This window comes from Mytilus californianus, unplaced genomic scaffold (assembly GCF_021869535.1).
Source record: "Mytilus californianus isolate M0D057914Y unplaced genomic scaffold, xbMytCali1.0.p SCAF_1, whole genome shotgun sequence".
NCBI lineage: Eukaryota > Metazoa > Mollusca > Bivalvia > Mytilida > Mytilidae > Mytilus > Mytilus californianus.
The window spans coordinates 70,321,577-70,465,755 of NW_026262581.1; the positions used below are offsets into that span (position 1 = coordinate 70,321,577).

Sequence of the window (144,179 nt, forward strand, 5' to 3'; positions counted from 1 at the left end):
GAAATCACCGTGGGAACACAGGTGATGGATCGAAACCCTTACATTGTTCATCTGTAGTAAATGATCCTATTCATAAAACAAAATGTTTTTTGATGCAGCGAATTATGCCAAATTGACAGTGAAACAGAATAATGATTCACTGTCAACCGCCATATAATGGAGGTTCGCTGCCAAGCTGTGAGCCAAATACATTCACTAATAATCAAAGCAAACTTTAAGTTAACTACAAGTAAAGTTGCTCACTTAAAAAAATTGTAAAATACTGTATATATCTACATTAAAAATTTACATAACAAGATTAATCATACAAAGTTTGTCTTTGGTTACAATATTGTATTTATATTACAGAGACAAAAAACACATTTCATACTTATATATCAGTAGAGGGGAAAACATGACCATTGGTTTTAAGCATGAAAAACTCAATACCACCTTGAATTGTATTTAAAAAAAAATGTTATTTCCTATAACAGACAAATGCACCCCATCAGATTTATACATGTTTTTTGGTCCTGGAAATGTCTGGATAGCGTATATAATAACCACCCGATTCCAATATTTAAATAGCTATTGCATTATTAACCCTGTATCTACATTTTTCCATTGCCTTACTATCGTTAGAGTATCTCCATTTCAAACGAGGCAACATTTGTGACCACACAATTTTAGTGTCAGGCAAGTCCTTTGAAATAATGGTCATAGCTTGTATCAAGTTATCTCTTAAGTCCTTAGTTTTTATATTCCCTAAATCATTAGCACCTACATGTATAACTAGAAATTTAGGGGGATCTTCATATTTTAACATTATTCTTATTTGTCTTCTTAGCTGACTTGCCAGATTTTCCTTGCCACCAAATTTCTGTATTTAATCTGTCAAGACAGAGGTTAGTCCCACCCGGACGTTGCCTTGATTCAATAAATGCATTATTTTACTAATGAAGACCCCGTAATCCAAATCTTTGCAGGTTTACCTATACAAATTGTTGTTATTTCCTTTAAAATTTAACAAATAATATATACAATTTTAATTCAATATAAAAACTTTTATGATCTGATGTAAGTTTTGTAAGCGTTGGATTTCCAACGCCCTAGTTGCATGATTATGGCATCAGGCACACCCCCAAGTGACAAACTAGTAGGACAACTAATGCGAAATGAATGAGAACTATAGTTTTTATAATTTACCCCGACTCTCTCCAATGATTTTTTCAATACCGTTATGAACTGATAACGAGTAACTGCTGCGCCATTGTAGTGACAAAAAAGTGCTCCTGGTAAAGGAGGTCTATCCACGAGAAAAGACTTTATCAACTTGTATGGGCAGGTTTCTGAATAAGGTTGTGATTGAAATGTAATAAAGGCACCTGTACCCAACTGGTCAGTTTTTGATGAAGGTACACGTATATTCAAGACCCCAAAAGATGACCATGACACATCAGATATAGAGATAATATGAGGATCTTTTTGTTTTTTAGGTTTTCTGCCCATAAATACATGGCAAGCACCACTGGAACCAACTCTAAAAATGACATATTCCTCATAATTTGTAAATCTTTCCATGTTTCAAGCCACCTAAATTGAACCCATGACCCCTGGAAAAATGCCCCACAGCCCAAATTTGGGTTCCAAGAGCTATCAGTGAAAAGTTGCAAAATTTCATTAGATGTCCAAATTTTGTCTGGAAAGAAACACTGGCCATTAAAATTCTCAAGGAACTTTAACAACAAAGCTGTATCTGACTTCACCTCAGTCTGTATTCAATCTAATTTTATGAAACGGTTTCCTTGCATACCCCATCAAATCATAAAATCTACGAATGAATGCACGTGATGATAGAATGGCTTTGGAACAAAACGAGAGTAACCCTGTCACAGATTCAAACTCTTTAAGTGTAATTTTTTTTCTAAACAATAAAGGTTCAAGTAGCACTTTAAGCTTTTCTAGCTTTTCTGGTGGAATCAAAATTATCATGAGTTTGGTGTCAATAAGGAAGCCCAAAAAAGGTAAAACCGTAGTTGGTCCCATTGTTTTATTTTCTGCAATGGGAACACCCAACTCATTACAAACATTCGTAAATGTAATGTATCCATCAACACTAAACAATCATTTGTGTTTTTAGCCCCCATAAAAATAAAATCATCTAAATAATGATCAATAGAATTTAAGCCGGACTACCTTTCAACAACCCACTGAAGAAAATTTGCAAAGGTATTGAAGAGTTTACATGACAGCGATCATCCCATAGCTAACGCTTTATCCACGAAGTAATAACCATCAAATTTAATGCTCATTAAATCAAAATCAGCAGGATTCACAATTAATAAACGGAAAGCCGATTTTACGTCCATTTTAGCCAAGAAAACATTACTTCCCAATGCATAAATCTTATCAAGTATACTGTCTAAAGACAATTCCATCCATAAACTGCAGCAGAAGTCTTTGTTTTTTCCTTCTTCTAAAACTAAGTGCTGTATAGTTACGAGAGTCCAAGACAATTAACGACACAGCCAACTTTAAAGAGATGGTCGAATAATAGCAATTGGTGCTTTAGATTTTCATTGGAACTAGGGTCCAGTTGTGTATCCAAATGCTGATCAAAGTCGTATTTTGTAAATTTGTATTTATAAAACAGTCAAAGTAGGCTTTGGTAAGTCAATGATTCTTGTTGATATGACTCGCACGTCTTGATCAAAATTCTAATCTCGAAATTAGGTATGTGTCATTAAATAATGTCAGTGAAACAGCAACCCATCAACGTTCGTATGTTTGTATTATCGGAACTATGTCATACCGCTGATATATGAAAGTATATGTAAGTTGTTGATATCACGTTTTATTGCACATTTCCTTCAATGGGAAAAAGTTCTTTCGTAGATCAATACATGACTCAGCGCTCTTTGTCCATAGTTAAAGCATGAAATAAACAAAATTAGAATGTAAAAGAATGGAAAAACGTAAATTCTCATTAAAAAACAAACTAGATCTTACTCTAGGACCACAAACATAACGCATTTTTTAGGAATAGTATGCGATGATTTAATTATCATAGTTTCTTCTTCTTCAATAATCAACTATTAAACAGACATGATTTTTATATATTATGTATTAAATGAAGAGTATGAACGTTAAAATATTATCAGTATGTCTTGTCCATTGTAATTTTTAATAATAAATCTAGTATAAAGTAAAAGCAAACGACCTTACAATGCATAAGTATTGGCATAAAAATTATCAATTACGTTCATCGCAACCCAAACTATATCATGTACATGAATTATACTAGTAAACATAATTATAATAAAATAATATATTAAAAACATGTATTATAAACTGAAAAACATGTGAATCTAGCTACATGTCTCAAAATAATCGCAATTTTGTATGTAGCAAAAGGATTGATTACTAAAAAAAATTATTCCAAACCAATCACCATGACGAAATAATAATTTAAAGTAGCATGAGTTTCATGACGAAGCATAAAATAATACCTACTACATAATAACATATTTGCAAAAGTAAATACACAGAGGTCATAGACCAAGCTACTAGACCTCTGCAAAAACAATACACAGAGGGCATAAGTACAAGCAACCTCGCCCTCTGCAAAAATTAAAATATCGTCCACATTACCCAAACAGGCAAAGACAGGTAAATTGGTTCGTAATAAATAAGCATTGGGTTGCGATATAGGTAAGAGACATATTCTTTTTATACCGTTAACATTAAGCAAACAAGGTACACCTGCATAAATTAAAATACCAACAATTATAGCGATTAGGCTAACTTGCAAAATTATAAGCTCCAAACAAACCACCGTGACGAGATTTACGAAAGTTTCGTGACATAGCATAAAACAATGAACACTAAACAAAACATAATTGCAAAAGGAAATACACAGAGGTCATAAGTACAAGCAACCAAGCTCTCTGCACCAATTGAAATATCGTCCACCTTACCCAAACAAGTAAGTAAAATGGGTTTGTAGCCAAATAAATAATAGCATAGCCTTAAAACTTAAACTGTCTTGCTTTTTCATATGAGAGTGATTAAATGTATGGAATCGTGAATAACATCGTATATAAGTGTGTAACTTTGCATTCTATCATGTAAGGTATTATTATCGTTATGCAAAAAAACTTTGTATTTGTAGTTAAATTTAAATAAAACATGTCTCGTACAGATACAAGAGGCGGATATACGTTCTGCAAACATTAGGATGCTATTACGGATTCAGTAACTTGTAAAATTACAACATCGGGTTAACCATCAGCTATCATTTTTATAAGTATGGCAAAAAATTACATTTTGATCGCAAACGCACAGTGTCGCCACCAAAATTAATTTGACCCACTTTCTCTTTGACAAAGAAATGAATTTGACCAATTAACAGCTACATGTTTTGCATAAATCAAAATCGTGAGATCTATCCGAATGGAAGAATGGTGAAAAATTCACTGTGCGTTTGTTCAGAATGTAAGCATAAAATAGCTAAAAAATAAAAGTATAGTTCGATTTTACCTCAAATTGCTAAAAGGAAATCACTCCAGTCCAAAAATATCCATAAAATTAAAATTTTTAACAAATTGTTTGATAAGAATCACAAGTTAACACATCAAATGCTGATGATAAAAGGAAGTGACCACAACGCACTTACACGTGAACTCGTGCTGACCCCGCAAGATCATTGACCAATAAGAAAGATGTAATCCAATCATGCACTGGTCATAAGTGAAATTGCTCTGCACGTGAAAACATGTTATCTAATTTCAACAATTTATCGTTTGGTTAAGTAGGACACTCTGACCCTTTGACCAGACTAGAGACATCATAAATTTACAGTATAAATAGCTCACTCTTTATTTTAAGTCTTAGTAATAAACAATTAAAATAGAATTATCTTCTCTGCTGTCTTAAATTATTTTATTCAGCTTAATTTTCAATTAGCAAATAAAATTGGTTATATAAAAAAAGTAAAAAAAATCTGAATACTCAGTTACTCTAGAACTACAATATCTACAAGAACCGAAGATTAGCTTTTCAATATAACCTACATAAAGATATTCATAGTATGATTGATTATTGCTTGATTAAATGTCCAGTAGCAAATATCACACATGTGTAATTATAATATGAAGCAAATTACTGATGTATTACAAGACGGCTATAAATAAATTAAATAGGCTGTGACCGGTTTATTTTTAAAAAGAAAAACAGTAATAATAATAAGGTTGTGTATATTGCATGCAACTCTGTACTCCATTATCAATCAGGGACACCTATATTTGATAATCATTTATGACTGGATGTAATGTTTCACATTAAGTACAGATTGACTTCATGTACACCGGTGAAACTCGTTCATAGAAGACGAAACAACAGAGATTAGTGTATTATTAATGTGGAATCTTGTTCTTCAAACAGAATGTATGCAAATAATACACATACATGTAATGCATAAGTTCCCACATCTGACACCATGTATCAAGTTGGCTCTTCAACTTTCAAGTGATAGAACTCAGTACGTTGAACTACATATTTAATAACAATACAAAGCATTATGGGTACATTCCATTTAAGTGTGTAAATAAACAATAGCTAAATTAAGTATGCGGACCCGGACGTGTCTTATAAAATCAAGTATTGTAACACATTAACGTTAATTGTGGGCGTGTAGCCGCGATGATTCTCCTTCCACCTGATAATGGCCACAATCAACGAACTGAATATTTTGCCATGGCTTCGGTGCGCATACCAACACAAAAGGTTATTTCAAAACTCACCAGATTATAAATATTTTTGCTAATTCTGGTAGTCCTAAGATGTGACCTTGGGGGATTTTTACCATTTTTATTTCATATTTTTGAAAATTAGCTACGCCAACGAATAAACATTGAAAAAGGAATTTAAATAAACCATGTGGTCGCCATGTGCTTCTATAGGTCAGTCACGTACATGTATCCTTGTTTTCAAAATAAACATCAGTTTTTTACTACTTTTACTTCTTCCGTGTTGAAAGAGCCTCAAATCTAAACCAAACTGTCGCCACTTTAAGAAAATTAAAAAAGTTAAACTTTGAAAGAGAAAAAAAAAAATTCAATTTGATTTCAGCCATGTGGTCGCCATGTGCTTCTTTAGTTCGTCACGTACAAGTGTACATGTATCCTTGTTTTTGGAAAATTAACGTTAATATTTGTCTTTTTTATTGCACGACGCCTCGCTAATGCGCGTACAGCTATAACATATCCTTTCAAGAAGGTTATATAATATAAAATACTCCCTGACAATTTCTTTTTGAATAAAAATTTCTTCTGATAACAATCAAGGTATTTATGCAGCCTCTCCTGTTGGAACCGAATTAAAAAAGGATCGTGACGTCAAATTGTATGGTTCACTAACCACCAATGAAATTCGAGTTTTCTTAAACTCACTAATGACCAAACCAACCTAATAGTACAGCGCACTGTGATAACTGAATTTAAGTACAGGACTTAAATTCTATGAATGACGTCTTTACACTAAATCCATGGGATAATGGATGCGTACTGTTTGATATTTTAGTCTAAGATACATAATTTTTTATTAGTTGTTATTAGCTTTGAACTAGCTGTCAGTAGCTGCGAGTACTCTGAGATCTGTATTTGTGTCTTTTTTGTTGTGAGGGATTTTTAAATTCCGTGTCACTTCCGGTCTGTGTTTTTGATAGCCGTTTTACTGCGTTGTATCGGTCTGATGAGTAAAGCCCTTTTAAACTTACTTTTATTGTTTGTTCTTAGGTTGTGCCGTTTCATCATTGTGTCTGGTAAGGGGAAGGTTGACACCTTTTAACATGTTTAACCTCGCAACATTCTTAATGTGCCTGTTCCAAGAAGCTTATAGTTTAGTGGTTGTCGTTGGCTCATGTCTGTCATATTTGTTTTTCGTAAAATGCTTTGCTATAAATTATAGCGTGAATTTTCACAATTGACTTGTTTCATATTTTTTCATGTCGGGGCATTTTATGGCCGACTATACAGTATGGGTTATTTTCATTGTTGAAGGCGGTACGGTTGCCCGTAATTGCTAACATCCACTTCATTTGATATTCGCTGGATAGTTGTCTCATTGTTAATAATACCACATATCCTTATTTTCATAGTTGAACTGTCATCATCACTAGTTAATTATTCGCCGATACGACTCAGATCTGTCGATACCATAAAATATGTCTTCTTGGGTCTGTTGTTCAACTTGTCGTTAAGCCTAATGCAGTGACGGAACACTGATGAAAGTAGAAACCACATTAAAACAGGATTTTACCAGAAAGCTAGATTCCCGAATGTCATAGGCTGTGTGGACGGTACCCATATTAGGATTCAGGCTCCTGTTGAAAACGAAGCAAGTTTTTTTTCAACAGGAAAAACTATCTTAGCATTAACGTGCAGGGAATTTGTGTCCATGAAGGTAATATATGTTATATTATAGCATATTCCTTTTATCGTCTTCCGTTTAACATGTTGTTTCTTCCAAAATTACCTCACATTTAAATCTCTCCAGTTTCGGAGCACCTGTCTCGACATGTTACTTGTGACTATATTAACGCAACGAAAACGTTCATAATGGAACATTTTGTAGCATCGTAATAAATTATGTAACTTTATTTTAACTACCAATGTTACTAATTAAGAACTGTTTTTGTCATTTTATTCTATAATAGAAACCAGAGGCGGATTTGGGAAAAGGGGGGGGGGGGGGGGGGGGCAGGTTTGTCCCCTTGATGGAGTTTCGTGTCTGGTTAATTCTTAGACTTTTTACATGATCCACTCCGATCATTGGTTACTTTTTCAAAATCCTAGATCTGCATCTGGAAACATTAATAGTATCCATATATATATATATATTACCCTGACTATGATATTGTACATATGAAAAATTACTCAGGCACTTGTCTCTGAAAAATAATACCTATATATTTCCAAAGTAAGTTTTTGTCAGAGACAAGTGCCTGTGGGTAAATTGTATAATATGTTAAAAGATAGTAACAATAAATGATGTGAAAAGATTCACTTCCATCTGATATTATAATTTATTTTCTTTTTAAAATAACAATTATTAATAATTGTCCAATAAAGACCTCAAACCCTGATTTTCCTTGTCCATTGGATATTTTGTGAACTTAAAATTCAATCAATTTAAAAGACTTTAATTAACTATGCCTGTCTTTTCTAGGATTGTTTACCAACATCAATGCTTCCTTGCCAGGCTCATCGCATTACAGTCATCTTGTTACAACTTCTGCTGTTGGAATTCACCTACAGAACCAGTACAGAGAATTTGAACAAGGATTGCTTTTTGGGGACAGATGGTATCCATGCAGGCCATTCTTACTAACCCCATATAGGCAACAAGCTGAAAGAAAAGTGACTCGTTTTAATCGTAGTCACATTTGTAGAAGGTGTAACATAGTGTCACATTTGTACAAGCAGTAACATAGTAAGGACGTATGGAAGAAAAGGTTCAATGTTCTTCACTCTGAGGTAAGTAATTATTTGAATTGATAGAGATTTTAACTGCACTCTTCTTTGAACGATGTCCACTTATATGCATTTATAACCTCATATGTTTAAGATACATTTATATATCAGATTAATACATTTGACAGTTAGAATACATTTATAAGTGAAATATACTTGAAACATGTATTTTGATTTTTATGTACTTTTTAATTTCTTTAAGAAAAAAACAAATATATAAAATTTCATCATCATCTTTACCTAAAGATATTGCAAATATTAATATCAGAACCAAGCTATAACTCTTTTAGTCGTTATTAGTCATAAAATTACAAGAAACACACAAATAATGAACGTTATGACACATCTCCTATTTACACAATGTTTTCAAAATGTCAAAACAAAACTTTTAACAAGTGCATGCAGCATCGATGTGTTTTGGTTTTTTTACTTGTGTGTGTGTGTGTGAGTGTGTTTTTGTGTTTGTGTGTGTGTGTGTGTGGAAAGGAGGTTAGATAGGTACAAAATTAAGAGACTCTTGAAACATAGACTTTGCCTTAGTTTTATGCAGATGAAATTAGTATAAAACATTGTAAAAAGGGACAAACCTGTGAACAATAATATATCACACTGGTATTGTTTCAGTTTAAAATGTGATAATGAACCTTTTCTAATTTTTATGCTATTTCACATTTCCCGAACGGTGTGAGAAAAATATTTCTCGTCTATAGTGAAAAATGTGTTCTCAGCAAATGATTGGATAATCAAAGTTCGTGAACTGTCGGAACTACCTTTTTAAGGTTAACAAGAACTCTCGGCCTTCTTCGATAAACGCCCTAGCAACGTGTAAACAAACTATCGCGTTCGCGTCGTCTGTAATTTTCATTAAAAGAACGAACATGACCTTCAACGAAAACTTGAAAAGGGGACATCAAGTCAGACTTACCGGGGAGCAAATGGGAGTTATAAAAGGTAAAACAGACAACTTTGGGTTCCCGTCGTGGAAAATTCAGCTAGAAGGTGGTAAACTTATAACTGAGGCCAGATACAGGTTTGACATTATTTCTGAGCCTGACAGGACAGTCACGCACACACTAGAAGTAGAACATGACTCCCCACTACCTATTCCTGATGAACTCCTGTATCTGTTTGAGACAGATTTGAATGAAGTTGATAAAACGACCCATGAAAATCCTGTAAATGTGTCAGAACCACCTCAAGCGCCTCCAATATTACAAAAGACTAGTAAAAATACACATTCAAATAAATCAAATTCACCAAAACCAAGACAGTTTGTTCCAGTATATATATCAACTGTAGAACAATTTGTCAAAGATCAAGAAAGTCAAGGTACTGCCAGAAAAAAATGTAAGTGATATGCGCACACTTACACAGTTCTTGCAACAGAAAAATGAAATAAGAGAAATTCATGAAATTTCACCTGAGGAATTAAACAGTCTTTTATGTCTGTATCTTTTCTCTTTGAGAAAAACTGATGGAGAAGAGTATGAGCTATCTACTCTACGTGGTATGATATGTACAGTTGACAGAATACTGAGGAGCAATGACTATGGCTACGAAATAAGCAAAAGCATAGAATTTGCTAAAACCAGAGATGTTCTAAAGGTAAAACAGATTGAGCTTAACAAAATCGGTAGCGGAAATGGTGAAAAAAGAGCTGAAACACTCCTTGATGAGGATATTGAATCAATGTTTCAAAATGGGCAGCTGGGCTTGTCAAATGCTACAACTCTTTTGCACAATCTCTGGTTTTTTAACAAAGTTTATGTTGGCCTACGTGGTGTAACTAACCATTATCAGATGACATGGGGGATGTCAAACTATTTAAAGACTCAAAAAGTCAAGAAAATGTTAAATCTGGTGACCCGTTTATTTGGCAATCGCCAATGACAGTCAGAAGGGTTTAAGAACATCCGTTGTTCGACCTGCTGGTCAAATGCGTTTTGTAAAAATATACTTTTTCACTTGTAAGGTCTTTTGGAAAATGTTGTTTAGACTCCTCTACCAAGAAATTTGATTTACATGCACACGTATGAAAATAGCGGTTTTTATCCAAGGCAATCATAGGTTTGAACGTTGTTTTCAATTTAGACTTCTTTATATTTCTTCGTTTGGGCTTGTAATATATTTGCATTCGGGTTTGTATGATCCGTTCATCCTATTTCGACTCTTCAAAATTCAAGAGTCTATCCTAAATTGAGGTAAATTATATGGCCTTCCAAATACCATTTCGATTCCTAACATCACTGAAGAGACATTAATTGTCGAAATCCGGATATGGTGTACTAATTTTTGCATCTTTTGTTTGCGGTATACTATCTTTTCCGGAAATTTATTTTATTCTGCTTGGTATTAAATTAATTGTTAAGATCCATTTTGTTACATCTGGTGACCCGTTTATTTGGCAATCGCCAATAGCAGTCAGCAGGGTTTAAGAACATACGTTGTTCGACCTGCTAGTCAAATGCGTTTTGTTAAAATATACTTTTTCACTTTTTATGTATTTTGGAAATGTTGTTTGTGCTGTATTTAGACTCATCTACCAAGAAATTTGTTTTACATGCACACGTATAAAAATTGCGGTTTTGATCCAACGCAATCATAGGTTGGAACGTTGTTTTTAATTTAGACTTGTATACATATATACATATATGTCTGAAAATGAAACCTAACAGTGCTAGAATCAGATTTTTATGATGACAATTTGTTTGTCCCTCAACGGGATTTCAACTCATACCGTTTATAAACTACATCACCAATCGCTTACCCTCATGTCCATCGTTGTAGACCACTCGACTGCATCCGCTATTACAAAATATAACTTCAATAGAAATAGTGTTACCTTGTCACGTAAGGCGAATCTAGAGATAGAAATAAGACATGTGTTTTTAAATGTGTGCAGATGTTAAATTATATTTTATACACAATGTATTTTTCAGCAATCTAACTCAACATTTTTTTTTATATATTGTATTGGATAATGATTCAATTCATTACACAGTCACTAGAAATAAGTATATCATACAAACAAGTCTAAGGAAGTGACAACCATATAATACAAATGCCCACTGGATCTCAGTGTTTTAAAGATACAGGGTTGATATAAATATCTATATAAGTCTAAACATTAAACCCTTCAGTGTTAGAAATAGATTTTTATGCTGACAAATTTTGTCCCCCTCAACGGGATTTGAACTCACACCTTTGATACACTACAGCACCAATCGCTTTTCCTCGTGTCCAGTGCTCTATATATATGCTGTATATATATTATCAGAGCGCAACTGATGAGTTTTGTGTAGACAAAACGCGTGTCTGACACACTAAATAATGAAATCTGGACAATTTGGACCAAACACAACTCGGACCTTTATTTAAAGACAAGTCTGACCAGTTTGGAAGACAACTCGGACCAGTTTGAAACGCTTGTCAGACAGTGGCTCTTCGAGCCTTTTATTTTAATATGATTTTTGTTTTTTTCTGTAAATATTATTTATTTTGTCACGGCTTACGAGATCAAATAGGATCCGATTATCATCCCATAATTTTATTGAAAATGAAGGAAACCTTTGTGAGCACGCTCACATACCCCACGCCCGCACATTTTTTATTCGGCAAGCAAAATCTCACTAGATTCCTAAGTTAAAAGATTCACAACTCCTACAAAAGTCAACTGAAAAAATGTCTTGTGAATATGCACATTTAGATATTATGTTACTAATAATACATACTTATATTAACTGCAACGTTTCAGCAAATTCTTTTGTGTGTTGTCAGAGAAATGGCGCTGACAAACTGTTGCAGTAGTATAATCAGGACAAAATTATAAAGTCAAAATTACTCCTAGAAAAAAAAAAATATTTGTAATTTCCTTTCGATCTGAACATCTACATAGTATGTCCGTATTATTTACAAAGCTAAATAAAATTATTTTGTGTAGTTTTAGAGAAGTTGCGATGACAAACTGTTGCAGTAGTATATTTAGACGAAATATAGAATTTCAAAGGGGCATATATAACTCTTTAAAAAATTGAATCATAATTTCATGTCGATATGCACATCTACATAGTATGTTCTTATTATCTACAAAATTTACTGAAATGCTGTTGTGTGGTTTCAGAGAAGTTGCAATGACAAGAACAGGACTTACGGACGGGCGGACTGACGGACGGACAGACGGACCGGCCAAACACATACCCTACGAAGTTACGTATGGTATATTGATCAATTCAGTCTAATTGTTTTTGACTGCCGCTTAATAAGTTAACTGATGGTATGATACCATGTGTTTGAAATAGTACTAGTAATTCAAAGTTGTAAATGATCAAAATATCCATGATGAAGATTATTATGGTAGCGGCCATAGTCGCTCAATTAGAGTTTTGTTTACATTTATGCGAAAACACAGTCGCAGGTTATATGTTCATCTTTCCATATGCCAGATCGCCTCTATGTTGTTATAAGTGATCATAGGGGTTGGAATGCCTTTTACTGTCAAGCGTCAGATGACAATTTTCGAGATTTATATTGTGATTCGTCAAATTATCCTTATCATGATTCGATAGAGGTCTTAATTTTTTAACCGTTACCAATTTACCTTGATTCGTCAAAAAAGCGGATTTTATTTATCGTCATGGAGAAATGAAATATGTGTTACTTGTTGAGTTGTGGGGTCCTATATTGATATTTTTCGTAGTTTTTATTTTGCACATGTTGGAGTCTTTCTTCCATGACTCATGGATTTTTTTCCCCTCTTTGCATAGTATGCACAATTAAAAAAATGAGGTCAAGATCATGTTATAAATTTTGATTTTGACTTATTGTCGCCTCTCCTCAGAAACCATATAAGGTATTTTTGGCCGGATGTTACATAAACATAAAATATAAAAAAACCTCTTGAGATATCAAAACAACTGGTCTATACAACAATTAAATGTTAAAACGAGGAAACGATGTCAATATTTTTAAAACCTTGCACAATATAGTAGTTATGTATACCAATAATGCTGTCATTAATATTTAACATTCTATCTTGTACATGTAGCCCCAAATTATTTGCTTTATTATACTGGCATAATATTTCCAACATAAAGTACATAATTTTGTTGTCATTCCGTACCTATATTGCTATCCATTGTAATATAAAATCCATCCCGATTTACCACATTTACTGATTTATAATACCAGCATATATGTTTCAGTATACAATACAAATATTACAAATGCTGATTGATGCCAGCAATTTTTTTGTTATATCAACCATTGATTTTAAATGAAGGTCCAATATTTAAAATATAAAGCGGAAACGATAGCACTATATAGTAACATGATTAAAGCGGTCAAAATTTTGTAGTCATTGTATTATACAATTCATACTGAGTTACCATATTTACCAATCAATAAAGCCGACAAAAATATTCATTCAGTATAAATTGAACCGTCTTACATTTGTATACTACAAACCATAATGAGATATTATTACTACTGATTTTTAATGACGGTTCAGTACTTTGAATAAAAAGAGGAAATGTTGGCACTATAAGTTAAAGCCGACAAATTTCGCAGTCATTTTGTACCAATATTGCTGTTATTTATATTATACAATCCATCCTGAGTTCCCAAGATTACTAAACTAGGATACGGGCATATGATTTTCATTTTAAAGTACAAATATGGCCAACCTGGAGTAATGCAATATTTTTATTAAACAAACTGAGATATGAAAACCACTGATTTGGCATGAATGGCCAGTATTTTGATCAAAAAAGGGAAATGTATGCACTGTTTTATCAAGGCCTACACTATTTTTTGAGTCATTGTTTACCAATATTACAGCCATATATATTATATAATTCACCCTGCAAGGCTATATTTACTGGTTTACGATATCGTCATACAATTTTCTTTATTACAGTACACATAACTGACCCGTGACGATTTATACGGTCTAACGTATTAGTTATACAAACCAGCCGAAGATAACAAAACACAAAAAGTTCAAAGAAGAAATGTTGGCACTCTGAAATAAATCTGACAAAACTTTGAAGTCCTTTTCAACCACCAATAGAGTAAATGTTGGCATTATTAATTGAAGCCGATAACATTTTGCAGTAAAGGAGTTCCATTATTATGCTGTTATTTATATTATACAGTACATCATGAGTTATCAAATTTACTGATTAATGATACCGACGAATGATTTTCGTTATAACATTGATTAACGAACAAATATGGCAAGTGTTGATTAATGCGTGCAAACATTTTTGCTGTCCAAACCATCCAAATATACGTGTCTCAAGAATACTGATTGTGAATGTTCAGTGTTTTTCAACAGACTGTCGGAATTCCAATGGGAACCAATTGTGCCCCTTTTCTTTCCGACTTGTTTCTTTATTATTATGAGGCTGACTTCATACAGGAACGTCTTAGGAAAAAAGATAAGAAGTTAGCAATATCCTTTAACTTTACGATCCGCTATATAGATGATGTTCTCTCACTAAATGATACAAAATTTGGTGACTATGTTGAACGAATCTATCCCATCGAACTAGAGATAAGGATACAACAGATACAGTTAAGTCTGCCTCATATCTTGACTTACATCTAAAAATTGACAATGAGGGTCGGTTGAAAACAAAACTTTACATCAAAAGAGATGATTTCCGCTTCCCAATTGTGAACTTTCCATTTCTATGTAGCAACATTCCAGCAGCGCCTGCATACGGAGTATATATCTCCCAATTGATACGATATTACCGGGCTTGCATTTCCTATCATGATTTCCTTGATAGAGGATTACTGCTCACAAGGAAGCTATTAAACCAAGAGTTCCAAATGGTGAAGTTGAAATCATCCCTTCGTAAATTTTACGGACGCCATCACGAGTTGGTTGACCGTTATGGAATAACCGTTTCACAGATGATATCGGATATGTTCCTTATGTCGTAACTACAATACCCTTCCCTTTTCACGAATGTGACCTACCGAATTAGACTATTTACCGGGTTTGTAATAACATAAGCAACACGACGGGTGCCACATGTGGAGCAGGATCTGCTTACCCTTCCGGAGCACCTGAGATCACCCCCAGTTTTTGGTGGGGTTCGTGTTGCTTAGTCTTTAGTTTTCTATGTTGTGTCATCTGTACTATTATTTGTCTATTTGTCTTTTTATTTTTGGCCATGGCGTTGTCAGTTTGTTTTCGATCTATGAGTTTGACTGTCCCTCTGGTATCTTTCGTCCCTCTTTTGAATGAATAGGAGAAATTTATGTTGTTACTTTGAATGAAAGCCAACCATACGTTTAAATAACTGTACTCCACTCACTAGTAACCAGAACTTAGATTGATCGGCCAAACATGTATTAACCCTCTTTAAAAAAAAATCTGAATATTAAATAAGACTGACAAAAATAAGAAACTGCATTCAATGTAATTCAATCCATTTCAAATAATTTTTAACATCAGTCAAATAGATTCCCTTGTGGTCATTTCAGTTTACTTAAGATATTGTTAAGCTCTGCCAATCTAATTAGCCATGCTCCCGTTATACAAAATCAAACTGGTATTAATGCCTTTTAAACTTTAATGTGTCAACCTCCTTGTAAGGCAAATCGCTGTTGAAGAAAAACAACCATGACATATGTATCGTCAATCCGTTCAAAACGTTATCGAATTTAATTAGATAAAATCCTTCAACAAATATTTAACAATTTAAATGAATTACAAGCAAATACAAGTAAATTCAGTAAATTTTAGTTTTTGATGCAATATTTTTAAAATGAAGCAAAAAAGGTTAATCAGTTGAAAATAAAATTTTAAGATAAATTATATGATTTTGATTTGTCCACATCCCGTAGCTCTAGATGTTACCGACTGTTGACGACTGCTATATAAACTCGTGTCATGTAAGTAATTGTGGTCTCTCAAAATCATTTCTAAAAATGAAAGGAGACAATGAGAAAGAAGCTCTTAATTGCGCTCATTGTTGCGAGCCTTATGATTATAAAAAGTAGTAAAACCAAATTGGAATACATGGATGAAAACAAATTTGTCAATCTGTAACTCTTTTTAATGGTGAAATTATATTAAATTACTGTTCTTGCTTAAAGTGTAGGTTTTTTTTTGTGCGTCAAATTCACGTATTCTATAATATTTACGTTTCTCTTCTGAAATTATTATTTCTAGATAACGTGTAATTTTTTGAATTTCTTATCCATACACGAGACATACCCATTCTTAGCACTATTTGTACTTTTAACGTTATAAAGAGAATCCATATTTTTTAAAATTTGGTATTCCGGGCAGATTTTGAAAGCACAAATGTGATGGTTGAAACATTTGTTAACAACGTGAACCTCAAGGAGAGCACTTTTTGTTCAAACAATTTGTTGCTATATTAACTAACATTTGACAGTGAATACTAACAAGAACAATTAATTGTCTGATCTAGATAAAAATGTTTCAATCTATGTGTTCTCGGTAAAAACTACGTTAAATATTGCAATACATTTCATTAGTCGGAACATTTGCAAAACGTCAATCCAGCTGCTCTCCTTGAAGTCTGCGTTATGTAGTAAAATCAGGTTTAGAAATTGGATATATTAAACATTTACAATCCGAGTATATCTACGACGTCCGAGTTAATATAATATTATTTCATCCAGCATTGAATGAATGAATGAATGAACGAATATTTAATTGCATAAGCAATCGTGGTGCTATAGCAAAATAATGTAACATATTTAGTGACAATAACAAGTGTGAACACAGATCAATGCGGATAGTGTGTTTGAATGTTTGACAGTTTTTTTCTGACAAAAAGAGTTTTTTATGTGTTTTGTTATGAATATAACACAATGTTGACTGCTGTATATCAAATGTTGACATTTTTACCTTATTATGTCTGTTTGTTTTGCTCATATATATATAATGTTGTCAATTTAATGGAATTCTATGCGACTGTCATACAAGTAAGAGATTAAGCTACATGTAGCTTTCACTACAAAAGTCTAAAAGTCTGAAAAGACCAGTTTTTGTCTTAATTTGCATGAACTTTTACTCGACATTCTCCAAAAGTATGACTTGTGTCTTAATTTTTCTTGACAAATTCTCATTTATATTAAATTTGTATGAAATTTACTCGACATATTCTCGACATTCTGAATATGATCTTAAAATTTCTTGACAAATTCTTGACATTTAAATACTGTCTTGAAATTTCTCGACATATTCTGGACATTCTTATTTTTTCTCAGTATGGCTTGACATATTCTGAACATTTTGAATAGTGTCTTAAATTTACTTGACAGTTCTGAGTTTTACAAATCATGACCAATATTCATGATATAACTTTAATCTTTATTTCTCTTTATATGATATACTGTTGTTTCAAGTTACACTTCTTTACAACAAAAATAAAAGTTGGGCATGTAAAATAATTGAAAATTTGGGTATATAAATATTTTTACAAATGCAAATATGGCTATGAAATCTAAAGTATAAAATAATTCAAATGTGGGTGTGTTGATATAAAACAATTTCAATGTGGGTTTTCAAATAATTACAAATTTTGATTCCTAAATCTTATAAATTAAATGATTCAAACCAATCATACTTTAGACATATTTCATTCTACATTCATAATATTCAATGTTGATATAGTAAATAATTATTATACCAAAATGTGGTTTCCAAATAGCAAATTATGATGATATACAAATCATTCATTTAACAGAAGAAAAATTTGTGTAATGTCATCTGTTGGAATATATTAAGTATTACACATGGACAGGATGTTCCCCATAAAATTAAGGTATTCCACACCCCAGAGTACACGCAACTGTCAAATAGAAGTTATTGCTTTACCTGTAATCAGCCATACAACTTATCAGTTGACCAACCATGCCACTACAATTTAAAAAGTTTGTTGATAGATGAAAATGAAAATCATCATTTTGATGAAAAAAAATTGAATTGAAATGGATTTTCTTCACCAAAATTATGAAGTTAATTGTTTTAACATGAAAACAAATTGAATTATTCCCAAAGATTAAAAGAAAATTATTATCTACTCCAGGAATAAAAAAAAATGTATTTATAATGGGTCCCATCAATGATTTCTATAAAATTCAACACTCAAATTTGAATAAAAAATGTTTTTGGGTTGTTCTAAAAAATGAATAAGGTTTTTGAATCAAGATGGGAACAAATTCTTTGACCAAAACGAAAGCCCCCCCCCCCCCCCTCTTTTTTAGCCACACACACCCAAAAGATGAATTTTGGGGTCCAAAAGAGATACAAGACACCTATTTTAGTAAAGCAAATTTGACTGGCAGTTTTGCGAACGGCAAAAATCTAAATGCTGTTTGTCAATACCTTCGACTTATATTCCAAGTGAAAACAATTACTTAAATGTTTAATAAAAAATAAATCAAAATTAAACTACATGGGGGATTATTCAGGGTATTCCAACTTAGTTGCACCAAAAGGGTATCTTACTATACCAAATTAATCCTTGATTCTTCAAAGTTTAGTTTAGCCATAATAAAAAGGAGTATACAACAGCAATATAATGTCATAAACAGTGCAGAATAAGTCTGTTCACATTTCAGGCGAATTTTATACTGTTGAGATAGTGTCAAGACATATTTAAGACTGTCAAGAATGTGTCGAGACATATTCAGACATTATTTAGAATGTCAAGAATATGTCGAGACATATTCAGACATTATTAAGAATGTCAAGAATATGTCAAGACAGATCGAGACAAATTTAAGACAGTCAAGAATTGGTCGAGACAAATCCAAACTCTTATCAGATGATACAGGAAGTGTCGAGAAACTTTAAGACAATGTTCATACTGTCAAGACACTTTTTAAGAAAAATCAAGAACCTTATTAGACAAATTCATTCTATGTCAAGAATTTTTAAAAATTATTCAGACAAATTAAGAATGTCGAGTAAAAATTCATGCAAATTCAGACAAAAACTGGTCTTTTCAGACTTTTTGACTTTTGTAGTGTTTAAAACCAGGTTTAATCCACCGTTTTCTACATAATGAAATGTTTTTAGCAAGTTGGAATTATTACAGTTGATGTGTTTGAGCGTTTGATTTTGCCATTTGATAAGGGACTTTCCGTTTCGAATTTTCTTTGGAGATTGGTAATTTAGTTATTTTATTTTATGATGCAAGTAGCATTGTTTGGTAAATTTGAATGTGTTTTATTCGCCTATCTGGACGAAACATGTTTGTACATCTATGCGCATGAATGCTGCTTTAATAGTTCCTTGTGCTGACAGTTTCACTCATCGTACCTTAAAGTTCATATGCAGATGTAAGTTATCTGTTTTCAAATCTTTATTTCACCAAGAATGCATTTGCATAACAAAGAACTGAGCTCAATGGAAAGTACTTAAATAATACACTTAGACAGAGAAGAGATATCAGCCCAGTGATATACATTCTTATACAGGCCCTTCATGAACATCCGCCCTTTATAACATCAGCTAACAAACATATCGATGGGTGCATTCCTAACTTGTACAGCAATTTAACTTGATAACCATCACCTTGACTGGTCAAAGCTAACCCTCGACATGTTTGAGGACTGTTTCGACCGGTCCAAGCACCAAAATCAAGTTAACTTAAAAAGCAGACTTGGTTCCTAGGACTGTTTTTATAACTGCCTAAAAAGTTATCTTTAGACATGTCCGCTATTGAAGTTAACTTCGCAACCAGCACTGCACTAAGTTAACTTCGAAATTCAAAATACTCAGACGTCACAAAACATCAGTAGTTTTCATATTTCAGGATGGTTTGTATAGCAAACATATTTAACCACAACATCCAAAACGGACCATATGTGTAGTTATGAATGCAAAATATATGGCGGTATAAATTCAAATAGTAAATTTGTTACTCAGTATGATACAAATAACAGCAAAAGTGATAGTTAATGACTTGATCATTTTGCCCATATTAATTTAAAGTGCCAGCACTTCCTCGTTTTATCCAAAATACCGAGCCGTCACTTAAAATCAGTAGTTTTCATATATTAGAATGGTTTGTATAACAAAAATATCTGACCACATTATCCAAAACTGACCTTAAGTGTACCTTAGTATAAATTATATGGCGGCATAGATTAAACCATTAAATTTGTTTCTCAAGATGGATTGCATAATACAAATGACAGTAATATTGGTACACAAAAACTACAAAAGTGTGTCCGCATTGATTTAGAGGGCCACAATTTCCTTTTGTATTCAAATTACAAAGCCGTCACTAAAAATCAGTAGTTTTCATACTCAGGATGGATCGTATAATACAACTGATAGCAAAATTGGTACACAATGACTGCAAAATGTTGTCTACATCAGTTAAGAGTGCCAGCATTTCCCCTTTTAGTTAGGATTACTGAATCGTGACTAAAAATCTGTAGTTGTCATATCTCATTATGGTTTGTAACACAAAAATCATCCAAAAATGACCATGAGTGTACCTTAGTATGAAAATTATATGGCGCTTTAAATTAAATCAGTATTTTTTTTTTACACCTGATGGATTGTATAATGCAAATGACAGCAATATCGGAACACAATGACTACAAATATTTTCCCGCTTTCAATTTAAAGTGCCAGCAGTTCCTCTTTCTTCCGTCACTACAAATCATATCTCATGATGGTTTGTAAAGCAAAAATATTTGATTGCAACATCCAAAACTGACCATATGTGTTGAATGTTTAGTAAGAACATTATATGACAAAATAAATCAAATTAGTAAATTTTTTACTCATGATGGCCTGTATATAGAAAATGACAGCAACATTGGTACACAATGACTACAAAAAAAATGTCTGCATCAATTAAGAGTGATAACATTTCCTATTTTTCTTCAAAACACTGAGGCGTCACTAAAAATCAGTAGTTTCCATTTCTCAGTATAAAAATAAAGAGAATGTGGTATAATTGCCAATGAGACATCTATTCACCAAAGTCAAAATGAAATGGATGTAAGCAGTTATAGGCATCCGTACGGCCTTCAACAATGAGAAAACTCATACCGTATAGTCGGCTTTAAAGGGCCTCGACATGACAAATATGAAACAATCAATTAAGAAAACTAACGGCATAATTTATAACAAAACAATTTACGAAACACAAATATGACAGTCATGAACTACAGGCTGGTTTGTATGACAAAAATATTTGACCGCATCTTCCAAAACTTACCATATTTGTATTTTAATATGAAACAAATATTTAGTTGGTCGTGATGACTCTATGAAATTGACGGGAAGGTTTTAAAGTTCATCGAAGAATTATTGCACCTTATGTGTCCGGGCACTTTTCAACATTCGTTTGGACATGCTGTCGATAGTCTAATCGTAAAGTAAAGAAAACAAAGTGATTTACGATGAAAAAATCAATGTAATGCATGCAATATATGTTTAAGGGGAGACTAAAAAAATGGGAAACGAAGCAAGATAAAAAATGTTTTTACTATTCCATCATATAAAACTAAGTTTCCAATGCGCTGAATAAACTTTTTTATACACTTTCAAATAACAAACAAAAAGTCCTTTCTCAGCACGTTTATATATGTTGATCAACAACTTCGAAATGTTATAACCATTGTCTAATTCATACAAGAATAAATGAAAATGTAGATTAAATTCTTATGTGTATACGTAGAGAATGTAGAGACACAATGTTAAGAGTATTATAGTTTGCTTTACTGGAAAATATAACAATACGATTATCGTTTATATAATCAAAGATCAGGTCTGATTTTAAAATATGTCATACGCAGACCTGTCCTTAGGTCTGGTAAGAAGCTGTCATATTCTCAGAATCGGTCTAAAACAGACCTGTCCGCTGATCATGTCTGGAGCAGACCTGTCAATAGGTCTACAGTAATTCGAAAAAAGAAGATCTAGATCTTGTCCACCGCTAATGAAGTAAACTTGCTTGTCTGCTTACAATTTCTTAACTTAAATCGGGAAGCATTAAACAATACTTGTATACAGGTTAAGATATATGTACATGAATAGGAGGTCCTGCAAAAGACAATTAATTATTGTATATATACGTACCTCGGTTACGGTCAACTTCATAATGATTGGATATTCTCCAATACACTGTTATTATACCAGGTACATGTATATGACTGTTTGTAATTTTTCTGCACCTACATCGATATTGATAGGAGCGAAAAAAAATTTCCTGTGGATAAATATATATACTGGACTACATCTAGGCATAGGTCTAAGCATTTTTTGCTAATGTTAGGAAATAAGTTTATAATTGAGGCCTACATACATTAATCTTTTTTCATTACTCATAATTCGGTGGCGTTGCTACCATTGACACCACATGCATGCACACACATGAAGCCGAAAAAAATTATTGAAAGAAAAAATATTAAGATAGACGAAGGAAGAAAGAGGGGGTTTGATAGTTTAATAGTGCATTCCCTTATTTTACTTTCTGTAAAAATAAAATTGTTGTGTTGATAAAAGTATTTTTATTCTCAAAGAAGATATTCCATCAAAATGGATGCATCAGAAGCAGTAGCTAATCTTTTGAACTCTCTCAGTTTGGCGTCTAGTGACAGTACTCGTTAAGAAACCCAAACAATGCCTAGTAATTTAACATATTGATCAATAATTACAACTATACCTTAAGATATGTCCGTTAGAAGGATTACTGTCCATGATTATTCTGTTATACAGTATACGTATACATTCTCTTTGTTTCTGCATGAATTTCCAAAAAGTCATGCAATAACAGGTGTTTACAGAGTTAGTAAAACGGAATACATTTTGGCAGCAAAGCGCATATTGTACTTTGAAAACAACTGCTCCAAGAAATTACCAATCCATAGTATTATAGTATCAAAATATTTCAATGCTGAAAAGTATTAAAAAATCTTGTCATGCATAACTTTATAAAAAGTGATCTACAAAAATGTAATACGTTAAATAACTGACACGATGGTAATTAAACAAACAACTTAAATCTGGAAATATTTTTCTGTTAATTATCTGATTGAGAAGGAAAACAATGAAGTTCACTTAAATTCCGATTGAATGTTATGTTTTATAAAATATTATTACAGAATAATTGCAATTTTAAGCTGAAACCTTATGTATGATTATCAATATAAGCGATTGTAAATATTTTATTACATGGTTTTTTACATTAAACATTTTACATATATATATGAAGTATGCAATACATTTATAACATTTCTCGATATATTTTGATAACATAAACACTAATTCATTGACACTAATATTTCAGAGGCATCCGATATGCAGCAAAAAGATTTATTCCGTTCCGAAAGTAATTTGCACTTTGTTCCTGGGAATTTACATAATCAAAATCAAGATATTTCAAGGTATGTATTTTGATTAAAACAGAAGGGATGAAATTTGTCCAATCATACTTTACTATTAAAGACACATCAATAAAAAAATAAAAAGATGTGATACGTTAACCAACGAGACAGCAATATATCAGACCACAGGGCGCGAAAACGTGATTAATAGTAGGTTAACGTACGCCTCTCAACCCAGAGCACCTCCTATACGTTATAAAGAGATACGAAAGGCCAGAGATAAAAAACGTGCAACAATTAAAACGGAAAATCAAAAGCATGATGAAAACTACAACAATTAATGGAGAACAATTATGGTAAATAGCAGCCAACGTAGCCATGGGAATACAGACTCTGGGCTTGGGACAGGCAAATACTGAATGTTGCGGGTTAAGATATGTTCGAGAGCGCTCAACCCTCTCCCTAACATGGGACAGTGATTCAAAACATAAGAACTGTTAATTCAAGTGTAAATGAAAAGAAGACACCTAGTACTGATCTAAGCGTTTTCGTAGTTACTGAAATCGAGTCCAAAGCCTAATTTCAACTAATATATTCAATAACACATTTTCGTCCACACTTGTTACATATCCAAGCATAACAAGATGTTCGTTCTCCGCACATATGTCGAGGTCGTTGAATATTTTGATTGTCATGAGGGTTGGAATGGTCTTTACTGTCAATCGTGAAAACCTTTCTTTTTGCTAAGGTCATTGTTAAATTAGTCTTAGCCTTTTTTATCGTCATTTTTTCAAATTGCATTTCAGATACTGTTTGCGTCAAATAGATGTAAATATTTTTATCACATATTTGTTACAAAAACATTGGGTTTTGCATAATTATGTAATAACCACAAAATTGTCCTTCTCATATTGCTGCCCGGGGCAAAACAGTGGTTATTGGTTATTGTGCCCCGATTCCAAATGACGTGACGTCATTGCGTTCTTAACGACAAGGGCGAACAATGACGGTGTCTGTATTGAAAATTATGAGAATTCTACTACAATGGCCATTTCTCTTTTCTGCAGAACTTAAATATGTGATAAATAGATTATAACATGTCTGTTCCATATTGGCCCGAGTATCATCTCTCGACCATATCGGCCTCGGCTTAAGCCTCGGGCTGATATGGGAGTCTCGGGATGATACCAGGGTCAATATGGAAAAGGGCATGTTATAATCTATAAATCGTTAACGTTTATTTGAGCATATTGTATCCTTAATCGGGATAAAGGTTACCCAATTATCACTTCCATCAGGACTTTATGGTCAATAAGGATGTATGGTAAATAAAGACTACAGGTTGAGATAAGCAACGACAAGAGGCGTGTATTTATTACATTAGATATGAAATGTAATCAAGAATTGGTGAGCATGTCATATTTTACAACTCTGCAGCTAAGCTCAAAATACTGATTTAAGATTTCTCTATTCAGATATTTTTGAAAAAAAGGTGTACAAAATGTTGCCAAAAATAAGTTTCAATTTTGAAGAATCGTTATTTACAGTTAGCTTTATTCAACTATTCATTTAGATCAATAAGTAAAAAAAGGGTTATCGTGAACATAAATTGATCTATTTTATATTGTATGTCAGAGTTACAAACCTGCTTGTGCATTTTTCATTGTTATTCAACACAAAATAATTATCTAAGATACCTGGGACGATCTCATTTCACAAAGGATTTCTATTGTCTTATTGTACCTCGAACTTAAATTCCCGGTGTAGGTCTTTAAGTTGAGGTTCAATTTACTAAAAGTTAATCGGGCATGACTAATTAGATACGTCCTCTTAAAATCAGGGTGTCCGATATATGATCGGGAAATAACACCCAGCAAAATACCATAATTTACCATTTTAGAAAATTTTTGATTCAAAGTGTTTTTGGTTGCTTTAATATCTCCATTCAATAATCAATCGGTGGAAATACTAACCTGTCCCGAACCGAGAGATGTTGGCTGCAATATAGGAATTTATTTAAATAAAAAAGTCCATATCTCATTTACTTATAGTGGCCGTTATTATTTGTAAATTCATGACGTTTTGTTTTTTGGCATTCGTCTACCGTTGAGAAAAAAGAAGGAAGGAGGGCTAAGCTTACGACTTCGATCATGATTCAACTGTATTCTATTACGACATACGTTTTACTTCTAGCAAATGCTCTGCCTTATTGTGAAAAGTGCCACTTTAAAATTGTAATCATTTGCCTCAGGTTGATCCACTTTGCATCTCGTCGTAAATATGCAGGACATATTTGCCACTGGACATCAAAGGAGCAATTAATTAATCAGCTTCATTTAGTAACGTATCATCATTTGGTTTCAGTAAATAATCGTTACCCAAGGGTGACTGGGGAATAGAAGTATGGTCACTTGGTCTTTTTCCGACCGGCAGTAAAATGCTTGCTAAAGTGGGGCGTCCGTTTGACTGTGCGGGATGTATCAAGTTTGCAGCCACGTCCGGTCAGATTGGGGATGTTAATTCCAATGCCTCGTGTACAGAAAGTGCCACGCTCTTTGCACGTTAAGAACCCTTGCAACAACTCTTTGAGGGGTCCATAGGTGGCCTGTTGCAAGGCAAAATTTCTGCCCATGCATATCCAATATATCCTCATTGTCCAGTTGCAGTCCAAATTTACCCGACCATCATCCCAGATGGCCTCTATTATTACAAAACCTACCTATTGTATTTATTGTTAACTTGTTTTCGTCCTGAACATTCATGAAATATTTGCCACTGGACGTTAAGCAACCAACAATCAATAAATCAATAAATAATCGTCTTAAACAGTTTTTCAATTTTTATATTTCATTTTTATTTAAGTATGAATTTTTAAGAGTAAACCTTTCTTCCATCATTTTTCTCTTTGCATTTAATCTTTTTTTTAAACATTACAAAAACGTTGCCGTGGTACACATCAGGGGTTACATTGTATCCTTTAGCAAAACTAATAGGAGAGGGGATAAGAACAGAAAAACGATCTTCATCGAGTGCCAATAACTCATATATTGAAGCGAACAATGACGGCTGTCTCGTCTACGTGTCAACATTTGCTGTTTTAAGTTTATTAATATCTCAAACTGGTATAATAGTTGCCATAAAAGCAAAAATGGATAAAAAAATGTTGACAACAATTTATTAAAGGATTCAACTTATTTTGGGCGTTTCATTTATTAATCTTTTAGATATTGTTTCGCTAATTGGTTTCGTTATATGTTTTTTTTCATCTACAATTGTCGTAGCAAAAGTCGCAAAAAATGTGTTTAAATCAGCCATGCGACTTATTTGAAAAGATTTAGTTGACCTTTCTTGTTGATTACACATTTCGATCATTCAACTCGTGCATAGATCGTTTTCCCCCTAATGATTTTTTAACGTATAGATAGCGTGAAATCCTCACTACACCAGGAATCGAATTTACATTCCTATTTCGATTGGACAAAACTGCATATTTATATATCCGATAAGCCAAACGAACGCACCCATTTAGCAAGGGTATAGCTATGGGACGGGAGAGGTCTCGAGATGTCAATATTTCTATACCCAAGTGAATCATTTGATTTTGAATAAAAGGTGATAAAGATATACTGTACATTAATGCGAGAGCAACACAAATACACAGACATATCAAAACATTTATAGTCAATTTTCAGTCTTTTTTTTATAGAATGATCCGTATACAGAAAAATAATCAGTGAAAACCGCCTAATGACTGACTTAATAATAGTTATACGGAGTTAACTCAGTAATAATTACCGTCAAATATTATATATCCCAAAAGTCACATTTGATTTATTACTATTTACCGTCAAAGATATCCCAACAACCACTAGTCTCTGGTTGAAAAATTTCACCTGCCCTATTTTAGTTTTGATCGGTGAAAATTAAAGAAGTTGTAATATAAACCAGCAGAAGAAAAACACTTCACTGTATAATAAAACGGTAAAATAAATGATGATAATGGATGACGACCAGCGGTAAATAAAAAGAATATTCAGGACGATAACATGTAAATACAATACGACTATTAACCCCGCTTTTTACTAGACTGACACTCTGAGTCGGTGTTTTACACGTAAGTTCCCAAGATATTAGTTCGCAGGAAGAAAAGTCACCCGACCCGGACACATTTCCGACTCTGAGCCGACCAGTCTGTGCTCCTACTCTGTGATGTCACGTGTTAAGCGTTGAAATAGCCAATACTAATTTAACGTCTTTGTTTGGCCCGGTCAGAATTCGAACAAACGACCTCCCGCTCTCGAGGGGAACACCTTCACATGAGACCAACCAGTAGAGCGGTAGTACATAATATACCAAAACCTCAAGTAGAAAAATCAATAAAGTTTCACACACTTCTCACAGTTACTAAAGCGAGCTAAAAGTATCTAACCTAAATTAAATGCGTGAAATGATATTGTACACTACACGTAAACATCGATGATCGACTTTAGTGTAGATTTCATGGATCAACGCTCTCGGCAAATTGAAAACTCTCGCGCAAATTATTTTAGTGGTCCGAATGTGGCCAGCTGTTGCAAGTCTAAATTTCTGTCCTAATTCAATATACCCTCATTTTCCAGTGGTATTTTAAAGTTTCACGTCCAACTTCACTGTCGACCTCCTATTGCACGACCTACCTATTGAGTATTGTATTTAAAGACTTTATGTGTTATAGTCATGAACATGCATGACATATTTACCACTGGACGTAAAGCAAACAACAATCAATCAACTTCATAAATTGTTCCATGTACTTAACACTCAAAGACAAGATCTTGTAAATTGCTATAAGGCACTATTTCCATTTAAAGTTTTATGTTTTTTTGTGTGTTTTTTCCCTTCAGTTTATTACATAACTGACTGCTTATAAAAAAGTTTTAAATATTTTTTTACTATGGTTCTTATCTATTGTTTTAATACGATTTACAACATGATGTTTTGCCAGGCAAGGATAAAACTAAGAAAGGTAAAAGTTTTTGCAGGTGTTTTGCTTCAGTTGGACATAACATCGGAATAACGGACGACTAAAATAAAAGAGTTTGTTTTCATATAATACATCGAACCCACGAATATATGTCACCTAAACACGTTTTGATCGGGTCAGTGAAACCTAGTTGATGCTATAGATGTCACATTTATGCTTTTTAATACGATTTTATTCATTGAAGTTTGCATACATAGTTTTTATTTAAAAAAAAACCAAAGTAAGATCTATTAATTAATTGGACTGAACAGACAACACTAATTATGTTGTATTCGCATGTACGTAGTGTAGGAAAATTACAGAATCAAAAAGGAATGAACATTTACCGGATGAATATTGTGAAGGACCTTATGCATCTAGGTCTGTTCGATTAAAAGTTCTGAAAAAAGCTGTTTAAAAAGCCAATTGATGGAAGAATTTACTTACTGTTTCATGATTACTGACAGATTAAAAACATCAAATATATATATAACAAGAAGTTGTTGTGCAGAATATTCATAAATGAGGTATGTATAGGGTTTTGAATGCCTCATTTATTAAATAAGAAATCATTTTTTTGAAAAGTTGGATTCAAAAATATAAATTTACCGCCTAATTTTGTTAAACTGTCATTTGGTGTTATTTTAATGCTAAACAAAATATGATAAATGAATAATTGAATGATGTACTGCCATTTATTCGGTCCGTTTCCGTTGCTATTTGGTAACTGTTAATTGTATATATCAGTCTGAGTACTGTTTAACTATCATTTAAGGTGAACATATTTAGACTCGTCCAATTCAGGGGAATTAGGTTTCTGCGATTGCTTTTTGTGTACTTTTCTTATGTTTTTGACGGTTTGTAAGTCAGTAAAAGTTCAATGATTAAGTTAATATTGACATTAAAAGACCTCCTCACAATAAGGCTGTTCAAATCACTTCGACCTTCGGGCTCGGGGATCTAAACACCCCTTTTTGTTCGGAGGTCTTTAACTTATCATTGATCTTTTAATATTAAATATCGCTGCAGAATACGGGTCGTTTCGCCCCGATTGTAGGCCGCATCGGGTACGTCTTGCCCCACGTTCTTGTATCAACACGATTACCTTTCTAACTGGACAGTTTCGCTCCGTGTCGATTCCCCTCGAGTAGTTAGGCCGAGTCTTATAAAAATCCTATGTGTATTCTTTAGTATAAATTGTCTTATTACCCAAATCTAAGTATTTCTAAAGTACATTGTACACAACAGATGAATTAGTTTAAAATCTGTTCATATTGTACAATTTCACAACTTCTAAGTTATTCAGGTCATTGGTTGCATATTAAAATAAATGTTACTATGAGTAGTCTTAGTTGTAATAGTATAGTGGTATGGTACATGTATAAATAAATATGTAGAAATTGAAAATAAAAGCTGAAACTAATGTTAAAACCATATTATCCTCAAAAAAGTAAAATGGTCTATTTTGTTTACCCTTGTAGTTATATTTACCTAATTTTTACTTTATTGAGAAAGTGTATACTATATATTGTATGTACTATTATCAACGACCAAAACTTTTTTTTGTTGACGTCATTGTCAAATTTACTATCTCCTACACATTTTTTTGTTGGCGTCTTTGTTATATTGATTTCCATGTTTGTTTTAAATTTTGTAGTCAGTTGTGTTGTATGTCTGTGATCTATGTTTACATAGTTTTTGCTCCTGGATCCCAATTTATGTCACATTAACCTTTTATGTCTGTTTGTGCTGCTCACCAAATTTTGTCAATATAACGGAACTATAAACAACTGTCATACAAGTGGGAGGTTTAGTTAGCTATAAAATTAGGTTTAAGCCACCATTTTCTTCAGAAAAAACCTGTACCAATTCAGAAATATGGTAGTTGTTTTTCACTTGTCTGCTGATTGACAGTGTTTGATTCTGTCAGTTTCTATGGATTTTCCCTTTTTGAATTTGGCTTGAAGCCCTTTTTTTTTGTTATATATTTTTATCAGTACGTGAAATATTTGCATTATTCGTCCTACCTATTTATGGTATTTTCGTTTCATTAAGAAACAACTGTTGTGTCCCTCTCTCTTTGAAGCAAACACATCCTTAAATACACTGTCGATTCGCCCCTTTTGACTGGAAAGTTATTTAATATAGTTTTCATCAATTTAGTAACTTTAAAGGTATTTTGAAACTATGTTGTAACTGGGTTTTAGCTGTTTGTTAGTTAGTTGTAATATCATACAAAAACTGTCACTTGTTTCCTCATTCTCTGTTTCGTTCCGATATTAAAAGAATTATACTATAACAGACAAATGCATTTTATACTTTGACATGTTTGATATCTTACGCAAATGTATGGTTTATATTTTGACTATTATCTGCTGAGTATGGCCTTTGTAGGTTTTTAACGACTTTCGTTGGTATATATTTTTTTCAGAAGGATACACTTATTTCATTATTTAGAAACGGAAGATTTTAGTTGAACGCAAGGTTAGACCAAACCTGAATATTTATATGTGATTGATTCTAACATAATTTAGAATATATAATGACCAAATTGAACGTAACGACACATCTGTGTAACAGATGACTACACATTTATCGACCCAGTGTTTTTTAAACTACCATGCTATAATTGGATAACCAGACACGCGCTTAAAATGTAATAAGGAAATGAGGAATGATTGACAACTAGACAACTACTAGATGACGTAGATGTTATAAACTATTGGTGATTAATAATGCGCAAAACCGATACCGCATATATACCAACCTTAAAAATGCTCGACAGGAACAAACATTTAAAACAATAAAACGAGAAAACCAACAGTATTATGTATGTACAAAACAATTAACCAAAACATATATTGTATACAACAACTAACGACAATCTCTGAATTACAGCTCCTGACTATAGACACACACAAACATATTCATGTGGCGTAGTTTATCATGTTTTCGGGCGCCCAATCCTCCCTAACCTTGGACAGTAGTATAACAACACAATATGCGCATAAACTATAAAATTCACATCAAAAGCGTTTACATAATTCTCAACAGTGGCATTTATGTGATTGACAAAGGCAAAGGTTTCACTTTCATTAAGCAAATTGAACCTCAAAAGATTTCAATATCATGTTCGGCGTAACAAAATAGTAAAAACAATTCATAAAAGATGGTCCAGTCAGCCGGTTTTGCTAATCTGGCATATATTTGCACACAATTGATGTTAGCAATGCAACCACAATGTTTTTATAAGGTTTCTCCGTTGATAAATGACGAAACTTTTCAAAAACTATGATTTTGACTCCCTGAGTCAAATTTGACTATAGATGAATTTGGCTATTTGTGTTAGGTCATATAGCTCTTCGCGTGTTAAGAGGCGATGTCAGCAAGCACTGAGCTTTGAATGCAACGTCAAAAAAATCTTTTTTCATAAAATTGCTTATTAAATGATGTATTGCGTGAAATGTAACATAAAATATATGAAAATGATATTTTATTCAAAATTCACTGGTTTTCATGGCAACACATTAGATTTCCTGAAATACATTGCAAAATACCTCCGAAAGACGTGGTAGAATATGCATTTTCTGGGTTAAGCAGGAATTCAATGGTCCGTGTATATTTGCGTCCATTCTTTTTCGTTTTGAAAAATCCAAAACAAAAAAAAAATGAAAGTGTTTTCGTTTTTCCTTTCTGATTACTCAAAAACCAAAAAGAAAAACAAAAATGTTTTCGTTTTTCGTTTTTGATTTCTTAAAAACCAAAACGAAAAACGAAAGTGTTTTGGTTTTTCGATTTTGATATCTTAAAACAAAAAATGAAAAACGGAAGTGTTTTCGTTTTTTGATTTTGATATCTTAAAACAAAAAATGAAAAACGGAAGTGTTTTCGTTTTTTGATTTTGATATCACAAAACAAAAACGAAAAACGAGATTTTGTTTCAATTTTTGTATCTAATTTGAAGAATTTCTAGTTTACATTTTGACTATGGTTTTTAACTTTGTTTCATGATCATCAAAATTGAAATATGTCAACGTTTATTTTCATTTGCGCAATATCATGATGGACGTCAATTTTTACATAGACAATATAGACCGCCTTACTTATAAATTGAAATAAGGCGATTAATGAAACAAAGAATTTCAAATTTTCTTGTTGATATCTACATGTATACATGCTATTCGAAGAAATAAAATTGTAATATTTAAATATTAAATGGATTACAAATTTAAGTCATACAATGAAATATACTATATAGATGGTAAATATATATATATTTCATTACTATATCACATTTAAAAGGGAGGGTTCTACTTTATAAGATAAGAAAACTAGTCAGGCTGTTAAAGTATACACATCGGTTATCGGATCAATAGTATTTAAATCGAAGATAAAGTCGACGAATAAAAAAGACTTTAACAATCTTAACAATTAGGGTTCATTTTTAAGTTTTGAAAGGATAGTAATCGAAGATGATTATAATTGATGACTAAGGGCTATCAGCCAATATTACACGAACATTCAGGATGATAATCTGTAACATCTTTTTTATATCAATTAAGTTCACGCTTCAAATTGGGAATAATATTATGATAAGTAGGAATCAAAAGAAGATAAGTAACCGCAAATTACTGAAGCTCACGCCTTAAATGATAGGTAAAGACATAAGAAGAGGACGCATGATTGCCAATAACAATCTATGCAAGACCTAATAACGTCGATATAAGCAACTATAGGTCACCGTAGAGCCTTAACAAATGAGTAAAACCCACAGCGAATAGGCCCCGAATGGCAAAATGGAAAAAAACACTTTATTACTCTATTGCGTCCGAAGCACATTTCGGATTTTACCTTTAGAAAGGACAACAACAGTACATTTCACTTTTTGATATTTTAGTGTTTCTATTCTTTCGTTTTTCCTCTACTTGGTTCTTTTTGTGTTGAGTTATAGCAGGTCAGATTTTTCATTTTATTAGGATACAAATGAAAATCACAAGAATGGAAATAGCGCATGTGTCAAATATATTTTGTGCTAATTAGAACACGGCTTTGTTTACAAAGCGAAATAAGGACGTCATAATAGAATCATGCAATAGCTACAAAGTAAAATTATGATAAACTAGTCATTGATTGATTGATTAATTGATCGGAAAGGGATATGCTCATGTAACTCCGACGAAAGTCATAAACCAATTGAGAATTCTCTTTCAATTATAATTATTATTTTTTTTATTATTCTAATAATTTTGTCGTCATCATTTCACCACTGAAATTTACACTAAATTTTGCCTGTGTATAGAATTTTTTTTATAAACTTCTTGGAATTCCAATATGGCCATCCGATTACAATGGGACATGAAGAATGTGAAAAATGAACATCTATTTGTCATTCAATAACTTGAGTATGCCTCAACTTTTTTAATGTGAGTATCCACTTTGTTAAGTCAAAGTTCGATTTGGACATTTTTTGCAAACTACCATAAATTTCCGATAATTATTCTGCATAATACCCTATGGAAAAGCACATTTTTTGGCAGAGTTTTCTTAAAGAACAATTGTATATTGGAACCCAATTACTTTTTATAATGTTGTAACCTGCAATGTAAAGATGTGAAATATAATTGATATATTACACACATACAATTTAGAAAGTACAAGAAGAAGATGTTTATTTCCATCAAATTGGGCCACAAAGAACATATAATGTTTTGTATACGTACGAAGAACAAATACAGTTTGAACATATATAAACTACATATAGATATATATAAAATTTGTAAGTGTGATACCTCCTTCTCAGTCACACCCAAACATAAAAAAGTGCTTTTTAATGAATTGGCATTTCATTGGATAATTATGTTACTAAACTGCAAAAACGGCAAGGGAGTTTGACGCACATATTATACATTATAGTATTAATAATTTAGTTAAAACATAATGAGAAGATGCACTAAACTGGCATATCATCTTCGTGCCTGATGCAGGGGGGTTGATACAAATCAAAAGGTGACACAACTACAGGAGGCACAAAGGAAACATGTGATGCACAATGCAATAATGCAAAAAAAAAAAAAAAAAAAAAAAGAAGAAAAAAGTGCGTTAGAAGAAGCTATTAAGTGCATAATTTCACACCTTCATGTAGCTGAATATGATTAAATTGTACGTTTAAACGAACGACTTTAAACTACAAATTCAATACATAACGACGTTTTTCTCATAATTAGACACCTCTATACGCCTGGTAATGTCATGTCAATAATAGAAGGGTTTAATCATAGAAGTTAAAATATATCTCTGGTATAGAGATGGGTATCTGAGTATGTTTTGTGATATTGAGCAATATCTTACACGAGGTGGAATGGGCATGGTAAACAAGTATATTTATTGTTTTGTTGTTGTCTTTTGTCGACTGAGGATTTAAAGAATAAACGAATAACTAAAAAGTAATAATGTGTTTGGATATTAGCAATACATTCTCTAAATTGAAAAAAAAATCCAACGAAATATGTAAACCATAAAATGAAGTAAAATATCTTTACGTGCCCCTTTAAAAATGGACAGATGTTTCTCTGACTTAACATAATCTCGCTCGTCATTTTTTAAGTAATGTGATATACATAAAGAAATTTCCCCGTGCATTTACAATTACCGATAGAAGATCCTCTTGTTTTGTTGGGTTTTTCCTTTTTGTCTTATACCCAAAATCTTCTTGGAAGAATGATAAAACAAGCCGTTGCATGAACAACTGTGCATAGGAATTTTGTGTCATGCATAGTATAAAGGTTCTAATTTCTAGCTATGCCGTATTGCAACTATCTTATATGGAAAAAAGTTTTACCCCTGTCCTCATCTTAACTCTCAAAGTACACTAAGTGGACAAGTAGGTTTCAGTCGGCGTCCGTTACCTTTTACAAAAATCTTCTCCTCTGAAACTACTGAGCTAATTAAAACCAAACTTTACCACAATCATCATCGGGGTATCTTGTTTAGATGACCCTGCCTGCCGACCAACATGACCGATAAGGCTAAACATGGAACATAGGAGTAAAATGCAATGTTTGGCTTTTATCTGGAAACCCGTTGAAGATAGAAAAAATCTGGCTTGGGGAGGGGGGAATGTTTAAAATGACGTGATCTACCTAATGTTTATTCACATCAAAACTGTCAGACAACTTCTTATAGGAGTAATTGCCCTTAAACGACGAATTTTATCAATTTTATGCATGTTTGACTATTATCTGGAAAACTTTAATAGACGGAAAGTTACTTTAAATTACAAAAAATGATCAGCAAGTCAAGATCTACAAGTAAGTTGAATGATCGAAACTATTTGTCGAGACCTTTTTTAAGTTATTGCCCTTTAATGAACTTTTTTCCCAATTTTTAGCGTTTTTGCTTATTATCCTGAAAACTATAATCGATATATAGAAATTCTAAATAAAAAAAAAATATCAGCAAAACAAGGTCTACAAATTAGCCAGTAAGACCGAAGTCGTTGGTCGACTCCTTGTTGAAGTTATTGCCCTTTAGTGACGATTTTTCCAATTTATCATTTTTGCCTACTATCTTGAAAACTATAATACATTGTAGATAGATAGAAACTATAAAAAACTAAAAAGATCAGCAAGACAAGATCTACAAATAAGTTTCAGGTCGAAATCTTCAGTTGACTCTTTGTTGGAGTTATTGCCCTTTCATGATAATTTTTACCATTTTTTTTTTGGCGTTTTTTGCCTCTTATCTTGAAAACTATTATAGGCAAATAGAAACTTTAATAAATAAAAATGATCAGCAGGACATTATCTTCAAACACGTCAACATAGCTGAAATTGACAGTTAACTCCCAATACTGTTACTCCCTTTTCATGATGATTTTTACATAAAAAGTGGCAATTTTTCAAGATGCAGGTGAATTACACAGGCTGTTTAGAGCCTCTAGTTTCTTTTACTTTAATTTTCTTGTGGTAAAAAATCTGGTAAATTATATCAGATATTTTAACTTATTTGATTTAGATTTACGCTTATCAACCCAATCTTACAACACCAGTAGTTATACAAAGTTGATTTGCACTGATTTCTTTTTATAAATTTACATAAAAGTTAACACCATGTAAAATAACAGGCCCTGACTGTAAGAGACAGAACTCTACTTAAAACATTTAACCATATTAATAATATACCGTCTTCTTGCCCTATAAGGGACTTAAGATGTTTTATTTTAGTTGCCATATGCGTAAGTAAGCACTTAGACGAGGTCAATCTACGCTTCTGTACGTGCGTGCTGGTCCTGTGTTCTTAGCACGTTTCTACTGTTATCGTAAAAACAAGAACACATTAAATAATTTTAAATCAGGTTAAAAAGGTAGCCCTAAGGGTATGGCATGGTATTGGTTGCAAAAATTTGATATTTTTCATTTAAATGCAATATTTCTTATTTAATTGTTATATTTCTTCATTTAAATGCAATATTTTTTTTATTTGAATGGTATATTTTTTCATTCAAATGCAATATTTTTTATTCAGATGGTATAATTTTTCATTCAAATGGTATAATTTTTCATTCAAATGGTATAATTTTTCATTTAAATGGTATAATTTTCGTTCAAATGCAATATTTGTTATTCAATTGGTATAAAATGTCATTTGAATGCAATATGTTTTATTCAATTGGTATAGTAGTTTTTTTTATTTATATGCAATAATTGCATTATGGGAAATTCTTCGACGTCATAAGGTCAAATTTGCAACAACGTTTGTGATTGGTCGGTAATTGTTAGGATTTCTCCCCTTTCTTTCTAAATTTGAGTGACCAAGAATTAAAAAACGCGACAGAATATCGCCCCTCTAACTAAATTTGGCGTTCGTGCGAGTTCGTGAACTGGCTGTTAATGCCAATAATGGTCAGGACGAGCAAAATATGCGAGTGACAAGTAATAATAATTAATTTGACACACAACTTGTTCATGAATAGAAACAGATGCCTGCGTGCATGGCAAAAACACCGCCAATGAAAACCTTTTCTGAAGAAACTCTCCTACAGTCTACACATTGAAATAAAACAAAAATACATAGCTAGCCCCCCTACCCATTCTAAGTCCAGATACATGTTATCATGACGTTCTTTAGTGCTAAATCATTTTTTTACTTTTCTTGATCCTCCTTGAAGACGTTGCAGGAAGGAACACATGAAAAAAGAATAAAAAGCATCCAGGACGTTACAATTATTTGTACTAAGCCCCTCTTTTTTACTACATGTAGAAAAAAAATCACCTAATTACGACAGCAGAACCAGAAACCCACAAGTAGAGACATAAGCTGTTATACTCCGGAACTAATTCTTTAATAAAGACAATTCAGGATAAATTGGAACCAGTTACTAACCCATGTTACAACAATAGTCTTATAACATAGGACTTCACTATATGAGGCGTGAACTTCATATTTAATACTATTTATAATATGTGCTCTCATGTCTTATGCTGCAAATCATTTTACATTTAGGATTCGTTGCTGAGCTTTTTTTTACTGTTCTCGTCTCCGAATCCCTTAAATAAACATATTTTATCTTCAGGGCTTTTAAATGATTTATTTTTCAATACTGGAAAACCTCGGTGTCTAGAGGGGGGGAGTAGGTCTAAATTTAGATATTTGTATAGAGATGTATATATGCGAATATTGGCAGTAATGGTTATGGTGTGTGTGTGAGGGTAGGGGTTTCAGATCAAAGATCGTTTCTATAATTCTATATCTTTTAGTTTTTACCATTTCACTCTATTCTTTATCCTTTGATCTCTATTATATATGTCCTAAACATGCGTGACATATTTGCCACTGGACATAAGGCAACCAAAAGTCAATCAACGTATTCTGTATATTTATATTTCATCATTTCTTTTTTATGTTATCTATAGGTTTTGTCCCGCCCCTTATCTATTTTTTTGCACAAGTTCAATGTAGGATAAAAAAAAAACTTAATTCATATAGTTTTTTTTACTGACCCCCTTACCCCCCCCCCCCCCCTCTTTACTTAATTTGGGAAAAATTGATTGACCAATAAGGATATATATAAAATAAATGTTAATTAACCAAAACTTGCAGCAATTTTGACCCCCCCCCCCCCCCCCAAAAAAAAAAAAAAAAAAAAACTATTTGAATTAAGTTTTTTATCCTTCATTGATTTTCTGATGTCGTCCCTTATCCACCCAATTCATGTCCTGATAAATGGTGACTCATGCATAGCATCATATGTGGTTATTAAAACAAGAAAAAAGGGTAGGGGCAAGGCGTTTTTAAAACATATCAATGGGGCGCGTTTTTTTTTTGTATTCGGAAGTGAGCCAGAAGAAGTCCATTTCTGTGGTTTTTTTTTTTGCATTGGGAAGATGTTCTGGCTCTCTTCCACCTCTTTTGTGATAGGTTGACGACAGAGGCACATAACAAACATGGCGTCGTTTAGTCTAGATGTATTAGAATGTGAGCTGTTTTATAAACGTTTTTATGGTATGACAGCCTTAGTAGGACATCCCTATAGGACGATAAGCTGGATAAATATAAGAACTACACGGACAATAACAGTTAAGGGACGATTATTTGATATTCTAGGGAAGGGATTTTGATTCAACAATATTGGGCGATTCCGTGGTGGTCAGTTTAAATTTATAGATGAAGGATGGGGAAGGGAAGAGAGGGCATTATTATTCATTTCAATCTGTCGCTAATCATGCCTATTTTTCAGCTCTTACCAGGCAACCATATTCATGTATGAAATCCTTCTGTCCCCCACCCCAACAAATAAATAAATATCAAATGGTTTTCCTCTTATTTAACACAAGTTTAAATTGATTGATTGTTTGTTGCTAATCTTAACGCCCAGTGAAAATTATTTCATGCTTGTTCAGGAAAACACGAGGTTAGAAGTCACGTATATAATATAAAAATGAAGAGATGGAATATGATTGCTAATAAGGCAACTATCCACTGGAGTTCGAATATTAAGTGGATGTAAGCAATTATAGATAAGATAAGATAAGATAAGATAAGAAAAATTTATTTTAAGTCGGGTTACATGAAATACTACAAACATAAGCTCTGTAGAGCTTTTTGCCGTCATGTAGACAAATGCTTTTTGTAGACAATCGTAAGGCCTTCAACAATGACAAAAACCTGATACTGTAAAGTCTTCTATAAAAGGCCTGACATGAAAAGTGTGAACAATTCAAACGAAAAAAACTAACAGCCTAATTATACATAACAAAACAATTTACAAAATATCAAATATGAGTCGAGACAGGAACCAACGACAACCACTAAAATACAGGCTCCATCCCTGGGACAGGCAAATAAAGAATATGGCAGGGTGGATATAAAAACGAAGATGTGGTATGATTGCAAATGCGACAACTCTCCACAAGAGATCAAATGACACAGAAATGAACAGCTATAAGTCACCGTACGGCCTTCGACAATAAACAAAGTCTACACCGCATAGTCAGCTATAAAAGGCCCCGAAATCAAAAATGTAAAACAATTCAATCGAGAAAACTAACGGCCAAATTAATGTACAAAAAAATGAACGAAACACCAAAAAAAATATGTATAACAAAGCAACAAACGGCAACCACTGAATTACAGGCTCCTGACTTTGGACAAGCACATACATACGGAATGTGGCGGGGTTAAACATGTTAGCGGGATCCCAATCCTCCCCCTAATCTGGGACAGCGGTGTAACAGTACATCAACATGTTTGTGAGCAACCCATCCCGAAGCTGTGACAGTGGTGTAACAGTACAATAAAATAACAACCTGCACAAATCAGCAAAAGAACTCAAAAGATCGGTACGAGACACACAAAAAAACTAACATTAAGACAATAGACACAAAGCACCGACATAAGAGTATTTGCAATTACTGGAAGTTTGCTCAAACCTAATTACAACTGGTACTGAAATAAATCTTGTTCTCCCAGACTGAGTTATCAATCAGTACTAGGGATGTCAACTCGGTAAAGATTTACTAATCGAGTACTCGTTGGAATTACCGAGCGATACTCGAGTACTCGCTCGAAGAATCATCTTCAAAATGAAAACACAAAATTATACCAATTTAACGTTGTCTTACTAATTATGCAAACTGGCAATAATCTAATCAATTAGTTAATAAACATCTATAGAAAATGAATACTCAAACAACAGTATTTGGGAATCGTAAAGAAACATATTTAATGATCAACAAAGGGGTGATAAATAGAACTTACTGGTGCCTTTAACCATTTGCGGAGGGTTGACATAGGGTGCAACGAATTCGTTCTTATTTAGAAATATTATCTTTTCAATATTTTCTGGGACTTCTCGAATTTGTTACGTATCTAACAGTTCTGCTGATTCAAATGTTTGCTCTGACGGCACAGTTGTGGTGGAATGAATAAGACACGATTAGCTAAACGTGTAAGCCTTGAAAAGGTGCTCTTATTCATAACTTACATCTGTCCGAGGGAATTTTAAATGACAATTAAACGCAAACATTCGAAACGTATTTTAATTTTGATTAATATTCAATTTCCCGGGAGGCGATCATAATAAAAACATTTTTTTCTTTAAGAAGACAACAACATTCTAACAGGAAAACGATTAGTCGAGTATCATTTTGGTATTCGATACTCGGTACTACCGAGCGATACTCGAGTACTCGAGTACTCGTTGACATCCCTAATCAGTACACAACGCGCGGCAAAGGATTTATTAAAAAAAGAAAACAGTCTGAGGAACGTCTGGTTTACGTTGTATATAGATATAAGAAGATGTGGTATGAGTGCCGATGAGACAACTATCCATCCAAGTCATAATTTGTAAATGTAAACCATTAAAGGTCAACGTACGGTCTTCAGCACGGAGCCTTGGCTCAAACCGAACAGCAAGCTATAAAGGGCCCCAAAAAATTAGTAGTGTAAAACCATTCAAACGGGAAAACCAACGGTGTCTAATCTATTTAAAAAAACCGATATACTTGCATATAAATCCATATACAATGAAACGGTTTTTGAAAAGTGGACAGAACGTTTTGACCATCGAATATTTTGCAATAGAAATACTAGTTACGACCACAAGATTTTAACAGCCAGTGCAGGACTCGCACGAACGTTAGATTTAGTTAGAGGAGCGATATTCTGACGTGTTTTTAAATTCTTTAATTTCTAATTAAATGTTTAGAAGGAGAGGAGAGAAATCCAAACAATTTCCGACCAATCACAAACGTTGTTGCAAATTTGACCTTATGACGTCAAAGAATTTCCCATAATGCAATTATTGCATATAAATAAAAAACTACTATACCAATTGAATAAAAAATATTGCATTCAAATGACATTTTATACTAATTGAATAAAAACTATTGCATTTGAATGAAAATTATACCATTTGAATGAAAAATTATACCATTTGAATGAAAAATTATACCATTTGAATGAAAAATTATACCATTTGAATAAAAAATATTGCATTTAAATGAAAAAATATACCATTTAAATAAAAAAATATTGCATTTAAATGAAGAAATATACCATTTAGATAAGAAATATTGCATTTAAATGAAAAATATCAAATTTTTGCAACCAATGCCATTCCATATAAGGGCCAATTTTCCCCTGAATTTGTTTCACGACAGGACCATTTTTAAGAGTCTTAATCCTTTACTAAATTCTTAGTACATGTATCACAGCCCAATGTATGTTCTCGTAGGTTCTAACAATATAATTGGTAATTTTTAAACATTTCATTAAATTATAAACCCTTAAAGAGCCTGCCAACAGCCCAAACCGGAAAAATTGTGATAGCTAAATAGCGCTAACGATTACCAACCTTTCAAAATTAAAAGTGTAGATCATGAACCCTTGTAACTCAATTTTTGGTTGTCGAAGTCCTTCGATGCAAAATTTTACAAAAAATATGTTTTCAACCGCAACATGTAACGCTGATATGAATAGCATTTTTAGATTATGGAAATTTATATGTAAAATTGTTAAAACAGACTTTAATTATAAGACATAGACTCTTTATTATAAAATTTCAAGTAGAATAAAAAATATGAAAAACACATTTTAGACCCTGTGAATGAAACAAGTACTGGGAAATTGGCTCTTCCCCTTTGAAATTTTGAATTAAAATGCCTTCAACAGCAACATACAGCACTGAATAGTATTAATTTTTATCAGAATATATGTTAAACGATTGCTACGACTTTTAATTTTTGATTTTAAGGGATTATGTAAAACTGTGACACAATATATTACGTGACCTTCAATTTTCAATTTCCAGACCAATTTTAGATTTTGACCCAACGAGTGAAATAAGTCTAGGGAAAACTGGCCTTTCTTCTTTTAAAGACACCCCCAATTAAGAATTGATAACAGTGGTGCATATATACATGTACATCAAGCGCCTGTATACTGTTGGCTATTTCTGTGGTTGACACGAAATGCCAAAAATAAAGTTACGATGCCTAATTGCTTGAAAAAAAAAATGGTCCAGCATATGTAATTTCACGGTTACGAATGGTTATCATTATATCATCTTGGCAAAGTTGAAACCAACAAAATATGTCACCGATTATTGAGGCGATATGATAAGAAACGGGCCAAACTTAATACTCTCACAACCTTATGTTTGTGATTTGCAGCTGAATGAAAAAAAAGTCGTAGAAATCGTATCACATACATGTATTTTATATTCTAGTATAAATTAATTAATGCGCGTGAATTACAATAATGTGCCAGAGCATGGTTATGCATACATTTTCTTTTGGCCTGCTTCCTGCAGGTGACTCATAAGATGGTCTGCTAAACCTCGTTTTTAAGTGTTCAATTTGTTTTAAATTAATCAAAACAACGTATACATGTTGTACATATTATTGTCCTCAATGTTCGTGTTATATTGGCTGATGGACCTTAGTCATCTACTGTAAATTCAGAAATTATTGCGTGCATTTATTATTGCGATTTTGTCATTTTAGACTAAAATGCGATTTTAATTTTTGCGATGTTGAGAAAAATCCTGTTTAATTCATATACAAAATTTCAAAACGCGAGTTTAAATTATTGCGATTATAACCCTGTCGCATTTTTCGCAATTATAAAAACATCGCAATAATTTCTGAATTTACAGTATTCGAATCTTCTTCGATTATTTACGTTTCAAAACTTGCATGTATAGATCATGCACCCGTATGGTTAAGATTGTGAAAGTCTTTTTCATTCGTCGACTTTATCTTCGATTTACTTACGATTAATCTGATAACTGCTGTGTATAATTTAACTGTCGAGCTAGTTTTCCTGTCAGTTAAGTAGTAACTTCCCTTGTTAGTGTGATATGGTAATGACATATATATTTACCATCTTTATAGTATATTTCATTGTATGATTTAAATTTGTAATCCATTTAATGTTTTGATATTACAATTGTATTTATTAATATTAATCAACTTATTTCAATTTATAAGTCAGGCGGTCTATTTTATCTGTATTAAAATTGACGTCTATATGTTGATATTGCGTAAATGAAAACGAATTACTTTGACATATTTCAATTTCGCTGACTATGAAACAAAATATAAAAACCAAAGTCAATATATAAACAAGAAATACTTAGAACTAAATACAGAAATTGAAACAAAATGTCGTTATTCGTTTTGTTTTGTGTTATCAAAATCTAAAAACGAAAACACTCTGGTTTACTCATTTTTTGTTTTTAGATATCAAATAAAAAAAATGAAGACACTTTCGTTTTTCGTTTTGGTTTTGAGTTATCAAACAAGAAAAACAAAAACGCTTTCGTTTTTGTTTTCGATTTTTCAAAACGAAAAACGAAAGGACGCAAATATACACGGACCTTCAATACTGTAAAAAGTCATTTATCAACCCTTATTCCATAAAGATGTCATCTTGCATTACTATAATTTGCATGATGGTCTTGAAGTATAAATTATAGGTACTGACTTTGTTTATCATCTTGATTACGTGTAATAGTGTTCTTTTATTTATCTTTTTAAGTTATAAACGTTCTTGTTTAGTCCATTTTTGGTAATATCCTCTTGGCGTGTTTCGGTAGTTATAAATCCCGCCATTATGTTATTGTGCTATGGTAATTTTTTTGTATCCTTGTCTTTCATTTTGGTTATTTTCTTTGTCTATATGCCATTTTGTTTTTCTTTGTTGACATATTTGTTTGTTTTTATAGTGATTAAGATTATAAACAATGTTGACTGTTGTACCCCAATTTTTGACATTTTTACCTATTATGTCTGTTTTGTTAACACATTGTTATCAATATAATGGAATTGTATGCAACTGTCATACAAAGTGAGAGGTTTAGCTAGCTATAATAAAACCAGGTTTAATCCACGATTTTCTACATAAGAAAATGCCTGTACCAAGTCAGGACTATGACAGTTGTTTTCTATTCGTTTGATGTGTTTGAGCTTTTGATTTTGCAAATATTTCCCAAGAACATATAATTCCCCAATTTATTCAAATTTGAATCTTGTATTATAAAGTCAAGACTCTAAGCACATATATGGGTCAATGGTTGCTTAGTAACTTATATGTTCATTAGTAACGGAGTTAAATCTTAAGTTACTGAACACAGACAACTTCATAGTAAAGAAAAAATCAGATGAGTATGATGAGCAGTTCACAATCTTTATTTTATTCCAATTATTTTGTATAATTTGTATCCTAAATATTAATTAAAAAAAAAAAAAAAAACAGTTAACATGTCTTTATTCCAAACAAGTACAAAACTTTTCAGCAACGTATCTGAAAATGTGTTTAAATTCTTTCCAAGTGCTTACAAATCAATTATATATTTTCCATAACTTGATATAAAGATGCACTTTTGTTCCTTAGCAAAACAACATAATCCTTGGCAACTGACTTATGATTTTGTTTGTTTAAATATTATCAATATATCTATTCTGTAACCTGAAATCCCTTTTTACATCCACAAATTTAATGAAAATGTGAATTTACTTTCAATGAAAATTTTAAGACTATCTGCACAAATCATTAAATCCTTAGCAACACATTGCACTATCTTGATTCTTAAAGTACAAGTAAGCCACTAAAGGATCTCAGACTCTCTATTGTGTTGACACGGACATCCAGTAGAGACTTCTAAAATAACATTGATTTATTGTACAATTCAGATTTGTCCATGATAATTTGGCACTGGTCAGATTAAATTGTATCAGCTATACAGGAAGCCTTTTAGTTCTGTATGTACAGTTTAAAATCAAAGTACACTGTACCCTAATAGTTGATCTTCATCTGTTGATATCAATTTGGGACTACACATAAGTAGTGGATCCGTCTTATATTATTTCAGCCATAGTCAAGGGTAGATATTATGCTACTTCTTAATAATGGGAAGTTGACTAAAGGAAAACTGCATTTTTCATATAGCCTACTTAAACTGTATTCATCAGTATCAATTTGAAAAAAAAACAGATGTACATGATGATATATGTCAGATCTCACTTTATGCTTGTCGAAATCAATTTAAAAGAGGGACGAAAGATACCAGAGGGACAGTCAAACTCATAGATCGAAAACAAACTGACAACGCCATGGCCAAAAATAAAAAGACAAACAGACAAATAAAAGTACAGATGACACAACATAGAAAACTAAAGACTAAGAACATCGAACCCCACAAAAACTGGGGGTGATCTCAGGTGCTCCGGAAGGGTAAGCAGATCCTGCTCCACATGTGGCACCCGTTGTGTTGTTTATGTTATTTCAAATCCGGTAAATAGTCTAATTCAGTAGGTTAATTGTTTTGATGATAATTCAAAAGACTCAACTTTGTTCGATGATTTCATCCATTTAATCTTTCTTAGAAACAGCAGTAAGCTACTCATTGAATAACACCCTGAGTGTTGGAAGAAGTGACTATGAAAAAAGTCTAAGGATAACAACAGTATTTGCTTCTCTAAAGGAGAGGGTTTGTTAAGGTCATTTATTTTACCCTTTGAAATCAAAACTTATTATAAATCAGTCCAATAACTGGCTTTAAATGTTCAAAGGACATTAGACTATCCAACTATCAGTCATCAGTATTTATATTTTATACAATTTTTAACATAGTTACATTAGGGCTTCAAACCCTAGCATTTTGTGCAACACTTCAAACACTGCCATACTAGCTTGTCATTATCAGTTATATATTAGGGGACGACCATTTGATATTCTAGGGGGCAAGATAATTATCTATTTTTTTCAAATTTATTCATCAGTTGCTTTTTGTTAAATACAAATCTGCCATTGTCGGATGCCTAATGACATTGATATCGTTTATATACGTATTGTATAGGAGAAACACGACGGGTCTCGCATATGAAGCAAGATCTGTTTACTCTTCCAGAGCACATGAGATCACCCCTGGATTTTGATGGGGTCCGTGTTGCTCAGTCTTTAGTTTTATATGTTGTGTTTTGAATACTGCTGTTTTTCTTTTGGTCGTTTTTGTTTTGGTTTTTTTGACATGGCATAATCAGCTCGTCTTTAGACTTATAGATTGGATTATCCAATTGTATCTTTCGCCCATCATTTGGTACGCATGCCTGTTTTTCCATGGCTTCACCACACAAAAATCTATTTTAGATTTTGTACAAAACTGTTTCCTCCATTTTGTGTCGCAGACTATTCATTTTCGTTCTAACTTCTGCAAGGAAATTATTTGCTGCTCTTACCAGGCCAGGATACTCATTTTCAAAATCCTCCTGCCCCCTCATCTGAACAATCAATATGATCTTCCCCTTAACAACAGCTTTACCCTAAAAAACATTTTGCTACAAGGTATCTTTTTGGATAAAGCTGTTGCTTAGTTCGTTTTGATCGCAAAATTAAAGTGTGTGTAAAATGGTCACACTAGATCCCATTTGTCAATTTCTACATGTTTTTGATGTTGCTTGTGACTTTTGTGCCCTAAAGCGTCTAATAGCCTTTTGGTTTATCAATACAATTAACATAATTTTGAGAGGCTTCAATAATTTTACTATTTTTTCAATTATCATATATTTCCTTTGCTGGATAAGGAAGTTATACTGAGACCAAAAAAGCTGAACTGACTTTATTGTAGGGTTGTCAAATCAATTTGAAGTTTAACCAAAACCATTGGTTAAACAAAGACTAATAAAGATATAAATTTGAAACTAGTTGAACTAGTTGAACTAGTTTGAAGGCGCCAGCCTTCCCCCTAACCTGAGGTGGGGGTGTAACAGTTCAACACAAGAACAAACTATAAAAATCAGTTGCAAAAAGGCTTAACTCATCCATTCAGTTTCAGTTTACTACACAATCATTGACAAATGATCAAAAAGTGTACAAATATAATTATATAAATGCACCACGTTCATGTTTCAGAATTGAAGTCCAATTCGTCAATTCAGCTGTCGGGTCTGGCAAATAACCAACACAGAGGTGATGGAGATGAATTAACACTAGTCACAGCATATTTTAACATAGGTTCATTCAACAAAACTCCGAATTTGATGTATTCTAAACACACATATTATAATTGGATGAAAAATTTTCAGTATGTGAACAATTGTGTTATCCTTTATACGGATGAAATTGATTTATCAGTGCAGTTCAAATCATATCGTAGACACTTCCAAATTAATATGACCAAAGTATTCATTCTAAATCAAACAAGTCTTTGGGCTTTTCGTTTGCAACCAAGAATCAAAGAGATTTACAACCAAAAAGGATACCCCATTCCGGGTATACCTGCTTATTCGTCTGCAATGCATGCTAAGTATGAACTGATCGAAAAAGTGATAAAAGAAAATATATCCACGACGACATATCTTGCATGGATTGATATAGGTTATCTCAGAAGCAACATATCTGACTGCTTTGTAATGAAACCGCTCAAAATTATGAAAGATGATCATATTGCATTTTCGCAAGCTGATTTTTTCAATTCCTGGCTTACTCTAAAGGAAATAATGTATAAAACTAAATATTATATAGCTGGTGGATTTTTCATTGGAAGACCAAAATATCTTTCTTTGTTCATCAAGGATTATAAAATAGCCGTAGAATGCTTGCTAAGAAGGAAACTGATGAACTCTGATCAGCAAATATTGCTTGTAATGTATTCAGGAAAATTATTTTTTCTGCCTAGGGTACCAATTCAAACTTTCTTTGACGAGAATATTTTGAGAAAAGGAGAGCCTGAGAAATGGTTTTTTCTGGGGAAACTTTGTCAGAGGTCAACAAAACAGAATGCAAATGAAAACACTTGCAACTCTAATCACATGTAATACTATTCACTTTTCAATATAAATTTAAGGTGCTATGGTAAGATTCCAAATGAGACAAATATCCATCAGACACCAATAGACAATAATTGATAGGTAAAATAAAAGAAAAGATTCGTCAGAAGTTTTATCATGTTCAAATCTAATATATTCATTTTGATCGTTGAGACTAAGGTATCAAACTAAATCTCAAGAATTTGCATTATTTAAAAAAGGAGTAAGGCAATGAAATAAATGGTACCAAGTCTACTGTACCAAATGTGTATTTCGAAAAATAATGCTTGAAGCCAAATCATTCGAAAATTAAAAGTCTAATACAAACAGTGGAGAGCTGATATATAACAAAGGACCAAAAGAAAATTAAACCTGAACAAAGGATCAAGAGAAATATTCCTCATTTTAAAATGCTTTCAACAATTTGTACCAGCAAATTTCATGACAAAAAGAAAGCCGTATTTCATTATCTTCTCCTTTGCATGCTTCAAACGCAAGCGAAACCACATTCAGTCAACATGTCACTCTAGCGAATAAGACACATTCGGAAAATTAAAAGAACAAATGAATAACAAATATGTCAGACAGTAACCAACGACAACTACGCAATAACAGAATCCTGCATTGGAACATACATAATATGATAGGGTTAATTTTGTTTGTGACCGCTGATCCAATCTCTTAACCTACGGGTGTTGTGTTACAGCATCGCGTTAGAAAAAACTGTAAACATAAGTTTGAAAGTACTTGGCTTATCAGATTGACATGACAAACAAACCACAACAATAAAAAAGACAAAAGACAAACATAATACCAATCTAAGAATAGTCGTATTTTAAAAACAAAATCAATTAAAACACATCCTCTAGTTCGAGTGAAATACATCCTCTCTCGCTTTTTTCTATGATCAGATACTGGCTAGGCGGGGATTCGGCATTAACAGTAAAACGTTTAATACAAAATATTAAACAAATGCACTTAGTTTCTACAACTTGGTGGTAACCTTTCAAAACCAACAACACTACTTTGGAACGCATTATCATGTTTTCATAATCAATGAACAAATAAATCTGTTTCAAAACTATTATTTGCTTAATGATTTAATCATAATGTTATGATATACAACTTCAAATTAATAGCTTTGACGGTCAACCAAAGATATCTTAGGTAAAAGCGTAGATCCATTATTGTTTAGATTTGGTCAATATTATCGACTTTCCTCAAAATCAGAAAACAACGTGTGTTTTTTTTTTTTTTTTTTTTTTTATTCCACATCGCTTTTGCGTGTGATTAATTTTACCTGGTTACTTGTTTTTCTTTAAGCTTTGCAACAAAAGTAATCCATACTTTGCAATGAAGCTATATTTGACAGAATGGTTTTACAATTGTTTGTCGTAAACTTCCTGTTTGCATATTTTAACGGTCGATCTAAAAACATGTGGAGAAAAGCGCAGACACATTTTTTTCGTTCAGATATGCCCATATTTTCGCAACTTTCTTACATAATTTTTCCCTTTTAATTCAGGTTGAAAATGAAATTGATAATTCACAAACCAGTTACATTTGCGTCAATGTTGTTAACATAGTTTGTTTTCTAAAAATTACAAAAACAATTGAAAAATATCTGACGATCAATTGGAAATACCTGTAAAAAAATCACTATTGCGCTTGATCAATTCATAAGGTAAAAAATAGAATTTTTGTGTTTAGATTTTCGAAATTAATACATCATAATGCAGTTATATTTGATTTGAATTGTTTACATTTTGGTCCGTTGGTTGATAAAGTCTTTTATAAGGTTATATGGACTCCCCTCTTTTTTTAATTTACCTTTTTACATTTTATCATGTTTATTGAAAGAAACTTCAAGTTAACTTTCAGCGAGTCAATTGGAATTTTTGTTGGTAAATACGCTGACCCATTTTGTCAGATTTGGACAATATTTCCAATAATTTTGGAGACCTTCCTCGAAATCAGTACACACATTGTTTTTATCCCACATTGCTTTTACTTGTGATTTTTATTGTTTTTGGCCACTTATTTTCCATTAAACTGTTGAACAAAATTAATCCATACCTCACAATAAGTTATATTTGCTAGAACAGTTTGACAATTAGTTGTCTTAATAGTTATTAAAGGTACCAGGATTATAATTTAATACGCCAGACGCGCGTTTTGTCTTCATAAGACTCATCAGTGACGCTCAGATCTAAATAGTTATAAAGCCAAACAATTACAAAGTTGAAGAGCATTAAGGACCCAAAATTACAAAACGTTGTGCCAAATACGACTAAGGTAATCTATTCCTGGGATAAGAACATCCTTAGTTTTACGAAAAATTTAAAGTTTTGTCAACAGGAAATTTACTAAAATGACCATATAATTGACATTCATGTCAACATCGAAGTGCTGACTACAGGGCTGGTGATACCCTCGGGGACGAAACGTCCACAGCAGTGGCATCGACCCAGTGGTGTAAATAGTTATCAAAGGTACAGAATTATAATTTAATACGCCAGACGCGCTTTCGTCCTCATAAGACTCATCAGTGACGCTCAGATCTAAATAGTTATAAAGCCAAACAAGTACAAAGTTGAAGAGCATTGAGGACCCAAAATTCCAAAAAGTTGTGCCAAATACGGCTAAGGTGATAAACTTCCCATTTGAATATGTTCTAACGGTCAATCGGAAATACTTGTTGATAAAAGCGCAGGATCTTGTTTTTGTTCAGATATGCCTATTCTATCGAGTGATAGTCTCGAACTTGATATCCCTTTTTTTCATTTTCATTCCGCTTGTTAAAAATGATAATCCAAAACTCACAATGCAGTTAAATTTGCGTAAACAATGCTAAAATAATTTTTTATGAAACATCAGGTTTACATCATTAATGACGGTCAATTGGAAATACCTATTACTTAATGTCTCAAAAATGTTCGCGTCAGATTTCGTGAGTAAAGTTCGATAATTTCGGATTATTTCGTCGAATAAAGAAAACAAGTCAAGACGTATCTATTGATATAAAGAGCTAAAGGGCTTCTTTTGTTTGATATATAATGCAAAAAAAAAAAATTCTTTTTGTCATAGAGATTTTTAGCCAAAGAAACAATATATCACAATGCAGGTATATTTGTTCGAATGTTTTTATAATTTATTATTGTCTGATCTATTTTTGTCTAGATTAGGTCAATATTTTTTTATGATTTAGGACACTTTCCTCGAAATCTGGAAAACCCTATTTTTTTTTAATATTTTTTTTATATATTATTCAAAATTGCTTTTGCGTGTGATTGTTCCACTGGCCTCTTATTTTCTTATAAATTTTTCAACAAACATAATTTATACAACACAATACAGTACTACTTTATAGAATAGTTTTACAAATGTTAGTCATGAACTTTCTGTTTGCATATTTATAATGGTCAATCGAAAAATACCCGTTGATTAAAGCACAGGACTATTTTGTGTTCAGATATACCTATATTTTCGAGCGATAATCTTGAATATCCTACATATTTTTTTTTTCAATTTCATTCAGCTTTTTAAAAATGATCAACCATGATAATGCAAGTATAAATAAAGGCGCTGTTCAATAGTCATCAATCGATTGAGCGAAAACAAATCCGGGTCACAAACCAAAACCGAGGGAAACATATCAACTATAGAGGAAAACAACGAAACAACATAAACACTGAATTGCAACAAAAACAAACGCCAACATACATAGAACCGGACTACTTGATAACAAATGCCATATTCCTGACTTGGTACAAGACATTTTATGGAAAAATGATGGGTTGAACCTGGTTTAATGGCTAGCCAAACCTCCCGCTTTTATGGCAATGTTAAAAATACCGCTAAAATGTCAACATTACGTGACATGAATACAGTACAAATAAACACAAGAACACTCAGGACAGGCAAACGCATAATTGAATATTATAATAGTACATTACAACATGTAAACCACAGAATAACAACGGAAACCTTCCATGAATCCACGACAACACACCAGGACACCATAAACGAATTAAAAACTGTGCGTCATACGAATGTATCCACGCCACAAAAAGTGACGTTTTTTTGTAATGCGTACATAATTTGTTTTCCAAAATATCAGATTTACATAATTTACGGTCAATTGGAAACACCTGTCACAAAACGGCTTAATAATTTCTGCGTCAAATTTTGCGAGAATGCGCGATGATTTCTGAACTTTTCTTCAATAAAAGATTAAAATTTGCTCAAGAATATCAAACAAAACAGTAATCAGAACAAGCGTTGAAAAACATCAATTGCAAATAGAAACACAAAAAGGAGCAAAAGAGCGATATATCAATATTAATTGCCGTTATAAATACAAGGAAAAGAGGACTCGGGGCACAACCTGGTCTTTAGCAGTAAAAAAGACTTAATATATCGTCTACATATCTAGGTTTAACGACCCTATTTTAAATAAAAAGGTGAATAAGCTAAACACCGATTATGAGCTCCGGTCAATACTAATCTATCCCTTATTAATGTTATTCTGTAAATGAAAGAAAAAAGTAAAATATCACTTAATATCTAGTATAAAATAAGGAGATGTGGTATGGTCGCCAATGGCACAGATATCCACCAGAGACCAAACGACGTAGATGTGTGATACAATAGGCAACTTTCCACCTTTGACAGGAAGCAAAACCCACACCGCATAGCAAGCCATAAAAAGCCCAGACATGACAAAATGTACAACAATTCATACAAAAAAAACAACGTCCCAATGTATTTTAAATAAAATAAACGAAAAGAAAAATTGATATACAGCAACAAACGAAAAGTTAATATGATATACAACAGCAAACGATAACCACTGAATTACAGGCTCCTAACCTTGGAAATGCACTTACGGAGTATGGCGGAATCAAACAATGAATTAAAAGAACTAACAAAATGACTAAAAACACACAGTACCAATCTGAGAATACTCGCAGTTACTATGAGCTAGTTAAATGCCAATAACAACTAATAACAAATCATATATCTATGAAAAAATGATAATCAGTATCAATCAGTATATCGTTTTTCTTTTTCAAAACATCAAACATGACATTTCGCAATGTACATTGTTAACCCTGATTTTTTTTTAGAGTTTTTAGAAAACAAAATCACAAATTCAAGCAAAGCAATAACACAAATATAGATACGAATGTTCGTAGTTACGGAAAGCAAGATCAAAGTACTCAAACTGCAAACAGAAAACAATGAAGCTATCCACCCTTCGATCAGATGGTATACTTCACAGTAATGCTTTAAAAAGGTAAGGAAAGACACAATAGTTTAAAATGCCCAAACCAAAGTGAACTGACCACTGCATGAAATGAAAGTTTACGAACTTTATTTTTAGACAGACAACTAGATACCATAAACATATTATGTATACACAGGCCAGAGTCTGAGATTCATTTGCTATATGATATAAAAACTAAACTGACGGAAAAAGGTCATTTATTCAAAATCATAAAATGCAAAAAATACATTTTGCAAATAAAACATTTGACATAAAAGTTCATATTTAATATGAAATAATAATACATAATTACTACGAAATTACATCAACTAATATCATATCAATTGAATAAATGACAAAGAATAGCAAAGGTGGGGAGAAAAATCTGCCCCTCAAATAAACATATATACATATCTACTTCAAAAGATAACATTAAGGGAGGTATGTGGGTGGGAATATTTAACAAATTGTTTGAATCACAAGTTAACACATCAAATGCTGATGATAAAAGAAAGTGACCACAACGCACTTACATGTGAACTCGTGCTGACCCCGCAAGATCATTGACCAATAAGAAAGATGTAATCCAATCATGCAATAGTCATATTTGAAATTTCTCTGCACGTGAAAACATGTTATCTAATTTCAACAATTTATCGTTTGATTAAGTAGGACACTCTGACCCTTTGACCAGACTAGAGACATCATAAATTTACAGTAAAAATAGCTCACTTTTTATTTAAGTCTTAGTAATAAACAATTAAAACAGAATTATCTTCTCTGCTGTCTTAAATTATTTTATTCAGCTTAATTTTCAATTAGCAAATAAAATTGGTTTTAAGACAGACAGCTAGATACCATAAACATACTATGTATACACAGGCCAGAGTCTGAGCTTGATTTGCTATATGATAAAAAAACTAAACTGACGAAAAAAGGTCATTTATTCAATATCATAAATGCAAAAAATACATTTTGCAAATAAAACATTTGACATAAAAGTTCATATTTAATATGAAATAATAATACATAATTAATACGAAATTACATCAACTAATATCATATCAATTGAATAATTGACAAAGAATAGCAGAGGTGGGGAGAAAAATCTGCCACAAATCCGCTCTTAAGCTGAAAGAGTGGATCCCAAATCCACTCTTAGGCTGAAAGAGTGAATCCCCCACCCGAGGACTCTGGCGACTTGAATACAATTTATATATAACTTGAAAAATTTACAAGCATGACATTCACATACATGTACACCAACAAATAACACTTTATTTTTGTAAAACGTTTCCACATTGAACAGAAATATTAAAAGTTCATATGATCATATGCCAAGATATAACTTTTAAATTATCTCTTACTGATAAAAATGATTAAAGGTGTAAATCTTATTCCGGTTAGGACCACAGCAATAAAATTACAATATAATCGTCGTTAGGTATATGTTTCAGAATTCATATTTCGTCTTACATCTAGACCTTTGATAATAGTATCCCCTAAATATTTAAGTACGGACAATTAGTACATAAATTAACCGAAACTTTATCTTTAATCTTAAATCTTCAACCAAATAGAAGTACATTTTTACGAAGCCCTGGATCCTTTCTAAATATGAAGTTTTATATCTGACTATTTCTATATGGGATTATGAGCAACTGATTCTCATACTACACTTGACATTTTTCAATCAAAATCAAAATCATAGATTTATTAAATTTCTTAAGGAAAAAGTTTTTAAATTGAAATTAGTAAATAAGTATCTAGACCTTTTTAACTCTCAGTAATTTTTGTTATTATTGATAAGAGAGTTTAAAAATATTTTGCGTAACTCATGTTCGGTAAAAAGTTAAGCTTTAGTCATAATCTTGAATATACAGCTTTTTAGAAATTTAATGACTGGTGAATACCATCATTCAATATTAATAGTAATAAATTATATCGATAATACCACTATAAAAATAACGGGAATCCACCAATTGAAACTTACTTATCCAGCATAGATAAGCTTGGGGACTTTTAATTTACACTTAAAATATACTTAATATACATCGGGAATTTGATTTTTCTATTGAAAAGAATAATAATAATAATAATAAGAATAAATAAATAAGTATATAAAATAAATATATTGCTACACATAAAATAAATTTATATTCATTGTCTTATTCTGAACATACTGATATTCCAATGCAATACATTTTAAAAGTTTTATATTGTATATGTTCGTAATAAAGTTATAAAATGAAAAATATCTTTGAAATAATATTCAAGCTTTTAGTGATTTTTCGTATAATTTTTATTTACCTTGCGATGAACATGATGAAAGTTAAATGATGTAAATTTTAACCGAGTAAATATTTATAACGTTTGACACATACTCTAACTTTTTTCTCGAAAAAAAACACCCCATTTAATGAATAACCAGTTTAGTTAAATATAAAATATATCATAGTTTGTGATGGGTTTACATTGTGAACCTCTAAAACCCATAGCATTTAGTACATCATTGGGATAAACCATTAAGTCCTTTTATATATATATATAATTTGAATAATTACGAATTTGAATTAAATAGGCAACATTAAAAACCATAACATGATTTACGAACAATTCATGTATTCATACGTCAGGAAGTTAAACCGAGCCATAAAACTGAAAAAAAACTAATTTAATGGTACCCTATCAAATGTCCACATTGACAGTCTGGATAATGTGTAAAGACAGCATCGACAGGTGGCAGGCAATAGACCCCAATCGTATGAAATAAAGATCATAAACGTTTTGGCTGGCAATACTGACCAAAAACAAGATACGGTTGTAATTATATGAAATAAAGATAACAAACGTTTTGGCAGGCAATACTGACCCCAAAACAAGCATATCATTTTATTACTAAAGATCATATACCTGTAAATCTTTTGGCAGGCAATGCTGACCAAAAACAAGACATTTGTAATTATATGAAATAAAGATCATAAAACGTTTTGGCAGGCAATGCTGACCCAAAACAGAAGCATAGCATTTTATTACTAAAAATCATATAAACCGTTTTGGCAGGCAATGCTGACCCAAAACAAAATAGTTGTAGTTGTATGAAATAAAGAGCATAAACGTTTTGGCAGGCAATACTGACCCAAAACAGAAGCATAGCATTTTTTTACTAAAGATCATATACTAGTAAACGTTTTGTCAGGCAATGCTAACCCAAAACAAGACAGTTGTAATTATATGAAATAAAGATCATTAAACGTTTTAGCAGGCAATGCTGACCCAAAACAAGACAGTTGTAATTGTATGAAATAAAGATCATAAAACGTTTTGGCAGGCAATACTGACCCAAAATAAGATAGTTGTAAATGTATGAAATAAAGATCATAAACGTTTTGTCAGGCAATAATGACCCGAAACAGCTGAAGCACAAAGTTCTGTTACTAACTTAATTCTTTTTATGCTGTAAAATTCCATAAACGCATTTGACTGCAATTCTTGAATCACGGATAGGACAATTCCATCCATGAACTGCAACAGAAGTCTTTGTTTTTACCTTCTTCTAAAACTAAGTGCTGTATAGTTACGAGAGTCCAAGACAATTAACGACAAAGCCAACTTTAAAGAGATGTTGGAATAATAGCAATTGGTGCTTTGGACTTTCATTAGAACTAGGGTCCAGTTGTGTATCTAAATGCTGATCGAAGTCGTATTTTGTAAATTTGTATTTATAAAAAAGTCAAGGTAGGCTTTGGTAAGTCAATGATTCTTGTTGATATGACTCGCACGTCTGGATCAAAATTCTAATCTCGAAATTAGGTATGTGTCATTAAATAATGTCAGTGAAACAGCAACCCATCAACATTCGTATGTTTGTATTATCGGAACTATGGCATACCGCTGATATATGAAAATAGATGTTAGTTGTTGATATCAGGCTTTATTGCACATTTCTTCAATGGGAAAAAGTTCATTCTAAGATCAGTACCAGACTCAGCGCTCTTTGTCAATAGTTAAAGCATGAAATAAACAAAATGAATGGAAAAACTTAAATTATCATTAAAAAACAAACTTGATCTTACTGTAGGATCACAAACATAACGAATGTTAAGGAATAGTATGCGATGATTTAATTATCATAGTTTCTTCTTCTTCAATAATCAATCATTAAACAGACATGATTTTTATATATTATGTATTAAATGAAGAGTATGAACTTTAAAATATTATCAGTATGTCTTGTACAATGTTGATTTTAATAATAAATCTAGTATAAAGTAAGAGCAAACGACCTTACAATGCATAAGTATTGGCATAAAAATGATCAAATACGTTCTTCGCAACCCAAACTATATCATGTACATGAATTATATTAGTAAACATAATTAAATAAAATAATACATCAAAAACATGTATTATAAACTGACAAACATGTGAATCTAGCTACATGTCTCAAAATACTAGCAATTTTGTATGTAGCAAAAGGATTGATTACAAAAATGATTTATTCCAAACCAAACACCATGACGAAATAATAATTAAAAGTAGCATGAGTTTCATGACGAAGCATAAAACAATACAGAGAGCATAGACCAAGCTACTACGACCTCTGCAAAAAAAGTAGCATGAGTTTCATGACGAAGCATAAAACAATACCCACTACATACTAAACTATTTACAAAAGCAAATACACAGAGGTCATAGACCAAGCTACTACGACCTCTGCAAAAGTAGCATGAGTTTCATGACGAAGCATAAAACAATACCTACTACATAATAACATATTTGCAAAAGTAAATACACAGAGGTCATAGACCAAGCTACTAGACCTCTGCAGAAACAATACACAGAGGGCATAAGTACAAGCAACCTCGCCCTCTGCAAAAATTACAATATCGTCCACATTACCCAAACAGGCAAAGGCAGGTAAATTGGTTCGTAATAAATAAGCATTGGGTTGTGATATAGGTAAGAGACATATCCTTTTCATACCGTTAACATTAAGCGAAAAAGGTTCACCTACATTAATTAAAATACTAACAATTATAGCGATTAGGCTAACTTGCAAAATTATAAGCTCCAAACAAACCACCGTGACGAGATTTACGAAAGTAGCATGAGTTTCGTGACATAGCATAAAACACTACATAAAACATAATTGCAAAAGGAAATACACAGAGGTCATAAGTACAAGCAACAAAGCTCTCTGCACTAATTGAAATATCGTCCACCTTACCCAAACAAGTAAGGCAAATGGGTTTGTAGCCCAATAAATAATATCATAGCCTTAAAACTTAAACTGTCTTGCTCTTATGAGAGTGTTTAAATGAATGGAATCGTGAATAACATCGTATATAAGTGTGTAACTTTGCATTCTATCATGTATGATATTATTATCGTTAAGCAAAAACAAAAGTGTATTTGTAGTTAAATTTAAATGAACCATGTCTCCTACAGATACACAAGGCGGATAAACGTTCTGCAAACATTAGGATGCTACTAAGGATTCATTAACTTGTAAAATTACAAGAATAGCAAAGGTGGGGAGAAAAATCTGCCCCTCAAATAAACATATATACATATCTACTTCAAAAGATAACATTAAGGGAGGTATGTGGGTGGGAATATTCAACAAATTGTTTGAATCACAAGTTAACACATCAAATGCTGATGATAAAAGAAAGTGACCACAACGCACTTACATGTGAACTCGTGCTGACCCCGCAAGATCATTGACCAATAAGAAAGATGTAATCCAATCATGCACTGGTCATAAGTGAAATTTATCTGCACGTGAAAACATGTTATCTAATTTCAACAATTTATCGTTTGATTAAGTAGGACACTCTGACCCTTTGACCAGACTAGAGACATCATAACATTACAGTATAAATAGCTCACTCTTTATCTAAGTCTTAGTAATAAACAATTAAAACAGAATTATCTTCTCTGCTGTCTTAAATTATTTTATTCAGCTTAATTTTCAATTAGCAAATAAAATTGGTTCTATTATTAAATTTCCAGGTTTTAAAATTTAAGTTCTGATTTACAAAGATTTATTTCAGAACTTTAGGAAAATTTAATAAGTTTGTGAAATTTCAAGTTTTCTAGTGTTAAATTCTAAAATATGGGTTATGCAATTTGTTGTTTATTCGGAAAAAAAACCAAGTTCACATTTCGTATTCAAAAGGTTTAAACTATGTTTATCTACAATAAACTTTTAGTTTACCTATACCGTATACGTTTATTTTCATTACAAACTACTAATACTAGATAATTTAACTGAAATTTATATTAGATCAAAGAACAAGTTTAAACGAATGAATTCTTATACGGTACATTGGAAATTTAATGACAGTTTCCATAATATTTTACTGTATCTTTTGATTTTAAATGTATACGTTAGTGGCAATAAATGAAATTAGGCGTTAAGCTAATGCTAAGCTGGTGATCATTTTAATTGGCAATCGCCAATGGCAGTCAGCAGGGTGTAAGAACATCCGTTGTTCGACCTGCTAGTCAAATGCGTTTTGTTAAAATATACTTTGTCACTTTTTTGGTCTTTTGGAAAATGTTGTTTGTGCTGTATTTAGACCCCTTTTCTAAGAAATTTGTTTTGCATGCATACGTATAAAAATTGCGGTTTTTATCCAACGCAATCATAGGTTTGAACGTTGTTTTCAATTTAGACTTGTTTATATTTTTTCGTTTGGGATTGTATTATATTTGCCTTCTGGTTTATATGATCCGTTCATCTTATTTCGACTCTTCAAAATTCAAGAGTCTATCCTAAATTGAGGTAAATTATATGGCCTTCCAAAATACCGTTTCGATTCCTAACATCACTGAAGAGACATTAATTGTCGAAATCCGGATATGGTGTACTAATGTTTGCACCTTTTGTTTGCGGTATACCATCTTTTCCGCAAGTTAATTGTTTTCTGTTTGATATCAAATTATTATTTAAGATCCATTTTGTTACATCTGGTGATCATTTTATTTGGCAATCGCCAATGGCAGTCAGCAGGTTTTAAGAACATCCGTTGTTCGACCTGCTAGTCAAATGCGTTTTGTTAAAATATACTTTGTCACTTTTTTGGTCTTTTGGAAAATGTCTTTTGTGCTGTATTTAGATCCCTTTACTAAGAAATTTGTTTTGCATGCACACGTATAAAAATTGCGTTTTTTATCCAACGCAATCATAGGTTTGAACGTTATTTTCAATTTAGACTTGTTTATTTTTTTTTCGTTTGGGCTTGTATTATATTTGCCCTCGGGTTTATATGATCTGTTCATCCTATTTCGACTCTTCAAAATTCAAGAGTCTATCCTAAATTGAGGTAAATTATATGGCATTCCAAATACCATTTCGATCCCTAACATCACTGAAGAGACATTAATTGTCGAAATCCGGATATGGTGTACAAATTTTTGCACCTCATGTTTGTGGTATACCATCTTTTCCACAAGTTTATTGTTTTCTGTTTGGTATTAAATTGATATTAAGATCCATTTTGTACTGGTGATCAATTTATTTGGCAATCGCCAATGGCAGTCAGCAGGGTTTAAGAACATCCGTTGTTCGACCTGTTAGTCAAATGCGTTTTGTTAAAATATACTTTTTCACTATTTTGGTCTTTTGGAAAATGTTGTTTTTGCTGTATTTAAACCCCTCTATATATATATATATATATATATATATATAAAATGACTGAATAATAGCCAACGATAAATCTTACGGGGCGATGGATTATATAAATATGATACAGTACACTACAAAATATAATATATAACCAGTCTAAAAGGGTACAACATCACCAACAAATGACAATAAACGAACAAATGTAACTATAAATATTTCGGATAACAGATATCCTTCATCAGTATGAGCACGATGTAAAAAGAATCAGATCAATCTATTCTGATTATTAAACTATATCAATCTTGAATTCTATACAATACAAAAAGTCAATCTAATTTAAAACCGATCTCTCATCGCTCCTGTTTTCTGATATGTCACGTGGGAGATCTAACGAAACCCGCTTTGAGGTCACATGTGAGTGACCTCGTAGGTGTGTCTTTTTTGACCAATGAAAATGAGTCTTCGACGATCTTGAAGGTTTATTGTGAGGTAAAGGGATGTAACTCATTTTATTTACGAAGAAATCGTCAGTCCAAAGAATTCATTCGGGCCTTCTTTAATGATTATATCCCACCTGAAATTACGAAAGGATTTATTCACTTCCGTTTTTTGTGTAGCATATTTTTATCAATTCTAACAATGTTTAAACTGGTCTAGCTATGTTGTGCTGACTAATATGAGTAGCCACCAAAGGAATATTTAAAATTTCAGTCGTAAATCTTTACCTTGTATTATGAATTTATGTAAATACTGTTATTCAAACCATATGTTTATGGAGGATGGAGACTGTTTAAATACATGTGTTAACGTATCATAGTACAAAACAATCGCTATAGATTTGAAGAGTCCTGCCACCCCCAGAAGAGTTTATTACCTCTCTAATATATGTGTGATTTTAGGTTTCTCATTTATCCAGACTGACATTACCCCATCTGCCCACAAGGTTGAGAAAAGATTAACAAACAATAAACTTAAATTGTCAAAAGAAAGGGTAGACAATATAAGGAAAGTAATTGAAGTGTTTGAGCATGAACATGAACAAATTAATGATATATGCATAAAATGTTATAGACACATTGAGAAAGTGTTAAAACTACAGGAAGAGCTAGGTTCATTACAGAAAGAATTGAATGACACAATAAGTGGTGTGCGAAAGGCTTACAACTTGACATGTTCCAAAACAAAGTCAGAAAGTTACGAAAAACGACTATTGAGGTCACCACTGTCACAACAGCCAAATAAACAACAAAGAACAGATTTTCCAACTGCTGTGTCTGTGGTTACAATGGTGACACTTCCAACCTTTCCACAGATTCTCAGTGAAAGACAGATGGACCATACAGTGGCTGAAATAATTCAAACACCAAAAAAAACTAGAAGATCACTTACTAGTCCGCCAAAGAGTACTGCATCACAGGAGGAACAGCAACATGAGCAAAGAAGACTTGTGGGAGAAGTTGAGGTACATGTAAATTTTGTATTCATCTTGGAACATGTTCATAATTTCATATCACAAAAATTAAAATTACATGAGTTAAATATTACAAATTGAAATATAGTTGGATCAGATAGGTGTTTTCTATCATTTAGTTTATAGATAATAGAGGCTGTTTTGCCAAATGTTAAAAAGGTATAACCATTTGATACTGTCAGAGGGTGATGATTTTATCAGCATCATTTCTTTTTTATGGTTTTAAGCATGTAAAAGTCAATGATTCATAAGTTATAAATACAAATGTATTTGTTTCAAACTCTTCATAACCATCACCATGAACACCCACTTCAGTATCAAATGGTTGTCTCCTAAAGTTTGTAGTTCTTAGAAAGTTTCAATGTTTTACTAATTTGATTAAAATGACAGCAACAAACTTGATTTGTGTCTTGATCATTTGTTTTTCATTAACATCATGAACATGATTAAAGGATTTAAATTTAATGAGCCATAATTTTTTTTGCTCATTTTCGTTCCGTCCTAGTACACTTTTTTCTCTGTGCTAAAAAGACAAACTGTTGCTGTCATTTTTTTTCAGTTTACTTTAACATGTTAAAAGTTCAATTGAATGTGCTTGTTGTTTATATTAATTGTTTGTTACCAAAGACCACAAATGCATAAACTGATAATATAGTTGTGTCAAATTTTAAACAGACAATTTCTATTTCAAATTAAAAAGTACATTTGTCATTGTGTCTAAACTGGATTAATATTATTTTCATCAAAGTTGGGGAAAGTTAGAGGACTTCAGTCTGTCTGCAATCCTTTGTATGCACAAAAGTGCTTACATTTTTTCAAGGGAACTTTAAAAACCTCCTGTATACATTTACATTAAAACCAAAAATTGTATATATAATTAGCCTAAATAAAAAGTACAGAAAACTCTTTTTCACAGATGGGCAGACATGGGTAACATGATGATATTTAGTGTTGAGGAATAAAAATTAGTCATAAGCTATGATTTCAAAAGATCTGTTAAACTACACAGCGCACAGTTATTTTTTGTGGTCAAATTGTTATATTTTGCATGCCAATTACAGTTTGCATCTTAAGTTTTCTTTGCAGGTCTACATACATGTACAATACTTGTTTTTAATATATATGAACATTGCACTATGAAATGTGGTTGGATTTACATGACTTTTCATTTGACTGCAGTTAATGTTATTGCAGAAAACAGGTAAAGTTGTTATTTTTTCTCAAGATCAATAAATATCTAGACAATTAATTATTAAAAAATATATTAATTTTAATTGGAATTTAAGGAAAATGAAAGAACTCATATTGCATCTGATAATGGAATTGTGCTTCATACTTTATAAGAAATTTAATAAGGCACTGTTACTGGAAAATGTATTTGGAATGATTAGTATCATGAATCAATCTAATTAAAAACTGATCATTAATGAATTAAAAGAAACACATATATTGCGTTAAATGATAATATTTTGCATTCCATTTAACCATCATTGAACATGTTGAAAGATCACTCCAGTTTCTCCAAGTAGTGCTGAATATTTTTCAACGGAATATAATGTGATCAAATTTTTAAAATATATAGTTTCTTCAAAACCAATAGATATCTTGTCTTATTTCAATATAACTAAGATATCAATTAATCATAATAACATTTTATCAATCACCCCAAGTCTCTAAAGTTCCTTCTTTATTTTATAGATGACAGTTTATTACCCTAGTGGGAAAAGGACCTCATTTGTACAAGAAATCACACACAGAAATATCTGCAGGGCAATTCACAGACGACAAAATGTTGAAAAATGTATAATAGATATTATAAGTAAATCACATCAAGAAATTTTAACTGCTGCAACATCAGATATTGTTTCTGCTGAATGTGAAGCCATTTGCAAACGGGGATCTGGTTCTATTTTACAAGATAGATCATACTCAGGAATTTTTAACTTTCATTGTGATAAATTTCATGATGAAATACAACTAAAAGCACCACAGACATTGAGAGTTATATCATCAGCTTTGAACAATATTCAAATAGTACCAGGAGAGAAAAAGTATACCACATTAATGCATATTATGTCAATGGCACTGCATTGAAGGAACCAAGAGATGTCCTCTATTCATTATCAAATTGGATTCATTCTGACCCATGGTGCCTGCAAACAAAGGGTAATTATATAAACTCACTGAATGCTAAATGAACAAATTTTTTTAATTGTGAAAAAAGGTAAATGAAATCAGGGGTGGATCCATCTATTTATAAAAAGGGTGAAGAAAAGGGGGGGGGGGGGGGTGGTTTCCAACTATATGTGCCCATTCAAATGCATTGATCGTCAGAAAAAAGGATGTTCCAACCCTCTCCCCCTGGATCCGTCACTGTAAAGCTTTTGCATGAATACAGAGCTCGTAATGTTTATTGAAATATACCTGAAAGATCTGTTTCTTTTTTATAGATGGAAAAAAAACTTGCATGCTACATACACAATTTTTGTCTTTGCTCAGCAAATTTTCCAATCAAGACTTCAGGGTGCAATTTCTTGCAGCATCAGATGTATGTATATATGCTTAAGTTTGTGAGTCGGTCAATTGAATTGAATATATACATGATAAATTAGTGGTATACTATAAGTACAAACAAATGTACATGTGTAGTTGATTTAGCATTTAAATATCTCATTTTCATGGAGATCATTTAGCCTTTCTCCCTCTATCATGGATCAATGATTTTGAAATATTGCATACATGTAAAAGTATTTTTTATTTAGATTTGAACATTTTCCTTAAACTATCTTTATTAAACATGTTAAATAAAAGAGGAAAAATATTTGTGTCAAAGTTTATTAATATATATATATATATATATGTGTATATATATTATAAAAAAAATCACAGTGAGGCATTTGACAAGGAGCACTGGTGGTAATAAAACTCTGTGTCGAAGGCCTCACTGTGATTTTGAGATGAAGAACAGCAATAAAAGGCTGTATTTTCCCATCGCACTTAGAGCATGATCACAGTGATTCATCTGCAATCAAAACAAAACAGGTATGATTACTTCTTGTAATAGTTTGGAAAATATGCTTGTTAAAATTGAGTTATGAATAAATTATGTATATAGGTTTAAAAGTATTGTAATTCGGATCATAAACATATAATTAATTGGACAGGATAGTATTTATTTAGTATTGGAAGGGTAAAAATCCTACTGATCTTTTTTTTTATCATAGTTCAAGTTAACAAGGTCATGTATGATGAAATTTGTCATAAACATTCTTACTAGCACAATGGAGCCTAAGTTTCTTAACTGATCTTCAATGGTATACATACATGTATATAGCATCAGACATACAGGATTTTGAAGGCAGTGCATGTTGCCATATAACTAATTATAAAAAAAAATGAATGATTTTATGTGTACGCCTTCTAAACCCATACCCTGCATCCACCACTATTGACAGTCAGATTTGTAGTTCAAAGGTCAAGGTTAATAAATATATTACCACTTCCTTATTACAGATGCAAAACAGCATTAAAAGCTTAAATAGTATAAAATCTTTGATGGTATTATTATCTTTTTCAGTTTCCTTTGGGCTTATTCGACTGCAATGAAAACAAGAACAACAGGTGATCAGACTTCTTAAGCAGCTGACTGAAAAGTATGTGCCACTGAAAGACAACGGGGAAGTGATTGATGAAGTTTTCTTTGGAGGTAATTTTACATTAATATATTCTGTTTAAAGAACAATTTATTTTGATCAACAGATCTATAGAAAAATAAAAAGATGTGCTATGATTGCCAATGAGAAAACTCTTACCAGAGACCAAATGAGGTACAAGTTAACAACTATAGTAGAGGCCATAATAAAGCCTTCAACAATGATCAAAACAGTTAAACCCAAACCGCATAGTAAGCTAGAAGGCCCAGAAATGAAAAAAAATGTAAAACAATTCAAATGAGAAAGCCACATTATTCATGTTATTATGCAATATACACTTTTAAGTGACAATGCAGATGATTTTCTAATATGTCAGAAATGAATGAAATATTTTCTGATACCGGTATTATTATAGTTAGACATAGAATAGCTAAAAATTTTCAATTTTATGATGATTATAAAAACTAAGTTCCTATGCATAGTGGTTTGTTTTTGTTTATATTCATTTCTTGGGGGATGGGGTAGGGGGGAGGGGAGGAGGACTGAAGCATATGAAGGAAAACTTTTTGTAAAAAACTTAATCCTTTTTAGGAGACAGATTGACAGACGAAAGAATCCAGTCAGCTCAGCAAGCCATGTCAAATGGTGATACACCAAAAGAGAAACTGCAAGGTTTCATTTCCAAAATTGAAGACTGGCACAGAATGATCAATTTTTTGGAGGTATACAACCTTAGCTAATTATGTTGGGCATTTTATGTTTCATTACAGGGGGGGGGGGCTGAAGTTGTTTAACTACTGTATCACTAGCCGAGACTGATTTTGAATCCAACACGCGGCAGATGCTTTGGACTCTCTCTGGGTACTCTGGTTTCCTTCACTAATAAAATTTGACTGCCATGAAATAGCCAATAGCACTGACAGTGGTGTTAAACACTTATTAATCAATCAATTTAATGACAGGTTATTCGTTGAGTTGTGCTTGTTTAACTGTTAAGCTGTTCCAGACAAGGCAGTTTAATCGAACTTTTTAGAAAGAATAAAAACAACCATCAATGTAATTTTTTTCATCAATTTCTCAATTTAATTTTATAAACCTATTAAAAATATTTTCACACAGTAGGACTCAGTTTATTCACATATCATATATTTTCAGGCAATTTGTAAACTCACATACGCCCAATCAACGATGGATAGAGGTACAGCTTGTTATTTTAGAAATTTTCTAAATCTTAGGAACGTCAAAGCTGAGGTTAAAAATGCTTTTCGAGCATATAAACTGTTGTGCTATACAATATTTGATGCCTGCTGTTGTATTTTATTTATGAAACAATTCAATACAAATGACTTAGACGGAGTTATAGAACTGCCATCTGACTTCAAAGAAAAGAACAGTGAGCAAAAGGTCCAGTGGTTATTAAATGTATGCTCAAGTATTGTTGAGGAGTGGTTTTTTGAAAATATATGTTTCAGGAGCTCAGAGAAATTTTGGAGGATCCTGATCACCCAGAGAATTATTGGGTTCTGAATGAGGAGGGAAGATTTCCCTGTCATTTTTGTATAAAGACTTACTCTCACGTTGGAAGCCTTAAAACACATGAGCGAATTTGTCATCAGCACAATGGACCAAAAATTGAAAAGAAAAAGAAATCAAAGACATCGGCAACTGATGATCAGCTATTTAACTACATTATATTTTTATTTAAATTAACTGGACTTCTTAAAAACTTAGATACCGCTATTGATATGGCAGATGGGAGAAGATCTGTGAGGTCAGCAAAATACGAACTAACAATTTTCAACACAACAAATAAATTAAAATATGTCATTGGCTGCATTCATTTGACTGCTCTTTCAGAAGAAACTCTATCACCAGAAGAAAGAGATAGACCGATTTTAAACAGAACAGTAAACATCCAAGGGGGAAAGATCAATAACCTTGCTCTGGACGAATATGTTGAAATGCTGAACAGAGACAGCAAGGACATAGTTACAGGACACCAAACCAAAGAAAGCATTATTGCGCACTCCAAGCAATATCCACATTTAATCAACTACATCAACCACTTTGATATAATATCAGAAATCCGACAACGAAAAGGATTTCACAAATTACCACAATATAAAGCAGATGTAATGAAGGTAGCAAAAGAACTGATAGAGATAAGGGCTTTTGAACATACACCAAAACGAAAATTTGTGTGTAAAGAGTTGTACACCGAAAGAAATCCATTCATAAATTCCTACAGAGGTTTATTGACCATGATAAATAGACACAAACCAAAAGAACCTTTTAACCGTTTAAGAGACAAACATCAATAGGACAGTTGCCTGAATTAAACAATAAATGTGATCTATATTCATCATTGTTCATGTATTAACTTCTTCTTTAAGTTCATACTTGTATTATTATCTTATTTAAAGATTTAATATGTAAACATGATTGAATGTGTTTAAAAAAGTTCTAGACTTGTATGTCCATTTTGTGTCTTGAGTCTTTTTCATGTCCAACTGTTAGGAGTCCATGGTGTGAAGTTCTTACCTAGTTTTATTTCCATTTCAAAATAAATTCATTTGAAATTAAGAAGTGTTTTTGAAACAAGACTCTGCTTAAGCTCTTATTCACTCCTAGCATAGAATGCTAATTTTAGTTCTTCTTCTGACATTGCACAACACAAAGATTTGCCATCTTAGCTGGAAGTGATAAGACATATTTAAGGATGGTAAGCTTGATGATATCTTCTCATTTGCAACCTGAGGATAATTGTTGAAATCCCTTTTTAAAATAAAAACCTGATTGCATGTACTATTTTCCTATCGCATGTAAGGAATATATAAGTAGATTTGTATTACTGCCAATGAAAACTCGCCATCAGAGACCAAATTACATAGAAGTTAAAACAACTATATGTCAACGTATGACCTTCATCAATGAGCAATAGTATAAACGCATAATCAGCCATATATACTAGTATGTATAAGTTATGTCCCACCCTTTGCATAATTTTGGTATTTTATCTTGTCCTTGTATCTGATTGCAAATTTTTTGTTGGGGATATTCAGGATTCCTATAGCATGTTTAGCTAATTCATTGAAGAACCTACAGTGTTGTCCTGATGTTAATTACAGATAGCCATAAATGATTTTGTACTGAATTTTGGCCATTTTTTCCCTCATTGCTGTGGATTCATTTATTTTCTAGGTACATTGATTCAACATTAAAATTTAATCGTTAATCTTTACCCATAAAAAATGGCACCTAATGAAAATTGTGGTTATGTGCCTATATGCAACTACAACATTAGCATTTAGCTTCCAATTTTGTGATAGGCATCCATAAAATGATTAAATGTGCACACACTGTCTGTATCCTGCATTACTGACAATGACTGATTATGATTGAAATTTTGTTGTGCGTTGAAAGTCTAAGACCATAAACATGATCGTGACCTGATATTACTACAGATTTAGCATTGTCTATCAAAATGGAGAAAGGAGTGAAAGGGTCAAACTCATGCTTTTAAGACTGCTTACTATAAAAAGGAAGATGTGGTATGATTGCCAATGAGACAACTCTCCACAAGAGACCAAATGACACAGAAATTAAAAACTATAGGTCACCGTACAGCCTACAACAATGAGCAAAGCCCATAAAGCAAAGTCAGCTAAAAAAGGCCTTTGGCAATCATACCACATCTTTTTTATATGCATACTATTTTATAAGTCAATACTTGGGTTGATTTAGTACTTAGAAATCTTGTTTTGCACTAGAATCACAAAGTTAAATATGTTAAACCACAGAACAGTTTTAGTGTGACTGTTGTAAGTCAGGAGTCTATGTCCAATGTTAGATGGAGGGAGGGAGGGTTGAGTTTCTGAAACGGGATTAAGCTAATCTCATTATATCCATTGTCATCTTGTGGCCTTATACAGTGACTCTACTCTGGTTATACTTCTTTTTATGTGAATATGCAACTGTTTTCTTCATTGTCCTTCGGTCTGTGGTAGATAGTTGTCTCAGTTATACCAAATGTATTTATTTTTATTTATTTGTACACCTTACAAGCACTTAAATTTATACTTTGAATAAAGTTGACCTGTGACAAGTATCTGAGACACCAACACAAAAACTTAATATTGACCATATATATATATTTGTTTATTATACATGTTATAGTGCAACCTGAATATATACATAGCTATATAATTTACAAACAAATATCAGCCAGCCTCCATAGGCTTATGAATCACTTTGGCCCAAATATATTAAAGATCAGTTATATTCTAAGAAAGTTATTTATCACTGTCATTGTGCAAAAAGTGGATTTTAAGTTACAGATAAATTTAATGAACAAATGTTAAAAATATGTTTGCATGAACCATGAAAATGAATTGTATGAAAAAAGGATGTGGTTTGATTGTTATGTACATGTATTTGAGAGACAAGCCTAAAACAAAAGCTTATGTGGACCAATGAACCATGAAACAGAGGTCAAATGAACTCTGTCACACTCTGTACACCTTACAATTATTCTGTTCACTGAACATTATATACATGTATAATAAAAATAATTGTTTATGTCAATAAAAATATATATTCCAAGTTTGATTGCTTTCTGTTCATAGGATCACTATATGTATGAAAAGTTTAATAATGGACTCTAAAGGACAAAAACGTGTAGCAGCCAGATGGGAATGCACTTTTATTTCAAAGCTTCCTGATACTGAATTGCATTTGCTGATAAGATACTAGTATATATAAATAGTAAACCTTGAACAATTGCTATCACATTTAAAAGCGCAATCCCAGTAAACCTTGACACAATGCAAGAAAAAATAGAAGGCAGATATTTCTTTTCAAACATTTTCCTCCAATTCTGCCAAAAAATCATCATCGGAACTAAAAAATTCAACACCATCATCCGCTGCAGCATTGTACTCATACTCAATTGTGTCACTATCACTGTCATGTGGCACAGTTTCATCATTTTCAATTAAAGATTCGATTTGCAGAATTTCACAATCCCCACATGAACAGTTTTTGGCACAATTATCACAACAAGTGTGCTTGTTACATTCTTTTTTAGCAAGTTTTTCCAACTCAGTATCTTGCAAGAAATTACTCATCAGCACCTGTCTTCTGCAAGTATTCGTTGTGAATACTGTCCTGACTTCCTTGTTGACACTTCTTAAATGGAAGGAGTTGTGCAGTACAATTGCAATAGAGTTGGCATTGTCCCGGCCCACTCTGCCTATTTCCTGAACTAAATCCAGTACTCTTCTCGGTGACCCGTATAGTATGATGCTATGACATGCTACTACATCAATACCCATTCCTAATGCAGTGGTTGCAAATACAATTCTAATATCACTAGACATTTGACACATAGCCTCTATTATTTTCTTTTTATTTTTGTTGGATTGTTTCAGAATGAAACATTTCAACCAGAGATTTACACATTGGCACCTCAGTTGTTGTGTATTTATACGATTTTGAAACTTCATTTATGCTGTTGGAATATATCAATGTTTTAGGAAAAACCTGTCCTAAACGTTCAAGAGAGTCTATAAGCCAAAACATTGTAGTGTCAACAGAATTTTCAATTTTTTTAACAACAAGTTTAATATTGCTCTTGTTTGGAGACACATTGAAAAACATAGTGTTGTCTGTTTCAAAGTTCAGGAATTTCATGACCTGCTTTTTTATCTTGTTGGTGCAAGTAGCGCTCAATGCTAATGCAGTAGCATTTGGAAACATTGCTCTCATCTCTCCTATGTATCTAAACCACTTCCTAAATGCTTCCTGCTCATCTGTTTCTTCATCACCTCCCCTGCAAAATAAAGTTGTTTTACAAAATTTGCACAAAAATCATCATCCAATGAACATGATAAATAATTATGCCCCATTCTATTTTTTTTTTTTAATATTAATTATAGTTGAACTATATTTTTGATGTTCAGTATAAAATGTACTTCCACTCTGAAGATTGTGGGCATCCTGTGGATCCTTTATCAGAGAACAGACATTTATAATCATAATACCTCAATACTAGAGTAAGAGGAGAGGAGACACAATACCTTTTCATATATTGCGTAGGTAAAATGTTACCTTTTCCCATATTGTTTGGTTTTCATGCATGTGCTGTGCAATGTAAGAGTGGGATACCAAAGTGTTAAAAGAGAGGAACACAGCCAGGAACACCAAAAAAAGAGGACAGAAGAAAACAGGAGCAATGAGAGATCGGTTTATAATTTAGATAGACAGACGAAGAAGTTATGGGAACTTTATTAACCTAATCATATATATATCACCAATATTTGTCTTGACCTATTTTGAAGCTTGAAAAGGTTACCTATTGTAGCAAATGACATATAACAATTACCATGTTGTTATGGTATAAAATTCATCTAGAACTATCAATCCTACTGAAAGCTGCTCGAGTTGTGACCTCCAATAAGGATCGCCAACCAGTGTCTCAGGAGATGCAAATATGACGTCAATTGATCCGTTTTTTATCTGTTGATCACCTTCTTCAGAGTTGCCTGCAAAATTGAGAAAGGAAAAACTATTTTTGAATTCTTTTTAATTTCCCACAAAAGAATTGTATGTGCACCACACAAGAAACCAATATTTAAACATCATGAGCATGACATGGCATTTAAACATTTGTGTGATGAATATAATCATTCGTTTTTGTTTATTTCTTTTGTACATACATTGTACATGTAATCAGGCGATTAGTTTTTATGAATTTGAATTGTTTTACATTTGTTAAAATGTACATTTAATTTCAGGGACCTTTAAAGCTAGCAATGTGGTATTGCCTATTAGTTTTGCTCATTGTTGAAGGTGTGTTGTCGATCATTGTTAACTTCCATGTCATTTGGTTTTTGGTGGAGAGTTGTCTCACTGAATTGGCAATCATACTATACAACATGTAGCTACATCTTAATTTTTATATGGACTATAGTTTTAAGTGGCTTTGGATTGTCAGTAACTGCGAGTACTCTCAGATCTGTAGTTACATGTAGTGTCTTTTTTTGTTGAGATATAATGTACAAGCTGTGTTTTTGTTAGATCTAAGTATTTCTTTTTTTATACATCTGATGAGTTAAGCCGTTTTCAATCGATTTTTATAGTTCGTTGGTTATGTTGTACTGGTACACCACTGTTCAAGGTTAGGGGGAGAGTTGGGATCCTGCTAACATCAACTGGCTTACATGTTTAATATTGTTACATATTTGTTTTTTGTTCATTTATTTGTACATAAATTAGGTCATTAGTTTTCTCGTTTGAATTGTCTTACATTTGTCATTTAGGGGCCTTTTATAGCTGACTAGGCAGTATGGGCTTTGCTCATTGACATTGTTGAAGGCCCTATGGTATCCAATAGTTGTCTGTGTCGTTTGGTCTCTTGACAGAGTCTGATGGAGAATTGTCTCATTGGCCATCATACCACATCTTCTTTTTTATATATACATGAACATGTAGTCTATACTATTACTAGCCATATCTGTATCTGTATGGGTACATCGTAGTTACCAATTCTGGCTTTTATACAACGGGGTGAATGCGCTGTCGATTTACTGACGTTTCATGTATTCGCCATTATCCACATTTTACAATTTACTAATACTGATAGATTGCATAAACTAAACCAGGCTTTTGGGAAACAAGAGAGGCTTGATGTAGATTGTTAAAACTTTTTCAGTGAGTAAATATTAAAAATTAATATATAAAACTTGATACATGTATGTATGTGATGATACCTTTGAAGGCTGACTTCAATCCAGGTACAGTTTCTAGACGCTTTACTTGGTCGTTCATAAGTGATATAAGTGGACAACAGACAATTATTTTCTCTTCTACGTCAAGCTTCTCTAAATTGTTGACAGTTTCTGGAGTAAACACTTCAGTGGGTTCAGGCTAATCTTTCATCCTCCGTATCAAAGGAATGTAAATCTGGTACGGGAGTGACTTTCCAAATCCCTTCGGTAATACATCCATACAGTCTCTTCTCGCTAAAAGTGATCTGACAATTTCTCTTTGCTCAAATTTTAACATTTCTACTCCAAATAATGCACAAACTTCTGTAATCATCGAATCCATTGTATCGTCCGCCATTTTCCCATTCAATCCAAAAGATCTAAAGGAAATCTTTTTTGATTGGCTTATTGATAGGTCGTCAACTTATTTGCATATCATTATAAATTCATAAGTTCCAGTTCACTCACATGTGACCTCAAAGCGGGTTTCGTTAGATCTCCCACGCGACATATCAGAAAACGGGAGCGATGAGAGATCGGTTTTTAATTAGATTGACAAAAAGTGAAACAGTTTCACCCGAACATTATATGTAGAGACGCTAATAAAATTTTGAAATTTCAAAAAAAAACACTCAAAGACATGCCTAAAATGAAAATAGTTATTAGAGATATGAACTGGCACAACTCTAAAATTCCAAAATGACTTCAGTTAAGATGCTACAACAACTGCGTGTAAATACATTCCCCAAAGAAACAGCACTGATCGATATAAGCTAGTTAAATATGTCAAACAGAGGCTGCGTATTTATCATCCCGAATAAATAGCAGTTTTATAATGAAAAGAAAAAATAATAATAAATTTGGGCTAAGGTTAAATAATTGGACGAGGATGCGTACTTGTACATCCCTACCAAATGAAAAGAACCCTGATATTTAAACTAGTAAAATTAAATTTTGGAAAAAAAATTAAAATCTTTGGCACCAAATGGGATCAATAAAAAGGTGTAGTTCTTATCGCGAAGTGCTATTCATTTTGGACTGTATAACTATGCAGTCTCCGTTGTAATTCCTTGACCATCGTCAGCTCTGAAATTATAGAATTCTACCAGTTTAAAATTGTACGGTGGTATTCATTTGGGATGTATAATTACGCAGCCTCTGTGTAATTACTTAAGCTTCGTCAAAATTTGAAATTTAAAAAACATACCAGTTCAAATCTAGCAGCACTATTCATTTTTGGGATGAATACATACGCAGCCTCTGTTGTAATTACTGACCCTTCGTCAAATTTGAAATTTTTGTATTATACCAGTTCAAATCTGCCAGTGCTATTCATTGGGAGTGTATGTTTGCGCTGTTGTAATTACTTTCGTCACCTGTGAAATTTTATATTGTACCAGTTCTTTAGCATATCACTATTCTTTTTAGATGCATACCTATGCAGTGTCTTCTACAAATACTTAACCTACGTCATTTTTGAAATTAAACAAACGTTATTCGGTTTTTAATTGTATATTTGTAAAAATTAATCTAGTTTAATCAGAACAGATAGATATGATTCATTTTACATCATCATAATTACGCTAATGAAGGATATCTGTTATCCGAAATAATTATTTATAGATACTTACATTTATTGTTTCCTTTTTTACATATTGGTGTTGTTTTGTAAACTTTTTTTCAGGCATATATATATATATATATATATTCTTTTTCAAAACACACACTGTTTTAGGTATCCTTATCCTTAGATTATTCACATTTTATAAAATAACTCACCAAGAGGCATTTGAAATGACTGATTGCAAATGAAATTGCATTGTTTTTTGTGAAAAGAATAACTATTGGCTTTTTTAAACAATGTTACCAACATTTTAATAACTTGTCTCATATTCTATGAAAGCAACCTAACCTGATGTAAAGAAAAGTGCTAAAAAACCAAATGGTGGTTCATGATTTCCATTAAGACAAAGTAGTAATTGCACGTTTAATCAACACAAACAAAGCGGTAAGTATCTGTACTTTAATATTATCTTTATTTTATATAAACGAACACATCTAGTGGCTTTACAATGCATGATTGCTAAATACGGTACTCATTTCAACTGATAACATTTAATCTTTTTTTAGAATAGAGATATATAAACATTCTGAGCATGTCATTATTCTGCAATTATGCAATTTATTTAGCGGAAAAACATAAGAACCCCCTAATGAAACCAGTACATATAAAGCGTTTAAAGTAAAATATTTAAGTTTTTGATATGTTATTCCGACTAAGTTGATTACATATTATCGGGTAAAGGTGTCTTCGTAGACGTTTGTATTTGTCGCATGTAAATACCGCGGAGTTCGTTTCACATAAGAATTTTAATTATAAATGTATCCGTCCGTTCATTGCAAATTATTAATTGACTGATCGATCTCTGAATGTTGTCACGGTAACTCTCACATAACTAATTTTAATTATTTGACGGATCTATGGGTCATCAATCACCGATCATTCATCGATCAGTCAAACATTCATCACCGATCATTCACCGATCGATCAGTCAAGTTGACGTCAAACAGTAACGCCTAAGGTTGCAAGTACTGTTTAAGAAGGTATACACCCACCAGTACTTGAAATATATTTGTGCCATCTTTCAGACACGAAACGAAGTACCGTTTTCTCTTGCAAGACGTGTACATGTATGTACTGTTGTAAGTGACGAGTCCACGAAAGAAATATGTTTAAATGAATTGATGAGTTTTCTAAAGGAAACAATTATCCCCACCTACTAATAGACCAAGAAATAGAAAAGACAAAATTAGTACCTATAACGCAACTCAGGTACACAGCATGTCGAGAGAGAAACACGGAACTATTCCGGTTGTTAACTCTCGTAACCCGTGCAATCCTAACATATTCAACGTCATACAAGCGAACCGGTAGTGCAAGAAAAAAAAAACAAAAACAAATACAAGTGATAACACTATTCCCATGGGGACAATCCGTGAAAAGTGAATGACAGCCTTGTAACCGAAAGAAGATTTTAACAAAGACTAAGTTTCATGACACAACTGGAATGGAATATAATGTTTCAAAATGTAATGACTCTAGATGTGGTCTTTGTGAATATATGGAAATCGGAAACCCTATTTTTTGGTATTGTCTGTAGAACTTGCAATAAAGGATCTGTATATGCTGATGTTTTGTGTACACATTCAATTATTGACACTAAAATCCACAAAAAGAGGGCAGTTTGAACTTTCTTGCCTTCAAATGTAGTTCTATAGCATCATACACATGATAAATGTAAACCAAATAACCTTATTATTATAATTAAATGTTCAACTCTTAAAATGTGTATTAAACAATAGATATGTATGACTAATTTACATTGTGGCTTATATAAGATCCATGATGTTCATTAGACGACGACGTTGCAAATTGAAATTTAGTTTGTTTTCTAAAAAAAATAATAAATAGGGAAAAAAGAAATTGAAAAGTGGCCTAAGAATATCATTTTGGTGAAAGGGGGTGGTGAAAAATAAAATTGACCCTGGGTAAACACTGATTGGTATGCAGTCACTAAATGTGTATTCTGTTTTACTCTCGTTTAATACAATTTCTTAGTTATACATCTGTACACCATTGAAAGGGTAGGGATTCATACATCATCTGTGGAATTTAACCTTACATATGAAATAGAAATTAATTCAAGAATTTGAAACTTATACAAATATACCATGTGAATTGGCTGTTTGTGTTTAACTATGTCACCTGTGTAGCAATATCGTTTTCCTTTTTTAAGCGGGAAATCAGAAGATATTTTTATACCAATCAAAGCAGTCCTAGAACTTGTCGTAGAATAATGTTCACCATTCGACCTTACTGATTATCTAGTTAACTTGCAGTACAGCTTTGGTCTGATCTAATGTGTAGTTTCATTATTGCTTATTTTTGCTAACAATTTGTAAAACTCTAGTATGTTTTAAGCACAACCTTTAAGTTAATCCACGCTTTTTCGCAGTTTTTTTTTGTAGTAGTTGCGACAATGAGGTTTTAATAAAAAAAAAGTAAAAAATAAAAAAATCTCAGATAAGTCAATTGTAAATTAGTCACTAGAAAAAAATAGCATCTACAAGGCCACACCAATTTGATTAATAGTTCTTTGGATTTTCCCGCTCCTGTTTTGGAGAAATTGACTTTTCAATAAAATAAACTATTACCGCTTTCGCAAATTTTTGGGCCGCATGCCGCTCCAAAATTAGTTTCTCCTTGATTTTTTTTCACATAGACGTTTTTCTTGTGCACATATTGCTCCTATCGATTCAAACGCACGTGTGATAAATCGATTTGTAAATAAAAGGTCAATAATCGGAATGCCGACATGTAGTTGTGTCAGCTCATTGCCATGGACAAGTAGTTATTGAACACACAGTTATCCGCAATGCATCTCATTTTATCATTGAAGACCAGTTCTAGGAGGCAAAAATTTAAAATCTTTCGTTAGATGACCACAATCACATCAATATTTTTACTCTGACGTCCAACGGCTGTGTTGCCAGACAAGCTGGGGCCAAGGGACCACGGCCCCAGCTTGTCTGGCAAAACAGCCGTTGGACGTCAGAGTAATCTCGGACTATATTTGTTAGAACCATCATCATCTCCGATCATCGATTCAACAGACATAGACATATATCTATCTTAAATGAAATAATATTAAAGTCCCATGAACTTTTAAAAATATCACAGATTTATCTTATTTTGATGAAATCCCATATTCCCTTGTTAGTCTTTTGGCATGCAAGCAGATCTCATTTGTAAGGGTAAATTACAACATGGTGGTATTGGGATTGGCATGCTCATAATAATTTGTGATGTGTTATTAACCACTTCTATTCAAGTTTAAGAGTTTTTTTAAATGCATTGCAGCTTTTAGAAGCAAAAGGAAAGAGTATTTTAAAGGGATATTTTAATACATTGAGATCTACATGCAAATCAATATAACTATCTTACTCATCATGCTCATGATGTTGTTGAAACCTTCACATCACTCATTATGTTGATTCTTAATATAGATAAATAGTTCCAACTGGATGTCAAGCAGCCAATAAACAATCATTACCATATAATGAAAACAACTATATAAAAAAATATTGTTCAGGGGCATTTTTGTGGATACATTTCTGATTTTTTCGACATATGTCATTTATCCTACACATCATTCCTCTTCTTAAACTGCATCTAAAATGCTTTCTTAATATATACACATGTATGGATTTAAACAAAAATTAACGCAGACAAAGCTTATTTGACGAAAATAATCAACTTAACCACATCGAGACAAGAAAGTCGGGTATGTTACAGGCACCAATACATCAAATTATGCATTAGAGCATGTTTCTCCTTGTATTTCCGTGAGGTAATCCAGTTTTAACATGTACATAAATTATGAATCGCAAAATTTAAAAAAAGAATATACCGCTCAGTAATAGAGCACTCGCCTCACAAAAACTACAAATCAAATTGGTGTGGCTTAAAGAAACTGATTGTCTAAGGCATCGTCCTTGTGATGATTTTACGAGATGTACGAGACTTTAATTTTTACAAATTTTTCACCTTTGGTCGTTTTGCGGGTTAAACATTTGTTTTTTTTTCTAGAAATTGAAACTGAAATTGGAAAAAAAAATCTTTATTGTCTACAAATTAGGCGATTTGTCTGTAAAAGCATTGTGAATTCGTGCTTAAATATGCTTTAATAACGAGCGCAAACAAGATGAACCGAAACTAGTTTGACTGCAACAAATACGCATTGAGATGTAAACGATTATAAATGTTGGTTATCCAGATACGAAGGCTATGAACATGATCATGCAGGTTCAAATATTTTAAATTAAATGAACTATTTTACTTTATGTTAAAAAAATAAATCTTTACATGAAACGTAAAATGTAATATAACCCTCACCATTAACAACTGCAGATATGTAAAATTAAACAAATTTCTTTCGAATCAACAACTAATGAAAATAACAACAATCATATCTAACAAAGTTATTGTCGTGTTTGTTTCTTCCCGGACTATTGTACACGTCGCTATATCACTTTTAACTCAGCTCAATCATGCATCATTGATTACTTGTCATCCATGTGGATGCAGCCACGCTTTTCTGTTGAGTTTATGTATCTAATTCACGGTTGCTTAATGTCTTTGCCAGGGTAAGTAAAGAAATGATTTCAAAACATGTTTTACTATCAAAAAGCACATTTTATATTGTTAAAAATTGCAGCGCAAAAAATACCCAACCATGTTACAGTCGATTGCAGAGAGAAAATTAAAGTATCAAAATATGGCAATGTCGAAAGTACAAAAGACTTCTCGTGGATTAAACTTCATTATAAATAACATGGTTCTAGTAAATGTTACATGGAGTACAGGCATCCTATCACATCATGATAAAATGTGTCATTTTTGAAGCATATTTCCTTTCTCTAATTGTCTCCGAAAGAATTTAACAGGTATTTAGAATTACATGAGATGTCATTCATTGCAAGATTGAACAATATTTACATGTATCCGTCTGATATCAAGATACGAAATATACCTAGGCCTCAGGCAGTTTACAAAGGCGGTTTCGAAACGAAATTCTAATTCCAAAATCCAGTTTGAAAATGTAAAAAAATGTCCCTGTTCAAAGCGTCATAAGCTACAATAGACATATTGAATGTGTACTTCTTATTTTGGGTTTTTTCTCTATCTTTTTTTTTATGAAATTACATTACACCATATCAATTCATATGTAGGGAAACACTTATTTTTTATTTTTATGAACAAATTGTTTGTGTTTTTTTATGTTGTAATGTTACACTACTGTTTCATGTTAGGGTGAAGGTTGGCGCCTGTTTAAACGTTTAAACCCGCTGCATTTGTATGCACCTGTCCTAAGTCAGAAGCCTGTTGTGGTTTATAAGTGTTTATCGTTCCTGTTTGAACTGTTGTACACTAGTCATTTTGGGGCCCTTTATAGCTTGCTGTTCGGTGTGAGCAAAAGCTCCGTGTTGAAGGCCTTACTCTGACCTATAATTGTTTATTTTTTACACATTGTGACTTGGATGGAGAGTTGTCTTATTGGCACTCATACCATATCATCTTATTCATATATTTGCCAGATATAAGTCAAGAGACCACATATTAGAAAAATTTGATTCGTTCAATTCAATACCGTTTTTAACTAAATTATGGCTATTGCAACTTCTGATGTATTTACAAGTTGATTATTTTCTATACTGATCCACTATTTGAATAAGTCTATCCCAATGTACCTTTGGCCAATATGTTTTTGCATCTTTACGCGTATGCACATAGTAAAAGTATAAAAGCAAAATATGATTTACGATTTTGGTATGTACAAAAATACTTTTTTCGCACTAAAATGCAACAAATATTATAATTTCTTATTCAGTTTTCCATAGATAGTCAAACATTCCTCTACAAATATATATTCCCAAACAATTCATAATATTCTATTATGATTTCTGATCAAAGACAACATAATTTAATGAATGGTTATGATTTCAATTGTTAGATACATTTCATTCCAATCAATTATAAGATATTTGTATTGATATATCATAGTTTGACATGTATCATTTGTTTATTATATTCCAGAGGTGGAAACAAAACTGCATTACGTTGTATCGTATTCCTGTTTGTTATTGGCACTTTTTTACTGTGTAAACATAGAATTGTAATATTTAAAAGTAAGTATACCAATCTAATTATGAAGCAACAAAAATACACAAATCTACGGTTCAAAATATGTGCTATGCACTGAAACCCTGGTTTTCTCTACTGATCAACAGAAGTTTTACTGTCGAAGGCAATAACTGATTACAACTTAAGCCTTAACAATTGTCAGAAAAGTAAATCTGTAGTTCTGTTGGAGCTGTGTTGAGTTCTTTTTTGTCTTTTCTGAGTTAGCCTTTGTCTTATCCATACCACGTTCATCCTGTCATGGTTTGCACCATCTGTCAGCACACTTCCTGAAAGGACTGTAAGAGAAGTTTCTGGGATGAGATTGTTTAGCAATAGTTCGTTGGCGTATTCCTGCCTTCCAGAGATCTGGACTTTATTCATTCAAAAAGGAGGGAAGCAATTTTTCACAAAACGCACCGTATCTTAAGAATGCCTTGCCCGATTAACTTTAACCTGTACTCAGTTCTTTGTGGTGATGGTCTCAAGGTCTTATATGTTTTAGTTTTATGGACTTTATTTATCAAAAAAAGGGGTTTCACGTCGTGCTGTATCTTGGGAATGTCTTGTTTTGCTTATTTCAAACTGTACACTGTTGTTTTTAATAATAGTTTTATGGTCTGTATAATTTTTGGTGAAATGTTTTCCGTCCAGAGCTATGGAGTTTTTACATATACAAATTGGGAGGCAATTTTTCATGCCATATTCACCTCGAATTTATTAAATTCTACGTATATTATATTCCTTGGTCAGCATTACTGTTGTATCAATACGTCTTCATAGTATACAAATGTATCATTATGACATGGCAATCTGTCAGAATAGCATAGTGAGGTGATACGATAGTATCAACAAGGTGGCTCCATATTATATCAAGATGTTTTTGTAGTATACGGCTTTATCGTCGTAAGATAGTAAAATTACAGAATAGTATGAAAACGTTACTCCGTGTTATATCGAGATAATTGTATAATATACACATTTATCATAATAAGATAGTAACATGACATAATAGTATAGTGAGGTAACAAAATAGTATAAAAAAGTTGCGCAATGTTATATTAAGATGTCTTTACAGTATAAAATGTATCTTTATGATATAGCAATATCACATAATAGTATAGTAAAATGACAAATCAGTATGAAAAGGTAGCTCCATGTTATATCAAGATGTCTTCATAGTATAAAAGAATATCTTCATGACAATGTAAAATCACAGAATATTATGAAAAGGTAACTCCATGTTATATCAAAACGTCTTTTTAGTATATAAATTTATTTTAGTGATATAGCAAATTGACAGAGTAGTATAGTCAAATGTCGTAATAGTATAGGAAATTTGCTTCATGTTATATCTTAACCATTAATGATATGACTATCGTTATCATAAGGCAGTTGTGGCGTTCCCTAATTTGCCCGTTGAATTCAAATTCATTATTTGCAAGGACAATTTTTAGTTATTCCATTATATCCTTTTTGGATGACACTGGGATGTAAATATACATTGCATTATTAGCGGCCATGCTCTGTCGATTGGTGTACATACTTGAAATGTCAAATGAACTAATTAATATGTCCGCAGATGATCTTTATTTCTAATTTGTTTATGAAAGAAGTTGTATCTTGTGTGTATGTCCAACATTGATTGACAACTGGTTTAATAAAATAATAAATATATTGTGCAACACTTTCTAACGGGATATTGCATAAGGATATGATAGGTTTTCTTAAAACGTCTATATTTTTTAAATGATTGATATCAACTTTAATCTTTTTTTCTATTTGATTGATTAATTTAATGAATTTTTGGTAGGAAGTATAGTGACACATTCCCCATTTCCATTCTCAATTTTATCTCTAATCTATTTCTGGTCATTAATTCGACATTTAAATGTAACTTAAGCAATGTAAGAGTCCTTGTGTAGACGATGAATGATTGTGTTGATACTTTGTAGTATTTCCGTTGTATGATATTCGTTTATTCTTTCATAGTGTACATTGTCATTTAATTGGTTTATTGCCATTTTGATATAGAGCTCTATGTCAAGAACAACTGTTGAGGTGTTTTTAGCCTTTTTGGATAACGATACGATCATTTGAACAGTGAATGCTATGCTTTTCTTTCATTTTTAGATAGGTTGTCCTTAAATGATTTAGATAGTTTATTCCAATTCAATTCTTGTTGAAAAATAAGTAGTTTTCAATTGCATTAGTAGCCAAATAACTAATTATAACCACTTTTTGAAAGAAATGGGTGACGATTGTATTGGCGAGACCCATCCTCAGATTGATATTTGCATCTCATTTTAAGTGCTTGTTCTTTGAAGTTATTTATGAGAGTTTTTTTTGCATTTCGAAGATTTGGACTAGGAATGAATTAAAGTCCTTTAGCTAGAACTAGAACATCATGAATATCAAATAATGTCGTAAAAATGTGTTTTTGATATTTTCTATTAATTGCCTGCAAATGTTTTCACAATGTTTTAGAAGATGTTGTTGGTTGGTGTCTACACAATATTCTTTGTTCTCTTTGTTTATATACCATGTCTTAATTTCAAATTTCCAAATTGTATTTCCACAAACTGGTTCCCGCGATCTTTTGTGATTAAACAAGAACGTCGACTTCTGCACCAATTTCGGAAAAAGGTCAGTTTTCCGTTATGCATAACGATACGAATATGGAATAAAATAGGGAAATTATATTTCATTGACATTTTTCATTTCAAAATTTCTAAAATATACACAAACGAATTAGATAAACATTTAAGAATAGTGTTTATTTATACTTTATCGCTTAATCTAACGTTGACTCTTTCGAAATTTAATATTAGAAAAATTGAAACTTACTTTATAATTAAAGTATTGATAACATTTACAGTGTTATAAAATAGTGAACAAATATTTTACTTTAATGTTAGATTCAATTCATTTCAATAAAAAGAAGATGTTCAAATGATATTTTATTGCAATGTTTTCTGAATGACGTCCATATGACACTTTAAAAATGTTTTAAATATTCTATGTGTTTGCTGGGAGGTAACTTATGGATAATTAATCATTTTGTTTATTTATCTGTTTATGTAGTTATTGATTACTCATGAATTAAAATTGATTTATTGTTTATTTTCTCTCACTTTATTCCTTAATGAATTAAATTGGTTTCTAATTGACAAAAAAAACGGTGTTAGATATGCAATTGATAACATTGAGACATACAAGTTTCCCGGATTGACAGCAACATGTAAACTGTGGGTATCATTTTCTTTAATTAAAGTCAAAATAAGGATGGCTGTGAAATAGACAGATGGTCTCTTCTTCCAACCGGCAGAAACAAAAACTCTTGCAAAAGTTGGGCGTCCGTTTGACTGTGCGGGATGCAAAAGTACGGTCAGATCGCGGACGTTAAATCCGATGCTTCGTTTAAATAGAGTGCCACGCTCCTTATCCAATATTTCCTCATTATTTAGTGGCAGTTCAAATTTGTCCGACCTTCAACTTGGACGGCCTCTATAACAGGACCTACCTATTGTATATATTGTTTTAATTGATCTCGTCCTGGATATACATGAAATATTTGCAACTGGTCGTTAAGCAACCAACAATCAATCAATCAATCTAAATACACCAATTTTAATATGTACACTAAAGAGATTTATCTTGTTGAACTGAAAGCTAATACTAACAATGAACACTACCCTTTCCTGGATCTTGATATCTATATCTGTAACTGAAAACTTAATACTAAAATTTACGATAAAAGAGATGATTTTTCATTAGCTATTGTTAATTATCATTTTTTAAAAAGTGACGTTCCCTTGGCACCATCTTATGGTGTTTATATATCACAACTTGTTCGATTCGCTCGTGTATGTAACAACGTATTTGATTTTAACGAAAAAATCTCTGTATTACTGAAATATTATTACACCAGGGTTTTCGATGTCACATGCCTGTCAACACATTTACTAAATTTTATCATCGGTACAAGAACATCATTCGTAAATATAAATCAACGTGCAAACATCTTATACGTTCGGGTATTTTACATCCCATATTTTATGGTAATATTCTATACAAAGCACAACAACGTCGTCATTCTCCTCAAAAGCGAACCAAACTTTTAAACAGACTTATTCAGAAGGGATAAAGTTACGATACTTTTGTCAGGTCCTTAAAGATGGCATTTTGTTTTGGAATTAATATTAATTCACTCATAGCGTTTTTTTATCGGAAATCAAAAATGTATTTAAAACCCAGTTGTTGGCATGAAACAGGTTGATAATCAAAACATTTATTGTACCTATTTTCACTTTTATAGGAAATGTTTGTATAGTTTCGGAGAAATATTTGAAAGAAATAGAAAAAGGTTGTTTTAAATTCGTTTGGGATAATAAACCATATGAAAAAGGGGGATTAGATATGATAGATATAAGAAGTTATTTCATTGCTTTAAAAGCTATGTGGGTTTAAAGACTAGTAAGTGATTAAGAAGGAGATTGGAAAATTATACCTCAGTACTATTTCTATAATTTTAGGTCAAATTGGCTACTTTTTCAAACATACAGTGCGGATAATCCAGAACAAAGCCTTGAAAGAATCCCAGATTTTTATAAAACTATCCTTAAATGTTTGAAATTACCTGGTGGGGGATCTAACGAAAAAGGAGGAAACATTTACGGATATAAAGAAACAAATATTATGGAACAATACATTTACTAAATTTGAAAATAAAGCTATAGTTTAAAAAAAATGGATTAAAAGTGATCTTATTTATGTAAATAAAGGCAACAGTAGTACAATGTATACCGCTGTTCAAAAGTCATCAATCGTTTGAAAGAAAACAAATCCGGGTTACGAACTAAAACCGAGGGAAACACATCAACTATAAGAGAAAAACAACGGAACAACAGAAACACTGAAGTGCAACAAAAACAAACGCCAACATACATAGAAACGAACTATTTGATAACAACTGCCATACTTCTGACTTGGTACAGGATATTTTAAGAAAACTTGGTGGGTTGAACCTGGTTTTATGGCTAGCTAAATCTCCCGCTTATATGGCAATGTTAAAAAATATCGCTAAAATGACAACACTACGTGACAGAAATACAGCACAAACAAACGCAAGAACACTCAGCACAGAGAAACGCATAAATAAATAATATAATAGTTGTAATAACATGTAAACCGCAGAATAACAACGAACATCTTCCATTAACGACAGCACAGGACATCACAAACAGTGACGTATTTTTGTAACGAATATATAATTTTGAAATTCATACAATTATTTTCAGAACACTAGTCCAAACAATTATCATGACTATGACGGTATTGAAAGGCTGTTTTAAATTAATGCTGTGACGACGTCATAATTATCTGGACTAACACAATACTTTATCCATGGAAAACGGAAATTAACTCTACTCTTCTGACAAATGAAACATATGTGAAATGTACCGAAAATACAGAATTCAAACCACAAACGATAAGACATAACACAATATCCAATCGAAACCTAAACAGAAACATCATAAATAAATACATGAATGTTGGATGTATAAACACTGATAGATACCGAGACACGTCGTATAGCAATGCAAATTCACACTAGGTAAAACAGTCATATTCGGGAATAGGTCACGTTCGGTACTTAGAAGACAGACGACATAGATGTTAAACCACAATCTAAGACGTGGTAAAAATGTCATTAGTTAGTTTTAGACACAGACACATAGTATAAATCAACCAATTTGTGATGGTGTCCATAAAATTTACGGAGTGTCATTTTTAATCTTTCCTCCTCATAACTCTGTTGGAGCAGTTTCTGCGTTAGGAGCACACTCCTGTATATGAAGTCTGTATAGTGTGAACATGCACGAGCATAACGTATCAATTGAGATATGTAAACACCATACGACGGGGCAGAGGGTATGTTACTGCTGAGAAATGGGAAATTGATAATTGGGAAGTTGAAATCATCCCGTTTGTCATAGATTTTAGTGTGAAATCGTCCATCTGTATCAATATTGAGGAAAGATCAAAGTGTGAAGCAGTCATTCTAGTATCAGTAGTATCCTTAATTTCAAGTTCACTGCGATATATGAGATGTAAGTACTGACTGAAATATGATTATTCAGTGAAAGGACATCATCAATATAACTGAAAGTAAAATTAAAGAATTTTGCAATGTGCTTTTTCTTTTTGTCTTTTAGAAGTTTCTGAATGAATTCTGTTTCATACGAGTACAAAAACAAGTCGGCCAGAAGGGATGCACAATTAGTACCCATTGGAATACCGACTGTTTATTCCAATATCAATCATCCAATCTCAACAAATATATTGTCGATTATAAAGTCCAGTAAATGATATCATAGATGAAACAGGCTGCGTTTCACAAGATGTCATTTTAAATAAACTAAAAACTGGATAGCTGAAATTAATTTGGTAAAAACATCAATACGAAAAGACTGGGCAGCCATATTAAAGTTGGAAAATTCTATAAAAAGCACTGTTAATATAAAAAGAAACCAATTTATATGGAAAGGTTTACCTATAAAAATAGAATCACTATCAAACAAACTTGAATTTAATTATCTGATAAAACAAAAAATTGAACCAGCTATTGGATAAAAAATGGCTGCGTATACTGAATATGGATGAAGTGTTATATCAAAACAATGTGTATGAACTCTTATTCAAATATGTAAAAGAAAATAAATTCAAAATGTTTAGATGGAAATTACTACAACATATTCTACCTACAAAACAACTTTTATTCAGGTGGGAAATTGTAAACAATATTTTTTGTAACTTTTGTACACAAGAAGAAGATTGCAATCACTTCTTCATACTATTTTCGTATTTAGAACATTTTTGGATCAAAATAAATAAAGATTTAAAGAGAAGTAAAATGACTTTTAAGATAAAATTAAAACATTTAGTATTTGGATATAAAATTTCTGAGGAAGAACATATTGGTTTTAACTACTTTTTAACAATTGTTAGTTTTTCAATTTACAAGTCGTATTACATATCTGATCAAAAGACAAAAAAAAGTCAATGTTTTCTCAATTTTCATTAGTAAATTCAATAGAAGAGTAAGTGTGACAATTCAAAATAATATTTTAGTAACCATTAGAAATATTTGAACAATCATTATGAGTGATGTTGTTGAATATATATTTGATGTAATATGAATTTTACAACTAATTACTGCCCTGAGTAATTACAGGATGTAACATCAGGAGGAGCTTGGACTTTTGAAGATTATTGTAACAAGCCAATAACTGAAATAAATATTAAATTATGTAAACAAAAAATGATGGCATGATACTAAACCCCCTCGGGGGGAGGGGGGGGGGGGATGTTGTACTTGATTTTCAAATGATGAAGACATAATCTTTCAATCAGTTTAATTGGGGTCTGGAGCTGGCATGTCGGTAACTGCTAGTAGCCCGCCCTTTGTTAACTTATATTGATTGTTTTCATTTTGCTTAGTTTCTTCTGTTATCTATTCAAACATCGGTCGAAGACTTCTTTCAAACTGAACTTTACTCTGCGCATTGCTGTGTGTTTGTTTATTCCACATTGTCTAGATGTAAAGGGGGAGGGTTCATATTTCACAAAACATGTTTAACCCTGCCTCATTTTTGCGCCTGTCTCAAGCCAGGAACCTTTGGCCTTTGTGAATCTTGTATGGATTGTTTTAATTTTGGTTCATTGTTTCGGAGTTTAGTGTGACGTCCATTTTCGCTGAACTAGTATACATTATTGTTTAGGGGCCAGCTGAAGACCAATTCGGGTGCGGGATTTTCTCGCTGTATTGAAGACCGTTTGGTGGCCTTGAGCTGTTTTCTGCTCTTTGGTAAGGTTGTTGTCTCTTTGACCTATTCCCCGTTTCCATTCTTAATTTTAATTTAATGTTAATGACGTATGTTTCAAACAGGTCTTTCTTCATAAGACAGTTTCCGTTTTGTGCAACATGATACGTGCAATGTGTTAAGAATATATACCATAACATTTAAGGTCATATTTCCAAATCCAGTTAATATGTTAATATCTTCGAAAGTTCAAATAAAGTAGATGTAAGCAGTTATAGCAAACTGTACGGCCTTCAACAATGCAAAAACCGTATAGTCGGCTATAAAAGACCCAAACATAAAAAATATGAAACAATTCAATTGAGAAAACTAAAGACCTGATTTATAACAAAACAATTCACGAAAATCAAATATGAGAGACATGAACCTACAGCAACCACTGAACTACAGGCTCCTGACTTGGGACTGGTACATAAATAATGTGGCGGGGTTAAACATGTTTGTGAGCACTCAACTCTTCCCCTTACCTGGAACAGTGGAATAACAGCACAACATAAGTACCAACTATAAAAAGCAGTTGAAAAAGGTTAATTCTGCAGATCGATACAGCGGAGAAGAAAAAAAAAAACAAACCTGACGTCACAGGGTATTTATTCAATCCTCATCCCTTACAACGAAAAGGATACTAAGTACAGATCTAGGAGTACTCGCAGTTACTGACAGCTAGTTCAAAGCTAATAACAACTAATACAAAAATTATGCATCTAAGACTAAAATATCAATCAGTACACATCCACCATCCAATAGATTTAGTAGAAAGACGCCATTAACAATCAGAGAAAAACATTACATTGTGCAATGACAAAATAAAGGTATCGACAGATTGAAGTGCCGTTAAAATGAATATATGAATAACAAAACTATTTAGTATGATTTTAATTTCTGATAATAAAATCAATATTTATAGCAATAAAAAACAATTGTCAAAGATCTAATTACAGTGTTAAATTCGTAACCTTTTAGAATTGCTTTATTTAAAGTTTACCCGGATCGTATATAAATTTCCGGGCTCGGTAAACAACATCACCATAAAATTTAGGATGTGCTATTCCGTCTGAAATAAGATTTTTACAGGTACAGCTAAACTTGCAAACCAAATCTTTGTATCTATGGAAGCATTAAGTAAAGGTTTTATGTAATTTGTGGTAACGAAATCCCTAACTTAATAATTTACCAGTAATACATAACGAAAAAAATATCGTAAAGATAACGGTAAGTGTTGATGAATTTATCAATTGAATGGAATTTAGACAGGTCTTTACTGAGTTTGGCCATAAACTGTATTTTATAACAGTACAGGAACAAGTCTGCTTTATAAGGGGCACAATTGGTACCAATGGGAATACCTACAATATGTCGATAAACTTTATTGCCTAAACGTAGATAAATGTTGTCAAGGAGAATATTTATGGCTTTAATCATCTCATAACACCCCCAGTAAGTTTATCTAGAATATTTAACTTTCTCATTTACAGAAAAGGGCTTTATATGAGTTACAATAAAAAAATATTTGCAATCAGATTTATTGAACGACCATTTAATTAAATATGTTAGCTTTTGTTTGATTAGATTATGTGGAAGTGAAGTGTAAAGAGGGGAAAAGTCAAAACTGTCAACTGAATTAAAAAAAAAAAACATCAAAAACACGTAATTTATCTTAAACATCCAAAGACTTTTTACACTCCAAAAATGGTTAATTCCACTATTTCCTTTGTTTTATTACAAAAAATAATGATCAGTTCCATGAAAGTAGTTAAAAGCACTGATTGTCTAACAGTAGAACACTTACTAGAGGCTGAGATGAAACGATATTTTACGGGGTTTTTGTGTAGTATAGATATCCAATATGTAGTGTGGAACTTCAAATGTTCAGAAGAGGGCTTAAGCTGAGCTGTGGTTGTGACATGATTATTTACTATATGACTCTCTGTGGAGAGTACAGCCTTGAGTATAGTTGAATGTATAATTTCATTCTTAAGGACTTCCACGTAATATTTACGTTTTACCACCACCACATTGTTGGCTGCTTTGTTGGCCGGTACGAACACAAAACGATTTGCGATTATTTGAATTTTGTATTTCTAGAAATGGACGTATTACTAATTCTTTTCTCTATTTCTAAATTGTTTTCGAAATTTGATATGCAAATATCAACAATATTAAGACATTTATTCATATAGAAATCTTTCTGTCAGATTTCACCCGTTAACAGCATTTTTTTTCAATAGAATGAAAAATCATCTTTAATAACCTGACGACACTATTCCAAATTTATTGTTGACGTTGGACAATATTTTGGTCTTTTTTCAGAAAGTTTATAACCTCTCGGTCTTAATTGATGTCGAGGTCCCCTGTATTTACATGGCCATAGCGATCATATCTAAAATTAGATGTTTCACAGTCTCATGTCGAAGGAGCATTATTTTCTATGCTGACGTCTGATGTAAAAATTAAACCTCTACTCGTTTTATACGAATAAGAACTTATAGGTGGGTTTATGTTATAAAAAAATGGAGGTATAAAGTTTTGGACTGTAGAATCATTAAAAATAATTAAAAAATTAATAAAATCAATACCTCTATTAACGTTTTTTGTTTTTATGAAATACTCTTTATGGTATTCAGATTGGTCAATTTGAGGGAACAGTCTATGATGAAAAAAAAAATGTAATAACACGTGTACACTCATATTTTTGAACTGAAAAACGATAATGTATCACCCTCGTTATAAATATTATGTAATTTTCTGATTGGTATTTGATCAAATTTGCAAAATAATTGATGTCTACCATTGTTTTTAAATATATCATCGTTTGGTTGCTTTTCAGTAATTTGATTTCAATTTTAAGATGATTACATTTGTAACAACCCTCTAATTACATTATCGGCACCAATAATTCAACACATGTTATATAACGTTTATCTAGTTTCAATTTGTGGCTATATTTTCATGAACAATTAACTCAAATATCTATATCAGAATCCGGAACAAAAGATCGGTTTTCCATCTCTTTAGAATTTCAGCCAAAGATTACTAACTGAACAATAATTTCCTCTGCTGTATACACAACTTACCCAAATTACATAATTGTACTTGCAAATAATGTTATGTGAATGGTTTTCCTAATATTCTTTAGATTTTATCGAATTTTACATTTGTTTGATGAGTATTCGAAACCGGGCTTCGGACTTAAGTACTCTAGAGAAAGTGTGAATTAGAAGCGAATGAATTTCAAAGATCTGTAAGTTTATTTACGATCATATTTCCTCTTCTCTTGCAATAGTATACACGTTTTTGATATCTCTACTTTTAACATAATCTATTACTTATTCTTAACAAAAAACGACATATTGAAGTATTGATTCAAACGTTGTTTCATCAACAAGAATGCTCAACACAGATACAAACATCACTTTTAAGGACGGGACAAATCATATGTTGATAAAAAAAAAAATTCTTATTCAAACGAAAAGTTAACTGAAACTGACACCATGAAGATACACGATTTTTAAATTGATAGAATTTTTGAATCGTTTGAACCGACAATTGATATACCTAAGGAAAAAATATATATAGAAATTAATCCATATCGTAATATGTTACTTATTACCTGCTTCATGAAAAAAAATCATGGTTTCATAGGTGATCTTGCCTGATCATGTTATGTGTCAATGTAAAATATGGCAACAATAGGTTATAGATGTTCAAATGCCATGACCACAAAGATTTAGAAGACGAATCAAGTCTACAAACTAAGTCTGGTTTACATCATATCAACAGAAAGAAATTTGCATTAAAATATGAATTAGACGTCACGTTTCCAATATTAAATTACCATACGATATCCGTTGAACTCACTGATAAACGGACACTATTATCATTGCATCTAAGTATTTAACTATAAGCAAACATTACAGGACCTTTGATTAAGAACACATAAAAAACCCTCTGACAAGTGACTGTTCCCACTTGCCTTATATTTACATCCTCTATGGCCATTTTATTACTAGGGATCTAAACATCATTCAACATGAACATCCCGAAAGGCGAAATATCATGGTCCTAAGTTGAGAGAACCCCAACGTATCAATTGAAACCATATCTTCAAAAACATATATGGATTGCATTGAGGACTACGCCAGAGCATGGCCTAAACGAGAAGAAGTTGAACTGAACGCTTTGTCTGAAAAGGTCAAAACAATCAGGTCTCTGATAAAACGTCGAATTCATCAGTTGAAAAGCTGTGTGAATGATCGACCAAAGTCCGTTTTCAGAGACAAAAAAGCTGTGAAATGTCTATCATCTGTTCACGATAAATATTTTGTTGTTCTTGCGGACAAAGCTTCAAATACTATTGTCTTTGTATGTAAATCGAACTACTACGAGTGTATTGTATAAGAATTAGGAATAAATGAGCACTCAGGTAATTCCACATACAATATCATTTGACAATGATGAGGTTTTAGCGAATCATAAGTCCTTCAGGGCTTAAATGAACATTACATCGAACAGCAAATATGAGGACTTACCTTGTTTGTATTGGATACCTAAGCTTTACAAAATTCCATACAAGCAACGGTACATTGCCGTCTCATCTTCATGTTCTACAAAGGAATTGTCCATTAGTTTGACAAAAATTCTTTTCGCAGTGAAAGAGGGTATTTAGAAATACTGTAAAACTGTTTACTCACGTAGTGGCATTAACAATATGTGGGTTATGAAAATCTCTAAAGAACTTCTGGATGATTTTAAATCTCGATCTATCTCTGCAAAGTTCTATCAAAACCTTGATTGTTCAACCCTGCATACCACCATTCCCCATGGTGAAATTGAAAAATTGTCTATAAGAAACAATCTACATTGCTTTTCAATATAAAAATGGTAGCATACGCTATTAATTTATGACTTTTGGATACCATACGGCATATTTTGTTAATAGTGAACAAAAAGGTAAAACATGCTACACAGAGAGACAAGTGATCAGTATGCTGGATTTTCTTATTGCCAACATATTTGTTGAAATTGGAGGTACAATTTTTCAACAAATTGTCGGCATTCCTATGGGAACGAACTGTGCACCTTTCCTTGTCGACCTCTTCTTATTTTCATATGAGTCGGAGATCCTTTAGACACTTGTCAGATACATGAAAATCAAAGAAGCCAGATCATTTAATTTCAAATTCAGGTATATTGATGATGTTCACTCCATTAACAATCAAAACTTCTCTGATTGGGTTCAATTATTATATCCATATTGACCATGCGGCAATGTTTATAAGGTTAAAGACGATCATTATACTTTCCTATCAAACACTTTTTATATGATTAATGTTTGATAGAGTAAATATGTTTACTTCATTTCAATATTTGTTCTTTCTATAAAGTACTGTTCTAAAACATACGGGTGTACAGTATGAAAATTGTCTCATAGGCATGGTCGGTCAGGCATTTATGTATAACTGGAGTAAAAGTTTCCGTTTATCATTTGTTCAATGGCTAGGTTATAAAAATAATACCCCCATTCAGAAGGAGGGTTGCCACATCTCTTCACGCTGTCCATCCGCGTGTCTCTATCCGTCCGTTAGTCCTATGAAGTTTTCGGCGCATTTGCCTCAGGAACTGCAGACCAGAAACCCTAAAATTTGTTATCATGCTTCAACAAAGTATTCTTTACCGCGTGACTCCTTTTCACATCCATCGAACATTTATAATACTGATAGCTGGGGATCATTTGTAAGCAATGGGTCATAATTCATATTGTATTAATATTTAAAAAATATTTTGATGTTATTTGTTTTCCTGTAGAAAAAAGACGATGACAGAATAACATGCAAAAATATTTTGTTTCTTAGTTAATGCATTATCCCCATGAGACGTAAAATCAGCAAGCATGTGCAACACGCAGCTCTTCAAGCAAAACCACCTTTACACAACGACTTCTTGACTTGGAAGGTGACAATAGGTTTAATTCTATGACAGGAATTCATTTCTATAAATATTTATGGAAATGCAGGTATCTTCGAAAGGAATGACAGTTTAGCCAAGCAACACGCCACCTACACCCATCAAAGGGTAGCAGCAGGAGTTCTTTAGCGTACTGAGAATGTGGCACTCTCTAATAAAGAGTAATCAGATTTAACGTCCTTGTTCTTTTATAACAATAAATGTATATCAATTTTCTGGCATTTGTAATAGCCGTAGGGAAAATTCGACTAAGAACTCTATAGAACTAACGATTCATCTTTAAAATAAGATATAGAAAAGTTTGCACAAGTTGTTCTAAGCTTATTTTGTGTAAATGCGTTATCGTCTAAAACGAGCATTTTGAACTTAACGTCGTCTGAAAAGTCTGAATATATATAAGTAAATCATGTTCTGTTTTTAAGTCAATTTTCAGATTTCTCCACTTTAGTAAACTAAGTACTTTTCAGACAGTTCGCAATACACCTTATCGCTATTTGTCCGCCATTACTGGACATCACACAGGTTCCCGTAAAATTCTGACGTCATAATACAAAATATCTGACGCCACAATGGAAAAGTGATTGTTGTATGACGTCAATAGTTCAAGCGGGACAGATTCTCGGGTCAGCCGGGAATAGCGATAAGATGTATTTGCTTGCAGTCGATTCAGTACTGTTCTGTAGCTTTATAGACAATTCAGTATGCTGTTGGTATGCACAGGTAAATAAAAACTACAGATGGGTCAAAGTTAATCTGCGACAGGTTTAAGGACTGCACCGACCGGTCATCTGTCCAAAATCAAGTTAACTTAAAATGCAAAATTGGTTCTGTTTTATGACTGCCGAATATGTTAACTTTAGATAGGTCCGCTACTGGAGTTAACTTCGAAACCAGTCCTGCAAAAAGTAAACTTCGACCTTGACAACTCAGAATGAACCAGATTTCTAAATTTACCTTTTGGCTGGTCTTTTTAACACTAAACTACTTTGTGACAATGACCACTTTACATCGATAGATAAACTATTTTACAATGTCTGTTTCTCCTTATAAAGAATGCAGTACTCATACAACGCATGATTGAATTACGTTTATCTCCATGGTTTGCCTTTCAACGAATCATAACCCAGTTAAAAACCAATTTTCAAGTCATTTATATTTATATACAATGTTTAAGTTCTAATCCATACCAAAAATAAACACGATAAATGAAAACAATATTATTGTATAGTTACTAAAATATATGGTCGGCTTTCATTTATAGTGCCTACATTTCTCCTTGTTATAAAAAAGAAGTTTAAATGTGTAAATATTCCGGACGAAAAGATTATTTGGACCATGCGCGTATGGTCATGACCATATGCGTGTACTCACGTGGTCCTAACATACGCGTATTATTTGACCATATGAAACATACTAGTTTGGTTATTAACGGGCGGGACCATATGAATATTTGGATCATATAGGCATTTTTCCAACATGCATGAGAAACCTTAACCAATGATCTATGCTAATTCATCTTCTTTTTTGCATTTTGTTCAGCAAGTAAGAAACCAAACAAGTATGTTCAAGAAATTAAACATAGCTTAAAAGGATATAAGATGCTACGATAGTACGTAGAAAAACAAAACAAACACGTATTGGACACAGATAATGTCTAAGAATATTTCACTGCAATTGCTTTAAAAAGATAAGTAAAGATAAACTGTGCAAGAATTATAACTTATTTGCTTGAAGACACTATTCATTTACCAAACCCAAAACAACACAAGTTATTTACTGACGATTTTATCTTTCATGCTTTGTTTTAATCTGGTGCACCTATTTTCTTGCCTTCGCTTATGTCAATTAGAACGTTTATATTTTTGTATTTTTTTTAGTCCGTTATCAAATCAGTCGACTTAAGCTTCTTGCTTCAAAGTTTAGTTATATATCTTGAAATTATCTTCGTAGGTCGACGAATTGTCATTCTTCAGGACAGATCAATAATGACCTTGTATAACTATATATTTGTAACTTGTAAGTAAAACTCACGGTATTATTCATCGGTATTTTTTTAAATTAATTATGTTATTAATTAAACACTGATTACCATATGATAAGATAACTCAAATTTTATTTTTTTACAAACTCTTTTTAATGATAATTTCAATGGCAACCCTTATGAAATAAACAGTATTAAAGGTCAAACATTGCAATGTTCATCATGTTAATTACCCGGACCATACGCGTATGATCGCACCATTTCGGTATATACGCATGTGGTAATGATCATAAGCGTATGGACCAAATATTCATATGGCCCGGACATATACATAGAGTCATCTTTTTTATAAGCTTTGGATTTTCAAATATTTTGGCCTTGAGCATCACTGAAGAGACATTGATTGTCGAAATGCACATCTGCTGCAGAAAAATTGGTATCGTATATGTTATCAGAGTTTAAAGAGAATTGCATTTTGCAATACTAGAAAAAAGAACAATACGGTTATCGTTTATATAATCAAAGGAAAGGTATGGTATGAAAACTGGTTAAAAACGACAATCTTCCAAAAGCAGACCTGTTCTTGTGTCTGGTCAGGAGTTGGCCTATTCTCAGGACCTGTCAAAAGCAGACCTGTCCAAGGGTTTGGTCTAGAGTATAACAATCCTCAGGACTGTTCAAAGCAATCATTTCCACAGGTCTTGTGTGATACGGACTGGTCAATAGGTCTGTAGCAGTCCTCAAGAAACAAACTTAGGTCTTGTCTGCCACCGATGCAGTTAACTACTTATTTGTTTTAAATTTCTCAAGTTAACTTTGAGAGCAGTCAATCAGTTTGCTTAAAGTTGACGTTTGTACAGATTAGTACTGCGCTCGTCTTAACTACGCAGCCTGTAAATAGATTGACCAGATCTTAATTGACTGCAAGCAAATTGCTTAAACACTTCTTATTAAACACAGTGGATAGGACTGACAATTAATTGAAAGACTGAAATGGACTCATTAATATATTGTCTAGTCCTGTAAGAGTTGTTCAGACCAAAATGACAGTTTCAGATCAATATTGGTTTACTAGTCCTCAAATCAGACACGTGAGAGAAAATGAAAATAATTAGCTATTTTTTTTGTTTATTCTAGGTTTGCAGAAGAGTCTAAGCATTTCGAGTGGTTTTCCAAATGACAAAAATCGTAGTCAGACAGAAGATGTAACATTAATAACAGCTTACTTCAACATAGGGGCTTTCGAAAAAAAACGAAATACAATTTATTCTTCCAGCACATATTTTAATTGGATGAAACAATTTGAATCTGTAAACAATAGCGTGATCCTTTATACGGACATAAATGAATTTGCAATGAAGTTTAAATCAAATCGTAAACACTTCCCCACATATATGACAAAAGTATTTTTGGTGAATCAGTCAAATTTCTGGTCTTTTAAATTAAAAGATAGATTAGAAGACATTTATTATCACACAGGATACCAGAGATACTATCCAAATGTAGTAATACCTGCATATTCATGTGCTATGAATACGAAGTATGAATTGATGGAAAAGGTAATAACAGAAAATATACACACAACAGCATTTCTGGCATGGATTGATATAGGCTATTTCAGAAACAAGAAACCAGGTTTTATAAAAATGGCAATCCCAAGAAGTATAAAGGATGATCATGTTTCCTTTTCTCAGGTTCAATTTTTTAATGATCAGCTCACTCCAACTGAAATTGTATATGAAAGTAGGTTTTACATAGCTGGTGGATTTTTCATTGGAAGACCAAAATATCTTTTGCTGTTTGCCCAGGATTATAGATTAGCCGTAGAATGGATGATTGATATGAACCTAATGAACTCAGATCAACAAGTGTTATATATCATGTATTCCCCAAAGTCATCCTTTCAGCCAAGAATACCAATTCAAACGTTTTTCCAACCGATTAGTTTGATATTAAGAAGCACTGATCGATGGTTTTATCTTGGTAAAATCTGTCAAAATTTGATTTAACACGATTTAAGTGTGGACAAGTTTATCGCTCCTTAATATTGTATTATTATAATATTTTTGAAAGGTGTTTTTTATCTATTTTGACAACCCATTGTCTTGAAGGAATCAGAGTGTAAGCATTATCGCATACTGTGTCAATTTGCTGGATTTTAATTGATGCAGGCTGCACAAAGTATTCCAATGACTTAAGAAAGTGCATTCCTAATATGAAATAATGCAATATAACGATTAAAAGTGAATTTCATACTATTGTAAAAAAATGCATTAAACGTGAGAAATATGATTAAAAGTCACTTGATTCCTATTTAAATAAATGTCTGAATATTTTTGATATTTTAGAAATAGTTAAAGAGTAAGTCATACGCTAATTTTTAGGATTAAAAACAAAATTCAATTTCTCTCAAAGGGTTTTGTCTGCGTATTGGCCGACGCAGCCACAATGTTGTGGTGGTATGAAGTAAATACTACACGGAAGTCCTTAAGAATGAATTTATACATTCAATTACATTCAAGGCCATGCAATCCACAGACAGTCAAAAAGTAAATACTCCTTCCTCTAGCAACTCTCAGCTTTAGATCTCCTCTGACAAGTTGAAAATTCGACTATGTATTGGCTTTCTTAACTACACAAATGCTTGTTCATATTTCGTTTCATCTAAGCTTCTAGTTAATGTTCTACTACTAATCTCTCTCTGATTTTGACTAGTACTTTTACTTCTATTAAAGAACTTGTTATTCATTTTTGTATTAAAGCGTATAAAAATAATGGAATTAACAATTTTTGGACTGCAAAAAATTGATGTTTCGGAAAAATCACGTGCTTAAGGGACTTTCCTATTTGAATTTTCCTTGGAGTTAGGTATTTTTGTTTATGCAGTTGGTACAATGCAAAGAAAAGTTTCAGTCGAATAGAGACTGTTTATGTCAATATCTTGCCTTGCTTATATGTTTTGCTGTTAAAAAATTCAGTCGATCTGTTGTTGTTTTAAGGATACAAAAATACAATTGATGGGAAGCATCATTTAAGAAAATAACTCATATAAGGAGTCGACTCTTTACTCTATCTTGACTAGCAGATTTTTTTGGTTGTTTATAATTTCTTATTCGCTAATGTAGTTCTCAAAATTCTAATACAAATACAAACATCGTTTAGAATTGTGGTTAGACCATAACTCCTATCAACTGATGATTTTGGTCATGTTGACCTTTTCTTAGATTTTTTTCTTTGTGCTTTTGGCTGATCATTTTCGCTCTCTCTATATATCGTAGTTGTAAAGATAAATACCATAACCACAAAACAATGGTAAATACCAAATCTGAAGAGCTTTAACTTATACAAGGAGTTGAGTTAAATTTCTAAATCAAAAATACGTAATGTTTGTGGTTCTTTCCATTAATGTATGTTAAAAAAAAGTAAGGGAATGATTGTACTGTTGTATTGGCTGGAAGCTTTGTCCTATATATTTATAACTTGTATACCTTAAACATAATTAGGTAGATGCAGTGTGTAGGCCCGATTCCATTTAAGTTAAAAAGTCATCTTCCTTTTAGAGAAAAAGAATATTAGTCTAAAAAAGGAATTGATAGTTAACAACAAATAAATAAAAATATAATATATTTGTCTCGCGAAAAATATTGAAAAGAGTCATGTACGATATTGAAGTTCATTTATCCAGTTTGGAGTTACTCATGTGCAATGACGCCTACATACATGTATGGATGCAGTCCTAACCTGCACATCAAGTTAACTTGATAGCCAGTCATTTTGACTGGTCAAAGCTAACATATGACTCGTTCCAACCTGTCATTAGACCAAAATCAAGTTAACTTGAAAAGCAGACTTAGTCCTAGGACTATTTTTATTGCTTCAAAAAAAATTAACTTTAGACAGGTCCGCTGAAGTTTACCTCGAAACCAGTCCTACAATAAGTTAATTTCGAACTTATATACAATGATTGAACCAGACCTGATCTAAACGTTTGGCTGGTCTGCTCAACACCAAGTTAACTTGTGACAAAGACCTCTTTACATAGCTTGATACAATTTTCGAAAATGTTTTTTTGTCTTGATATAAACAATACCAATTGATAAGTACATACAGTACGCGTTAAACTTTTTATGTCTGGAATAACATGTTTCTCCGTGATCTGCCTTTTAATAAATGGAAAACGATATTGGTTACTCAGTTAAAAACAGCTAACGTACATTGTATAATATAATACATATTTAATTCTTCAAGTCATTTATATTTTGAATAAAATGTTTTTAGCAGTCCGTGTAAATTTGTTCGCTTAACAACTTGGTTATCGAATAGCATCAGTTAACAATGTAGAAAACGCAGGGTACATAGATTGTATAAAATAAACAAGAAAAATGAAAAAAAGAAATATTGGTGTACAATTACTGAATTTTATGGTCGGTTTTAATCGAAAGTGCCCACATTTCTACTGTTTATTTTTCTGCATCAATTATAAGTTCCAGCATGTCCTCTTTTTATTCAAAATACTTAATCGTTAAAAATTCAGTAGTTTTAATATCTCAGTATGGTTTGTATAACAAACATATTTGACCACGTCATCAAAAACTGACCTTATTTTAACTTTATCTTGGAAATTATATAGCCGTTTCAAAATCAGTAAATTTGTAAACTCAGGATGGATTGTATAATACAAATGACAGCAATAATAATACACAAGGACTACACAATTTTGTCCGCATCAATTTGCAGTCCCAGTATTTCCTTTTTATATTAAAAATATTGAACCGTTACTAAAAATCAGTAGCTTACATTTCACAGGCTAGTTTGTATAACAAAACTATTTGCTCGCATCATCCAACACAGACCATATTTAAACTGTATAATGAAAAGTATACGGTGGTACCATCTGATAATAGTATACTGACTGTCAGTTTATTTGTCGGACGTCCCAAGTATCATTTATCGGTAAAGATGACTCTGCTGAAATTAACGAGAAGGTTCAAATTATACAACACTTATATATTTGTGCACTATACAACATTCCGTCGAAAATATAATCGTAAATTTCAGGCTAATAAAATGAATTATGATAAATAATCCATGTTATGCAAGAATATATATTTAGAAGGAATCTGTCAAAATCGGGGAACAAAGCAACTTTAACAATGTTGTTAATATTTAATCATATGAAAATATGTATTCAATGCGTTGGATAACCTTTTTATCCGCCTTCAAATAAAAAAAGGCTTTGCTGAGGCCTGCATGTACAGATATTGATCTACAATTGCGAAATTTTATATCCATTATATATGTATACAAGAATATAAAATAAATGAAATGTTAGACTTACTTAAGTATACGCCTGTTATCGTTGATGAGTTATTGCATTTATTATTAAATTGATAGTAAATACAATGAGATTTTATGTTTAATGCAATAGTTGGTAATGCAATCATCAGTAATCGCTGTTTAATCAAACCATGATTCTTTCTATATCAGTCACAGTTTCCAGGGCTTCAAGGCGAAACACCACTAATTCGGACCGGTCTAAAAGAACATACCGAAAAGTAATCCTACACATGAATGTAACTTTCAAAATCTGAAGAATATTTTAGTATCAAATAAAAGCTGAATGACTGGTGATTACTTTATAACACTTTTTAAATTATAATTTGAAAAAAAAAAGATTGTATGAAACTTAAAATGGAGGGTTTTGTACTTCTTAAGCTCCGGGAACCATTACTTTTTATATGAAATAAAGGTATGTTGATGTTTTCAGTACAAAATTGCATAAGAATTGGCTTTGATATGCAATGACTGTCACTGTGAACGTAAGACAAAAGAGCGGTGACTGCTTGAAATTGAGAAATTTAACATAACAAGGAATGTGGCGATGAGTTAGCTCCTCCTTAACAAACACCTCTGTATTACGTCATGTCACGACAACAAAACATCTAGTTTAGGTGTACATGATAAAGTGTATATGATATGGCTTTTCCAATATCACACACCGTATGAACCCTCGACCAATATAATCCCCGAGCTCTCAGGATTATAGCGGAGTGACAGTCACAATGACAGTTCCTTTTTAATGCAGCCACATGACATACTACTAAGTCATACTAATCGAGGGCAAATCACCTGTACTATCGTTGTGCTCGGTTGTCAAAAATGCGTACGATGCTATTTCCGTCAAATCAACAGAAAAGGTAAAGGATTGGCAATTTATTACTTTTCAATATTAGCAATGACATATACTTATCAAATAGCGTCTTTTCGCAAAAATTTCATAAATTGAAATGGAAGAAATGAATGCAAACCAAAATATGGGTTTGTGATTCTACTGCCAAACGCATAACAACAAACACAATACTGTTAAAAGGAATAGAATATTACATTTTGAATTGTCAATATATATTTTTAATGCATGATGCTATCTATTAACACATGTTTTCTAATCAGTTTTAAACTTTTACAATTTAGTTGGATTGCCAACAAGATAATTAGAGAACCTAACTTGTAATTCAAATCATACTTTGACATATGTCAAGGTTGTTGAAAAGTTGTGCATGTCTTTCTCAATGTATTCCAATCAAATAATACATTTTGATCCTGTTGAGTATTTCTCTAACTATATTTCCTTGTTTTTGTGCTCTATCTCTGAACTGATTTGTGAACTGTTGTCGGTTTGTGTTTTGAAGAGATTTGCATTTGTTTCATGTGCATTGAACAGCAGCATTGTTAAGGCGTTGTTAAGTGTTTCTATGACTTTACGTCATCGTATTGTTAAGTGTTTCTATGACGTTACGTCATCGTAATGTTACACTGTTTTTATCCACATTATTGTTCGGGTGTTTCCGTTTTTTTTTAAAGAAAAAACTCTTTTCTGATTATTTTGGTCTGAGTATCTTTATAAAATACTTTTCCATTTGTTCTCTGTATGTGTCAGCGTCTTTTTAACATATATAGTACGGGAAATCATTATTTCCACATCTTTTTATTTCCATTCCTTTCTATTCTTTCTAATTCCTAAAAGTTTTGCCAAATACAGCTAAGGTATCTATTCCAGAGGTAGAAAAGTCTTAGTATTTCAAAAATTCAAAGTTTTGTAAACAGTTAATTTATTATTATGACCATATCAATGATAACTCATGTCAACACAGAAGTGCTGACTACTGGGCTGGTGATACCCTCGGGGAATAAAAACTCCACCAGCAGTGGCATGGACCGAGTGCTTGTAACTAAACTCATCATAGATACCAGGATTGAAATTTTGTATTTGCGCCAGACGCGCGTTTCGTCTACAAAAGACTCATCAGTGAAGCTCGAATCAAACAAAGTTAAAAAGGCCAAAATAAAGTACGAAGTTGAAGAGCATTGAGGACCATAAATTCCTAAATTTTTTGCCAAATACAGCTAAGGTAATCTATTCCTGGAGTAAAAAAACCTTAGTATTTCAAAAATTCAAAGTTTTGGAAACAGTTATTTTATAATTATGACCATATCAATGATAAGTCATGTCAACACAGAAGAGCTGACTACAGGGGCGTGTTTTTTTGTTCTTCGGTAGTGAGCCAGAAGAGGTCCATTTCTGTTTTTTTGCATAGGGAAGATCTTCTGGCCCTCTTCCACCTCTTCGTTTTTGATAGGTATTTTAGACGGCAGAGGCACATAACAAACATGGCGTCGTTTAGTCTAAATGACATTAATAAATTTATGAATGCAGATATATTGGAATGTGAGCTGTGTTATAAACGTTTTTATGGTATGACAGTCTTAATAGGACATCCCTGTATGACGATAAGCTGGATAAATATAAGAACTACACGGACAATAAAAGTTAAGGGACGACTATTTGATATTCTAGGGAAGGGATTTTGATTGATTGGTGTTTAACGCTACTTTCAACACTAAGTTGGGCTATTCCGTGGTGGTCAGTTTAAATTTATAGAGGGCATTATTAACATTTTTAATCTGTCGCTTATTATGCATATTTTTCAGCTCTTAATTACCAGCCCACCCCACTAAATGAATGAATATCAAATGGTTTTTCTTCTTATTTAACACAAGTTTAATTGGTTGATTGTTTGTTGCTAATTTTTAACGCCCAGTGACAAATATGTCATGCATGTTCAGGACTCGGTTCAAAACACGAGTTTAAAAGTCAGGTAAATAAATAAAAACGAAGAAATGTATGATTGCTAATGAGGCAACTATCCACCGGAGTTCAAATATGAAGTGGATGTAAGCAATTATAGACAATCGTAATTAAGGCCTTCAACAATGACAAAACCCGATACTGTCAAAAGACCCGACGTGAAAAGTGTGCGAAACAATTCAAACGAGAAAACTTACGGCCTAATTATACATAACAAAATAATTTACAAAATATCAAATATGAGTCGAGACATGAACCAACGACAACAACTAAACTACAGGCTCCTGACTTGGGATAGACACACACAGAATATGGCAGGGTTGATAAAAAAACGAAGATTGCCAATGAGACAACCCTCCAGAAGAGACCAAATGACACAGCAATTAACAGCTATAGGTCACCGTACGGCATTCAACAATAAGCAAAGCCCATACCGCATAGTCAGCTATAAAAGGCCCCGAAATCACAAATGTAAAACAATTCAAACGAGAAAACTAACGGTCTAATTAATGTACAAAAAAAATGAACGAAAAACAAATATGTAACACAGCAAAAAACGACAACCACTGAATTACATTTGACTTTGACTTTGGACAGAGCATACATACAGAATGTGGCGGGGTTAAACATGTTAGCGGGATCCGTCCCAACCAGCCCCCTAACCTGGGACAGTGGTGTAACAGTACAATAACATGTTTGTTAACCCTCCCCGAGGCTGGGACAGTGGTGTAACAGAACAATATTAGAACAACCTGCACAAATCAATTGCAATAAGATTAACTCAAAAGATCGGTACGAGACACACACAAAAAAACTTACATTAAGACAATAGACACAAAGCACCGAAATAAGGGTATTTGCAATTACTGGAAGTTTGCTCAAAGCTAATTACAACTATAGTACTGAAATAAATCTTGTTCTCCAAGACTGAAGTATCAATCAGTACACAACCAACGGATTTATTAAAAAAAAAAAAAAGAAAAAACAGTCTGAGAAATGTCTGGTATACATTGTATATATATATACTTGCATATAGATCCATATACAATGAAAATTTTTGAAAAGTGGTGGTCCGAAGGTTTTGACCATCCAAATTATGCAATAGAAATAATAGTTAGGACCAGAAGATTTTCTTCAAGGACCACCAGAGAAAAATGATTTTGAGAACTTTCCGATATCTTTGCTTTATACAAAAATAATCCAGTTTGGTTACTTTAAAAAAATTGAATAGACAAGATGTCCTTTTTGATCATATTCGAGACAAACATTGACGAATTTTTGTGCAGTTTAAGATTATTCTTAAAAATCAAATAGTGGGGGTTTACGCCTGATTTGTCTAGCAAAATTGAGTTAGAGGAAAGAACAAAGAAACATGTCACGAACAGAGCACACTTTTACAGTCATGTCTACCGGACGTATCTTAATTTTCTATAAAATCATCGTAAACTTCATTTAATATGTCATCCAACATAACAAAAATCTGCTATATTCGACGGCAAATTGAATTTTTGTTTTATTGATCTTCCGTAGAATATCTCCAGGTTATCTCCAGATTCATTTTTTTGGACTCTTCACCAGAAGACATTCTGGAGATGTGCAGGATAGACCAATAAAACACGCCCCAGGACTGGTGATACTCTCGGGGAATAAAAACTACCCCAAAAGTCTAAACATTCCTGTTTAGTTAAACTATTGTTAACTGGCTTATTTAATGTTGAAATCAAGTAACTTTTAACTCTCTGAAGTATTTCCAAAATTCTACTTTTGACAGTCTCATCAACAGGAATTTCTATTCTAAAATTGGGAGGACGTTTCGTGAAAAATATTGTTTTTCCGTAGCCATGATCATGAAAGAAACTGAAGGAATGAGCAGAAATGGGATATGAAATAATCAGGAAATTATGTTTCATGATATTCAGTTACAGTTAGTGCCAAATTAGACTATTAGAAAAATGTATCAATGGGTTCATGATCATTGTTTTTTTTATAGGAATAAAAGTGATCAATACAAATTTTCTTGATTATTTTAAGGTGTTTTCAATAAATTAATTTTGGATTTTTTTTTCTGGCTTGTTTAAAAAAAATAGTATTTTATTTCTTGCTAAATAAATAACTACATGTAATCCCTTAATTGCCTCTGGACTTGTTTACATATAATGTACAAATTTCGTGAGGTCACCTGCAGATTCAGCAACTTTCTATCGATAACCTGGTGATAAAATCCAGACCAGATTATCTTTGAAGTCAGTAATATTTGGTTTGTTTGCATTCTACCTAATTCTAAAAATGAGTGTTAAGAAAGTTACAATGGCATTAAGTGATCTTCAGTTAGAAAATATAAAAAATGTGTTTGGGCATAATGATTGGGAAATTAAAATTCTTGATGACTCTGCTGTTACTTATGAAAAAGGCGAGAATGCACAAATTCCACAGATGACTATAGAACAGAGCACTCAAACAGACAAAAATGAAGATGATGAAGACGATAATCAATCTGGATTTGTCATACAGCAAGACCCGTCCCAAGAAGAATGCAGATATTGCTTTTGTAAGCCATGCATTACCGATGAAAAAAAAACAACAGACAAATTTGTTGGCATTGTCAGTAAGAAAAAAAACACAAGTTTGAGAAAGAAACATTACAAAATATATTGGACTATGTTTCTCCATCACGGTGCGTGTAATGATGATAGATATTTAGTTATGAAAGCTGATGCGATGACCAAGGACCACAGAACTCAAAGATATGACTAGCACAAGAGAGACATTATGCCAAAATGTGTTGTGACACTTGTTCGTTATTGGTTTTCCAATCCTGATGAGTGTCCGTACATGGGACACATGTGGGAATAATTTTCTTTATTCTACTGCAGGAGTTTTATTTATTTAATTGAAAGTCCTTTGTTCTGTATATAACACAATTTTGGAGGGAAAATGATTGTGACCAGATAAAATAGAATATTATGGTTGTAATTACAATTTTGTGCAAATTAGCTGCATATTTATTTGGTTCTATGTATTCCGAAAGAAATATATAATGGATATAGAGATAACATAGGAATGGAATAGTATGAACACAACAGGAAAGGTGTTTATTGATACTTTGCATGACAACATTTACTTCCTGTGTAAACATAAACAATGTTTGTATCCGCCCTGCTATCAATCAAAGTATATTTCAAATGAATAATACCTATGCCTCATGATTTGTTTGAGGAATATGACAGAATAAAATTATTTATTTTAAATAATCATATTTAATACTTTTTATTTATCCTACAACAGATTATACAGTTCAGTTCTAGGATTTGTGACAATTTTTTTTTCTAAAAATCACTCTTTCAATAAGGTAGTTCTCAAAAATATGTCCCTGAAATGAATGTGGCAAAGAAATTTTAATTCCCCATTATTTCATTCATTAGCTGCTATTTATAATCCTTCCCTGGCCTTTAATTCCTTTGCTTTTTAATATCGTCTTCGATTAGTTAGACTGGGAAACTCTGTTGAATAAGATATTCTTTGAGTTCTTCCAATCTTATTTTCCGCAGGTTTTCAATTACAGCTATGGCGCAAATTGGCCGTGCGATAAAGAAGGGAGTGTTCAGGTCTGTATGTGATTAATGACAAGAGTAGAAATCCAGACGTTGATGTATGTCAGTTTTTTTATAAAATATATCTGTAGAAATTTGACCATTTGACTGACATTTTAAAAAAATTTCTAAAAATGTTAACTGTTCTGTACCTGTTTCCATATTCAAGTTAATTGAGGGGTGCAGCGAGTTCAATGCTTCTCGTGACTCTGTCAAAAAATAAAACAGTCATCGAGATATCTTTGCTGTTGGTTTAAAACGCATCCGTTGAATGTTTCATCATATATATGTTTTGCATGCACACGTATAAAAATTGCGGTTTTTATCCAACGTAATCATAGGTTTGAACGTTTTTTTTTCATTTTAGACTTGTTTGTATTTTTTTGTTTGGGCTTGTATTATATTTGCCTTCGGGTTTATATGATCCGTTCATCCTATTTATTTGGACTCTTCAAAATTCAAGAGTCTATCCTAAATTGAGGTTAATTATATGGCCTTCCAAATACCGTTTCGATTCCTAACATCACTGAAGAGACATTAATTGTCGAAATTCGGATATAATGTACTAATTTTGGCACCTTTTGTTTGCGGTATACCATCTTTTTCGCAATTTTTATTGTTTTCTATTTGGTATTAAATTAATAAACAAGATACATTTTGTAACATCTGGTAATCCGTTTATTTGGCAATCGCCAATGGCAGTCAGCTGGGTTTAAGAACATCCGTTGTTCAACCTACTAGTCAAATGCGTTTTGTTAAAATATACTTTTTCACTTTTTTGGTCTTTTGGAAAATGTTGTTTGTGCTGTATTTTTGAAGGCCATATAATTTACCTCAATTTAGGATAGACTCTTGAATTTTGAAGAGTCGTAATAGGATGAAAGTATCAAATAAACCCGAAGGAAGATATAATACAAGCCCAAACGAAAAAATATAAACAAGTCTAAATTGAAAACAACGTTTAAACCTATGATTGTGTTGGATAAAAACCGCAATTTTTATACGTGTGCATGCAAAACAAATTTCTTGGTAGAGGGTGTCTAAATACAGCACAAACAGCATTTTCCAAAAGACCAAAAAAGTGAAAAAGTATATTTTAACAAAACGCATTTGACTAACAGGTCGAACAACTGATGATCTAAAACCCTGCTGACTGCCATAAGCGATTGCCGAAAAAACGTATCACCAGATGTAAAAAATGGATCTTGATTATTAATTTAATACCAAACAGAAAACAATAAACTTGCGGAAAAAAATGATATACCGCAAACAAGAGGTGCAAAAATTTGCACACTATATCCTGATTTCGACAATTAAGGTCTCTTCAGTGATGTTAGGAATCGAAACGGTATTTGGAACTCCATATAATTTACCTCAATTTAGGATAGACTCTTGAATTTTGAACAGTCGTTATATGATGAACGGATCATATAAACCCGAAGGAAAATATAATACAAGCCCAAACGAAAATCAAAAACAAGTCTAAATTCAAATAATTGGATAAAAACCGCAATATACATATAGTAAAGTGTTAGCCCTGTATTATCACGTGTTATCCGATGGAGAATGACTGTCACAAAGTTGTGACATGTTTAGACGTGTATATGTTACATTTATAATGGTGAAGTTGAAATCATCCCTTCGTAAATTTTACGGACGCCATCACGAGATGGTTGACCGTTATGGAATAACCGTTTCACAGATGATATCGGATATGTTCCTTATGTCGTAACAACAATACCCTTCCCTTTTCACCGGATTTGTAATAACATAAGCAACACGACGGGTGCCACATGTGGAGCAGGATCTGCTTACCCTTCCGGAGCACCTGAGATCACCCCCAGTTTTTGGTGGGGTTCGTGTTGCTTTAGTTTTCTATGTTGTGTCATCTGTACTATTATTTGTCTGTTTGTCTTCTTATATTTGGCCATGGCGTTGTCAGTTTGTTTTCGATCTACGAGTTTGACTGTCCCTCTGGTATCTGTCGTCCCCTTTTGAAGATCATTCCAAACATCAAATACTTTTTTCCAAAATGGATTTTCAGCTTTTTATAAGGGCCACGAAATTGCATTTCTAAAAAGATAAAATTTTCTGAAAAGAGGAATTGTTTCACAAGTTTGGAATTATTTCTATTAATTCTTCTTTTCCAGGTTAATTTTAAATCTTTTATGTAGTTTTCAATGATTATCATTTTAGGCCTCCTGAACAGTGTGGTTTGGATAAAGTTTCTCTTTTTATAACTTTATTTGGTTCAACACTTTGTTGGATTGTAGAATCGTTGTGACAGATTTTATCTCTTCCTGAAACATTGGTCAATACGGACTGATATATAATGTGTTATCATTTTGTTAACTTATTTATACCATGTAAAAATAGAGTTGCGCAATTGATAAATATACCAGATGGGCATTTATGTGTTTTTGGTTAGACAATTGACGGAGTGCATGCCTTTAAAACGGTAATTTTGTGTGTGAGTATGAAACGCATGGTTATATTTGGTTGGTATTAAGGATATATCTTATTCTTTAATAATATATACTTAGTTATAGCAATAATACGAACAGTTGTACTGGCGCATACTATATTGGTTAAAGTACCCGAGATTTTAAGGGAAATGCATATATTTCAAAACATAATGTTATGACGATTTAGCCAAGTTAGACTAAGAAAATGCTGAAATATTGAAAGTGTCGTACTATGTTACTATTCTTTAGACAAAGTTGAACTCTTGTTGTTGTCAATATTGTGCACGGCTGCTATTGTAAAACCACCAGGATGTGAGGGAGGAACCACATATTCAATGTTGAATATTTCATAGATGAAATATTTTAGTATTGTAGATAAATGAATCAGGTTATACATATGCGAAATACGTAAGCTGTACATATGGTCGTGTAGTACCTCCTTTCCTGGTCCTAGCATCAAGAATAAGGTCTATACAAATTAAAAATGGTTTTAGTTCAATTGAATGTAATATTAAAAAAGAATAGAGAAAACAAGCAGAAGAAGCTTAGAAATAGATAGCGTCGTATTTGCCTCAATGGAATAACTTGACTGCATCTGAGTATTTGGCCAAACGATTACCAACTAATGTTTTGATGAATGTGGGAAGGGCTTTTTCCTACATCCTGTCTTTTTGAGTTACCTGGTTTTTTTTTCATACATTTTTATCGTTGTCATACAAACAGGTTGTTGCGGTTGGCCGAGAATACTTCAAATTTTATACCAATTCTATGTCCTCTTTTAACTGATTATACAGAAAACTGTTTGAGTCATGAAATATGCATTATAATTAAGCTTAGTTGAAATATTGGAATAACGCCATTGTCTATACGTAATCTCTGGTTGTAGACTACTGTTCAGCAAGTATGGTACCGTAGAAACACTTTTCTATACATTCCTCACAAATCTTTTGATGTTATACTTTAGTATTTAAATGTGGCATACACTTGGTATTATAGGGCACTTAATTTTACTGGAGGTATGCCACTTTGTAACCTTCTATAAGGGATATTTGTTGATTTTGATAAGCTTGGAACAAAAACGCCATATTGAAATTTCAATTTGGGTCCATAGCTAATATTGTTAAAGTACACACCACTACTGACATGACAAATTTGAACTAACAAAAGGGATGTTTGTTGATTTTGATATTTTTTTACTATGATAAACAGATAAATACATGCCCTTTTCAATATCGGACTATATAATCCCTCGACTAAAGTCTCAGGCTGATATGGGGGTCTCGGTATGATACACGGGCCGATAAGGATAGGCCATGCATTGATCTCTATATATCAATTCTAATTCACCTGGCCCACAGGTCCAAGTGAGCTTTTCTCATTACTTTATGTCCATCATCCGTCGTTCGTCGTCGTTGTCGTCCGTTAACTTTTAAAAAAATCTTCTTCCCTAAAACTACTGAGATGAATTTAACCAAAATTGTCCACAATCATTATCGGGGTATTTCTTTTTTTTACCTCTTTTGTGTTTTGTCCAAAAACAAAAGAAGATTGAGAGAAACTGTAAACAGAAACAAAATTACAAGTAATACAAGATAAAAAAAAAAAGAAATTTGGTCATGAATTCTATTCTTCAATCCCTTATCAAGAATTACAAAAATATTTAATAGCTAATTCAACAGATTACCTTATCGCGAATTTAACCAGTAAGAAAATTCACTTCCAGACTAGAAAGGTCTACCCAAAGTAGTGAAGAATCTATTATAAGCTAGGGATATCCTAATTCATTTTTTATATTACACAATGTATGACGTGAGGTGGAATGGGCAGTAAATCCGATGCATACACTAATGATAATAATAATAAGCAAATAACTAAATCAGTAACAATGTGTTTGGATATTAGAAGATAAGCTCCCTAAGCCTAATGCTTACCTGAAAAATCCACTTAATATACAAGCCCAAAAATGCATTTAAATACGTTTTTTGGTACGCAATTTGAAATTGGAATGGATCTCTCTGATCCAGCCTTATCTCACTCGTCTAAAGGGCATGTTTGTAATGTAAAGCTAAACTGTCAATTCTACAGCAACCAATCAACAATAAAAATGTTTCAAGCAGTCACAATTACCGATATATGACCCTCTTTTTCTTGTTGTCTATTTTACTTATATACCTTAAATATTAAATAGAAAACGTTACATGCACAACTGTGCAAAGGAATCATATGTCATACACAGGAAAAAATTCTTATGTTCCATATATGCCGTATTGTAACTATATCTAATATGAAAAAAGCTTTATCCAGGTCGTCAGCTAAACCCTCAAATTACACTATATGGTCAAGTAGGCTTCTTGTTCACAGGCAATTTGGACATTTTAGCGTTTACAGTTTCAGTAAATTATCTTAGAAATTTAAATTTATTTTTTGCGGATCTACGCCTGTCAGCTCATTATTACGACAGCAGTAGTTTATACTTACATGATTATGTAATTTTTTTTTTATCTTAATCTGATCATCTTATATCCAACAGACCCCCGCAATGTGATGACATTGACAAATTGTTATTTTTACAGTAATATATTATGTCACAAATCTTGAAGTTGTGCTGGTGTCACTTTATTAATGTGTCCATTTAATGTCTGTCTTCTTCTTCTGTTTGTTTCAGTGAAATTGGTAACTGTTGACGATAGTTGTTTGATAAATTTTTAAAATATACATTTACCTTGTTAAGATTTCATTAAATGATAATTGTTTATATAATGCTTCATTTAACTATAAACGAAGTCATCCACTGTTGCTATGTATGTTATTTTATAAACGGACATCACATGAAGGTTCACTGCATGAAAAAAAACCACACCACATCCGACAATTTTACGCGAGTTCATTTCTAAAATGTTATATACGAACAAAAGATATACTCTACAGGAATTTGGTAGACCGAAGTAATTAATAATCTACAGGTTTAAAGTCAATAAAACCAATTCTTGATTATGTCTTCTACTTTCTCTGAAATGCCCCCAAAACAAACCATTTTGCGTCTAGTCGAAAGAAAACCATTAGGGGAAAACCTCCTATTCGAAAGACTTGCGAGTACAATATGTGATTGTCAATAACGGTTAACAAATCTTACTCCTTGCGAAGGGGTTATTTCAAACGCTTGGTTCACTAGCTTGTTTATAAACAACAATCATTCGTCAAGACAATAATTATAGTAAAGGCAAGCTCCGGAATATGATTACTAATGGAATATAAACTCCGCGCTCCTGGTATGAAATATTTAACAATTGGAAAACTGAATTCATGTGTCGTAAAGGCTCAATTGACCTTTCCTGTCAATTCCTAAATGTAGACGAAAATGTGAATCAGAATTAATTCATCCATATAAATGCGCTAAACATTGTCGCGATACTTTGAGTTTTCAGTGAGAGGTAACCACTCATTTATGATAATGAAACGTAAATGTTAATGCTTGATTTATTTAATTCTTTCTTGGAAGGTCTTGTATGAAATCTGACTAAGGTGTATAAAGGGAACATGTCGACATGAGGAGGCGCACAGTAGGCGGTCAATATATCATTATCCCTAATCAAAATGAGTACAATAAAACTTATTGAAATATTTAAAGCTAAATGTTGCACAGAAACAATATGATATTTATGAAAACAAATACTGCTCTCTATTCAAAGAAACAATTGTTAGATTTACAACTTCCTCATATGCAGATATAAAAAACAAAAAATGTGGAAAAGCTTTTGGATTACTAATCTTGAATCAGTTATGAAGGCAGAATTATTGAAGTCGACCTTATCGATAAACACATTTATTTCTACTCTCTTTGTTTTACATGATAATTCAAAGATACCCTGCATAATTCCCTTACTTTATATTAGCAATTTAAATAGCTAGGATTCACAATAGTACACATCTTTGTTCAGTTTAACATAAATGATGTGCTGATTCATAACATTTAACCAATTTCAGACGAATATTAAGAAGGTACATTGGTGTAGGCAGCATAAGCATACAAAAATAAACGGACATGATGAATCTTTCAATAAACCCGTCATGATCAAATAACAACGTTCCTTTTGTATAAAACATTTCAGGTTCTAAAAGCACGTAGGATCAATAAACCATAAATATTCTACAAGTGGAATACGGTATACTCACGTTATATTTCATAAAAATAAGGGCAATTACTTTAAAAGACAAAGAAATTCAATATTACTAAACCAATGGTAGTTAAAATCAAATTGTCAAGATAGTAAACCAAGGTAGCACAAAACATTTTCAAAACATTTTTATAAGTTTGTATAAAAGTCTTCTCAAAACGTTGTCGAACATTTTTTTTTTGTGAAGTTATATAGATATTCTTCTCCGTATTTTTAAAACATTTATCTATAACATTTTTTTCAGGAAAATGTTTTCAATATTTTTTCTAATATATTTTGTTTTAATATTTTATAAATGTTTAGAAGGTATGTAGGTCCTAGCAATGACATTTTCGAAAAAACGTTTCATGAAATGTTTTAATAACATGCCTTTATGGTTTTTTAACAATATTTAGCAAACATTCATTTCGGTTATGGGAAAAAAAAATTCATCAAATGACAGAAAGCTGGTAATTAAAGCGGAATTTCCCAGATATAGCTGTATATAGTTTACGTATTGCTATTATCCGGATTTTTAGTTCTAGTGCCGACAACGAACGTTTGCAAATTTAAAATGTAACTGTTCCCGATGCCGTACGAACATGATCCGACGCAATTTTAGAACCAGTAACCAGAAGTACTTTGATTTACTACCTTGTTGTCAACAAAGACCAAGTGAACGTACAAACTAAAGAATAACCTTAACATTTGTTAAAACTGGTAAGATTTGACAGTAGTTCACATTTTTAAAACATTGTAATGCTTCTGAACATATCTTAGTTAATTTGATTAATATATTCTAAGAATGTATACGAGTGTAGGCAAACACAATACAAAGGGGTGGGGGTAATGATTTAGTCAGTGCCTTTTTTGTTATTTATATCCAATGAATATTAAGATTTATACAAAAGGGGTTAAACAGGAGGGTTATTTATATGATATTATACTTCATCAGTGGAATCACTTGTAAACAGTGAGCATGATTCTCATCATAAAATCACATTGTCTCCTCCAGGATTACTGCAACAGGTTGAGAACAACCCCCGAAAAGAGGGATATCCCTTTAAGGAGGGACTGTTCCTCTGACAACGGGTTATATTGCTGTTGTAGAAAAAAAAAGAAAAAATTCATAGACATGTTTTGTCAACATAATATTAGATAGACGTATTTTTCGTTGGGAAGAGTTTCTGCAAATGAAATAAATATGTGCCCTTTTCACTTAAAATTTAACCCTCATAAAAGGGATATTCATTACCTTGAGGGGCTATCCCTCATTTGGGGGATTGTTCTCAACCTGTTTCAAGTCAGCCCTTTAACAGACTGATTTATTTAAGCAGTAACTTTAGCTCAACCGCTGGCTACGTATCTACTTGTCAAGGAAATCCCATCACGCAATGATAACTCTCAAAGATCTGCATTAGCATAGAAACATCTGAACAATACTTGCTAATTATGACATCTTGAAAGTATATTTCAATGATTTGCTTTGACGCCTTCCTACAACAGGAAGGCGTCACAGCAAAATATTAAAATGTCTTTTCAAGACGTTATAATTATTTAGACTAAATAATACCAAGCTTTTGCTATGCGATAAGTTGAGTGTTGTTGCCTCTATAATATATTGTTTGTGTTTCGTGTACATTTGTATTCAGTAAAGTATTATGAAATAGAGAAATATTACAGGCATTTTCAACTGGTAGATATTTGTTTTCATGAAGGACAATACAGTCTAAATTATTCAGTGTTCATGATTAATCGCTAACCCTACAGCCCATCCCAGTTAAATATAGATAATTATTTATGTGCCGATCCTAAGTCGGGAGCCTTTAATTCAGTAGGTGTCGGTGGTTTATTTCTGACATATTTGTTTTTCGTCTAATGTTATATATCAAGCAATTAGTTTTCTTGTTTGAAGTGGATTTCATTTTTGAATGTTGTGGCTGACTATTACAACGTAAGTATATTTTACCTGTATTTTATTTCTTCTTTTTTTTTTTATCTTTTGTAGGATCAATTAGAAGAGCCAAATTTAAGGATAGATTCAAGATATGCAGAAGTAAATAAGCTAAGAAATTATTCAAACCATCCTATAGAAGCAAATTTTGTGAAGGTATTTTTTTTTTATTCTGTCCTCAATCTATATTACATGTATTAGTGTTAAAATATACAATAACCATTAACAGACTTGTTAAGACCAAGAAAAGGTTACAGGCTCTTAGGCCTACTCTCAGTTGGAAAAATGTTACTGAACATTCTTATGTATAACCTGTTTAACTCTACCGTTATAGACTCGTGTGGTAATAATACACATCAAACTCCACAGATATATATATATTATAGCTACAATTGTTGCTTCTGAATCCAGCAACACTGATTAGATGACACTTTTTGATATATTGTTTTAAAGAAACCAGTGAATTAGAAGGAAGAAAAAACGTTTCTGATGTAATTTGATGAAATTAGACGAATCACCACTAGTTTAATCATTAAACATGCAAAACAGCAGGACTAATTTGTTTACATATTTTACAGAGGCCAGCAGATGTCAAAAGACATAAAAAGAATGGAACAAAAGGAAAACTGAAAAAAAAAAAACAGTGACATGACAAACTTAAATAAATTTTTGCATCTCATATTGTTGCTATCTTGTATAATGTTGACCAAGGCAGCAAAGAAAACAGTCAAAAAGCTGTTCAGGAAAAAATGTTAGATGCTACACATGATCAAACAGGAGATCAAGAAAAACTTCTCAAAAATGTTTTGGTTGATGCGTAGACCAAAAAAAAAATGCACACAAAGATATTTAAAATATGAAAAAGACAATACTTCTCTCTAACTGAAACCATGACAATTTGTAAAGTGTTCATTGCAAAACTTCAAAATAAGAAATGGATTATTACATAACTATCAGATTTGTGAATAAAACAGGAAACAGTGGGGTTATATCAATTAGACATCAATCCGACAAACAACAGACAATTGTAAAAAATGTTGGGTAAAGATCAGTATGACAGAAGTTGTTTAAGAGATGTGGAGCCAAGTGTTTTAAAAAAGGGGAGCCCGCATGCCCCAAACTAGACAGTTTGGAGTTGAATAGGTAAACAGTATGGATTAACCAAAATGTAGCTCCATAAGGGGACCGGGCTCTCCCTCCCTAAATTTGCCTCTGCTTTTAGACATGGTTAAAATGTTTTCTGAATATTTAATAAAACATTTGAAAGATAATGTTAGAAAACATTTGAAAGATGATGTTAGAAATTATTTGAAAGATGATGTTAGAAAAACATTTTTATAATGATATTCATATAATTTTTTTTTAAATGATGTTTTGAGAATATGAACATTATTAAAACGTTTTGTTAAATTTTGTTTGAACAATTTCAATATATTTTATCCTGCAGAATCTTTTTGTTTATGTTTTAAAAATGTTTCAAAGAAATTTTATAAACAAACACATTTAAAACATTTATAAAACATTTTAGAACTATATTTATTTATATATACAATATTAAAGTATTTCCGTTATTCAGAAAATAAAATGATCTATTTAAATTCGGTTTATGTTTATGTATGAAAAATGTCTCTTTGTTGATTCTCTGTGGTTCTGTCGTTCCATCAGCACACTGATAAAATGGAAATAGTTTGTAGTGATGGTATTCCTGCTAGCACAAGTATCTAAGTGCCCACGTAGTGGTATTTGTCTATAATTTTTTATAGCACCGCGGGTATATTATCACGTAATGATTGGTTTAACGCTGTCACGCGGTGACCCCCTATGGGTCCATAGGGGGTAATTAATGTTCATAGGGGGTGCATGACGTCACTTCTACTGTTAATGGTGACGTCATCTATTAATGTTGTTGTGTTCCATTGTTTATTTTTCTACAAAACGCAGCAGAAAAAGTCACACGCGCGATAAATTCGTTATACGGTTCACTACTGACCCCCTACGGACCATAGAGGGTGAATAAAATCCGTAGGAAATTTGGCCTTCGGCCTCACCCCTATGGATTTTACTAACCCTCTATGGATCCGTAGGGGTCAGTAGCGAACCATATAGCTTATAGTATGCGAATTTGTTTTCGGTGGACGGTCATTCTCTTTCGAAGTGACATTCCCGTTTGGCCTATTTAAAATTTGACGAAAGTTAAGTGAGCAGAAAAAGGCTGGTTATTTATACATCCCAAATGAACAGGACTGTTTGATTTGAACTCGTATAATTCTAAATTTTCATAGTTGACGAAGGTTAACTAGTTACAACAGAAGCTGCGTATTTATACATCCCAAATGATTAGCACTGTTAGATTTGAACAGATATAATTCTAGAATTTCAGAGTTGACGAAGGCAAAGTAGTAACAACAGAGACTGCTTAAGTATTGTACCAAAATGAATAGCACTGTGCGATTAGAACAATACCTTTTCATTGATCCCAATTTGTGCCAACGTTTTTAATTTTATTATCCAAAATCTTTCCCGAGTGAATCTCTCCTCCCCCAGACAAAGCAGTGTTGTGGTCAATGATGGTAACAGTCAGTCGATTGAAACATGCCTTAGTGTGACCAGGGAATCTCGAAAGTCGACTGAGGGGAGTTTTGGCTTACATTGATAGTCACTACGATGGCCGTTCATACTTTTGTGAATGGCTATTCTGACTCACCAACATACTGTTTACCACATTTACACTGTAGGCGATACACATGTTTTTTGTAGTTTTACAAGTAACATCGCAAAATATGGTGTTTTTCGTACCAGTAGAGTGGCTGTTAAAAGTCTGGGTATTCAGTATTTGCTTGCAGCCTTTCCGCTCTTGGACTGATATCATGACCTAAGGCCGATAAAGGGTCGGATATGAAACATGCCATTTGATAATCTATATATATACACGCCTTAAAAAGTATAGAAAACAACACCAATATTAAAAAAAAGGAAACAATAAATGTAAGTATCTATAAATATTTCGGATAACAGATATCCTGCATCAGTATGATTATGATGATGTAAAATGAATCCCTTTTCATATATATTTATACAAACTACTGCATTTTAACTAATTGGGATGTTTGGTACGAAACCATCTTAATATAGTATAGAGTTTTGTTTTATTTGACGAGGTTCAAGATTTGGGATTAAATCAATAGTTCAAAACTTACCTATATTACTGATCAATTTTGTACCAACAAGTAGTATTGTTAAAATTATTGACACAGACGAAGATTATTTGTATAGCCAAACAATTTCGGAATTCGTTGACTATCACCTTAGACCGCATGTTAGTCAACTGCCATTTCACATTTAAGATAAAACTGGCTATTTGAAGAAAATCAATTCCCTTACCTGAAAACACAATTTTGGTTTCGATGGATGTGTGTTCTTTATACACTAATATTCCGAAAAATGAAGGAATAACAGCGTTTGAAAAAGTATGGCACACTCAAAAGAATAAACATCCCCCAACTGACTGTCTAGTTAAATTACTCAAGCTAGTGCTTGAAAATAACAACTTTATTTTCAACGACCAGAGCTTTTTACAGATTGACGGTACTAGTATGAGAACAAAAATGGCACCTTCTTTTGCCAACATTTTGTATGGGGGATTTTGGGAAACGCATCCTTTTGAGTATGCCATACAAACCCTTGTCTTGGTTCCGCTTTATTGATGATCTCGACATGAAATGGAACGGTACTGCAGAACATCTACAAGATTTTTTTAGATCATTGTAACGAGTTCCATCATTCAAAAAAATTTACATTTGAATTTTCAAGCGATACAATTGCGTTTCTCGACACCACCATATTTGTAAAAAGCGGGGTTATGACAACTGATCTACGCACACACCTGTTTCTTTCTCCGAAAAGTTGTCTCCATAAACAATGCTCCAGGAGCATTCCTTACAGTCAAGCCATCAAACGAAAGCAAATTTGCTCCTTGGAATCCAAACTCAATTACCATTTGGGACAACTCAGAAAACAACTTAAATCAAGAGGATACAAATACAAAATTATCACAGAATTTTTCTGTAAAGCATAAGAAAAAGATCTAAATATCTGAAATACAAAGAAAAGTCGACCCGCGCACAGATAGAATTCCGTTTGTTGTCACTTTTCATCCCGATCTGACAAATACTTTATCTACTGTCCGTATGCACTGGCGTTGAAACTGACTCTTCCTTAAAAGAAATGTTTCCAACATCCTGTTATTGCTTATCGCAGACACAAAAAACTCAAGGATATACTTGTTACATCTTAAGTAAAAAAAACAAGAGACCTCTCAAATATGGTGGTGAAAACAATGTGGAAGAAGCAATTGTAAGTGGTGTAAAGTCGTCAAAACTAAAAACTCTTTCACCAAGACAGTGACAAAGCAACGATACAACATATATGTAACATCTAATTGTAAAACGGAAAATAGTATTTATATTTTTACTTGTGGAACTTGCAAGCTGCAATATGTTGGCGAACCAGAAACTATATTCAACATCAGACTTAATAATCATTAGTCATTTTATGTCAAAGGAAGAAACTGCCCAATCATGAGACACCTCTTAAGACCAGGACATTCTTTTGAAAATGTCATCTTTCAAAAAATAGAGGTCAACCAAAATTGGGACTCTCAAAGTAGAAAACAGAGAGAGAGAGAGATTTTGGATGCATCAGTTACGTACTCTTGAACGTGATGGGCTGAATGAGAGAGATGAAAAACAGTTGCATCAAAACCCAAAGGGATAAATTTTGAACTTCATACTATAAAACTAACACAATTATTTGTTTTTATCTATTAAACGTGATGTACAATATACTTCAAAAATATATTTAGAAGACATGTACGATAAGCTGCAAAAATTTCTTTACAGCATCCGATTTTACCTGAATGGCTGCACGCGCCTGCTGTCGCTAATTTGTTTAGCGAAAAATTGCGTGAATATATAAAATATAACAACTATCTTTATAACACCCATTACCGTGTTACCGTTACATTCTTAGGCATTTTTATATATATAATTCGTCTCAAATTTAGCGCAACAATGTTAGATCTTCAAATTTGCGGTAGTAAATTTTGTTTTCCCTCAGCAGGATTCGAACCCTTGCTTTTGGATTCGTAAATCTTCCTTTATAGTAAATAAGCTAAAATTATTAAAAAAAAATCTTCTTTGTAACAAAATACATAGTTGCTTCCTCACAGCTACAACTGCAGCACATCACACATACTATTGTTTCGTACGATTTATAATATATAAATGACTCTCAAAAAAAGAGAACTCGTGAGATCTTCTAAAACTATGTTATAACTTAAACCAATTAAAATAAAGGAAAAACATTTTTTGTTAACCAGAAAAGAAAAAAAAAGCACAACATCAGGCAATGAAAAACAATCATTGCAAGTCTTGTCGATGGTTTTAGATATCGGTCAAAGAATATATTCATTCACCAGGAAAACAGACTGGTCCAATGAACTAATATGATAATATCAGGGCTGAAAAATCTACTACATATATACTCTTATACTCTAAAGAAGCCAACCAAACGGAGTTTTCAGAATATATATTGATCCGGGAATAACAAACAAAAAAATGTAATGTCAAAATAAAATGACAACAGAATCGCAGGAAGAAAATTTCAATTCTATATTCCACCTTGATTCAACGTCATGTATAGTTTTGTCCATTTAGGAGTATAAAAGTAAAAACCTATTGCATAGTGATTCTTCATGTGGCAAAATATTTTGAATGTTTGGTCCTCAATACTCTTTAAAAAAATTAAAGAAACAACATACATGGGTTCCTCTGCCTCATTTTTAGACGTATACATCGAATTTGACATAAGCAGTCATCTCAGTACCAGAATATATGACAAACGAGACGGTTTTAATTTTTAAATTATAGATTTACTCCACCTTAGAAGCGATATACCAACTTCATCCGCATATGGCCTATACAATTCCCAACTCATTCGGTATTCAAAAGCTAGCAGCTGCTACTCAGACTTTATAAAACGTCACACCAGTGTCTCAGCAGAAAGATGAACCAGGGTTATGTCAAAGACCGTCTCCTCGTTTTTCTAAAAAAAGTTCATTGGAAGATACCAAGACCTTGTCGATATATTTTCCGTATCAACTTCACAAATAATACATGGTGGTCTTGAAGTATAAGTTCTAAGTATTGACATTATACTGACATTGTTTATCATCTTATTTACGTGCTATAGTGCTATATTGTTCTTTTTATTTGTCTTTGCATATTTTTAACATTTACGGTTTATAGATATAAGAAGATGTGGTATGAGTGCCAATGAGACAACTCTCCATCCAAGTCAAAATTTATAAAAGTAAACTATTATAGGTCACAGTACGGTCTTCAACACGGAGCCTTGGCTCACACCGAACAGCAAGTTATAAAAGCCCCAAAAAATTACTAGTGTATAACCATTCAAACATGAAAACCAACGGTCTAATATATATAAAAAACGAGAAACGAGAAACACTTATGAACCTCATCAACAAACGACAACCACTGAACATCAGGTTCCTGAATTAGGACAGGTGCAAACAAATGCAGCGGGTTTAAACGTTTTAATAGGCACCAACCTTCAACCTACCTGAAACAATAGTGTAACATCACAGCATAGAAAGACACAAACAAAATAACGTACACAGGTAAATAAAAATAATGCTGTATATCAAAGTCCATTCCGCCACAGGCTATACATTTCTTATAAAGTGCCGACAAAGCTCGAATGGCTGATTTTCTCACTTCTCTAACCGTAAACCTCCAGTTTAGGTGTTCGTCTATCCACATACCAAGATACCTATATTTGCTGTCGTATTTCACAACGGTATTTCCAGAAGTAAAATCAAAGTTACATCAAAATGATGACCCGCATTTGAAATGCACTACACTAGTTTTGTCAAGATTTATACAAAGTCTCCATTTGGAACACCATTTATGAACAATATCCAACATTTGCTGAAGGGATTCTTCGTTGGGCGTCAAAAGAACAATGTCATCAGCGTATAAAAATATCGAAAGCATACTATCCGCATTTATTAGTAAACCCAAATTCAAAGAGTTGATTTCATCTCCCAGATCGTTTACATCAACTGAAAACAACGTCGGAGATAACTTACATCCTTATTTAACTCCCAAATTAACGTTAAAAATATCTGTCATGTACCAACTGATATTTACTGCGAGCCACGTCAAAAGTATATTACCAAAAATGGACTAAATTGTAAAGGTTAAAAATATGCAAAGACAAATAAAAAGAACACTATAGCACGTAAAGAAGATGATAAACAATGCCAGTACCTAGAATCTATACCTCAAGACCACCATGTATTATTTGTGAAGTTGATATATCGACAAAGTCTTCGTATCTTCCAATGAACTTTTTTTTAGAAAAACGAGGAGACGGTCTTTGACATAACCCTGGTTCATCTTTCTGCTGAGACACCGGTGACGTTTCATAAAGTCTGAGTAGCAGCTGCTAGCTTTTGACTACCAAATGAGTTGGGAATTGTATAGGCCATATGGGGGTAAAATTGATATATTGCTTCTAAGATGGAGTACATTTATAATTTCAAACTTGAAATCATCTCGTTTGTCATATATTCTGGTACTGAGATGACTGCTTATGTCATATTCGATGTAAACGACTAAAAATGAGACAGAGAAATCCGTGTATGTTGTTTCTTTAATTTCATTAATTTAAAGAGTATTGAGGACCAAACATTCAAAATATTTTGCAACTATGCAATAGGTTTGTACTTTCATACTCCTAAATGGACAAAACTATACATGACGTTGAATCAAGGTGGAATATAGAATTGAAATTTTCTTCCTGCGATTCTGTTGTCATTTTATTTTGACATTACATTTTTTTGTTTGTTATTTACGGATCAATATATTTTCTGAGAACTCCGTTTGGTTGGCTTCTTTAGAGTATAAGAGTATATATGTAGTAGATTTTTCAGACCTGATATTATATTTGATCATTCGACCAGTCTGTTTCCTGATGAAATGAATATATTCAGTGACCGATATCTAAAACCCTCGACAAGACTTGCAATGATTGTTTTTCATTGCCTGATGTTGTGCTTTTTTTTCTTCTGGTAAACAATAAATGTTTTCCTTTATTTTCATTGGTTTAAGTTATAACATAGTTTTAGAAGATCTCACGGGTTCTCTTATTTTGAGAGTCATTTATATAAGTATGTGTGGTGAGCTGCAGTTGTAGCTGTGAGGAAGCAACTATGTATTGTGTTACATAGAAGAAAACAATTGTCAAAATGAATTTGTAATAATTTCAACTCATTTTATATAAGGGAAGATTGCCGAATCCACGCTTAGAAATGTTTGTTTGGAAATCAAAACAGTATGACTCATTATTGTTCGATTAAAATTGAAACATGAACAATTTAATTGGGAATGAACTTAGAAGAGTATTCATGATAAATAATACAATATTTTATGGAACTTCCAAAAGTGTGTATTGTTTCAAAAGTGTATTGTATATGGATTGTGTGGGCTTTTATTGTTGTTGGTCAGGTATTTGATATCGGTCACAAGTATTTCATACTGAAAAGAAATATCAGAACATTTGTAAACGTATAGTTATATATGTTTGCCGTACAAATTATCTTTTGTTATTGGCATTATTCTAGGTTTTTGGGTTAATTCTGTTTAAATAAATGACATATTTACATATATATATATATATATATATATAACAGAATTGACCAAAAAACCTAGAATATATATATAAACCTTCATTGGTGATCCTATGGATGGATCTGTCGTAGAGTTGTCACTTGTTTAGACGTACTTATCAAAATAATTATTTCTGTGACGGTATCTTACGATCCTTTACGATAGATATTTATCTAGTCTGCAATCAATTCTATCTTCATGACTAATATATAATGTACTGTCTTACAACTCTAGATTCTATTGACGAGGAAAGGTAACACTAGGCCACCGAAAGCTGAATTTTTAGTTCAGTCTAGGTGCCCAGTGGTCTTGAGCGCTGGATACAGTGCAGGCGGTGCTGTCATAATATCCCAATAGCTTGAGTTCAAATCCCGGCAAGGGAAGAACAAATATTTGCTTCCGCAAATTTGCAGATTTAACATTGTTGTGCCGATATTTAAAGTAATTATGAATATTATATGTGTTTTCAGCCGTGTATCACCTTCACTGGTGATCCAATGGATGGATCTGTCGTACAGTTGTCACTTGTTTAGACGTACTTATATATATACCGTTTCGATTCCTAACATCACTGAAGAGAACATTAATTGTCGAAATCCGGATATGGTGTACAAAAACCTTTGCACCTTTTGTTTGCAGTATACCATTTTTTCCGCAAGTTTATTGTTTTCTGCTTAGTATTAAATTTGTAAATAAGATCCATTTATTACATCGGTGATCCGTTTATTTGGCAATCGCCAATGGCAGTCAGCAGGGTTTAATAACATTTGTTGTTCGACCTGTTAGTCAAATGCGTTTTGTTAAAATATACTTTTTCACTTTTTTGGTTTTGGAAAATGTTGTTTGTGCTGTATTTAGACTCCTCTAACAAGAAATTTGTTTTGCATGCACACGTATCAAAATTGCGGTTTTTATCAAACGCAATCATAGGTTTGAACGTTGTTTTCAATTTAGACTTGTTTATATTTTTTCGTTTGGGCTTGTATTATATTTGCCTTCGGGTTTAAATCATCCGTTCATCCTTTTTTGACTCCTGAAAAATTCAAGAGTCTATCCTAAATTGAGGTAAATATTATGGCTTTCCAAATACCGTTTCGATTCTTAACATCACTGAAGAGACATTAATTGTCGAAATCCGGATATGGTGTACAAAAACCTTTGCACCTCTTGTTTGCGGTAAACCATCATTTCCGCACGTTTATTGTTTTCTGTTTAGTATTAAATTTGTAAGTAAGATCCATTTATTACATCGGTGATCCGTTTTTTTGGCAATCGCCAATGGCAATCAGCAGGGTTTAAGAACATTTGTTGTTCGACCTGTTAGTCAAATGCGTTTTGTTAAAATATACTTTTTCACTTTTTTGGTCTTTTGGAAAATGTTGTTTGTGCTGTATTTAGACTCCTCTAACAAGAAATTTGTTTTGCATGCACACGTATAAAAATTGCGGTTTTTATCAAACGCGATCATAGGTTTGAACGTTGTTTTCAATTTAGACTTGTATATATATATATATATGAAAATTAATATAAGATAACGACGGTTTCAATTCATCACTTTTACTAACGCTTTCACTGCTTTCACAGATCTTCAGGTATTGTGACTTGTATACATAAATGTTATAAAACAATTGATTGACGTTAATAATAGTATGACGTTAACAAATACAAGGGAGACTACTTATGTCATTTTAAAATTGGAGTAAAGTCTTTAAAATGTTTCGTAAAAACTAAAATATTATTTATCATTTAATCCCGGGTTGAGAATATTTATGAATAATTCTTCTTTCTTCTTCCGGAGAAAATCATTTTGACGATTGACCATATACAACGGAAATATCTTAAATCGTCCATTAGAACAACGATGGAAATGGTTGTTAGCCCTGATGATTGTTAAATCTTCATGGTTTGTTTGCTGTCTATGCACAGTCATTATAGTCCGCAGTTCTGTTTTTGTCTCTCCAATATAAAATTCCTCACAATTTGAACATATGAGAGAATAAATGACGTTTGAACTTTTACAAGACATATTTTGTAATCTTATATTAATTTTCTTATATGTTACCAGCATACGGATTTTATGTGACTTTTCTTTATATATATATATATATATATATATATATATATATATATATATATATATATATATATAAGTACTTCTGAAACAGTGACAACTCTACGACAGATTTTATCCGTCGGATCACTAGTGATGGTGATACAAGGCTGAAAACACATTATGTATACATAATTCGTCTAAATAACAGCCCATCATGTTAGATCTGTAAATTTGCGGAAGCAAATATTTTGTTCTTCCATGGCCGGGATTCGAACTCATGCTACTGAGATATCGTGGCACCAAATCGCCTTGCACTATGCTCGACGCGCTAGACCACTCGACTACCTAGGCTCGAATATATGTATATATATAACAAATGTCAATTATTACGGTGCGGAGATAGATATATGTACTTCTTAAAATAGAATAGCATCCTGTAATTATACTGAAGAGATGAGTAGATGATCATCCCTGTACATTTACAAATACTTCGTGTAATATGAATAGATGTCCTTGTTTAATACGAGAAGGTAACACCTTCAGAAACGAAAGCTGATTTAAAGGGGGGGGGGGGGTAAGGAGTCTGCGCAATGCTAGGCAGTGATCTCGTAGAAGTTAGAAGTGAAAAATACAGGTTCCAGCCCCGCTGGGGTAGGAAGTAAAGATGCAGATCTACTCTAATATTTCTAGAAACATTATATATATGTATATATATATAAACGAGTCTAAATTGAAAACAACGTTCAAACCTATGATTGCGTTGGATAAAAACCGCAATTTGTATACGTGTGCATGTAAAACTAATTTCTTGGTAGAGGGGTCTAAATACAGCACAAACAACATTTTTCAAAAGACCAAAAAAGTGAAAAGTATATTTTAACAAAACGCATTTGACTAACAGGTCGAACAACTGATGTTATTAAACCCTGCTGACTGCCATTGACGATTGCCAAATAAATTGATCACCAGATGTAACATGGATCTTATATTTAATTTAATACCAAAAAGAAAAACAATAAACTTGCAGAGAAGATGATATACCGCAAACATGAGGTGCAAACATTTGTACACCATATCCGGATTTCGACAATCAATGTCTCTTCAGTGATGTTAGGGATCGAAACGGTATTTGGAAGGCCATATAATTTACCTCAATTTAAGATAGACTCGTGATTTTTAAAGAGTCGACATAGGATGAACGGATCATATAAACCCGCAGGAAAAGATAATACAAGCCCAAACGAAAAAATATAAACGAGTCTAAATTGAAAACAACGTTCAAACCTATGAGTGCGTTGGATAAAAACCGCAAGTTTTATACGTGTGCATGTAAAACTAATTTCTTGGTAGAGGGGTCTAAATACAGCACATACAACATTTTCTAAAAGACTAAAAAAGTGAAAAATATATTTTAACAAAACGCATTTGACGAACAGGTCGAACAACTGATGCTCTTAAACCCTGTGAACTGCCATTGACGATTGCCAAAAAATTGATCACCAGATTTAACATGGACCTTATAATTAATTTAATACCAAACAGAAAACAATAAACTTGCGGAGAAGATTGTATACCGCAAACATGAGGTGCAAAAATTTTAACACCATATCCGGATTTCGACAATTAATGTCTCTTCAGTGATGTTAGGGATCGAAACGGTATTTGGAAGGCCATATAATATACCTCAATTTAGGATAGACTCTTGAGTTTTAAAGAGTCGAAATAGGATGAACGGATCATATAAACCCGAAGCAAAAGATAATACAAGCCCAAACGAAAAAATATAAACGAGTAAAAATGGAAAACAACGTTCAAACCTATGATTGCTTTTGAAAAAAACCGCAAATTGCATACGTGTGCATGTAAAACATATTTCTTGGTAGAGGGGCCTAAATACAGCACATACAACATTTTCTAAAAGACCAAAAAAGTAATAAATATATTTTAACAAAACGTATTTGACTAACAGGTCGAACAACTGATGTTCTTAAACTCTGCTGACTGCCATTGACGATTGCCTAATAAATTGATCACCATTGACGATTGCTAACCAGATGGGTCAATATCCCTAATGCGCCTCCAATTGAGGAACACAAAAGTTGTGTTTGAACAAAAAATCTATGTGTAGTGATATTGGACATGTTTCTATTTTTAACAAGTGACTGAGCTTAACCATTTGTGTTGATTTGAAAAGTATAGGACCAAAGAATAATTGTGTAAAAACTATGGAGTTATTATATGTATTAAATTAAGTATTAAATTTTCAAAGAAATTATTGTGTGAAAAAAAGGACTTTTTACCATGAAGAGCCGCATCACGAAAAGATTTTCGGGGTATGTTAATTTACGGAAAAAATGAATCACACTTCGTACCCGGAAAATTTAACCACATATGAGAAAATGTCTCAGCTTCGAAACGAGCCATCATACATATCCAAGTTTACGATATGGACTGAGCTACAGAAGAAAACTTTAATATTACCGCCTATGGAGAAACAATTGCGCATATTGCCCCAATTTGAGAGATGGATCTGAGAAGTTGTCAGACTGATTTATTCTCGATTGCATCTTGTACACCAGATAAAATTGTGAAAATGAAGGTTAGTTGTCTTTTATAAACACCAAGTTATTATAGCTGGTTCTAGATTAGGATTATTTATAAAGATCAGCATCAATTTTCGCTTTTGAAATGTATTACTGGCACGGGGCTGGTGCATTTCTTTTAAGCACAATAAAAACTATGTTTACCCCGAGAGATTCCGAAAGTGACTTTAAAGGCACTAACTTCAATGTTCTTTTTATTGAAACTTTTAATATTGTTAAATTGTAAGTGAATATAAACAGACAAATATATTAAAGAAAAGCATGTTTTTTTACACATTTTAATTTTAATTTAAAACGGTATTATTTAGAGAGAAAAAAAATCACACTCTTAAAAGTTTAATGAGGAACAAATCACAAGATAGTTTCTTTTCTCAGAGAAAAAGGGGGAGGGTCAAACCTTTTCACCTATTTAACTATAAAGCTACTATTGATTGTTCCTCATTAAAAAGGTTAAAATTAAGATTGTGAAACCACAAGGGAGAAGCAAATTCCTTTTTAGTGATAAAACTTTTAAGAGTGTGATTTTTTTTTCTCTCTAAATAATACCGTTTGCATTAAATGAAATGATAACACAACCTGAGTCAATTTTTTGTCTTATTCCAGTTTCAGACGTATCGTTCAAGTTTAACCTGAGACGGCAAATAAGAGGTTTTAAAAAGTTCTGAATTACTGGTAAGCATTTGGTTTTATTAGGCAAAATCTAAATTGTTTATTTCTGGTATTTATGCAATTGAAATTACAGTCAAAGTTTTGAAAATATGCTGATATGTAAACTGTTGCTATGGTCTTGATATTATATAAAAATGCTTAGTTACTGATCTTTTCTTCTCGACATTTCAAGTTTAACCATGAGGCAACTGTTCGTTATCTAACACTGCAATCTGTACTTAGAATTATTTTAATCGATCGTTATTTAATGACATCATAATACGTGTGATGTCATTATGTTGTCTTAAAATCTTCAATACTGATATGCATTCTTACTGAAAAGGAAAAAGGGTTTTACTGTAAAACATTAAAAAAAAAACCTTTTTTTAATGGAATTATGTAAAAGGACAAGTTTTGAAAATTTGCACTTCATTGCAATTTAATTATATGATAAAAATGACATTCACAGCAGTTTAAAGTGGTTTCTATAGTTGAAAATACCTGATTTCTGCTGGTAAAAAAAAATTAAGTATTTTAGTGATTTGTTTCATGAAATCTACATTTGAGCATAATTTCTCAGTCAAAATGCACTTTTAGACACATGAAATTGCTTAAACTGGGTCTGTATATTGTAATTGAAGGTTAAAATCATATGTTTTATCCATATTGTGACTTGTGAAGGTATACTAAAAGAAGTAAATTATACTTACACATTGTATTCAGAATTAAAAAAATATAGCGATAAAAGTGTCATTGTCGTATAGTGCTGAAACAACTTTATTTTTTTTTTCAGAAATGGACATAAATACACAGATTTATTCAAAAAGTCATACCGATGAAGATGACACAAGAATATTTGAAAAAATCAGAACTATGGATTTCAATATGGGTCAATATCCCTAATGCGCCTCCAATTGAGGAACACAAAAGTTGTGTGTGAACAAAAAATCTCTGTGTAGTGATATTGGACATGTTTCTATTTTTAACAAGTGACTGAGCTTAACCATTTGTGTTGATCTGGAAAGTAAAGGACCATAGAATAATTGTGTAAAAACTATGGAGTTATTATATGTATTCAAAGTATTAAATTTTAAAAAGAAATTATTGTGTGAAAAAAGAAACTTTTTACCATGAAGAGCCGCATCACGAAAAAATTTTCGGGGTATGCTAATTTAGGGAAAAATGAATCACACTTCGTACCCCGAAAATTTAACCACATATGTGAAAATGTCTCAGTTTCGAAACGAGCCATCATACATATCCAAGTTCACGATATGGACTGAGCTACAGAAGAAAACGTTAATATTACCGCCAATGGAGAAACAATTGCGCATATTGCCCCAATTTGAGAGATGGATCTGAGAAGTTGTCAGACTGATTTATCCATGATTGCATCTTGTACACCAGATAAAATTGTGAAAATGAAGGTTAGTTGTCTTTTATAAACACCAAGTTATTATAGCTGGTTCTAGATTAAGATTATTTATAAAGATCAGCATCAATTTTCGCTTTTGAAATGTATTACTGACACGGGGCTGGTGCATTTCTTTTAGACACAATAAAAACTATGTTTACCCCGAGAGATTCCGAAAGTGACTTTAAAGGCACTAACTTCAATGTTCTTTTTATTGAAACTTTTAATATCGTTAAATTGTAAGTGAATATAACACACTAAAGACATTTTTATGTCATTATGGTTCCAGTCACTACATACGTGTTGAGGAATAGCTGATAATCGAGGGAAATAACACTTTGTATGAGTATGATTTGACACATGTGTTTTAAACCATTATTTTACCATTAATTAGCAGCTGGTCACTAAAGTATGCAAATAAACAGACAAATATATTAAAGAAGAGCATGTTTGTTTATACATTTTAATGCACAGTAACAAATCACAAGATAGTTTCTTTCTCAGAGAAAAAGGGGGAGGGTCAAACCTTTTCACCTATTTAACTATAAAGCTACTATTGATTGTTCCTCATTAAAAAGGTTAAAATTAAGATTGTGAAACCACAAGGGAGAAGCAAATTCCTTTTTAGTGATAAAACTTTCAAGAGTGTGATTTTTTTTCTCTCTAAATAATACAGTTTGTATTAAATGAAATGATAACACAACCTGAGTCAATTTTTTGTCTTATTCCAGTTTCAGACGTATCGTTCCAGTTTAACCTGAGACGGCAAATAAGAGGTTTTAAAAAGTTCTGAATTACTGGTAAGCATTTGGTTTTATTAGGCAAAATCTAAATTGCTTATTTCTGGTATATATGCAATTGAAATTACAGTCAAAGTTTTGAAAATATGCTGATATGTAAACTGTTGCTATGGTCTTGATATTATATAAAAATACTTAGTTACTGATCTTTTCTTCTCGACATTTCAAGTTAAACCATGAGGCAACTGTTCGTTATCTAACACTGCAATCTGTACTTAGAATTATTTTAATCGATCGTTATTTAATGACATCATAATACGTATGATGTCATTATGTGGTCTTAAAATCTTTAATACTGATATGCATTCTTACTGAAAAGGAAAAAGGGTTTTACTGTAAAACATTTAAAAAAAAACCTTTTTTTTAATAGAATTATGTAAGGAAAAGTTTTAAAAATTTGCACTTCATTGCAATTTAATTATATGATAAATATGACATTCACAGCAGTTTAAAGTGGTTTCTATAGTTGAAAATATCTGATTTCTGCTGGTAAAATAAATTAAGTATTTTAGTGATTTTTTTTTATGAAATCTACATTTGAGCATAATTTCTCAGTCAAAATGCACTTTTAGACACATGAAATTGCTTAAACTGGGTCTGTATATTGTAATTGAAGGTTAAAATCATATGTTTTATCCATATTGTGACTTGTGAAGGTATACTAAAAGAAGTAAATTATACTTACACATTGTATTCAGAATTAAAAAAATATAGCGATAAAAGTGTCATTGTCGTATAGTGCTGGAATAACTTTATTTTTTTTTCAGAAATGGACATAAATACACAGATTTATTCAAAAAGTCATACCGATGAAGATGACACAAGAATATTTGAAAAAATCAGAACTATGGATTTCAATATGGGTCAATATCCCTAATGCGCCTCCAATTAAGGAACACGAAAGTTGTGTGTAAACAAAAAATCTCTGTGTAGTGATATTGGACATGTTTCTATTTTTAACAAGTGACTGAGCTTAACCATTTGTGTCGATCTGGAAAGTAAAGGACCATAGAATAATTGTGTAAAAACTATGGAGTTATTATATGTATTCAAAGTATTAAATTTTCAAAGAATTTATTGTGTGAAAAAAGGGACTTTTTACCATGAAGAGCCGCATCACGAAAAGATTTTCGGGGTATGCTAATTTAGGGAAAAATGAATCACACTTCGTACCCCGAAAATTTAACCACATATGTGAAAATGTCTCAGCTTCGAAACTAGCCATCATACATATCCAAGTTTACGATATGGAATGCTACAGAAGAAAACGTTACCATTACCGCCTATTGAGAAACAATTGCGCATATTGCCCCAGATGTTACATGGATCTTATATTTAATTTAATACCAAACAGAAAACAATAAACTTGCGGAGAAGATGGTATACCGTAAACATGAGATGAAAAAATGTGTACACCATATCCGGATTTCGACAATTAATGTCTCTTCAGTGATGTTAGGGATCGAAACGGTGATTGGAAGGCCATATAATTTACCTCAATTTAGGATAGACTCTTGAATTTTAAAGAGTCGAAATAGGATGAACGGATCATATAAACTCGAAGCAAAATATAATACAAGCCCAAACGAAAAAAAAATAAACGAGTCTAAATTGAAAACAACGTTCAAACCTATGATTGCATTGGATAAAAACTGCAAATTGTATACGTGTGCCTGTAAAACAAATTTCTTGGTAGAAAGGTCTAAATACAGCACATACAACATTTTCCAAAAGACCAAAAAAGTGAAAAGTATATTTTAACAAAACGCATTTGACTAACAGGTCGAACAACTGATGTTCTTAAAACCTGCTTACTGCCATTGACGATTGCCATAAAATTGATCACCAGATGTAACATGGACGTTTTAATTAATTTAGTACCAAACAGAAAACAATAAACTTGCGGAGAAGATTGTATACCGCAAACATGAGGTACAAAAATTTAAACACCATATCCGGATTTCGACAATTAATGTCTCTTCAGTGATGTTAGGGATCGACACGGTATTTGGAAGGCCATATAATTTACCTCAATTTAGGATAGACTCTTGAATTCTAAAGAGTCGAAATAGGATGAACGGATCATATAAACCCGAAGGAAAATATAATACAAGCTCAAACGAAAAAATATAAACGAGTCTAAATTGAAAACAACGTTCAAACCTATGATTGCGTTGGATAAAAACCGCAATTTTTATACGTGTGCATGTAAAACAAATTTCTTGGTAGAGGGGTCTATATATATATATATATATATCCAGCGCCCTTGTGGGAAAGATCGTTGACTATCATTCAGACGTTTTATATATATATTTATTGTATATTAGATACATACATCGAGAGAGAGAGAGAGAGAGAGAGAGAGAGAGAGAGAGAGAGAGAGAGAGAGAGAGAGATTTCAAATCTCTTTGAAAAGACATTGTTCTTTCGTTTGTTTGTAGCCTTGCAAACAATTGTCCTGTCATATTAGCTTTGTTACTGTTAAATTATGTTAAAACAAAACACCAATTAGAATATAAAACCTGTTGATGATATATCTTCTTCAAGGATGGCTGCTGTTTGAAAGTAAAATTTGATATTAAACGAAATATGTTTTGTTTCAATTAAAATTACTGTATAATTACTTGTATCCTATATTATCACATATTAGAATACAAAACGTATTATATTTACAGCAATTATTGTGCTTCCATTCATACTACAAAATCTCTACACTCATTTTAATACAAATTGCTGGTGGACAGTCTGTCCCCGAGGATTCTACCAGTCTGGTGGCCTAACAGCATGAATACAAGTAGCATAAATAATATTATACTGGATGACACGTCACCCTGGATTAAAAGGTGTCAATCGGATGTTGTTAAGGACACAACAACGCCGATTTTATCAGGTGTCCCCAGGATCATCTTGAAGGATGTAATGAAAACGACACATGTGCAGTCTTCTGATTCCTCATTGTAATATAAAAATTCAGACAAGTTTGTTAATATTCGGCCATGTACTTTTAAACTTTCAGATATTTTAGATTTCAATGATAGCTTACAACATTGCTCTATTTCAAAATGTAACCGTAAAAATTGTAAAACCTGTGATATACTAATATCTGATATCCACTTTTAAAGTAACTTGACCACAAAAAGTTACATAGACAAAGTCATGAGGATTTAAATTGTACTGCTTCCAATATTGTGTATGGTATTGAATGTGCTCTTTGTGGACTGATCTACCTCGGGGAAACTCGACAAAGACTCAATTTTAGAATGAATGACCAACGGTCTAATGTTAATGATCCTAATAACAACAAATTTCTCTATAAACATTTTAATCAGCCTGACCATTCTATTGTTTCAATGAAAGTCCGGATTATAGAGAAAATATATCGTTCAACAATTGACCCCATATTGAGTACACCATATCGTCTACAAAGAGAAGACTTTTGGATAAGAGATTTGGAACAGCCATTCCCTATGGATGCAATGACACAATTGATGATGTAGGTATTTTGTCTAGTCCCAGTACTTTCAATAAATTACAATTATTTAACACTTCTGCTCGACGAAATAGAAGTCATGGTCACAGAAATTATACACCACCTGCTAGCTAGCTAGCCTGTTCACACCGTGACAATTGACAGCATGTTATCGTCTGTTCAAAAACCTTTAGGCATTCAACATATCAGCACAAAATTATACTCCATTCCATTATCTAAACTTTATTTATTATTTCAAGAGGCCAAAAAAACTTCCATCATTGATTCTAATTCTGTTTTGTATAGATTAGTTTCAATTATTATGGATATTGCTAACCATAGACTATCTAAACCCATAACAACTACTTCCAAAAATGAGGAAAAACGTAATTGTTTTTAAAGTAGAATTCGCCAATAAAGGTTTAGATGCTATCAATATTAGCAATATTTTCCACTAGAAATCTGTACAAAAAACTATACCTGATTACTTCAAAAATAAAGCTACACCTGTAATTTTATATACTTACACCAAGTCTATTGCATCCAAGATTTTCAACCATAAGAGGGTTTTAGAGGCCATTAACCTCAAAGATGTAAAATCCAAACATCTATGTCGTCTGTCTGCTAAGTACCGAACGTGACCTATTCCCGAAAATGAATGTTAAACCAAGAGTGAATTTACATTGCTATACGACGTATCTCGGTATTTTGTACATCCAACATTCATGTATTTATTTTTGATGTTTTTTTTTATGATTTCGGTTCAATAATGTGTTATGTCGTATCGTTTGTTGTCCAAAAGTTATAAAACTGCCTTTCAATACCATCATTGTCATACTCCCGAATATGACTGTTATACTGAATGTGAATTTGCATTGCTGTGCGGTGTGTCTCGGTGTTTTGTAGGTTTCGGTTGGATTATCTGTTATGTCTTATCGTTTGTAGTCCAAATAATTATAAAATTGCCTTTCCATACCTTCATTGTTATGAAAATTATTGGAACGAATATTGTGAAAATAATTGTATAAAGTTCGAGATTGCATGTTATTTACGTAAGCGCGTCACTTTTTTTGCAGTGTTTTTCGTTGATGGAATATGTTCGTTGTTGTTCTGTGGTTTGCATGTTGTGTCGACTATTAAATTATTTGTTTGTGCTTTTCTCTGTTATGAATGTTCTTGCGTGTGTTTGTGCTGTATTTCTGTCACGTTGTGTTTTAGCGATATTTTTTAACATTGTCATAAAGCGGGAGGTTTGGCAATCCATGAAACCAGGTTCAACTCACCATTTGTTCTAAAAATGTCCTGTACCAAGTCAGGAATATGGCAGTTGTTATCAAATAGTTCGTTTCTATATGTGTTGGCGTTTGTTTTTGTTGCATTTCGGTGTTCCTGTTGTTCCTTTGTTTTCCTCTTATAGTTGATGTGTTTCCCTCGGTTTTGGTTTGTAACCCGGATTTGTTTTCTCTCAATCGATTTATGACTTTGGAATACCGCTATTCTACTGTTGCTTTTATTTAAGCCAATGCTTTTTATTTCCTTTCAAGGTAATTCAAATCTTAGTAGGCTGCACTCTCCAATTTTCCCATTTGTTTTAGCACATTCATTTAGAAATAATCATGCTCTCATCATGCCGTCCAGCTATTCAATTAAACAAAAATGTTATAGCAGCACAAATTAATTCTCATCAGTTATCGTTTCGCCGTTGTCAAAACACATCAGTTAAATGGTGTGACAACTTGGCATAATGCAGTCAATACAATGACTTTTGTTTACTCCTAGGCATGTCTTGATAACCACCAACACAACTTTATAGTTGCAACGTAGCAATGCTGGCTGTATTTAATTCTTTTTCTAGACAGCAGATGATAATGAAGCATGAACTACACATAAAACTTTATGCATTTGTATGCCTATGCTAATCATTTTAATTTATTTTATAGCATTGTTCACATCTTAATATCAAAACTCGTTTAATTTTTTAGTAAGCTTTCTCATTCATCAATATGAAAGCTTTGTACACATCATTCCTATTAACATGATTAAAGAGACATTATTTCCTCTATCAAACACTGGAAAGAAGGTAAATGTCCATTTGATTTCTTTTTAATTATACATGTATCGAGCACGCAATAAAAAATGTTTTCTAATATATGAAAATGGTTAGGTGACTACATATTTTGTTTTATTTGTGTATACATTGAATTTAAATCAGCAATGATCAGTTAAGGAGTACGTTTAAACGATAACAAAAAGTAAATAAATGAGTTAAATATGTTAAGAATTATGAAATTATAAAAGAAAACCTAATTTTCATTTTGATGACGTTTGAATGGGTGACGAGAGTTATATTTTACAAAATATTTAACTGATTATGTAAAATGTTATCTGCCTACCTTTCTGGAGTATCTTAGATCACCCTTGGGTTTATATTTGGTTCGTGTTGCTCAGTCTTCTATGTTGTGGTTTTTAAAATGTTCTTTGTGTTTTTGGCATCTTCTCGTTTTTGCCATGTCGTTGTCAATTTGTCAACGACTTGAGTTTGAATATCCCTTTTGTATCTTACGACTCACTTTTACTCCCTCAGACAAAGTTAACCTTAGATGGATTTGGCTATTGTTTAGGTCCTTTTTGGTTATATAACTCTTCAACTTTTTAGGTTCTTACACATCCTTTGCTTTCAAATATTCGGCTTTGAGCGTTCCTAATGAAGGTAAATAAAAAAAAATCGCTTCGGACGCATGAAATTTATAACGGGTTGTTTACAGCACTGGGTCGACAACTCAGCTGGTGGATTATCAGTCTCCGAGGGTATCATCAGCTCAGTAGTTGGTACTTCGGTACTGACATGATTTATAACAAATCTTTCTAAAATTGTTCGCTAATTAGGTCTTTCCTCTCCTTCACAACCGTAAAAGATAACGACAAATTTATTCAACCAAATTGCTCGTTATATCCTCAGGATATGGAGAATAATTTGGATCGAGGAGATCTGGAGACCCCATATGAGAGATATTTCCCCTTATGCATTTGAAATAAGTGATTTGCATTTGTAACTAGTAAAACATAAGTGATAAAGACCTAGGGTCTTAAGATTTATGGTCCTTGATCCAAAAAAAAAAAAGAAAATTAGGTCAAGGTAAAAAGTCAAGGTCAAATTCAAAATTTTGATTATTGCTTATTCTGACTTCTTTTCATGAACCGTACAAGATTTTGACAACATATTTTCATTGAATTGTCATTTGCGACATTTCGTAACTCATACATTTTGGTGGAAAGGGAGCGTTTACATTAAATGAGAGTTTTCGCCCCTCGTATATTTAGAATTATTCGTAAAGTGATATAACTAATTTACCATACATATCAAAGACCTAGGGTCTTTTGATTTGAAGTCTTTGGTTTGTGAACTTGAAATTGAGGTCAAGGTCATAGGGTAATTTGACGTTCTAAATTGATATCCATACGTCATTAAGCCATAGGACTTTGTACATTATGTAACTAGCCGTGTGACCTTGAAAAAGCAAAACCGGAAGTGATCTTGTGTAAACCGGAAGTGGCTATTTTTTTGTACTTATTGCATGTAAAAGTATACATAACAATATATTTTTGAAAGCAGTGTCAAATAAATAATCAAATAATACCGGAAGTGACATTTTTCAGACCGGAAGTAATGAATTACCTCCCTTATTTCAAACAAAATTGTATAGAAACCATATATTTTTGGAATCAGCAAACAATGAGCTATCATTTGACACTGGAGATTACATTTTAAACCGATTTTGAATATTTTGTATCAAAATAAATCGTAAGAAGTTGAAAGACCTTCAATTGTTCTCTGAACAATTGGTTTTTAATTAATTTTGAAATTGTTCGAAACAAAGGTTTCAACTCCCTCAGGCGAAGATGACCTTAGATGGATTTGGCTATACTTTTAGGTCCTTTTTATATAGCTCTTCAACTGTTTAGGTTTTTATATGATGAAGGTAAATTCAGAAGAGCGCTTCGGACGCATAAAATTTAAAATGTCATTTTTTACCCCTCCTTGCAAAAATTTGAAGAGGAAAAATACCTTTTGGTTCCCAATTCAAATATACAGTTATTTTTTACTTTCAAAACAACTCATATAAAAATAAGGAGAAGTGGTATAATTGCCAATGAGACAACTATCCACCAAATGTTCAAATGAATTGGAATAGTACATTTACAAACCAAAATAGATTTAGAACAATAATTCAGAACTGCTTCAATGTAAAGTCAGAAGGTGTCGCGTTTGATTTGTAAGTTTTGATGGACTTTCTTTTCTTTTTATTGGCCTTGGAATTCGGTATTTTTGTTATACTTTTTTGTAACGACGATACCCTAACGTCATTTTATGATACCATGTACATGTAAATACATCCTTCAGATAACGTCGTGTTTTTGCGGCGGAATAGTCAGTTCAAATTGTATGAAGCACTGAGATAAGGTTTTGTACGAACGTAAAAAAAAAACGTTTCTTAAATCCATTTCAATCGTGCTTGCTTCAAACTAGATTGAAACATTATATTTCCGAAATTCCTTTACTATTTAGAACAAATTAAAATTAACATAAATCGCAGAAAACTCGCACAAGGATTAACAGCTTTTCAAGATTTATTGTTTCTGTCAATGCAAAGGCATCCTTCAAATATCGAATTTAGATGATGAATTAAAAGGTCTTCATTCCATAAATACTTTTTATAACATTGACTGTTATGCTTTCATAGAATTTTAATAGACATTAAATACCATCTTGTAAATATTTCTTCTTCCTCAATTTTGAAAATAGTGGTTGCTTAAATTTTTTTCCTATCTGTATCTTATTAAAATTCTAGGCAATATTTAAGTTCAGTGATTCAGGAAACTAGATATTGGAAATTCGAAAGCTGAAACAAAACGGTGGGCAGAACTTTATATAGACTTAAGCAGACGACAGGACTGTTTGGTCTTTGTGATGTTATATTTTCATCCAATTTAGCATATTGTAATCAACTTACTTGTTATCCAAAGATCCGAAATATCGTGAGCCTAAATCCATCAATTGGAAATACAACTTCAAAATACTGATGGATTCAGTCGAGGATTATGCCAGGCAAAGGGCTAAACGCGAGAAAGAAGACGTAGATACTCTTTCCGAATGGATTAAGGCTGTGAGGTCGTTGATACAAATCCGAATTAAGAAACTAAATGGGCATATCAATACCCACGCTACGTCAATTTTTAAAGACCCAAATGTTGCAAAACACTTGTCCTACCTCCATGACAAATATGTTGTTGTCCCCGCAGATAAAACCCCAAACAACATCGTTTTGGTGTGTAAATATCATTACATGGACTGTTTGATAAATGAATGAGGTATTGACAATTCAATTGGAAACTCAACATATTCCCTCACGACACTTACCAAAGAGGAAATCCTGGATAATCATAGGTCTGTTCTATGTTCCTTTGGAATTTCAACCAAAGACGAAGAACTGGATCTTCCATCACTGTTTGGATACCTAAACTACATAAGTGTCCTTACAAACAACAGTAGATTGCTGGGTCTTCCAAGTGCTCCACAAAACCTCTTTCTAAATTATTAACAT

General features: G+C 32.4%; 2 protein-coding genes and 1 pseudogene across 3 annotated transcripts; all 3 read left to right on the forward strand.

Annotated features, from left to right (window-relative positions):
• The first annotated feature begins 23,456 nt into the window (after positions 1–23,456).
• Positions 23,457–50,233, forward strand: LOC127723245 (uncharacterized). Its single transcript, XM_052229810.1, has 3 exons — positions 23,457–23,508; positions 23,816–23,912; positions 48,268–50,233. Exons 1-3 carry the CDS (start codon positions 23,506–23,508, stop codon positions 49,170–49,172), a joined length of 1,005 nt encoding a protein of 334 aa, XP_052085770.1. The 5' UTR covers positions 23,457–23,505; the 3' UTR covers positions 49,173–50,233.
• A 13,279-nt stretch (positions 50,234–63,512) lies between these two features.
• LOC127737815 (uncharacterized) lies at positions 63,513–70,255 on the forward strand (annotated as a pseudogene).
• Positions 70,256–81,082: 10,827 nt separating this feature from the next.
• Positions 81,083–102,061, forward strand: LOC127723212 (uncharacterized). 2 transcript variants are annotated; one of them, XR_007991944.1, is made up of 4 exons: positions 81,083–81,165; positions 82,616–82,707; positions 93,722–93,826; positions 99,668–99,785. XR_007991944.1 is itself a non-coding variant. In XM_052229758.1 (3 exons), exons 1-3 carry the CDS (start codon positions 81,095–81,097, stop codon positions 100,537–100,539), a joined length of 1,035 nt encoding a protein of 344 aa, XP_052085718.1. In that variant the 5' UTR covers positions 81,083–81,094; the 3' UTR covers positions 100,540–102,061. The 2 variants fall into 2 exon arrangements, 1 of the variants encoding a protein (XP_052085718.1); XM_052229758.1 differs by lacking the exon at positions 93,722–93,826 and having other exon boundaries at positions 99,668–102,061.
• The last annotated feature ends 42,118 nt before the right edge of the window (positions 102,062–144,179 follow it).

Coding starts and splice junctions, on each gene's coding strand:
- LOC127723212 (XM_052229758.1), top strand. CDS start 81,095: ATGTGGATGCAGCCACGCTTTTCTGTTGAGTTTATGTATCTAATTCAC. Junction 81,166..82,615: donor TGCTTAATGTCTTTGCCAGG/GTAAGTAAAGAA, acceptor ATTATATTCCAG/AGGTGGAAACAAAACTGCAT. Junction 82,708..99,667: donor TAGAATTGTAATATTTAAAA/GTAAGTATACCA, acceptor TGTTTATTCTAG/GTTTGCAGAAGAGTCTAAGC.
- LOC127723245 (XM_052229810.1), top strand. Junction 23,913..48,267: donor CAAAATCAAGATATTTCAAG/GTATGTATTTTG, acceptor TTCATGTTTCAG/AATTGAAGTCCAATTCGTCA.